Here is a 144,179-nt window from a genome sequence, read left to right on the forward strand (position 1 = left end):
AATTTTTCACAGTGAGACCAATCATCTATTGGAATAACCTCCTCAGGAAAGTGGTGGCTTCCCCAGTGCTGGACCTTTAAGATACAGCTGGACAGCGTGCTGGGGCATCTAGTCTAGATCATGTTTTGCCAAGAAAGGTTGGATGGGGTGAACCTTGAGGTCCTTCCAACCTGGCATTCTGTGATTCGGTGTTGTATTTAAGTTATCTATGTCAGCTAAAGAAAATGAATGCGCACACACACCATCCAATTGTCCTTTTATATTTTTATTTGGTGTTAAGTAACTCCACAAGAAAACAAAATCAGTTACTCTGGTGTACGTGAAATCAGAACAATACAACCACTTGAAGCAAAAAGTAGAAACAAATTTCAGCCCAGGAATGGAAAACTGATACTTCAGTGCTATGGATATGCAATGCGCTTCATACCACAGTGCGGTTCAGCGTATGCCAACCTTTAATGCTGCTGTTGTTGTTGTGTGTTTCTATCCATACAGAAAAACTAAAAACCACACTTCAACTCTTACCGAAAGCTTTAGAGCTTCAGCCGTTAAACTATGAAAACAAGTAAAGACAATTTGTTATTGCCCAAGCTCAATACATGATTTTCTTCTCCCCAAAGGTGCTGGTGTTGTTCCACGCCACTGTGTAACAACAATAAGCAACACCTTTGTTGCTTTGAGCCCTTTCTTACCAAAGAAGCAGCTCTAGCCAAAATTAACTGAGCTGAAGTTTGTGTTTGAAATATGTCCATTTGGTCATTCCTTGTTCTCGTATTAAGTTCTCATTCCATTCTTCACTGTAGTGATGTGAAGAATGCATGTGTAAAGTTCTCTTTTAGTTCCAAGTTACAGTTAACTAGTTCTCAGTGCAGGTACTAAACAACCTCTCAAGGAAGCTCCAGAATAAAGTAAAATATATAAAAATCTATCCCAAGTCTGCAAATAAATTAAGAAAAGAAACTGTAAAGTGTCAAAAGATTTGTTGTATGAATGCAAACCCTAAAACATCTTCTAAGAGGAGGACCAAAAGTCCCTGGGTAAGGACAAACCAAGCCAATTTAAAGTAAGGATCTCACCAGCAGCGCTGTGCAGAGAGCAGCGCAGATTTCCAACCACGTCTTTTAATTCTTATCAACTGAATAAAGGCAACAAAACCCAGTTATTGAGAAAACCTTTCCAGCACGGAACATATTTCAAAGGCAGTTCAGCTCACGTTTCAAACAGCTGTAGTTCTCATGAGGTTTATTGCCTGGCAGAATAAATGGTCAAGCTTTTCAAGTCAGCTCTTCTGATGGTACAGACATGCTGCTATTGTGTAGACGAGTTAGTTGGTGTTGGGTTTTAAACTGTGAGTTCGTAAAAACTTAGAATGTTTAGTTTTGCAAATATTGCTCCTCCTGGCTTATCCATTTTGCATAATGTGTTAAAAGCACAAGGAGTCGATAAGTCTTGTACAGATGCAACTCAACAACGTATCGACTTTCTAACTTAACAAAAGAAAATTGAAAAGCAAGTCACATAAAGCAACAATCACTACTGCAGTCACACACGTATGCGCAAGTCACCGCGGCCCCTGCCCCCCCCCACCACACACACAACTTGCCCCACACATCCTCTCAGAAACACAAAATGAACTACAAGATCTACTAAATCACAGCCACGACAGCAGCTAACTGCAGCAGCCACAGGATTTCTTTCAAGTGAAGCACCGACCCTCCGCGTTACTTAAGATATTGAACACTCTGAACATTTTAGATCATTTCAGCCATTTGGGCTCGAGTGCAGAGCAGGATGCTTTTGCAGGTTACATGAATGCCATCATCTGCAACAAGACAACATTCTCAGTACTCGTTACAAGATCCACAACAATCCACACATCACTCCAGTGGTTTATGATTTTTTTGGTGTTACTTGTTCAACTTCTGCCCCACACTGGAAAGTTGCTATAAAGGACAAAAAAAAAAAAGAAAAAAAAGGGGGGGAGATAAAAAGCCCCACATTGCCTCCATACCTACAAAAAAATCCTTGGCGTCTCCAGTTAGCAAAAACACAAACCATGGTGTCCTCAGTGTTGGTTTGTGGGAGGGGGGGATCAGAGGATAGAAAACACAGTTTCTGTAAGTCTCTAAAGCACAACCCTGTTGTTCCTACTTCAAAGTTATGAGATTTACTGAATGAAGACTGGACAAGTCATTCATGCTCTTCTCCTGCATTCAGAAAGGCACTGATAGATTACAGTGTTAAGTATTTATCTCCCGGTTCTTAAAGAACAAAGCCTAATGTGCAGAAAGCGGAAGTCTCTGAACAGCAGAAGTAGCTATGTAGACACTGCAATGCTAGGAAGGTTAAGTGTAGGGCTACAGTTACGAATGAAAATAACTGCAATTAAGATGCAAAAAAGCAGTGGTACTACTAAGACAAGCACATGCACATCCATTCTTGATTTGACAACACAATCTAGTCTAGTTCAAATAGCCAAGAATTTAACAGGGGGACTCGGGGGGGGGGGGGGGGGGGGGGGGGAAATAAAATTTTCAAGAGGACAGCTGTGTCCTCATCTATAAAATAAGCAAGAAGAGAAAGATAAATACACATCTGAATCCATTAACTGAAGAGGAAACTCAAGTTGTTGTTTTAGAGCTACAGACCCTCAAGAAGAATAGTTTTCCATCTCATGTTACTTTTTAACCATCTGTTCTACTCTGCAGTTTTTATAGTTGAGTTCGGGAAAAAAGCTCCTCCTCACATGGATCAGCCCATTCACTTCCACCTTCCGAAGCTGTGTCTGCAGAGCTGGAGCTATCACTGGAGTAGATCTTCTTCCTGAAGCCATTTGGTTTTGCCTCAGCATTTATATCATCGGCACATCTTGCTTCATAAACAGAAGACACCTAAGGATTTAAACTGACAGTGTTGATGGGGAACAATATAGAACACACTTGCTTCTTTCTGGGCTGGGAAGTGATACAGTTCTGTAGCTGTTCAAGAGAGAAGTCACAGCTACAGGGCAAGTCCTTCTCTTTCCTGACTTAGTCTACTACATTGAAAGGACTGCAGAACAGCCGGAGGAAAAAGAGGGAATTTTTTTCCTATTCCTTAATTTCAGGATTTGTGTGTAACAGCAAGAGAATCAAGTGAACTCAGAATGCATCATTAGCACAGGTCATGTTAGAAAGTCACTGTCAAACTCTTCTAGAACATTTGGTAGTAAGTATTAAGTACCAAGAAAACCCAGAGCAGATCTCACTGAACTTCAGGCAAACCCGATATATTTTCAGCTGCATGAGTAAAGCGATAGCAAGCATGTCCTGGTGTAAATTTAAGCACTAGCATCATTATGAAGTTTAAAAGTGTATCAGTAAGTGCATATGAGATGTTTTCCCTAAAGAAAACCCAGGGGTGTTCTGCTCATGAGCAGGACAGAGTTCAGCATGCATTAGTTATGCCTTTAGTTACAGGCCCCATCAGCCCGCTCCAGCTTACTGATACTAGAAGCTGAAGAAAAGAAGATTTGTGCGTAACACATGACAAGCAAAAGCCAAGTGTTCCCAAAGGAAACCGAGTTTGCTTAACTACTAGAAGTACAACTGTGTGTACGAAGGGCTGTACTCCCCAAAGCACAACACTTCACAGGATTTTCAGAAGGATGCTCAAGATGCAGAGGAGATTTAAAAAGCAAAGTAAAGAAAGAAAAGCTTTGGAAGGTTTTTGTAGGAACTTCATTTGAGGCCAGACTGAAAAGTGTGATGGAAGGAAAGATGTAGCACACCCTTATGAAATAAGCAAAAAAACCTCCTCCCCCAAACCAATGCCAACTTACCATATTAAAATCTAAAAGATGTTCATCATCATTGGATGTTTCCTTTACATCTGCAAATTCTCCTACACCATTCTCTCCCTTGGCATTTGTATAACACTCTTACATTGTGTTTGTGGGGGTGTTTCAGAGGAAAAAAGGGAGAAAAAACAGAATTGAGGAACACTGTTATTTACAGTTAGCCAAAATGAAAGCATCTTGAGAAGTATTCTTGTAATTCACACTATAGATCATGTAACTTCTGCTTGGGGGAAGATTTTATACTCTGATATCCTTAAAAAGATAAGCATAATACCTTAGAGAAGCTGCATCAAATCTTACCTGGTTAACCAAATAATTAAAAACCTATTTAGTTAATGAGATCTAAAATAGTAAAGTACAAAGAACAACAATTACTTATTTCTTACAAATGCTTCAGTACATTTTTACACTACACAGCATCCCAGATCGTGCCTGTTTCTATTCCCATCCCAAATACACTGCAACAGCAGCCTGATTCTGACTGAAGCTCAAAAAAAAAAATCAATGTGAACAGCTGTGGTTTCTACTTACCAGAGTAATATTCCATATATAATATCAACATGTATTATATAGATGTATATGGATCGCATGCATCAATATCCATATATAAAAAATATACCCATACAGAAAACTGGATACAGCTAAAGATTTGTGAAAGAATAACATCAGTTCTAAGACTAAAGCTCTGGTTTTGCTAAACTTAAGTCTAAAAGAGGAAATCCTTCACAGAAATTCTGCCACCGTATGAGGCAGGTTCTGGACTTGACACTATTTTGGACTGTCTGTTCCTCTGAGGTGAGGTGATGGAGCACTTGCAGGTTACGCTGGTTCACCAGTAGATGTCAGCAAAAAGATGCCACAATTCACTCACAGGATTACTGAGTGTGAAATATGTACAAGAGTTCGAGTCACTGCACTTGCTATTAGACCAATAATGTCTCTGCAGTTGTCACCGTGAAAAAAAAAAAAAAAAAAAAACTTGACAAAAGCACACTAAATATCTTCACTTTGTAAATACTGAGCTTTTTCTAATACAGGAGGTTCTGTAACCAAAGTCCTGTCAGCATCGATCTCTGCTCTTTCACTGTGCAAGCACATTTCTGTAGTTGGGAATGAAGTCAGGTAAATGTTCTTCAAAGTAACCCAGACTGTCCTAAACACCAAAGTAAGGGCATTCAGGCACTGAGAACATAGTTTAGTTGGTAGCACTTCAAGGTATGCTCCAAAAATAGTTCAGTAATAACTACTGGCTAATCTACTTCCAGATTATTAAGGAACCAGGTCTTTGATCAAAAGTTTCTTGCAGTGAGCCGCCACAAGAGAAAGCATCAGACAGCCTGAACACCAAGTGTGTAACTGTTCTTGTTTAGCTTCTTGCTTTCTCCCCAGAAAAGGTAAATTGGAATGCAGGCAAGAACTAAGAGCTGCCTGGATTCTGCCTGTCCCCTGCAAACCTGGGCCCAGGCCAGCTGTCAGATGCCAGGAATTGTTTGTTGGGAGGCCACAGGGAGTGCTGGAAGCACCCCTGCTTCCGCTCGCTCACAACCACCTACCCAGGCTGAGTTTACTCTCTGTGTGGGATTGAAGAATGCCCAGACTGTCACTGGAAAAGGAGTGGCCAAGGGGCAAAACCTTCTCCTTCAGAGCTCAGGAGGAATTCCATACATTCCCTGAATAACTGGCATGTTATTTATGCAAACCCATAAAAGGTGTTTTCACATTCTTACAACCTTAGCTACCTAATAAGTATTATTTGGGCTGAAACCTATTCAGAAATGTAATAAAAGTATTTTCAGAGTCAGAGATTAATATTCTATTTACTTAATTCCAGACTCTGGAATGAAATACATTTTCATAAATGTTAAAGACTATTTTAAAAGCACTTTCATTTAAAAACTATTTAGAAGCACATTAGGTATCTGTTACAAATGTAGCTGAAGCATCCCAGGTCTCTCCCAGGTAAGAGAATTTACTGTGAAGCGTTTGGCTTTTTTAAATACCAGCAGTAGTTCCCATTCGCCTGCAGCAATCCCAACCCATAACAAAGAGCATTTCATTCTAACACAAGTGCAATGTCAGTTCAAAGAGGCACAGCTGCTTACCTTCACACTGCGATGCAGGAAAAAGGGGAGAATAGAGCGCCTTTTCCCACCAGCATTGCTTTTCCTGGCTGCCACTCATTCTCTGCAGATTAGTATTCAATATAGGAAAGCATTTAGACAATAATCACACTTCATTATGTCATAAATAATATACTTACATGTAAGTAATACTCTGGTATTACAACCAATTTGCTAGGTCTGATAGGTCACACTGTTCAATTCCTAATACTAATGGGAAAGGGCTGTCAAACTGCAGTAAGACATACATTATCTGAATTCTTCCAGACAGTATGAATCCCACATGGGGCTCACATTCTGCCCATATAGAGTTATACAGAAGAAAAAGATGAATTCCAGCCCTACACTAAGTACAAGCCAAGAGAGAAAAGGTAGCTGCCCAAGAGATGAGAATACAGTGAAGCAACATCAGTCAACTTGACAAACAGTTCATGTAAAACAAAACAGAAAAGTAACAAATAGCAGCAAAATGTCATGTTTAAAGCCTGGAAGGGTGAGTTAGCAGTACTATTAGCGTCAATGGGATGACAGAAAATTAAACTAGAGAATTAATGTACCTACATGAGGAAAAACTGGTTATGAGAATGAATAATTTCAGCTAAAAATAATCTCGGTCCACTCATTCAAAATGCCGAAACACCTTGCCCTGTATTTTAATGCTAATTTAAGTTTACCAGAGCCCTTTCCTTACAGAATTAATGGACATGGCTAAAATACCAAATACCAAAGGCTTATCACAACAGCCACGTCCCTAATGTTACTGCATCTGTGGTAACCCCATTAACGTCCAAAAGATGGTGCCAGCTTCTAACACCCCCTACAGATTTTACACAGAATGATTCACAAATTACAGTGCAACAAGCTACTAAAACCACTAACAAATCAGGTTCAACACTGAGTTTCTATCCACCTTCCTCCTCTGTAAACCTAATAACATTTAAGCATGAAAAATTAATGAACCCCCTTTTGCTCCTCCTTAAGCTACTGTAGAGCTACACACCTATGGAACCTAAACTTACAAACACCACTTAAAGAGAAACCCCTCTCAAACCAAATGAGCAACTCAAGAGTGCTGCATTCAGAAGCACGTACCAGAGTCAACTGTCCTTTTCTCATGTAATTGTGCTATAATGAATATTGAACGTAGCCATAACACCAAAGAACAGTCCCTTTTGGAACCTCAAGCTCAAACCTCAGACTCCAGGGAAGGGAGTTCTTAGAAAGTTAAACCACAGAAAAACAGGGAAAGGGGAGGAGAGGAAAAGCTCACGGGTATTTGAAGCAGGTCTTAGTGATAAATATGTGCATTTACAAATAAATTCAATCATGGAGGCCTCACTCTGCTGCTGACTACAGATAAAGGCATGTAAACTCCACAGGCCCAATGCTTTATTAACTTCAAAGCTTCTCACTTGGCTGGTGTCACATCTGCACAGGTGATAAGCTGTATGAACCACAGCAGGTTACAAGCAAAGCCAGCTTGAGTCTGGCAGGGTAGCACAAGCTACAGGCTGCTAAGTTGCCATCAGAGCCCATGTATCTGCTCCAGGATGGCTGGTGACTGAGCTGGTGCTTGGCTGTCTCAGCTCTCCCCCATCCTTCCACCACTGCCTCAGCACCATTAACAGCTAGAAAAGGGCAGTACACATCTCCCAGCTGAACGTAGCAGCAGCCCAGAAGGCCCAGTTTGAGCAGAAGATATGGCCCGCTTGCACCCACACTGACAATCGTGACATGTCTTATGGCTGACCCAGCATTAAGGTCAGATGTGCAAAGCATTAGGTATGGATGTAGAAAGACCTGCTATCCATGTAGAAGCCATGCGGGGTTTTGTCTGGGAGGGGATGAAGGGCATGAGCTGATGTCCATTTATACATTCACTGAAGGAAACTATTATTTCTTACAGTTGCTTAGATGTTTACTATAGTTGCAGAGTCTACCAGTGTGAGAATTTCTGTGAATTAAAGAAAACTCCCAATTAGTGAATACAAAATAGCAACTCCAGAATAGTAACATGACTCTATCCTCCTTTGTTGGCATTCCTTCCCTTTTAAAATGGCATTTTCAATTCATGTTTCCTCCTCCTCCTCTCTCACACATACTCACATACACTTCCAGTGCTTTATGAAAAGTTGTACTAAATTTTTCAGCTAGCCATGTAAATAGCTGTTATTGTCAATGGTTCTGGTATTAGAAATTGCAAGTGGAAGTCTTTCCTCTCTGAAACTTCATATTTGTTTTGCTTTATTTGTGAAAGTAGAGCTCAAAAACAATAAAGCAAACCCAAATGCAAGTGCTGTTTCACTCCCAGTCTTGCTACAGGCCTGATGGAACACTGACAGCTTTCCTTTCTTGTTTTACAGCTAGACATATGGTAACTGAGGTTGCTTGTAGAGCCTCCAGTTGAGGCAATGTAAAATCACTTCAAGGCTTCAGCACTCACGAGCACAAACACCACTGTAATGTTACAGCTGGGCAAGATTCTCCTGCCTCAAGGCCTGGCTGATTAAAACCACAACTGTCCAGGAATTTTCAGTAGATTTGGGCCAGAATTGTGCAGTTACATCCAGAAACTAGGACTCGAATTCTGCTTCTGTCTCCCTGTGACCTCTCCAATGCTGAGAGTTAGGACAACAGCAGAAAAAAATAATTGTAAATAATTGTGGTGTCTGCTGTTGTTTTTATAGGATTTTGGAAGAATAAAATAGTTTCAGAACTTGAAATAGCACTGATATGTCTTTCATTAGCATCTAGCTCACATTTGTTCCTTCCAATATCAATTTACGTCTGTCTTTCGACATGAACCTTCTTCAGAACTTCATCCAACAGCTGGGCTGTTGAACTGAGGTCTTTCATCCAAAGTTTCACTTGCAAGCCCTGGTGTACAAAACAACACTCATCCTCTGCAAACACCAGGACAAACACTTTCTAAAGGAATAAAAGCAAGCATTAGGGATTTTTCCAACTAAAAAAACCTCAACCTATTGCTGCTTCAAAGATCAAATTACAGCGAAATGATTCTGTAACCTAGCCTGAGGAAAGCAGCTAACCTGAAGGTGAGATCTGGTGAGCCTAAATGGGTAACAACCATTTTAAACAGTGTTTGATCTCCAGCATAGCGATGGAAAAGCAATTCAGTGTTTTAAGGATACAACTGAATAAAAGGGAAAACACCCAGAGACGTGAAAGATGTTTCCTGCCCCATGAATGACATTTCCCACAGCCAATGAGATTTTTCCTCTCCTCTTCCACTCACATATGTATTTGAAATAAAGCAGTTAGGGCAGACCCTTGTTTTACACAGACCTATTGTATAGCTGCTTTCTTTGCAAACCTGCTGTAGCCAGCAATATGTAATTCCTTAGCTAATAGAGCTGTATTGTGGGAATGCAGCAGGAAATCGTGTGGTTTTGATCTCTGGAAAAGGACAAGCTGCTCTGGTGAGCACACCTCAGACTGGGAGCTGGGCCCTATCACAGCACATGTGCAGGAACAGCATTTTACTGTTTGGCCTGTGCAAATCAAAGTACAGCGTGGGATGTACCCAACACCACAGCAGGCAGCTGAGTAAGTGGGGCATTTGAGTGGTACTAGTGGTTTGCTGACAGGGCTGAAGTTTAACTGCAGCTTCTGCATAACAGGACGTTAAGACAACTTTTAGGAATATCTTTGGTAGAGGCTTTTATGCAGGCGAGGAAGCAATGACTACCAAAGCTGGGAAAGACCAGGTCTAGAAGTATGAAATCAGAATCCAAGGAAAAAGACCCAATCATGGAAAAGTTAAGTGTTGGAAAGGACCTTAAGATCATCCAGTTCCAACTCCCCTGCCATGGGCAGGGACACCTCACACTAGGCCATGTTGCCCAAGGCTCTGTCCAACCTGGCCTTGAACACCGCCAGGGATCACGATTTAATTTTATAATATGATTTTAATGATACACCTGGTACTGTCCTGAATGGGAAGTGCCTGGTTGGTAACCTAAGGAACAAAAGGTAAAAGAAATTCAGAGGGGCCAGGAGGATGGGACTGTTCCCCCCCTCTCCTGATGTATACACAGGAAGGGCAAGGGAAGCTCATATTGATAGATTTAAAAATATATAATCTTTAAAAAAAAACCAACCCAAACACCACCACAGGCCTTCCCCGATCCCCAACCTCCTAAACTGCAAAGCATTTATTCTATTTATATTTTGTTACATATATGTACCTATTTCTCCTCAGTTTAAGAGCTTGAGTGCTCAAGTAGTTCATTGGGGATTTGCTTTCTCATTGGCAAAGACAATAGATAGCTTCATTTTGCAACTTTGCATGAATTTCTTAAGATAACATTTATGAATGTGCAACACATTTTTCTCCACTAAGAACTGGTATGGGAAGTACTTGACAAATTCAATCTTATTTTATCAACAGTCTGCATAGGGGAAAATATTACTACAGCTTTTTTTGCTGTTCCTTAACTAACCATTTTACACGAGGCAGCAATCATTTGTGCTGATTTCCTTGCTTCCATCACGAGTTCCTCCCTGCAGTTACAGGCAAAAGTCCACTGCAGATGCATAGGGCAGGTTGGTCATCTGCTCACTACAACAACTGCACTGCTCAGAACTTCATTCTTCAAGCAGAATTTATGCAAAGCATCTTCTCAGAGCTGGGGTCTACAGTTCTAAGGACAATCTGCCTTGGAAAAAGGGCACTTCCAGCATTTTGTGAGAAGTTTTATCCAATTTTCCAGCTACACATCTAAGTAGCTGTTATTTTTAATCTAACTTGATATCCCTTTCAGGACAGACTGTGGACTTTACTTACTGATTTGAAGACACCAGCACTGAATATTTTTTCTTTCAAACGATGGAGCAGTGACAAAAGTTTTGCAGGATCTTAACAAAGTGGCACTAAAGCCTGCTTATGATCTGAGTATTATCTGAAGTATTACAATGGGCAATTTCACAACCAACCACAGATGAAGTCAAAGTCATCTGAATCTGTAAGTACAAATTTCTTTGAACCTGCTCTGCATCTCCTCACTATCAGAATACAAGAAACACATGAATAATTGAGCAATCAAATCAGCAACAAACCCCACTGAGTCACAGGAAAAAAAAATAAATTACGTTTTTTTTATTGGCTTACTTGAAACATTGGGGTTTTTCCTCATGGTTTTTATCCTGTCATTGTGAATTCTATCTTTTTAAGGTTCCTCTCACATAGATACTTTCACCCTTCAAAATCTCAGCAAATTAACATCTTACTAGTGAGAAAGTTAGAGCTCCAAGTCATTGTAGGTGTTGCCATCATCGGCATTTTATCAAGAACTGTGTGGTTCAAGCCTTTCTCAGTCAGCCCCCAAATTACTCTATTTTACAATGAAGTATTTTGCTTTCTATGTGGATACTCTACATGCTCTTTAATGTTTTTTCCCCACTTGATTCTCCTGATTTTAAGGCACAAAGCAGACCCCTCTGAATTTTGTCTCCCTCTTGTCACCACCTAGGCTTATGGCAGGTTATCTCCTACACTACTGACCTCAGAACCAATGTCTGTAGGCCACCCCTCCTTCACCTCCTCTCTCAACAGCCCTTCCTAAGGGGGTTATACACTTACATTGCACTACTCCAGTCACGTGAAGTGCGTCACCAAATCTAGTATGTCAATTCATCCATGAGATCCATAAACATGGGGTTTGCCAGTAAGATCTCCTCATCCACAAATGCACTGTCCTAGGCACATTCAGACCTTGAAACTTTGGTACCAATCCCAACAAAACCCACCAGTCCCTTTATGTCAAGGACTCAAGAGAAAAAGCATTTTTAGGGCACAGCTACTAGATCAGAGACTGTATAAAATTTATTGACACAAGATTCAGCATTGTTATATTCAGAGACCATTTACGGCAGCAGATTGTGTACTTACCCACAACTCCACAGACAGACAGTAAGAGCATTTACTTTACGTCAGAGGATATTTTTTAAGGTTATAGGGTTTTTGGTGGTGGTGGTGAGGTTTTGGTGTCTTGGTTTCTGGTGTTGGTTTTGGTAGGCTTTTTTTTGTTTGGGTTTCTTGCTGGGTTTGTTTTGTAGTTTTGTTTTCTTTAACCTTTACGCTACATTTATAATTATGCACTTTTGAAAAACTGCTGCAGGAGCTATCAGCAAATTCCTGCTGCAAAATCTGCTGTAATTCTGAAAGAAGTGCTCTAATATAGAAGGTAAGAGGGTGAAAACTGAACTAGATTCTCTTACAGTCTTATAAATAGGAGATATTCAAAGACACGTGTTTGCACAGCACATACATACTTCAAGGTTTTATGTGATGCAAACCAGAATGTGTTACTGTTACACTGTGGTCTACAGGAGTATTTCCACAGCCATTATTTCTGCAAGAATACTGGTGGTACCTCAGAAACTCAAACTTTCTGTTAGGTACCAGTGAGTTAAACACGAACTGCAACCTTTGTCAGGAGTCAAAAACAAGCACAGAAGTTTAATTAAAAACGAACCTTTGCAAAGCTTGATCTACACTAATGAGGCAATTCCACTGCCTCTGCTCAAGTTTGAACTCTCCTTCCCATGAATGTACGTGTGGGGTGCCCAGGAAGAACTGTTTCTCTTAAACCATTCCAATTCTAGGTATTTTATATTGATTTTAACACTTATGAAAATAAATACTATCATTCTTCAAAAGAAATGCTTGCATGATACTTGCACCTCCTCCTGCACATCACAGACATCATCTTTACTGATTAAAGTTTAGTTCGTTACCAACATAGTAAAATTGTTTCAACGCTTAAAAAAAATCCTCCCTTCTTTACAGATAGACTTCACTACAAGAATAAATTTAGATGAATATTCTCAAGCCAAAAAGCCAATCATCTTCAGATGAACGCTAATAGCTCTTACAAAAACCCATCCTCTGAGGGCATGCTAGATGTAGGAGGGCTAGCCCTGTACTGCGTTTGATCAACACCACATATCCTGGGGTGTAAAGCCTCACTGTCTGAATCAGAGCATAGAACTGACTTAGGTTTAAAACTAGGGCTGAAAGATGCAATTCCTTCTGGCTCAAACGAACACTACATGAAGAACTTGTGAAAATGGATTGTTCAGGTCAAAGGAAGAGAATGAGTAACAATGTCACAGTTTAAGTTGTAATCAAGTCCCCTAGAAAGAGTTTAATTGCAAACTGAAGTCCAGACTGCTGAGACGGTTGCTGGCCCTTCGTACTTCTCAGTGGCTCACAATTCTGAAGCTATGAAAATGCCTACAAAATCACAGGACCTGAGCATGGGAAGCAGTTCATTTTGTTCTTGCACTAAGCAACTTTAAGAAAATAAAATGGCAGAGCTTTCTGAGAACTATTCAGTACAAAAGGGGTTTTTCCAAGCCTCGAGCATCAACTACGGAACCACTGTAAATTTATCTTACACCAGACACTTACTGCTTTCTTGAACATGTAAGTGGCTGAAGCAAAGAGCCCTAAATGTCCTCACAGAGAGCTATACATCCAGAAAGGAGATCTGTAAAGGGCTGGAAGGAACTTTAGACCCTTGGTGTCACAAGTAACTGTTCATCCATTATATCCTACTGTATAATGAAGTTAGGATCCACCTACTCCTAGTGAAAGGTAATTCCAGAATCCTTAGTTTATTAGTTTTTTGATGACTTTCTGCAAGGCCTGGCGCAAATGTAGAAACTTCCTGGACTCCAGAAATGATTCCTGGAGCCACATAAGCTCTGTTACTTGGAATCTGGTTACAGCAGGAACCAAGATGTCTAGAAAGGGTCTGGAAAAGCCACAAATTTGATTCTTACATGCAAGCAGCAGATATCAACCTACTGCCACTGGGAAAAGAAGTTACAACAGCAATTAATTTAAAGGAGGATGAGAGAAGAAACAAATAGGGAAGAAAGAAAATAAAGAGCTCTGATTTTGTTCAACAAAAAGGTTAGCTCTGGTTTTAGCAAGAGAAAGGTTAGCTTCCAATACATGAATTAGTGTAAGAGTACACAGAAGCACACCACAAGCTGGGTGCAACTCTTCAGCTGAAAATGAAAGAAATTCCCTCCTAATGTAGATACTACAACTGCTGAGTACGTGGAAGAGAAGGCTGAAAAGAAAATCTAAGATGCAACTTATAACTATCCAGACAGTATCTCTGGGCTGTCCACACAAGTGAATTAGTTTGCTTGTCAAGTATTTCTTCCCAAGAGCAGAAGAAGCTCACAGCAAGAAGAACTTGGATGGTTTTGGCTGGAAAAGAGTTTTGCTCTTGATCATTATTTAACCTACAGCTGCAATTACCTGAAAGAAAACTCTCGAGTTTCACCTGTAGTTATAGTTAGGCCTCCTTGCAGTCTTGTGGTAGCAATGGATATTGTGCATCCATGTTTTATTTCTTTTTGTGTCTATGCTCACAACAACATCTTAGTTTCCAGACAGTTGAGCCTTTCTACAAACCTTTCTTTGCTGAAGTGTACATCCGATAACTCAACTCCAGATTGTACTTGGAAGTAACTGCATTGAAAAGACTGACTTCAGATCTTGCTCTTGAAAATTTTAAAGTAGGTTTGAATCAAAATCAGCAATATCTCATTAATCAAACTGTATGCACATTTTAACATATTATATGTAAATCAGGTAAGACAAAAACCTAAGTTGAACAGATTTTAAAGTCACATGAGTGTACACATGCATATATTTCTAAAGGTATGCAAGATGACAGCATCATGCCTGAAGATGGTTCATTTTTCACAGAATCACAGAACGACTGAGGTTCGAAGGGAACTCTGGAGGTCACCATGTCCAACTCCCCCTGCTCAGGCAGGGCCATCCAGAGCAGGTTGCCCAGGACCGTGTCCAGATGTCTTTTGAATATCTCCAAGGATGGAGATTGTACAACCTTCCTGGGCAACCTGTGCCAGCGCTCGGTCACCCTCACAGTGAAAAAGTGTTTCCTTATGTTCCGATGGAACCTCCAGTGTTTCTACAGCACTGTATTTTCTAGAGAGCTATACAATTACACACATTCCAATTGAACTGTCACATGGCAAATTGCTGGTTATCAGCTGCCAGCTGCAAATTCCGTAATGTTATATATCCACATACCTCTTCAAGCTCTCCTGAAGAAACAGGATTATCCTCGTACGTGGGGAAGTGGCACCCTGCTTTACAACTGCAAAACCTGCTAGTCTCCTCACACGGCTCCACTATTCTGCAGTTTACTTTAGAGCTCTCCATCACCCTGCCATCTAGAGATTCTTTCATACTGCATTCTAAACAGGGATCTTGGCTCCCTACTGGCAACATCCCAGCCGACTCTTCTTGAGAATCCAATGATGTTTGCGCACTCTTCTCCATTCCAGACTTTTTTAATCTGGGAAGGAATTTTCCAGATTCAAGCTCTGATTTTCCATAATAATGCCCTTCTTTTTCTGCATCTTCTTCCAGAGGTTTGAGATCTGCTTGTGGATCCTCAAAGACATCTACTTGAGAAGGGACAGCAATACCTCCCTCATCTTTCTCTGATTCAAATTCTGACTCACTTCCACCACCTGGAGAAAGTTCAGATGCAGAAATCGGGCGAAAGTGAGTCCTCGGAGAAATCCTTATAGCCCTGTACTGCGTTCGATCAACACCACATATCCTGGGGTGTAAAGCCTCACTGTCTGAATCAGAGCACAGAATTGACTTAGGTTTAAAACTAGGGCTGAAAGATGCAATTCCTTCTGGCTCAAACGAACACTCTACATGAAGAACTTGTGAAAATGGATTGTTCAGGTCAAAGGAAGAGAATGAGTACTCAAGCCCTGGTTCTTCAACTTGAAAGTTACCACAAGCTCCCAGTAAGTCTTCATGGAAGATAAAAGAAAACCCCTTATTTAATCCGTTATCTCCACTCTTTGATTGCTCATTCTGTTCAAATGATACATATGGCCTCCATAACTGCCTGTGACCAGGGGCAAAGCTATTACCTGGAGTCATAAACACATCTGTACCAGCTATTGTCACTACATCAGAAGCTGCACATTGTAACAAGCTCCCTTTTGAGTGACTAGGTGGCACCACGGCCCATTCTCCATCGCTGTTAAATGTTTTGAGCTCCCCATACACACCACCAAGTATAAATGAGTTTTCTTTATCCTGGTTAACATCCCAAGGTTTTGATGGTGTAGTATAGTCACCACCATCTACTTTTGATAAATCGTTTGAGACAAAGGCTCTCTTCTCTAAATTCTCCTTCTGACCTTCCCAAAGGTGATACTCTGATCTCTGCACTGCTTTATTGGGCTCCTGGAGGGTTTCAACTTTTGCTTCTGTATCCAAACAGCAGCAATAATTATTTACATCAGTTGAAAACAATTCATCTTCTATTCCTTCTATTTCTACCATCGCCGCCGAATTCCTGTCTGTCATATTTGTCCAAATATCTTTAATAACCCCTGAGCTGTAGCCATCTCCATGCGGACTGCTTTTACTACACCCTTGTGTAGCTTCATAGTCTTTACTTTCTGCTTTTTGTTCTAGCTGAATACCACAGACAGATTCTAGCTTCGATTTTTTCTTGAAAATCAAAGTGGGCATTTCTCCTAAAGTTCTAGCTTGTTGCTGGCAAGTTTCTTCTGGCAAAAAATCTAGGATTTCTTCATCTACATAATTCGAAGACACTCTAGGAACTACATAATTCATCTCTTCTGTATTAAATTGTGTGGATTCTTCATATGGAATATTTAAAGTCTCATTGTCTGAACGTGTTTCTTCCGAGTGTGACCATGGACTACAGGTTCTCGTTGAAAGATTGGAACAGTGTTCATTTTCATCAAAGGCACTATTTTTGGTCCATATTAGCAATCTAGACTGTGTTTTCCCAAGAATATTAGCAGTGCTACTAGAATCTGCATTTTCATTTCCCAAGTTGAGTGTTTCAAAAGAAAATGGTAAAACAGAGTTACTGCATTGCACTTCAAACACTGAAAAACAAGAGTTTATACCAGACCCTTCATTAATATCTGAAAAGAGCTCTTGATTGCCAGCAAGCATGTGTGAATTAAGCATTGTGCTGTCTAAGATGGGGGAGAATCTGATGGGAGAATCTCCTCCAAAACTTTCCCCATCCGCATCACCAGAACTAGAAGATGAACAGCACTCCCAAAATTGAGCTAAATTACTAAGGTCTTGCAAGAACCACCCTTCAGCACCAACAGAGCTGGTCGAATCTGTCCATATTGCACTTTCCCCTTGCAACTCCATTCCATCTAACACTATGCAACATTCTGCCTCAAAATCAGTTTTTTCTTTACTCTTTTGTCGAATCATATTTAAAATCCGACTCTCCCCTTGCATCGTATCTGAGGCACCAGGATCCAACATGGATTGATCAATATCCACTTCATAGAAGTGTGTTAGTTCTGACAGATGAACATCATCTAAATATTTATCGTCCTCTGGTTGAGAACATATTGAGGTCCCAGCGAGGTCAATATCCTCATTTAGAACTGCAGGCATTTCTACAAAGTGACCATCGATGAAAGTACCTGCTGCGAGGTATGTTTTATGAATATTATTGTTGCTAATACAAAGACCATGCACTGATTCAGACAACTCTTCTACAGCCTCCGATGGCACGCCACATAGATCTTCTCTGTTGCGGTACGTAGTCTCCAGCTTGCTTTTTCTGCTAAGAGGAACAAAGTACTCTGTAATCGGCTCAGTATACCACAAGGGTTCTTCTTTATATTCCTTTTCGTTTCTGCTGTCTAAATACAAATCTTTCCCATCACTACCGCCAGCTTCTTTTCTTCCTAGTTCTTTTAATGGCCTTTTACCTCTTTTGCACAGTTGTTTGATGGACCCGCTGCTACTGCTGCTGCTGCTTCCGCTGTGGACTTTTCTTTCAGCCTTTTCACTAGATTTCACTGAAAGCCTGCTTTGCCCGTTACGCCCTTTTTTACTTCGAACCTCTCTTGTTTTGTGTCTTACTTTAATACATTTCATTGATGCCTTGTATTCACCTTGATTACCACTAGAACTTGAGCCAGCCTCGCTGGATTCAGATGACCAGGAGCGCGGACGCATCTTTCCCTCAGACTTATGTCGCACTTGCTTCTTGTACAAAACAGGCTTCTCTTCAACTGTGTTGCTACTAAACTTGTTTTCTTTCTCGTTCTTACTTTTCTTCTGCTGGGCTCTCTCCTGTACAGTGGCTGATACTTTATTACTTCTGTCTTTAGTTACTTCACTTTCACTATTGCAGTCCTTCGGAGAAGATGTATCCGTGCTAGTTGGTGGAACAGTGGATGAAGATGAGGAGCTAGAGTAAGAGCATACTTTGGATTTATTCCATACAGTCATAATTTCCTGCAGGCAAACTGGCTTTTCAGAAAGAGGAGGAAACGCTTCATAGTACCTGAAAGAGAAATAAAAAGGTGACATTCAGATTGAAGAACTTCAGGCAGGCATGAAGATTAGAACATTGACTAAAACCACATCAAAACACTACTCATATAGTTTGTTCTACATATGTACATGCCGCTCATTGCACTGTTTATTTGAAGGATAACAAAGGGGAGATTGAGATAAGATTTAAAAGTGCTTAATATATGTCTAAGAATACACTGCCAAGTAAAACAATCCCAGTTTTAAGGAGTGCTAGATAGAAACTGTGGATGTTTGAAACAGTGAAGGCCTGACTACAAGAAGCAATCATATCTCCAAGAGAAGTCAATGACAATACTTCTGGGTACTTCAAGTGGACTCAGGTACTTGGAAACTAATAGAGCACTCTGGTTTTAAACAGTTTAAGGGTTATAAAAGAGTTTGTTTCGCATTTCTACAACAGAAGACAAAGACTTCTAAACCTAGGAAACCAATTCTCTTCTTTTGAGTTTAAAATGTTAATTAATGCTGTTTTAAAGGCTTTTAATTTGTCTTGTTGACATGGTTTTAAGGAAACTAAAATACAGTATAGTTTGAGTTCTGAATATAGCCAAAGAGTCAGGACTGTTTTAGCCAGAAATTAAGCTATCCCATGGTACCAAATGCTCATATTTGCAAGTAAGATTTACAAAAGAAGATGGAAGGAAAAAAAATGTATTTCTTACTATCCACAAAACTCCAGATTCCCCACTAAGTTAACTTCACTGTGTTAAACTATGGGAGTAAAAGGAGAAAAAAGTATCTCAGATAATAATAATAAAAAGTGCATACATTTCTACTTGATCCTTTGCTGTGGGAGATAAATCAGTCTCAGGAGACAAAGAGCCTTCTAACTTTTTGTGAATCTTCTCCTCTGTTTTGGAAGAAAATTCCAAATGCTTAACAGAAAAATTCAAAACGCCAGCGTATTTAACAGTATTTAACAAAAGCACCAGGATGCATTCCTGTAATTGCAGTAAAAGTCCATAAAACACTGTAAATTACACAATTTATTGTCTGGTTGTTATACATAAATAAATTACAAGTTACCACCCAAGAATCAAGTTTTACTCAGTTGTTAAGTCCTGCAATTTTCACTAGACATGACTGGCAAACCAGCTGTGTGCCACTTCATGGCTAGCAATGCCCCCACGAGCAGACTTCCTACTGTATACTCAGTTATCCCTTATCCAAATCTTTATCTCCTTTCTTGCACTGCTATATATAAAGGAAGATTTTTTAAATAAATCAACTATTTAACTAAGTATTTTTATGAATGGTTGCATCTAACTGCTCATGTATTTCACTACAAGGAAGTGCTCCTGCAGTAGTTGCTGTGCTCTGGGCAGATGTAAAGGCTTATTTCCTGTGTGAGGGGTGACTCTAAAGACTTCTATTTCTATTAGAATCTGTAAAATACCAAAAAAAAAAAAGAAAATGCTGTGGGATAATGGTCATTTTACTTTTCCCCCTGCAAAATAAATAGTCAGCCTTAGCTTGGCTCAGTAAGAAAGTCTCACAGCACAGCACTATGAAATGCTAACACCAATTACTATTTAAAAACAGGAAAAGGAAAATGGCTAAACCCCATCCTTTTTATTTATGTTAAATAAATATTTACCATGCTTTAAGCAGGTACATACTTATCCCTTATTTATTGCTATTTATACGACACGCTAAACATATTCATTTTACTGTGTCAGAGGCTGCTGTGAGGAGCTTTCATTGAAGACATCACAATTTTATAGTATGTTCCATGCTCTAGGCTTGGCAACACCAAGTCCCCATTATTGTTTCCCTAAAGCCCAGAAACATGAAGCACACTTCTCAGCAACAGCTACTTGGGTGCTTTTCACAGGCATAACTTGTATGTAACTGGTCTGAGGTCAGTCTACTCTTTACAAGTATCAACACCCACAAGAACAAACTCAAGATTATTTTGACTTTTTTAGTGGGAAGGGGGAATGAATGTTTATATCCAGCTATTCCTGCTTTTTTTAGTAAATAATCCTGTTGTGGTTTAAACTAAAAAAAGCAGGCATAGCTGGACATGAAGGTACAGCTTTTCATGAGGAAAACTCCACTCATGAATGGCTATTCCTTAGGTAAACAGAACACACTAGTATAGAATTCCTTAAACTATTTGAATGAAATTATTCAAATGCATTTTAAAATTGCATGGCCTGTATTTCATTATTATATTTATAATTATTATTATATCTGTAAGTCTCAAAATGTTACACAACTTATGAATACAATATATATGGCCTCAGAATTTTAAAGGTTTATTCCTCACCTTGCTTACTCTGAAGGTCTTTCAGTCGGGAGCAAAGCTCCTCCACTAACGTTTCTATCCCAGAACTCTGCACAGCAAGAAAACCACAGGGGAAAAGAAAAACAAAGCATAATTTATTAAAAAGAAGATTCATTTTATAGAAACACATCAAGACAGTAAACATATCTTAGCAGATGTGTTTTTCTTTCTGCATGGTAACTATGCATTAAAAAGCCACAAAAATTATTCCTAGGTATACCTTCATTCTTATAAATACATGAATTAGAGGTCAAAATGATTCCATGGAACAGGTAGACACATTCACACATTCAAATGACAAGCAGTATTGTACCTCTAAGGTTTTGCTGCCTCTGCACCTCAGATTTACTGCACTGTATCACTCTGGATTTAGCCAAGAGTCTCATGATAAAGTTCAATACTCAACTACTCACTAAGATGCATTTTAAAAAGCTAAGCTTGACCCTTCTGGTTGCACAAAAACTTACCTGTGAAAAAAGGGCTGTTAAAAGGTTGTTGAAAATCAGAAGTGAAGGTGAAAGGAAAACAGCATAAAGACACATACATATAACGTGGTAGAGAAGGAGAAGAAACACTTCCACAGTATCTTTATCCACAATTTATTCATCTTTGCCAGTTTACAATGCCCAGTTTTTTCTCTTTTTGAACATTGTGGTGTTTACACAGGAGAGCAGAGGGAAAAATAAACACCTTATAAACCCCTATTTTCCTCCTTGATTCCTCCACATAAACTTTCCATACATTCAAGCTTCCTTTTTAAACCCATTTCAGTGTTATTCTCACATGCTTCTGTTTTTGTTATTCGCCTAGACTTGCAAGCAGCAACAGATAAACCATCAGCACTGGAACAGCATATACTGAAAAATAAACACACACAAAAAATGGTACAAGATCCTACCAGCTGTCTCAAAGGAGAACCCCCCCATGCTATTCTAATGAAACAGAAGTTGAACTCTGGTCAGCAAAATACTTATTAGAAACATACAGCCTGCAATGACCATTCTTGCTGGAAAGAAAACCAGATGAGGTGTGTACTGCGTAGATGTTCATGTTCTTATTACTTCAATGCTCACGGATCATGCTTGGAGATTAGACTTTGCACTTTGTGTAACTGCTAACAGAAGGCTCGAATCACAGCTAAACACAACAACCTGTAAAAAGTGGGGAGGATGAGAAGTCCCCTGCACATACATTACCACACAGTTGAGAATGGTAATGAGGAAGAACTGTGCAGCTTCTCGTACGCTATGCACAGCTTCCTCAATAACAAGTCCAGCAGCTTGTCCCCATCATACTTGGAGATTTTGAGACTTACACAAACCTCCTACAAAATTATCTCACCTTCTGAATTTGACATGATCTTCTGTGTATATAGTCATGGAATATGCATTCTCTCCAATGATAACGCAGATCAAATATCAAGTAACAAACACATGAAAAAGTTTGATTTGCCGTGTCACCATGGTGTTATAGAGTTTTCATTTTCCCAAGAACTAAGAGTTTCTTCTCTTTCCTGATGGCTGCTTACAAATTGCTGAGAAATATGAGTGCATGTTGATAAAGCACAAGAAAATATTATGGAAAAGGAAAACCTAATTTATACAGTGAAACTAGCTTATTTAATCCTCTGTCAGAAACACACACTTGAAAACTCATATACTGAAGCAATGACTTATGGGCTAACTTCTAAATTTCAATTAGTTGCAGCCAAGTGAGAAAGCAATTTTCTGTTCCTAACTGCATTGCTACACTGAAGTGCTAAATATAAACCTTTATGCCACATACTTAACTGCGGATGACTTAGCAATATTAAACTTTAGAAGGCATCTTCTGTATCAGTAAATTTACCAACATCACATAAATTGTTTAGAAAGAACCAAGCAGCACAGTAACATGGACAAACCTATGCAGTTCTAATAGTTGCCACTTTATGCCTATAGCACTCCCGACTCCCCCCTCGTCCTCCTGAAAGGGCAACAGAGGAGGAGCTGGCCTTGGCTTGGCTCAGCTCTCCCAATTCTTTAATCAGACACCTGTAGCAAATATTCAAAATCTAAGGAATAAAGATTCACTTCCTTAAATTAATTGTAACACCACATCAAAAATATCCCCCAAACCAGCAGCAATTGGCTCACCATTACACCGAAGAAGTGAAAACTTATAGAATCAAGCGTTCATTTCCTCCTGTACCATGAAACTAATACTGGAGTCAGCTGACGCGCTGCCTGCTGTCCTGCATAGCTCCTGGTGGAGCTAGTGCTAGCTTTAAGAAGGCGGGGGGGAAAAACCACTGTGCAGAATGCCAAGCCTCTAGAGACCACTTGCTCAACCTCTTACTGCACTATATAAAACCAAGCCGCAGACTTAACATAACGAATGCCTCGGCAATTATTTCCTATGCGACAGTGCTGTTCGCCGAGTATGAGATTTAGTTACTGCGTTTTTTCATTGTTGAAGTTAATGCATTGCAGTTGCAGCAATCCCACTGCCAGAAAGAAAGATATTCCAGGCGCTGGCTTGGTTCAGGAGGACACAGTCAGTTAACAGAATTAGGTGATCTGCTTAAAGTGCTTTGCTTATGCTAAGATTTAAAGACAGTCCCCAAAGAGTGCAAATACTGGAATACCTTAAAAACATTCTTCAGCCTGGAAGTCTTAGTGCCTAATTATGATTGCTATTGTAATTCCAACACGAAGGCTTAAATCTCATGATTATCTGCAAGATTATTTTAACTACTGACCCAGATTTCTACTACCCCTTTTCTCTCATTCAAACTACAAAGAGCAGCACATCGTATTTTAATTCATTTTTCATCCTATATAACAAAAAACTTCCCCTATATCAAATACATTTTATTCTGCTCTGCTGTTTCCAACATATTGCTATTTCCTTCCCCTGCTTTAACTTACATCAAGTTCCATCAAAAGTTCTTCTTCTTGGCTTTTCATCAGCTGGCTGAAGCAAGGGAAGGATTACATAAAGGATAGGTGTAATGTTACTGGCATAAGAGTGGCCAAGCTAACAGATAAATTAAGCTGCTGAACTCACCCAGCATGAACAAGAACAGTCAATCTGACTGCTGGAGTTACACGACCCTAGTAGCCAATGTCTTCCTTACTGACCAACACAGCTCTATTCAGAGCCAAATTATCGCAGTTCGGCACAACGAGGAATGAGAGCAATTAAATACCAGCAAAACTCACACATATTTTTATATATATATGTAAAATATTGGGTGTTTTTTTTTGTTTAAAAAAATACATGCATATATATATTATATATATATAGAATACCAAATCTTAAATCAAAGATCTTTTTAATGTGCTCTACTTTGGAAGTAGAGCAGTCACAGATGACAAGTGGTAACTCATTAGCTTAAAGCAACCTGACTGCTTTTGTACGTTCACACCCCTGTGTAGCTGCAAAAAATGTTCCCAGAAGACATTAAATCCACTTACTTATGAAGTATTCCTCTAAATTTTAAATGATCAGTGTAATTGTGAGCCATGGAAACAAAACAGCATTACGTACACCAAATTCAAATGCACTAAAAACTGTTGCCTACGTTAACAGTGGGCACTGGCTTCTTCCTATGTTCTGAGAGTTTTTAGTAAGAAGCTGTGAAACATGAGCTTCTCTCAGATTCTTGACAAATCTCTTTAATTCTTGTTGACATTTATCTGTGCTATGTTACTTCTGAGTGTTGCAAACAAGCACTTATGTTGCAGTCACCATCCATGAGCTAACAAGTTATTCCTGAATTTGATCCCAGATGTTGATGCACCACTATTATTTAACACAGTTTTTTCTATGAAAGTGAGGCTACATTGATCAGCAGAATTATTTTGTTCCGCTGAGCTTTCACACTTCCCATCAGCCAGTAATGTTGTCTAGTTATGGGTATCGTACTTCCATCCAGAAAGTGCCATGCAGATGTATACTCTTTTCTGCAGATCTGCACATACACAAGAGCCAAAAGTTCTGGACAAAAATAAAGGAAAACAAAGTTCTGATAGCCCAAACTCGGAATCTGACCTACCATAAATATATACACAGAAACAGAACAACTGTATCAAATTATACCACTCAAAGGAAAGTTTGTTTTGGGGGGGGGGGTTATTTCGGGTTTGGGGGTTTCTTTTCTTTGCTTCTGGCCTAATGTAGGCTTCCTCCTGAAGCTCTGAACAGTGTAGTTTAAGTATGGCTTGTTACTTCAGGCCTGTAAGCTATGAGGAAATATCTGTATTCCTCTAACCTTTTTGAAAAGTCAAAAGCATTACACTTCATTTTACTTCAACAATTAAAATAATCACTCATTTGCTTTTAGGCTTTTCAGAGCTTTGAGCTTACATTTAAACCAAATCCTTGTTTCACTTTCCCAGACGTACAGACTGTTTACATTGGAAAGGACCTCTGAAGATCATCTAGTCCAAATCCCTCCTAAAGCAGCATCATCTGGAGCAGCATACAGAAACTCCTTTTGCAGAATACAAGTTCAAACAATCTGCTAATTTAGTAGTAAATCAATATATTTATACTTCCAATTAATTCTTTTAACAGGTTACAGGACTCTCCAGACAGAGATGGTACCCTGACTGCAGTGTACCAGCATTGTTTTCTTGGCATGCAGCCTGTCACCAAGAGCAGGATTAGGTAGCTGTTCTGTATGAATCAGCTGTTAAGCCACGTGAACGGAATAAGGCATAAAATGTGATTCACTGCAACCACACATCTATTTCTATATTTTGTAGGATGATGAGAGCTAGATAAAAGTCTAAGTTTTAATCTTCCAACATTCTGATACAGTATAATTTATGTGATTACAAGTACCCTCAAAAGGGGTACTTGAGAACGAGACTGAAAAAAAAAGGACTAAAAAAATATCCCTAACCACCAAAATCATGAACTACATAAATAAAGGAACTAATACATAAATGTACCAAACAGCAGCCTCCCTGTGATGTTCAATCCAGGAAGAGTTCAAAGGAATAAAACACGGTTCCACTTTGCATGATGAGATTTTCCTCCAGCATAAGCTAGATGACATTAAGAAACATTGAAGAGTATGCATTTGTATGTATTTTGACCCTCCAGTAGTAAGAACACAGCTACATCTTTATCTTTTCACTGGAATACGTAATGTTTTATAACAAAGACACTGGATCTGTCAGAAAAACAAATGCTATTTATTCACTTCTCTTTTGGGGCTTGTGAATACTTGATCCCAGTAATCTTCAGTAGATCTGTGACCTCAGAAAGTAGATTTCCAAGCAAACTGACTTGATATCACAAAAATCCAAGCAACCTTGAGCAAAATGAGAGCAATAGTTCTCCAACAAGGAGATAAAAATGACTTCCTTGTAACTCTCATAGTCCTGTCTTCTATATTAAAGCAGCATTAGGAAAGGTAAATCACATACCTAGGATCAGGGTCAGATTTCAGAGCTGTAACTCACCACTTCACTCCCCACATTCTAAGAGTCCACATTATTTACTAATTCTAGATAAGAGGTCAACTACCAGTTCAAATTGACTTAAAATGAACATGCTATATCTAAATGTGGGTTGATAGAGCAGCTATTTTGACTTCTGTTATTTAAAACTTAATTCTTGTAGCTCCCTCCCATAGCAGGCTACATTGAGGTGAAAGTCATTCCCCCCCCCCCCCAAGAAAGTATAATTCATCTCTAGAAACTGTTCTTCTGGATTATTATTCAGCGGTTACAAGAAAACATGCTGACTTCAAAGCCATTCTCATGGCCATATTTGTGTATCTGAAAGCTTGTGCCGCCTTCTCCCTCTAAGATATACATATGCAAACTTTCTTTCTGCCTCAGACTTACCAGAGAAGCTGCAGGAGACAGAACTGTCTTGCCCTGTTTTGCTCCCATCACCACTGGGAGTACGTGCAAGGTGAAATAACATTCAGTCATACCGAACACCTACTTTCAGTCTCCAATATAAAATGATCTATACTATGGGAGATGCTTAAATACAAAGAAGCACAAGGTAGGCATTCACTTACTTTTGCTGGCTTGATGCAAACTGAAAAACAAATGCCCAAATAATTGTTAAGAAGCAACTTTTGTGTACACTGAGCTCCTATAAAGAACTTCTCTAGTTCATTGTATACCTTCTCTGAGTCAAGAAAACTTACACAAGAATTGGAGTAATTAAAACTTTCATCAACTTCCATTAAAATTATTATTATACTCAGGGTAGCAGCTCAGTAACCTAACAAAGCAGACATGTGGTACTATGAATATCTATTTAAAAGACAAATTCATAAGGAAAAAGGTATTGATTTATTGTACTTCATTCTGTGATGGTTATCTTAGCAAGGCATTCACTTCAATTTTCTATTTGGTATCTGAAGGTATAAAGCACAGGCTAATATAGTTTGCCAAAATCAATATCATCTAGAGCTTACTCAGTGTGTGAATGAAGAAAGAAGGAAAACTCCTGAATGCAATGGATTTGATAATACAAATTCTCTTGAACCAATACAGATTAAGTTATCACAGACAAACAATGAGTGGTTGGAAATAAGAAAACCCTATGGTGCCTTTGCACAGAAGCAGCTGAATGACATCAGTCCTAGCTTGATTGTGCTTTTCAAAACATACATCATCTTGTCTGAAATTCTTCTCAGCTCCTGGAAAACTTCTAAATCCTTCCCTAAATAATGCTGTGTTTTCTAGAAGCAGTTAGTGTATCCCATTCCAAAAGGCCGACAGGATACAGCCCAGAAGACAGACAAAAGCCATTGGTTTTGTGAAGTGTTCTGGTATCTCCTGGAAAGTATTTGGAACAATCATCTTCAGACACACAGAAATGCTTATGACTGAGCTAGTCAGGGTATATGCTTCAAGAAGCATTATGGTTGTTTTGGACCTTTAACTTCTTATTTTTGCTCTGACAAATTTGAGCTTTTCAACAGCAATTTCAGCATTTCATCTTTCTGATTTAAGATGCTGCTTACACAACTTGCTTCATTCTTGTGCTGTTCTTTATCCTTACGTTAACAATACTCATCCTAGCACTTCGCTACCCTCCTTACAGGGCTTTCTGACTAACATTTTCCACCTTCTTTAAAAAAATAAAAGAACATTGAGCACTTTTTTACACATCTCTTGTCCATGTCACTTCTAGTTATATGAATACACAAGCTAAATCCCTTACAAACCATTTAATGTTTGCTACCCGATTCCCTGGTACCCTAGTGTAGTTTTCAGAATGTATCACCTAATTTATACTGGCTTACGATAGAGAAGTAGAAATAAATCAGTGTTTAAGATGGAATTTAATCTAGTTAATCCAGCATCCTGTGTAAGGAGAGATGAGACATACTCCCTGTGCTATAAACTCCACAATCCCTGGTCTAACTGGCACACAGACACCATCATCTTTGGAGCCTACAATAGCTGGCCTGAGTAACCCATCAACAAAAACAGTGCTCAGACATGGAATCATAACCAATTGATTAATGTGACCTGATTAGGAGCTTATTTCTTCAAGTAAAGGTTACGCGCAGAACTGTAGCAACTGCAGGGAAATTTGACAGTTCTGCACATAGAGTGAGAACAATGACAAATGCTAAGAAATTTCCAACAGGATCTTATTTTAGACTCATCTCAAATTTGTGTAGAAAGCAGGCACATTGCAGGATAAGTTTGTAACTTCAAATTGTAATAAATGCTGTTCATTAGAGCCACATTTGTTCCACCAAGTGCTCCCATATAACAGACACCACAAGAGTTATAGTGCCCTCTCATAACTCAAAGTAAGCAAAGCCAGTGCTCCCAGTAACAGAATGCCCAACAGCTGACTGCATTTCAAAGAAACTATTGTTAGGAAGCTTCACCAGTTATGCTTCAGTGTTACTCCAAGCAGTAAGTTCTCAGACCAGCAGGATGCTTTTGTTAAAAGTGTTACAGCAGCACTCTTCACCAGGGCCTGCAGCGACAGGACAAGGGGGAAGACGTTTAAACTTAAACAGGAGAAGTTAAGGTTAGATATATGGACGTTCTTTACTGTGCAGGTGGTGAGGCACTGGAATGGGCTGGCCAAAGAAGTGGTAAATGCTCCATCCCTGGCAGCGTTCAAGGCCAGGTCAGAGAGGGCCTTGGGCAACATGGTCTAGTGTGAGGCGTCCCTGCCCATGGCAGGGGGGTTGGAACTTGATCATCTTAAGGTCCTTTCCAACCCAAATCATTCTGTGATTCTACGAAAATTCATTATGGGATCTATCAACCAGGACTAATTCCTATTCTAACATGCTGCACACTGTTTCATTTGCGGATTTTTGAGAACCTGGTTAGAAATGGAGCTCACTGCCTGAGCCCCATGAGGACATGCCTTGAGAGACCAGCGGCATTAGACACCAGGAATGTCTCAGTGTGTGCTGTAGAACAGCTCAGGGGAAGTGGCCACCTTTAGGCAGAGAGGGAAAGTGCCTGGGAGATCTGGTTTCATCAGTGCAGAAAGTCAGACATATAAAGTAGTCTCCTTTGCTCACTCTTAAAATGTCCTCATCCAGTTCAGCGGAATAAAGATATGCCAACTGCTTTAACTGAAACTCTGGCACCATCTTGGGGTGGAACTTCACATGTAATGCTACAAGTGTTCAGTGAGTGGAGTATTACACAGGAACTGCAGTAACAGCTGAAAATCTGCTTATTTTATTGAGCAATGCAATTTTTAGCAGAAAATTGGTCAGTTAAAAGGTAATTAAGCCTGGATTTATGACCAATGTACAGGCAACAGGAGTAATTTAGGTATTATTACTAGGAAATATACCTACTGAAAGGTCTTGCACGTACCAGTCTCAACAATTAACCTCTAATTCCGATCTTGCTCTAATTCCACCATGCAAAAATACACACAAGTGAATTTCTAAACTCTTACTTTTCTCCTTCTGCATCTCAAAGATACTGCTTTCTGTCTTGTTACGGGTAAGTTTCATCATTCAAATCCAAAATAACTTACAGGCTTTCACAATTAAGAGGCTTAAAGACAGAAGACATCTCAGAAGCTATACAGAAACAAATTGACCTTACCAGTTTTAAGTGTACCAAATAGGAATTAACACAACAGCAACAAAACTAAAAACAAAAGAAGTCACTTAATGCTGACAGAAACATCTGGGTTTACTTAAAATTTAAGGCAGTAATTTCATGATAAAGTGTCTTATTTTCTTCAAAGGACTTTCACATAAATATTGCCCAGTCCTAAACATTTATTGTTTTCTCTAATCCAACATTTCATTAGAATGGATACCCCTGCTTTTCCACTTCATTGTAAACCAACATTTCAACGTTTCTTCTACAGTTCAGCAGGATAAATCTTAAGAGAAAATCTCTACTCAAGGTCGATAATAACAAGCTGTTTAAAATCTGAACAATTCTTCAGCACATCTCTGAGCTGCTATTTATACTCCATTGAAGAGTTTGGGAAAAAAATAAACCTTAGAACTGCAGTAAGAATAGCAATTGATTGCTACATTAAAGTACTTGTCTTAAAAAGTTCTCACCATCATTCTGTCTTCATTTTCTGGCAAGTCGCAATGCACTTATATTTTCTCTGCTTCTGACTGCATCAAGAGCATCTGCAGCCAAGGATTCATATGAATTTAGACAATTTGAGACTCCAAAATGCTTATCACACAAAAAATACTGTCCTTGGAACATACATATATTAACAATTTGCATTCTTACATATACCGGGTAGTATCTGTCAAAATCAGGCTTCCGCTCACAAAAGCACTTGGCTCACAACATGCTTTGCCACTGCAAGACACAGTGATGCAGAGGGGTCAAAAGCCTGCAGCTTCTCTGACACCTTCCTCTAGACTAGGTTCCTCAAAGCCCCATCCAACCTGGCATTGACCACTGACAGGGATAGAGCATCATACTCTTAACTTCAGAAATGTTTTAGAAACAACCATCAAACTGTGGCCTTTTTGAAGTCAAATACTTGTTTTCTGCACCATTAAATTATAACTGGAATCTTGGATTCCTGTCTCAGACTAGGGTTTAACAGCATTACCCTTTTTAATGACACGAAGCTATCAAATGAAGTACTCCCTAAGAATAAATACAATGTAAATGAAAATCCACAGGAGACAAGATTTCAAAATACTTATTTCAACCATTAAATGACTGACAAAACAGTGTTTACTGTTACCAAGTCAATTTTCATCTAATCTATTTTATTACTTCTTCTCCCCATTAAGCATCTTTTTGAAGTGATCACCCTATTTTAGCGCCTTGGGTTACCGGTAGGGGGTGGAGGTTGACTGTCTGCAATTTCTCAACACATTACTGGCTTAGATAATTAAATATGAACACCAAAATTATGGTACTTGGATCTCTGTCATTTCCTATAAGGGTGAGAAAGGTTATTATTAACCTTCAATACCTTTTCATCCTCTTTTTTTCCCCTAAAATCGATCAAGTCGCAGGATCCTAAAGTCTTAATTTAATCAGCTCCCTGGGTTTTTTTGTCTGTTGGTTTGTGTGTACACCCGTGTGTGTATATATACTCTCACTACAGACACACACAGGGTAAAGATTCCAACCATTTCACTTAAATACAATTCTACTTAAATATACTAAAGTTTAAATACACTAAGACCTCTTTTGATTGCTCCCAATAATGGACTACCTCAACCTTCTCTGCTCCGATGCTAAGGTTGAAAGAGGTTAGGCTGGAAGAACAAGTGTTCCATATTTGTGTGAGGGTATCGGTATTTCCATAACCACTAGTTTGAAAACGGGATCACAGAAGGGCACCAAAACTATAACCAAGCTCCAAAACTGCCCTTGTGGACCAATCCCAGCCCTCTGCAAGAACAAAAAAAACCTGTGAGAGCAAAGCTGTTAGGTGACATGTATGAAGATCCTAATGAATGCATCTACCCATTTGACACAAGAAACCCTCTCTACAGGTAAAGATTTTCAGATGATTAAGAGAAAAAAAATCAAGTGGCTTTGGAAAAACAGTATTTGTTTGTACTGCAACAGTTTTTACAAACACGCCTTACTCATACACCACTAATCATCAATTCTGGCCACAGTTAACTGAGTATTTTTAGCTTTTTTTAAAGATGAAATCATGAAATGATGGAGCAGCCTCAATGCCTCAGCAGAAAGAGTATTTTCACATTATGTTTCATGGTCCAAAACCTACTGATTATTCCCATCAGATTAGCACACATAAGTACAGAAACAAGCCAACATAGGAAACATGTTTGAAAAGCAGAAAGAAAAGATACAAGTTACTTTAAATATCAGTAGCATCCAAGCAGGATCACCATTCCCCCAACTCCAGGGTTTAAAAAAAAACATTAATCCATATTTCTTTTGCATGCAATACAGGTGTTGAACTACCTATGGAACAGCTTTAAGTAATAACTGGGGAGGTTTTTTTAAGCTTTAAAGGGTTCCCTTCCCATCTTGTGTTTGAAAATACATTTCAAAAAACTATGACTTGCAATTTCATTTAAGACAACAAATGTGGAAGCTCAATTGTCTGCACATGCAACAGAAGTCAAAATATCCCCAAAATAACACAAATCTACAAGCTGCAGGTTACAGGTTAATGCTGAGCAATATGAATCTGACAAGGTGACAAGAGTCAATGGAGTTATTTGTTCAACCTTTTAGATCACAGATCTTTTATTCTTTCAAAACTCTAGTTGAAGGGTTTCCTTCCCTCTTCCGTTTGAAATTATACAAACTTTCAAGTGGAGGCAGATCAGGGATTATTACTGCATAAACTACATTTCTCTATATAGCATAAATTTAGCTCTATGAGACGCTCCTTGATTTTCAGCTGCATGAAGATGCATTAAGAGAATAATTTCTAAAGCTAAAAATCCATCACCTACAAGTCTTCATACAGAATTACTACTTTTTGTTGTTCATAAAATGAGTATATGAAGATAGTCACATCCTCAAGACATTACTTCTTGCAATTATTTCTTTGTATTTGATTCATATTTAAATTAACTTTTACAGCAGTCAGAGTGCTGACCTCAATATTCTGTAACTATGAGAACAGAGCAAACTACCAACAGCATTACATTTTGCATCACTATGTTAGTAATGGTAAAACAGGAGTTCAGAAAGTCAATCAGCACTTTAGTAGCTGAACAAATGTTCAAGAAGCTTCACAAAATTAAACCAGGATGTGATGGCAATGCTGCTGAAGGTGGTGGTGGTGAGAATAACCACAGAAACCAACCCTACTTCCTCCATTATTCTTGGCCACATACCTTCCTCATGCTCATCGCCACAAGTGTCTACGTTACAAATCTAACCAGGAAACATCTCTGGGTTAACATTTCCTCCACCCCAATCAGGTTAATCTCAGGAAACTGATTCACCTTCCCAATCTATCACACATCCACACAAATGCTTGCACAAGCACAAATTGTGACTAGGAAACTGTATGGAGCAATAACGCAAGCAGGTAGCATGGGTGAGGTAGAGTTGTTTTTTACAGTATTGACAGATGAGAGTATTTGTACTTTGTAGGCTAAAAGACTTTTTCACTTCTGCTGTCTGACAAACCTCCCTGAAGAGGCTTCACGGACCTGTGCTACAGATTATTTTTTCTTTTTAAACATTTCCTTCAACTGCCTCTCTCTTTCTCCACTTCCCCATTGAGCTACAAGGTATCTGCTGCCTCTGGTTCCTTCCTTAATCCTGATGCCTTCACCTCTCCTCACCTTCTTCAGTCAGTGCATTTCACTCCAGGTAATCTGGAAAGTGAACATTTGCTATTATACACTGCATTTTATTTAGCAATTCTGGATACAGGATGTACAAAGCAAAATGGCCAAATATCCCATTCCTTGCTGCTCACACACAGTGCAAAGTAAATTCAGAATTTTAGGAAATAACTTTATGCAAAGCTTGGTGGTAATTTCAACACAAACTGGTGCACTGAAACTGCCCTTGACAATAGGTGAGGGCTTACAGAAAGGAAAGCATGACACTACATAGTACAGGATGTTTTGTGAAATCCTGCTGCCATGCTTGGATTTCATAACTTCCTAAAGAAACATGAAGAACCCCCAGAGAACTCTTGGTGAAATGGCACTTCACAAAGCCACAAATTAAAACAGAAGCATCCCAAGCTAAATATATCCAACACAAAGGGCATAAAGTCTTAAATACTAAACAGTCCAAACTTACTTCATCAGAAGCAGAGCGAAGACACTGGACAGCAGCCTGTTTTTTCATTTCCTCTAGTGTTAGATCAGAGCACTTTTTCTTACTCTTTCCCCATTTCTTGTAAGCTCCCTTTTCCCAGCCCAGGAAGATGTCATTCTCCTAAAATCAAGATAAAGACATTACATTATTGAAAATACATGAATATATCAGTATTAGGCAGAACAGGACTACAGATAACACAGTGCTTAACATAAAAACCTCTTCTTATCTACTAAAAATTACTTGTTGCAAAGTTAGTTTGATTACAGTACACTTGCACTTACTATTCAGAAAAGCACATACATTTTTCACAGGACACGGAGGGTACTCACACTTCACTGCATAATTTCCAATTGCAAAGCATATCCATAAAGAACATTCCATGGTCAATTTACCGTTGAATTTATTGTAATTTATACACTATATTAAGAGAGTGTCACTGATCTCTAAAATAATAAGGATGGGAAGTAAGCAGTTCGGATATAGGAGCAAGTTTAAGAGAAAGCTGAGCAAGTGCAAAGAAAATGCAACGTTAGGTTCCAAAGCCTTTAACTCAAGTCTCACAACGGGTGTCTTTAACATCTTCTAATGCACGCTGGTCTAAATCATCTATAGAGAGACACACAAACACCTGATGCTTTTCAACAGGCCTATTTTAACCTTTTCAACACACTTGTTACTCGTTCTAATGAAATCCAGGCTAAGGCCTGCCCTCGTTTCAAACAACTCCCAACTGCCCATGGCTTCAAAATGAAGTAAAAGCAAACTGGCAGTGAAACTAGTTGTTTCTGTACAATCAAAGAGTAAGATGGGAAAAAAGGGGTTGGAGAGGGAACAACCACCCCCAGAAGCAGCCACTGAAATGGCTGCCATTTGTGATTTGACATGGATGAGTCCTTCAGGAGAGAGCAGAGCCATTTGTTGAGTTTATTTCTTAGTCTTATTTCATCACCAAAATGGGAGAAATTGATTTTGTTCTGAAAGAACAAACAGCTACCAGTTCCTCTGGTTTTCCTTATACTTGTGCAAGACATCAGTGATTCAACTGATGTCAAAAGACATTTGAACAGGCTACTGTTCTAAGGACTAACAAAAGAAATAGTACGAAAAAAGGTAGAAATTTCTCAGAAAACAGGTTCAAGAGACATCTACACTCCCCTTTTAAAGCCTTTTCAAAACTGTAGTTCATACATTTCTTTATACACGGTGTGGCTGTAGAGCACTCTTCACAATATTCAGATGAACGTATACAAACTGATGAGACCCACCTACTCCCCCACCAACTAACCAAAGCCTGTCCTGCTCATCCATGTGGGCTCACTTATGAATGAAAACACACATACCCATCTGCAACATGTTGCTCAAAATCCAGGCACAGAGCAAACGTGCACTGGGTAACTTCACTTATTCTGTTTTTACGTGGAAGGCAACATCTATGCTGGGAAAACATTACCAAAATGCTATATATTTGAGTACTTTATTTTACCTGTGCCAACAAAACTTTGCTTTGTACTGCTACATTAAATCCAGCTTCTGCAAAAGCAGCTTTACTAGCCATATATACCAGAAGCTTGTCATAAGAGCAGTTAGAACCTTTATGCTTAGAGAAATGTATAAAGCATTTCATGCAGTTCAGTTCTCCACACACATTATGTGAAAGGTATCTGACACCTGCCTACGAAATTCAACACATTTCAATTGTAAAATATTTAATCCTTGCAACAAATACTGAATGCTTTAAATGGGGAAGGCAGACTAAATGGAATGCTCCCTCAGTGTGCATCACAGTCTCATCTCTTCCAGAGTAAGCACTCTGGGAAGGAAAAGGCTCATCCTGGAGGATGCAGTGATTGAGGACAGAGCTCCAGCAGAATCCTCTCCTCCTTTCTACTTCTTTATACCACAAACACAAAACCTGTTTCTGACCATGCTGGTTTTCAGTCACACGTGGCTGCCAAGAGCTTCACACCACCCTTGTAAGCTTTACAGGGAAAAAAACTGCTGAAAACTTTGGGGATTTGTTTTATCCTGCACAAACTTGGTAATTTTTAATCCTCAGGTTTTACAAACACCATGGGTTACAGCTGTTCCACGTAGAATTCTGAAGTCCAACATTACATCCTCATGTAAACCACAGTATTTATCAGCACATATTTGATACATTTATCAGCATGTATTTGACATAGCCTAAATTTATGGAGGACCTTGCACCTTCTGCACACAAATGCTACACCCATAAACCACTACAGAAGAGTGAAGAAAAGTTGCACCTAATTCTTGTTGTAATGTATGAAAACCAAAGGCATTACAGTAAAACACGAAAATGTCATATGCCCTAACAAGTGAGTTTGCAGAAAGTGACGTGTCACACACCAACCAAGTGGAATTCTGCTACTATGACAAGATTGATTAAAACCACACAAATCCAGTTATTTCAAATGACTGAGATTAATATCTTACTTTTTTTTCCTCACCTTTTTGGGCTGGGTTCTCCCTCCCCCCTGTTTCATCTCCAGTAGTCAGGAGGCCATTAGTAGGTTTACTCCTTAGACTGGAAAATACTAAGTCCATGACAGACAGGAAAGAAAGCAGTTCAATGAAACATTCTGTATGCACAAAGGGAAGTAAACTAGTTACTTCACATGGAAAGAATCACTAAGGCCTTCTGTTCTCTTCAGCCAGTAGATGCCCTCATATATCTTATTTCCTCACAGAACTAGAAATCATATGACAATGCTCCTTTTAATCCAAGAGTTTTACCGTAACTTCGAATTTTCACAGCTCCGTTCAGTGATCACTGAACATTTCACAGAAGCAATGCCACCCAAAGCTTATAGATTTAAGTGTGCAGACACTCAGAAGAATGCTGAAATTTGGCTTACAAAATTCTGGTACTTAAACCAGACTACCATTACTTAAGTTTTTAAAGGATAACCACCCAAAATTAAATAAAAATCATCAGGAAGCAGAGGCCACCTGAATATTGGAAAAATCCAAGTTTGAATATCTAAACTGCTATTTAAACATCTGTTCTTCAGAGTCCTACTGTACCTGCTGCGACCTGACTAGGTAATTGACATAACTGGGTACTTGAGATTTTTAATTGTAAAGACACTGAAAGTGCGAAGTTTCATGACAAGAATAACTTAAGAACCATAAATCTGGCTACAGAAATGTTGGTGTATTCTTTATGTTAATGCTGCCTCAAGAAATCCAGTACTTGGAGTGCTTACTTCAATCCTGACCTAATACAGAGGCACAAGTAAAGCAAAGAGATTCCTAAACTGTTTATCCTGCTCAACTCCAATATAGCAGCAATTTCACTGCTTCCCTCCACACTACTGAGAAACTGGAAAAGCAGAAGTGAATTTGGTAGTACTACTTCTTACTTTCATTTCTTATAAAGATAAGAGAAATATCTACTATCAGCAGCACAAACGTCACAGAAGTTCATAGCCTACAATAAATGTTAAAAATCAGTGTTAAAACACACTTCAAGAATCTTGCAGGAACCACCCCTATTTCATAAAAGCTGAAGTCAAGTTCACTGGTGTAGAAACCCCACATGACTCAAGGTCCCTGATGGCTATTCAGGTAAATACACAGGCTTCAATTTTGCCTTATCAGCAGAACAGACAGGAAGATGAGCAGGTTTAATCACTTGACCAACAAACTCCCCAAATGGATTTCCCAAATGAGGAAATCAAACCAGCAGAAAAACATGTTTTGAAAAATCAGATTTCTTCTCTTAGAGTACGTTTAGGAAAACTAATTCCCTAAGATTCTCCGTGCATAAACGCACTACAGATTCAATTAGGTACATACTTACATGATTTACAATAGACATCAAGTTTTCAGATAATGCACTGAACAGCCGTAATTATCTATGGTTGACATTTCTATTTCAAATTATATGCAAGAGATTTTAGGGCAAGAATTTCCATTACCTTAGAGGAGAAAATTCCAAATTAAAAGAGATTCTGAATAAGAAAATTCTGAAGAACTCCTCTTTTTCAAACATTTTAATGTCAGTACAAACCAGCTGCTATTTGAGCATATTACCCACCTGCCATCTCTTGCTCTTGTAAGAGTTATTGCTGGGCACCCAAAACGTGCTGCTTCAACAAGCAAATTCTAGTTACAAGTTCATACAAAAATTACAAAGTATTCAATGTCCATGTCTCAAATACAAAATGATCACACACAGAGAATCTCTGCTTTTAAGGATCCAACTCCAATAATACCATCAAAATAAGTAACCCAAACATCCGGACAAGATATTCTAATGTGAAAAAGAATTCCCCAAATTGTTAAGGTATGCAGGCAGAGTCCTGCAAGAGAAACAGATGAATCATTTTTCCTTCTTTTAATTCTCTGTTAACAGATCAAGAGGCATCTCCAACCTGTGGAGTTTACCCAATGCGGGACACTAACATCTGCCAAAAAACTCAAGAGGACAGTTGATTTGTACTTTGGCCAGGAATAGCTTGGATGGTCTACCGGATGGCTGGTTAGTTCCTGTCCAGCGCAGTGCATGAAGATGAAGCTTTGTCTGCTTGTTCCAATGCAGGGAATGCAGACTCCTCTAACAAGCTGTAGAAGCCTTTCTTAAAAAAGGCTTTTTTAAAGATGCTCAAAAACAATTAAAATTGATCATCAAGTTACTGGACAGGTCAAAGGGAAAAACAGAACAAATGCCCATATGAACAATGAATGCAGATGCTGTCATTCCTTAGAAAGAAGCTTAAAATCAAGAAAAGCCAGATCGGCCAAAACAATCGCTATGCCAAGGTCATGGGTTGTACAAGACATCACAAACCCTAAAATGTTTTGATAGAACTACAGAATTTGCAGATCCTTCCCCTCTGCCTGTGAGACAGAACAGTCCCAACTCCAGCCAGCAACATTCTCCAAGGTATTCACATCATCTCTTTCCACAAACATCCAAAATAATTTTGAGTATCAACACACAGTCCACAAAATTTTCCTGCTAAAGTCTATCATCATCATATCTTAATTCAGGGACAGCTATTGAGGTTTGTTGTGAATACATGAAAACAAAGACTATATCATCTGACATAATAACCCACAGGTAGACTGCTGGTCTACTCTGGCAGCAACAGATTTTACAGCATTGATGTTTCATTAAATTCAATGTTCACATAGATGTCATGAACCATTGTGCACTGAGAGAAACTTTCCCCAAAACTCAAAGAACTCAAAAAAACAACTCCTGAGATGTCTGGATAGGCAGGGAATGGAAGAACATAGCCGTAATTTATATCCAAAATAGAATAGGTCCTGACTACCTCTAGGAGGATCTCATACTAGAGAATCTGGGGAAAACTGCAACAGATCACATATGTTTTTCACCTTGAAGGTTATTCAAGAAGCAGTATAAATACATTCAGCGATCTTCCCCTAAACTGAGATTCAGGAAAAACCTCAATGGATTGCTCAGAGCCACAGGTATATATGCTTGTTCATAGCGGCTTCTGTGAAAATTTTAAGAGACATGGCATCTCATTATAATTAACAAGAAAAGCCTATTGGCCCAGGATGGGCTTAGATACACTCCTCACAGGCTGCCTCAGGCTGAGACAAAGATAAAGAGGTAGCACATATGCAAGACAATTCAGAAGAAAAGGTGAGAACAGTGGTATAAGCTCAGCTTTTCCAAAAGAAATGCAACTAGAGGTTCAGCACATCAACAGCAGGTACGTACAGACAGCAGCACGAGTGTTCTTCATATCAAAAGTTGTGATGCCACACAATGGAGAGGACTCAAAAATATTCCTTAATGGTAGATAATTACTCCAAATACAGGTATTACAAGGAAAATAGTTAGACTCTGTGAAAAGACAGAGAATCATTGAGCTGCTACAATCCCTCCCCCCACACACTTTCCTGGTTGCTGTAACTGGAACATTGCAATTCCTATGCAGTTGGACCCTAACAGAACAGCTAATACAGCAGATCACATCACGCACTGCAAAGCATTCACAGCAAGGCTGAGGCTGGAAGGGAGTGCTGGAGGTCAGTTAAACCAACCTTCCTGCTCAAGCAGGGTAACCTAGAGCACATTCAGGACTGATGGTTCCACTACTGGGGGGCAGGGAAGAACTCTACCTATCAAAACCTATCAATTTGATTATAAAATCCTGTAATCTGAGTTTCTAACAACTATAAACTTTTGCTTAGAATCCTACCAACTTGAAAGGACAGTCTGCGTTGTTCAGTAATTAGAAATTACTCTAGGCCGAAACCAAGCAGAAGAAATTTGATCACACCCACTCTCAAGAGTGAGAGAACATGCAAATGCTGCATCTGCTGAAATCCTACGTGTGTTGCGCAGGCTGCCTTTACAGTTTTTCCATTAAAGTAAAAGCAGAAAAGAAGAAAATTTAGCAAGGCTACAGCTACAGCTATAAAGACAGCATTTTACTTGCACGTCTTAGCTACATCACAGAAAAGCAAATCAAGAATCAACAGGAACTGCCACTGCAGAGTCCAGATGTCTGAAAGGGACATGTTACAACTGGAGTAGTTATTTCACAGTATTTATGGTTGCTCTCTTGATCTTAGGAATGAAGTTGTGTTGCAAGCATCACAAACCACTGTAACCATTTCAGAGAATATGGGCAGAGATATGTGATGAGTGTATGGTCATGCAATGGTCTGCTGAACAAAGAACACTAAGGATGTACCTCAGCTAGGCCCAGAACCTGAAACAGTACAACTATATCAGCACAGAGATGGCTACAAATAAATCCTGACTGTTAGGAGGCCTTACCAGCCTGACACTTGAGTTTGTATCTCTGCTTTACATTATGTAAGCCTTTATGAGAATATGCTACTAGTCATAACAATAAAAACCTGATGCTGTTATTCTTTTTGCATGAGTGTGAGAGATACACCATAACTAAACATTAGATGCAATTGTCAAAGTCACAAAAAGGTATCATAGTCCTGTTTCAGGAGACAGCTTTGATTACTCAGAGCAGAAGCTAATAATAACATTTTAATTGTGTTACACAAATGTGCCTGCATAAATAGGGTAGTACATGAGATAGGCACCACAGACCCCACGTATGTTTGATGTCCTGAAGTAGACGTGATGTCACATATTAGAACAGACACGTCTGCAAAGCAATCAGCATTTCAACATTATCACTCTCACCAGTACAAAGGCAGAAGACAGCCTGAAAGAAAAATTTCTCAGACACCATGGTTATTGAGAACACTTCTGCACTAAGATACCAGCTGAAAGTGACTACCCTGAGACCTGTACAGTTTGCACAACGAACCCTAGAGCATACTACTGAGCTCCAATCCCTGTCACTGCAATTCCTATCCCTAAAACAGAATAAAGAATACAAATGCATAGTCCATGATATTCCAAATCTACTCCATATCTATAATTCACCAAGAAATACAGAGCAGAGCAGTTATAACTACTCAAATACCAACTAAAAATTAAGAGATTTTATTTATATATATATGTATAAACAATAAGCCCTACAGAGACACTGCATTAGTACAGACTTGAGTTGCATTGGTCAGAACTGTTACATGAGCTTTGACTCAATGCTCTTGTACAGACAGCACTTGCAAAGAACACAAATGAAACAACTTCAGCACCTGCAAAACAACTGTAGGCATAGCTATTCTGCACAGACTGAACTACAGGTGCTACCATAGAACAAAGCCCATTGTGCCAAGAGAATCTCAAGTCTACTCTAAGACTAAAACAAGAGTCTCTCCCCTGCTGCACATGCAGCTGTTTCAAGAGAACATCTGGGAGTTTTCCGAGGCATATACCATTACAATAAAACCTTTTCAGTCATGTTCCACTGCTTAACTGAAAAGAAATCCACAACCCCCCAGTTCTTCCCACCAACTCTTCCCAAACTTTGACAGTGTAAGTTATATAGTCCTCAGCTAGTCACTCCAAGGAGGAGAGGGAAGTGGGTAGGGACTATAGCTAAGTTTTCCTCCATGAACTTTCAAACTTACTTATCTAAGCTTTAGTAAAACTATTTTCTACTAATAAATAAGCTTTATGGACATATTAACTTGAGGATATAGTACTGTTTTGAAAATGGGATAAATCTGCTTTTTCCTCAGTTTACACATTTATGCATTAAAGAAACAGGGGGGTTATTCCAATCCCTTCAAACATGTACCCATTTGAACACAGACTTCAAGTTACACACATTTCCACAACTTGCATTTTACACACTTAGCTTTGGTAATCACTAAAATGTTGAGGCTAGAAAACTGTAAAAATTGTTCCTCCAGGAATGTCAGACAGCTTAATAAGCAGAAACACAATCTGAAAATGTTTTGCGTTCAAGAAATTCAATTCTACGTGCTGCTGGTGAACTTAAATGGCATTCGTGTGCAGCAGTCACATAGCATTACCCTCCTGTAACTGAACTACATTCTGTGCGTTTAAATGCATTTAAAATTCAGGCTTCAATGACCCATAGTTATTTCTTAAGGATGATAAAAGAGCAGTTGTAATTATATCAGAATCTGCATTATTGTTGTTTGTTACAGGTATACAACCCAGATTAACATTTAATACGGGGTTAGTGTGGTAGAGGAACAAAAACCCTCATTTCTCCTCCTATCTTTAGATTATGGATGAGATTTTCACTTCAGAACAATCACAACACATCCTCTCCCCCTTAAAATATACTGAGTATCTTATTACTAGAATATAAATCTAGACATCAGGTCCCTCTACTGGGTTAATATGGGATGGCAGGGAGAACAAAAGCCCCACATTCGACTGGGTCTTAGAACCTTGCAGATGCATCACAAGGGCTGTCACACATCACCAGGACTGGCCAAATGCGGCAGAGCTGGCAATGATATTCCCATCCCAGTTCAAAGTTATAGTCCAAAAGCATTTACAGAGATAAAACTATCAAGTAAAGACCTAAAGTTTATTGTACATGGACTAAGGCCTCTGTTCCTCTCTTAATATAAAAAAATTAAACTACATTTTGGACTTCAAATATGTATACGCTACTGATAAAAAGCAAGAACAAAAACTACAATCAGAGCCTCAGCAGAAGTGTAGTTATCATTCTGAAGATGTTTGCTATCCCTCCATGTAAAAGATTACCTAAATGGAACTATTTCAAATCAGCCTACAAATAATTTAGTCTTCCAAAATGAAACATTCCCTCTTATGAATCAAAAATCAAAAGGAAAATCTCTCATGCTGGTCACAGAACAGTTTGCAGTACAACTCCTACTGAATTCTGAGAGGCAGGAAAAGACTGTCTTTTAGAAAAACTTTTTTAGGATTTTTACTTTTGAAAGTCAGAAGAAAATGTCACCTTTCAAAAACGAGTTGAAAGTAGGAGATCAAAAGCAACAGAATTCACTTGATACAGAAAGTATGCGTAACAAATGCCTTTAGACCTTCAGGCTGCGTAACCAAAGGCTTACAAACAAAGCCTTTATCTTGCAGAGTGTCTGGCTGTTGGGTTTGGTTTTTTGGCTGGGTTTTTGGGGGGTTTATTTTTATTTCAAAAAGGCTTCATCCTTTCAAAAATGAGAACACTGCAGGCAAAAACCATGAATACATCATATTCAGAAACACGCTATGCTTACAAATAGCATAGAAAAGATACAACACAGTACATTGATTTTAATACTGTGCAAATAAAGACCAATGAAATAATGTTTCACACAATGTATTTTAAGGCAATGCCTTTCCCTTCACACAGATTATACTATTTAATGCAGTGTTTACTGTATCACAAAATGATTTGAGAACACATGTATCTATAAATATACTTTTAAGTAGCATTTAAATAACAATCACAAATCTTAAAAGCACCTATTCGGTTTAACATTAGGAAACTAAGAGCAAGGCATTCTGATTAAAAATCAATCTGAACTGAATTCAAAAGGCTGTCTCAGTGTTCAGATCTCCAACAGCAAGTCTGTAAGACCTCAAAAGTCAAAGAACTGTCAGAAATTTCATGGGGTTTTCTCCTTAATTTATCCTTCAAAATAAGAAAATTCAGTAATAAAATGCAAATGATTAAAATATATATACTTATTAGAAACACTGTGCACTTCAGTTACCATCACAGCCTTTAAATATGTACCAGTTTCATGAGGTTTTCTTTAACAGACCAAAAACATCTCAAAGTCATCTACCTCAGACCAAAATACCACTGATTTCCAAACATTCTGAATGGAGAACATTGACAGGCTTCAAATCTTAAGAAACCAAACCAACAAACAAACAAACCCTTAATGTACCTAAATAATGACTATAATATTATATATAACATGGTTCAACAGATTTAACAATTTTAACCACATAGGTATCTAATTTATGTGTAAATCAATTTCAGACTCATTTCCAAAACTAGCAAGTATGGCTTAAATAAGAATTGTGCTAGAAATGCCAGTAATAATTAACTTCAGTACTTGAGTATTTTTTAGAAAACATTTAAAGTGTATGTATTTAGGAAGTATTATAATAATTCCAGGCAGGTATATAACATACAGATAACCATAGCAGCTCTGGAAGATCTTGACACCATGGTGCAATTTACCATAAGCAAGTTTCCTTTCTGGAAAGCTCTCTAGTACTTTGAATCACAGCTGGACAACATATATCTGCTTATCAATTTTCCCAAAATTTTAAGATATTTCAGCTTAGGCCAGTGAGTCAGAATAAAAACTGCACATTCCAGTGAAATCTGGGTACACTATGTCACAGAATCATAGAATGGTCTGGGTTGGAAAGGACCTTAAGATTATCAAGTTACAACCCCCCTGCCATGGGCAGGGACATCTTCCATTAGACCAGGTTGCTCAAGGCCCTGTTCACCCTTGCCCTGAACACTACCAGGGATGGAATATTCACAGCTCCTCTGGGCAGCCTGTTCCAGTGTCTCATCACCCTAACAGTAAAGACCTTCTTCCTTATATCCAGCCTGTATCTCCCCTGTTTAAGTTTTAACCTGTTACCCCTTGTCCTATCACTTCAGTCCCTGATGAAGAGTCCCATTCCAGTACCCTTATAGCCCCCCTTCAGATACTGGAAGGCTGCTATGAGGTCTCCACACAGCCTTCTCTTCTCCAGGCTGAAGAGCCCCAACTTACTCAGCCTGTCTTCATACAGGAGGTGCTCCAGTCCCCTACTCATCCTTGTGGCCCTCCTCTGGACTTATTTAAACAGCTTCATGTCATTCTTATGTTTAGGACACCAGACCTGTACACAATGCTCCACATGAGATCTCACAAGAGCAGAGCAGAGAGGCAGAATCACCTCCTTCGACCTGCTGGTCACATTTTTTCTGATGCAGCCCAGGATATGGCTGGTTTCTGGGCTGCAAACGCACACTCATGTTCCTGTTTCTCATCGACCAACACCCTCAAGTCCTTCTCCACAGGGCTGCTCTGAATCACTTCCCCATCTAGCACCTATGTTTTCTGCACTGTGCCTCCCTCCACAGCGCCCCACACAAGTACTTGCAAAAAATCTCCTACCAACTCTTTGAAAACTCATGACTTATTGATCTATCATTCTGCAATACTGAGCTTGCATCCATATAATGACAGCCAGTGGAGACAACTCTCACTGGGCAAGGCATGGAATTAACAGTAATAAATAATAGGAATAATAATAATATACTGAAGAAAATCCATTTGTGCAAAGAAAACCCAAATTAAAGGAAGAAAAGAAAACCAAGAATAAATAACCCCCCACACCAAACTCTTACACACGTTATCTTATACCCACATATCAAACTACCTCACTGTACAGACAATATTGGAGGAAGAGAAGTCCAAAAGAAGACCAAAACCACAGATGTCTGCAGCAGAATCAAGACCAGAAACTAACAAACCAAAAGAGAACATCCTGGTTATTCTCAAAAATAACCCTGAAGATCTAGTCAATCAAGACTCCCATTAAACTTAAACAGAAGTTTATAACACAATAACATTGGTATTTGAATAGCTGTGTATGACTAAGAAGGTTGGGGAAGTGTTTTCATTTATTGTTCATTTATATCTTTCTGTACTTATCTGACAGAACCTCAGTTCAGGGCTTGAGAATTCCATTTCCTTGCTACAGTTGATGACATGAGCACACTATAAAGAAAGTATGGAAGGAGGCTGCCTGAAGCAACTAAAACAGTGCTAATGATGTCACCAACATTCTGATGTGGAAACATCTTAATGACCATCCTCAGTTTGCAGCATTTCTAATGAAGATGATTTACACAGTATCCACAAGATTAAATTTGTCCTCTTCACCATGCCCACCCCCCAAAAAAAGCACATTGCAATGGATTTTTCCACTCTGGTGTTCGGAGACCACACATCCCTTCCAACTTGTTCAAAACAGAAGTCACTGCTGGAGTACTGGAAAGAAGTGATGGCTAATCATTCCCCAGAGAAACAAGAGTTCTGCAAGTGAAGAACCACAGAACTGCCTAGTTTGGAGGAGACCCCATAAGATCATCTGGTCCACGCTTTCAAAGGAAGGGGAGCACAAGCAAGATTATCTAGCACCCTGTCCTACTGCATCTTCAAAACCTCTAGCAATGGGGACTTTATCCCGTTCCAATTGTTTCAAGAGGTTGGTCCAGTGAATGATTGTTCTCATTATTAAATAAAATAAAGCAAATTTCTTCTCATCTCAAATGAAACTTTATGCAGCACAGCTCGTACCCATTGTCCCTTTTCTTCTCCCTGGGACTCCTTGTGAAGAGAGAGTCCCTGTCCTCTTTGTAGCTGTCCTCTAAGTAGGAAGAAATCACTGCAATAAACCCACTACTGAAAACAGTTCTTTCCTGTAAATCATAGGAATCACATGAGAGAAAAAAATTCCCAAGATACCAAGAACCAAATCATCCATGAGAATTAACCTGAATTAAAGGAGCTCAGCAACTCTCAGTATTTTACTCTTAAATTATTGCTAATTTAGATGTTTAACTGCTGCATTCTTCCCCGATACCTATTTGTAAACAACACTAGCATTTGGTTTTCCTCTTGGTCTTAATGTTGTACTCATCCCAAAATTGGGCAGAAATTGCTTATATGCAAATATATTCTTTAGAGTACAAATTTTCTTTTTTCTGAATGACTTAACTGGGTCAAAATTAAGTTTAAAATGTCAGGTCATACAAAGAACCAGTAGGCAGTAAGTAAAAAAATAGTAATATAAATAAAAGAACGAGCACATGTGTTTTAAGATCTCCTCCATTCTCTATATAACAAATCTGTATTTGCAGTCTTTAAAGACTAAGCTTTTTGAGAAAAGGATTACATAGCAGTATGGTTCACAACATATGCATCCGATCATTATTCAGAATATCATCCCAAAACTAAACTGATATTACGTCTCAAAACTTAGAAAACTATTATTTGAAAGTAGAGGGAACAAACACAATAATTAAGTTACACGCATGATAAACCCTGGAGGAGGTAGAAAAGAAACTTCCAGCTTCTTCAAATCTCGATGTCATTCTGAAGACACCCTGTACATCTGTACTACAGCAACACAGGTTTTGGCTACCCAGGCAGCATGTGGTGTTCTTCTCTCTTTGGCTCATTAGGTTCAGATAATCAACTTGGAAAAAGAACAGACACATTCCGCTATCAACCCACAAAGCACACAGCTAAGGTATTGAAAGGAGAAATAAACTGAATGAGGTTTTCGTAATATAGTTACACTGCTTCTTGCAAAGCCTGATAAAAAGAAAACTAATTTGGCACTTCAGCCATTTCAAATTATCACAGTAGTGACTATGCTCTAAAATGGACTGAAAAGAAACAAGTCTTCATTTTTATCCCAAGGCCACAGGGCTATCTATAAGACTCCTCAAATTCTAGTGTGGTTTCACTTGGTTTCTTTTTTCTGTCCTCACCCCATACCCTCCTTGCAAACACACTTTGGACCTTTATTCTGTCAACTTTTTTAGAATATATTTTAGAATATAGCAATTCATGTCTGACCAAGACCTAAAAAAGCTCACTGTTAAGATATATTCTAAACAGAGCTTACACTGGAGATTTTTAAGTACTATTATTAATCATGAGGTTGTTCCCGGTGACTTCCACTGCTGCCAGTTAAATTTTTGAGCAAAAATTACTTTTGCACAGTGTGTTCTGTTTTGCACAATGGAAGCATGAAGGCTTTAATGCACAGTAAGGGCTGCTAAAAATTCAGAAACTGGCAGCATCTGAAATGAAGGTTGGTTTCTTTATCTACATTTTTGTCTATTCCACAATTCAAAAGGTAAACCAGAAAACAATGAATGGTCTGAAGCAGTTCAGTAGCAATGTGTCAAGTACAACCAATACATCAGCAATAAAAAAGAACTAAGTATTAAGCCACCAAATAAGAGGTACTTGCTTTCCTTCCTTCCTGCTGTAATCACAACTACCTTAAAAGACAAAGTCTATGATCAACAGCATCCTCATCCTTGCCTGAAAACACCAGAACTTCCCTCAGTCCTATACTCAGACATCTCCACTATTAGAAGTATTTTTATATTGGTTGATGATGTAGAGAAATTAAAACAAAAAAATAAAAAAGAGGTGAATTCAGGACTGAGAAGTCTGTTCTAGGGACATATAAAACCCACACCAATAAAGGCACATGGAAATAGTAAGAGTTATGCCTGTTTGATACACAGCTTTACATCCCTTCCACTGCCCTTTCTGAATTCCAGCCATGTCTAGTGACTCACTGTTCCACAACTTTTTCTCATGCTTTTATCAAGATTCAGTATTAACATTATTTTAGAAGAGATGAATAATGTATGTGCAATAATGTATTTTAAATACCTGAATACTAAAAAAAAAGAAGCTTTTTTATTATTCTTTACAGAAAATAACACAAGATGAAATCCATGAGGAGAATTGATGGGGATTCTACAAACTACTGTGAAGCAGGCCAATTTGACACACAGTTTACAAGAATTACATTAGTTCACTAATGTTCCAGTATTAATTAACTTTATAATCATCAGCACTGAAGGTCTGCATTTATGATACAGAACATTCCAGTGTTAATGATTCTGATGCCAATTGTGACAATGTGAAAGTTTTGTTTAATGTAGCAAACTAACTACATTAATCCCAGTTCACCGTCAAATTTGATTCCCATGTGGTTTATACCCCCCTTCCACCCACACACTGAAAGACAAGCACCCCCCATCTGAGCCATACCCATGGATAACACACAAAACAGAACTGATACAAAAACTCACTTTCACTGGACAACATCTAAAATATGTAAATACCTGTTCCTGCAGGTCGTAGTCATAGCTATCATGCAGCAGAAGACTGAGGACATACCGAGTATAAATCATGGCATCAATGCCACACTTCTCTAGCTCTTGTCCCAGCCAGGTCTGCACTGGACCCAAAGCATGTAGCAGAGACATTTCAGAAACAGATACAGGGCCTGGATAAGAGCTTGAGGAGCTTTCAGATGGCAAACCATCCACAACAACTGTACAGATAGGGCGCATGAATCTAGGTGGTTGGCATCCTTATAACGTGAAGCATTTTCTGTAGTTGATATTCCGTCGGTATCTGGAGGTGATTTTCACTCCAGTAAATAGGAGAGAGGCTTGACTTCTAGGACAATCATTTATATTTCCTGGCAGTTAGCCGTCTAGAGACGAACATCACTCTTCAGGCATGACCAGTGAATAAACTAAATCCTAATAGCAAACACATATGTAGATGTGTTTTTCTACCTTAATTTCACATTGAGGCCAGATGCAAGTCCCCAGCAGGACCTATAAAGAGGAAAGAATGATAAGTTGTGATAATATGTATCCATACATGAATAACATTAAACAGTGAAAAGCCACCCAATGTAGAAAGCAGTCATTTATACACTGCTTACTCCACATGTATCATACACCTATTCAGTGTCATTTTGAAAAGCAACAGGAATTATCCCAAGTTTAAAAGTGACTTTTAAAAAAGGTACTTTTAAATGCGGGAAGAGAGATTCTTTCAAAGACTTCACAACTAATCTGTTGACTGAAATACATGTCTGACCTAGCTTTATGGGCTGGTTGAGATCTCATTATTTTCACTGCCAGCTGAAAAAAAAAAACCAACACAAACCTTCGATTAAATAAAAAATGAAACCAAAACCCCAACAAAACAGTCACCATTAGTTTGCATAAAGACTGTGTATCTTGTATCACTAGAAGACAGTATAATCCTACTGTTTGGCAGTGATTTTTGTTTCTGGAATAGAAAAAGAAGCGTCTTGTTTATGAAACACTGAATTTGTGAAATTCATCTGGCCAGGAGTTTCATAAATCCCACCACTAAATAGCTGCCATCTTCAGGCTTGGGTTTGTGGGATTTTTTTGTAGTTTCAATATTCGCTTTGCCTCGGGAAAGCAAAGCATTTTATCACCCACAATCTGTCCTCATAAAAATATAAATCTCTGAAACAACTTAAAATATTTGAGCAGAACACAATTTATCAGTACCAGAATTAACGCTTAACCCTCTTTACAGAAACCACACACCAGTCTTACCTGAGAGCTTACACTCTAAACCATATCCTAAAATAGACAAACCATCCTAAGGCTTATGCCACCCACAATCCCAGCTCAATCTCGCTAAGTAAGGGGCAGAATCACCACACACGTAGGCATGCTGCCCTCTAACCCAGAGGAACCCACGCCAAAAAAAGCATTTTTGGACTTGTCTGCCAATGAACCACGTCAATCCGGCATTTGAGTAGGCTGTCCCTCTCCTCTCCAGCTTCTCAGCAACAGAAAACAAAGCCCAAACCCTAGCAGGAAACATTCCTTCATTGAAAGGAAAGAAAAACTAAAGGATCTAAGTAAAACTGTTCTGTTTCAACCCCACTGCCAGACAACCAACACATGTAGAATAGACATCATCTAATATAACTAACTAAACTTTATACTGTGTGCTGCATTTCATGTGGGCAGCATGTGCTTTGTGGACAAACAAAACTGAAAGGTGACCTTACAGTGTGCATACAACTAAATAGCTTCCTTTGCATCACCATCAAGGTGCAACTGTATATTCTAGATCTGTACTGAATCAATTGCAACCCAAACTATTTGCTTCAATGACATAGCAAAGCAAAAGGCTTCTGGATACTGAGTCATGTCAATCAAAACTTACTCAGACACATTGTTAAGATCTTTAGCACATAGTAAGGACTGTGTTTATGCTTCAGCTTTTCCCCAGTGAGGTGATAACATGGCCTCTCATTTCTATCTTAACACTTACTTTCATGAGGTATTTGAGAAATTCAGTTCTTGAGATCTAGGCTGGCAAAACCAGATTGACTTTGGCTGACTAGTTAAAATAGCATCTTGGGTGTTTTAGATGGGGAGGAAAAGGGAGACAAGTTACCACAGGAACTAGGAAATGTATAGTGCAGCTTCTTTTTTAATTTATTTTCAATTACCTAGCTCAACATTATGTTAAGTTTCAAAATATATGATTTAAAAACCGGAAATCTAAAAAAAATCTGAAATAATATCTAGAAGTTGTCATTTTACACCTGTCAAGTACTTCGCTTTACAGGAAGCCTTAAACATATTTCCACTATATCTTAGAATTTTATGCTAACTGATTATTATCCCATCCCAGCACAAGAGAGGCTTTCCACAGCAAATTAATACAGGTCATTCTAAGAGCAATCATTTCTGCTAATAGATGTGAAGCTTCACTTGAAACACAACATTTTCTGACAAAGAAGTTATCATCCTTTTTTACTCTTTTCCTCACTGTCTTGTTAAACTTTCCCCATTCTCACAAGGGCTACTCTGAACAGGAAAGCTAAAATACAGCCTAAGTAACCAGTGCAAGGCTACTTATTTTAACTACCAAGTTGGAAAGAATTCTCCATTTCCAGCTATAAAATATGATGGAGGGACATGCCTTATAATGAGAATTACCAAATAAAAATCTATACATCTCTATCAATAGTTTGTGAAAAGTACTCATACCTTACAAATGCTAAAGCCAAAAATTTATAATTACATTATTTCTAAAGAATTTCTACTTACTCTACTTCCTAGTAGATTTTTTTTCCTTTTAAGTAACCTTCAGTATTTGTAATACTGATCAATGACCTTAACAAGGTTACTGTTAGATAAACTGTCAACAGCTTAACCACTAGAGGCACAAAAGCCAATTTATGAAGTGTTTTGTGAGGGAACTGGAATACAGTAACTGTGTAAACACTTCTGAGTTTTCCAACTTAGACCATCTTAGAATAGATACTCTTCCTCAAAATTCTACTCAGTGTGATAGTCACTAAACATTCTTCTGACCCAAAATAGACAGCGGAAGAAAACAGATGAGTTTTAGTCTGCTGAGATCTGGTTATGGAAAAGCAACAACTTTAAATAATCTATAGCAAAAAAACAGGAAGGAGGAGCACTGGTACAGAAACTGAGGCTGGAACAGTCCAGGTCTGTTCTCTACCACACAGCTGCTCCTGCAGGGTAAATAACCTTTTCTGAAGACTAAATAATCCCATTCTTCCCTATAAGTGAGATGGGATATGAATACTGTCATAATAAACTTTTTTTTTTTATCAAGAAGTGTCTTGATACTACAATAAGAGCCATACAAACAGAAAGTTCTAGCATATGTAGCTGTTCTTATCAGACTATGGACAGAAAGACTGGCCAAAATCTCATGTTAGGCAAGCCATTTCCATGTCTTTAACACCTTTTTTTCTCTACATAATCACTTTTCCTACCAAAAAGAAGTTCTTTTAAGGAGCTTAAAAGTAAGGCTTTTTTTTTCCCCAATTGTTTCTAATCCTGGACAACAGTGACCAAAGCCAAACCACAAACCCCACTGAGTTAATCTAAGGTAACCTTATCTGTATTTTATAAGTTCCAAGAGGCCTCTGAAAATTATGTATGCACAGAGCAAGATTCTGCACAAACTTTTTTTGTAAATTAAAGAAAAAAAATAGACTTAAAGATTTATCAAACTTCCAAACTTTCTTAAAGATATCCCTACTACCAACTCTTAAAGTAACAAAAAGTATTGAAATATGTACAGGTTGCCCAAAGAAGCAGTAAATGCTCCATCCCCGGCAGTGTTCAAGACCAGGCTGGGCAGGGCCTTCGGCAGCATGGTCTAGTGTGAGCTGCCCCTGCCCATGGCAGGGGGGGGTTGAAACTAGATGATCTTAAGGTCCTTTCCAACCCAAAACTTTCTATAAATAGGAGAGTAAAAGCCATACCACTAACTCTTGTTCTTTCAGGTAAACCGAAGTTCCTCAGCCTATTTTTTAAAGATCATAAAAAGTTAACTTGAAAAGGAAGCGAACTGACTGCAGGCTGACACACTGGGGTCTACATTCTCAGTGAAAACAAAAATTACAGGATCTGCATACTGAAGGAAGTTGAAAACTAATATATTATGTATTTGTGTAATCTGTAAAGTCTCTCAGGCCTCAGTTACTTTTTACACATTTTGGTATATTTACTACAGAGCAGTAGATCTGACTAAAGCTACAAATGCTACCTTTTTCTTTCCTTCCATTCTCAAGAGGAGCAACATCTGTGTTTGTAGTGCTCCGTTTTCTGCCTACTGCTCTGTGTTAACAGACCAAATACATTCTCACACAATAGTTTAGTCATAACTGCTGTTTTATACAAAATTTCCTCTATTATTCTCTGAAATATGCCACTATATTACATAGTTTCAAAGCTGGGGGGGTTTCCCACTATGGTGTTTTATAATGTATGACAGTTTTTCAATGCATGGAGAAACAAAAGAAAACAAAAACCAAAATTCTGATTTTTTAATGTGGATTTAAGGGTCCGCATTTTATAACCAGTATTTTGTCCCAGACTGGCTGTATTAAAAGAAAACAATCCTTCTTCTCCCTGACCCCATGTAGTAAAAATATGCAAGTCCTAATTAGAATAAATCAAAGTGAAAATGTTGTCAAGTTTGGTCAATAACATACTAAAATCACATATTCACTTCAGTAAGTTTCAGTCCTCTCTGGAAAACTGATTGAAAGCATGGTCACATCATAAAATGGTAACTGAAGTCCAAAACTGTTCTTATAGATTATGGAGGAAACAGCAATTTTACCACCATTTCTTTTGTTTTTTCCAGTGAAAAATCAAAACAAATCCTTACCATACAAATCGAACAGCCACACAGTGAGGAGGGCAGTGTCAAAGCTCAGAAACAAAGCCTATTTAAAATCTAGCAAACAATGGAATCTGTGTCTTTAATAAATTTCACATGGCATTTAAAGGACATGAATTCTGAACTAGAAGTAGTTGTTATTTTGTAATCACATTCCTCAATAATCTGAGAAATTTAGCTGTAGAGTCTTCAGAGCAAGGACAGGGGTTTTTATGCATTGGTGATGTTTGATGCTACTGCACAGTAAGCAGCAGAGAAGGAACCTGATTCATGACCAAGACACTGAAACAGTCTTGGAAAACAAAATTGATAAGGTATATGCTATAACCAAACTGCTCCCTCCTTCTCACTTCTAACAATCCCTGCCACAAAGCTTCAGAAGCATTGCCATGCTATGGGAAACACAGATTAGAAACATGGCTGGAATCAAAGTAAGGAACACTAACAGTGGTCAGAAGCATAAAAGCAGCTCTGTGAATTAACTTTTAGATATACACAGAATTTCCTTTCTGAAGGAGTATCAGTGGGAAATGCAGGAGTGATACAATCTCATCCGTAATGGATATATGCTTTACAGTTGATTGATATTTGACAAGGCTAGTTTATGCTATGGTTCTAGTGTAACTCAAGTCAAGTGAGTGAACCCACAGAGGAGACAGAAACCAGTGTGTAGGTGTTGCTGCAGGATTTCTTTTCTTGTAAATCTGCAAGCTTATTTTCATAACACTTATCCAAATGAAAATCTGAAGCTGCTAATCCTGTATAAAAGCTTAACTGAATTACTCAAAGGATTCAAGAGCTACCTTAAGCACCTCATTTACTAAGGTTGGCAAAGAAAAAGAACAAAGATATCACCAAAACAACACTAGGAGAGTCACCAGCACAGTTTAAGAGTCTGCACTGGGACCTTCATTGATTAACAAATTCCTAAGTGACCTGGAAGATGAGATGGATGACCCAGTTCAGGAACTACCAAAGGACAGCAAACATAAAATAACTCGGAAAAATGCAGAGAGTCCTCATGAAACTGCACTGGATAATGGAAAGGTGAACAAAATTCAGCACAGGTAAACCTGAAATGATACACAGAATACAACCACATGCTATTAATACACAGAACAACGAGCTGTGAGCTATTAATCCCTGGATCTATTTCCTAAGTAGTATGTTAGACATTTCATGAAACAATAAGCTCAAACCCAGAAGCAGACAGAAGAGCAATCACAGAACAAAATCAGTCACCTTTGCATCACTGAATTAATGCTTTGCATGCAGTACAGTATGTACACTAATATGTAACATGCAATCCTGGTTGTGGAATATCAAAGCTGAGATGCCTCCATGGATGAAGACTGTTCAATGTCTTTTTTTAACAGAAAGTACCAACAGGTTAGTAAGAGCTATGTACAAAACTGCATACAACAGCTATTAGAAATTAGTTGCCAGAAGACAATGAGGAGGAAAAAAAAAGCATTAGATGGTCTTCAAAGGAAATGGAAAAGGAGAGATCCCTTGAGTTTTCAACTACACAAACCACATCATGCCCAGGAAATCCCCTGCTCTGAGGCTGAGGGAGCATCTAGGAGAAGTATCGCATATACCCTCCCTGTTCTTTTTTGTCCCTGACAGCCCGCTTACAGATGTTGTTGCAGACAAGCACTGCGTTTGACAAAGCCTTTGTCTGAACCAGCACAGCTGTTCTTATAAAACATTCATGTTCACCGTAATACAAAAACAACATAAAAAAACATAGCTGGAGGAGTTCAATTAGATAATCCAGTCACAGGACCACATAGTATTAACATATATGAACTTTGTTATAAGATATCAGAACATCAAGCCTGCTCCAGAGCAAAAACTGAGCTATGGGAGACTGCGAACCGGCAGGTGAGGTACCTGCACTAGTGCTTCAGCTGCATATCCAAGATCCTAAATTCTCCGTAATCTGAATATTCTCAACTTCCTCAAAACAAACATGTACAATCACTAAGTAAGGTGAGATGGAAAGAGGAAAAAGCACGACCTAGCAGCAAAACTTACAAACACTGCAGAACAGTCACAGCATACTGTGGCCGCTACATACCAAAACTTCATCACTTTATAGAATTCTGGTCTCCAACAGACTCTCTTGAAGGGGTTCCTATTACATGTGGCAGTACTGTAAAGAAGCATCTCTACATAGTGGAGGCTGAGAAGTAGTTTATCACTACATGTAATAGTACTTAAAAAATTAATCATAAGCCCTAATAGTTGGCAAGTTTTGAGATCACAGTTCAATAGTTGTCTTGATAATTTAGGAAGCAAATTTTACCTTCAAGACAGAAATATCGTTATTGCATAGCATCACTCAGGAAACTGTTTCAAGAGGTCAAGACTCATTATTAAAGATGCATTAAAAAAACCCCAAAAGCAAGCACTTTATTAAAGGCTGCACGTAGCCATCACTTCATTCTCAATAAACATAAGGAAGCCCAGAACATTTCTAACAAAATAAAACCTAACAAATAGAACAATTTCTAATACCACAGATAGTTGTGCAGTTGTACCAGATAAGTACAGCACATCTGTAACCTTATGTCCCAAAAAAATTCAGCATTCATTTTAAGAGCTCACAACTGTTAAACACACTCAAACACTGATCAGGTTTAATAAATTGAAAGATATTTATAGGCTGTCTGAATTTAGAGGCATGAAATACTGCTTCACTAATTGTAAATGCCCACCTGCCATTGCCAATTGCAACACTTACATTATTTTAGTAAGAACTTGTCCAAACAAGCTTATCCAACTGCCAATACAGTCCTAGAAATTCCATTATATTCTAAACAAATTATGAATGTAAACTGCCATGAGAAAATTTTTCCACTACTGTCCAGACTGGATTTTGAGTTAAATTTCAAGTTTGCTTAAAACTGGTGCTTGAGTTAAATTTTACTTTTTTGTTTAAATAAGACTACATTCATTTTTTAAATCCTATCTGAAAAAAGAAAACTGCACACATATGTAACTTAGGTATATTTTTTGTAAATTTAAAAATACAAATCAGCATCTAATGACAAGGAATTTCAGTAAATATTTTTCACATTAAAAATTAACTTACAACAATCATAGAATCAACTAGGTTGGAAAAGACCTTTTAGATCAAGTCCAATTGTTACCACAGCACTGCCAAGACGTCCACTAAACAATGCTGCATATAACACACAACATCTGATGTAATTACTACTATTGCCAGCAGAAGTACCACTTTGCAAAAACCAGAATTGATGGGTTTTATACCAGCAGTAACTAACTTCCAAGAGAACACCACCAGCAGCAGCACCTTGATGGAGAAACCCATGTAGCCGACTCAGAGGTTAGTGTATCACAAACTGCCCTGCAGCGGCACACTGCCACCAAGAGAGGATGTTCTGGTGTTTCTCTCATTGTCCCTTCCTGGTGTTCCCAACCTTTGTCCTTGCACTTAACCCATTCATTATGTGGATGCAGGGACAAACTGGCTCAGTTTGTTCTGAATGGACAAAATTCATTTTTGGTGGGCCAGGCATCCAAAGATACAAATAAGTAATCAACTCAGTTGCTACAACATTTCTACATCTGTGTCATAGTTTAATCCCAGCCAGAAACTAAGTACCATGCAGCTGCTCACACACTTCCCCTCCCTCTATCCCAGTGGGGTGGAGAAGAGAATTGGAAAACAAAATGTTAAACACATGAGTTGAGATAAGAACAGTTTAATAAATTAAGAACAATATAATACTAATACCAATTATCCTGATAACAATGAAAAGGAAGATAATGAAAAGAGAAAGATAAAACTCAAAAGAACAAAACAAAACAACAATAAACCTAAGGGATGCACAATACAATTGCTTACTACCTGCTGACCGATATCCAGCCTGACCCAAACAGTGATCGGTCCCTTCTGGGTGACACCCCCCAGTTTCTATACTGGGCATGATGTGCTGTGGTATGGAATACCCCTTTGGCTAGTTTGGGTTAGGTTTCCTGCCTCTGCTCCCTCCTGCTTTCTTGTGCCCCTTGTCACTGGCAGAGCATGAGACTGAAAAGTCCTTGACCAGGGTGCTACTGAGCAACAACTAAAACATTGGTGTATTATCAGCATTGTTCTCAGACTGAAGCCAAAACACAGCACTGCACCAGCTACTGGGAAGAAAATTAACTCTATCTATCCCAGCGAAAACCAGGACAATTTGGCATAAGAGAGGAAGTGGGGCTGACCTTTTTAACAGATCCACTTAAATGTAACAAGAAAACATAAGGAAAGCAGAGTTCAGAAGCTACATTTTTAGCTAATTCCAGTGCAAGTCTTTCAGACCATCATTACTGTTTGGAACAAGAAGTGTGGAAGCCAATCCAGGTACTTCAATGGATATGATACGTACTTCCAACTCTTTTACAGAAATTCCCTACTGACCCATGCAACTATATCCCATACTTATACCATTCAGCAGATCCAGCCTTAAAACAAAAAGAATCCCACTGCCACAGTAGCCTGGAGATAACAAAGAAATTACTGTTTGCTTCAAGTTTGGTAAGAGAGAGGCAAGTGTTGCACTGTAACTACCCTAGAACATTATGGTTCACCAAAGCTTAGGGAACTCAAGAGAAAGCGAGTGCTAATGCAGAAGGTGGCATGTGTATACCTCAATAACACAGATGTTGCTCAGCTCCTACTTTACAGTGCCTCCCAGCCATCAGTGTAACAATATCAGGTTTCAGGCTGTTCTGTGACATTTCCTTTTACCATTAAACACATTGGTATGATCTAAGTTTTTCAACTTAAAACTGCAGATCTTATCAGCATACCAAAGCAAAGCCAGTGACAAATACCTCTTCTCTCACCTGTTTATCTCAAGCCTGTCACACATAGGGGTTGCCTGGATGAACAGCTACAGGGCCAAACTGGTCCTGAGGAGAAACCTTGTCCAGCTGTAACCTCACACAGGAGACAGTTGCAGTCTTTTTTGTGCAGTCCCAGGAGAATCTTCACAGGTACACCATTTATCTAAAGCTGTATCTTACTATGTATACAAGTAACAGATCATACATTGCTGACTGCCATCATCATACTTCAGTAACTCAGATTTAAGGATAAGGAGTAAATAGGGTTTAAGTAAAAGGAGTTAATAAAAACCAAACCCAAGATCACAAAGGATGAACACATTTTAGGCTGAGACATTTATCTTCAGGACTACTGGCATGTAAAATCTATAAGCTTTCCACTACTTGTGTCTCACTATATTTACTAGCCTATCACCTAGAATACATGTGGGGCTTAACAACACAACAGAGAATGCAGTTGAGTAACAGAAAGGTCAGAGATATGCTCTCGACTATTCTGATCACTCTCCTTCCTGCCCTCCTGATGTCTTCAATATGCTCAACTTCTACAGCAGTTCAAACTACCTATTCAAACAAAAGCAAATATCTGTTAGAACTTCATTCCCAAGAGGACAGTAATGGCTTGGAGGCCTGAGCAACAAGTTATGTGTGCATCCATTAAAACAGACTTTCCTCCAGTTTCTATAATCTCAGCGTGTAGATACAAGCATCAATGTGCCCCAGGAGGTGATGTGGCCACCTCGGAGCACAGGCAGCTACCACAAGGAGCCGTCCCCCAAGCAGCAGGGCCACCCTCATAAAATATTCAATGCTCTTCACATCAGCTGTAATGCTACTGCTGCACCCAGGAGCCCCATGGACACTGTTTTAGTGCAGTCATACAGGATTTATTTAAATTAATGTACAGTTTATTCTTAGGCATACATTGCATCTTTCAGTTGGGGAAGGAAAAAGAGAATGAATTTCAAATTCCAAAGATCAAATAACCACAGCCCATTTAAAAGTTATGGAATTTCTTCAGCTATGTATACTTCCAAAGTTAACAACCCAGATGTATATAAACATCTAACTGGTTAATCACCACATTATACATTTTACTTTGGTTTATTAACTTCCTTAATTCGCAATGAAAGTCTTTTCTAAATGCTTTAAATTTTCTGTACTTGGTCTGCAAATTTAGGAGTTAATGACTATCTTTTGAAAATCTTAAAATAGAATCACAGAATAGTTTGGGTTGGAAGGGAAATTAAAGACCACCTAATTCAAATCGCCTGCCATGGGCAGGGAGATCTCCACTAGACCAGGCTGATCAAAGTCCCATCCAACCTAGCTGTGAAGACTGCCACATTACCAGGCATGGGGCAGTCACAGCTTCTCTGGCCACCCTGTGCCAGTGCTTCAGAAGTCTCACAGTAAAGTATTTTTTCCTAATACCTAACCTAAATCTCTCCTCTTTCAGCATAAAGCCACTCCCCCTTGTCCTATACCTACATGCCCCTGTAATACGTCCCTTTCCAGATTTCTTGTAGGCCCCCTTTAGGCACTGGAAGGATGCTCTAAGGTCTCCTTCTCCAGGCTGAACAAACCCAGCACTCTCAGCCTGTTTCTGTAGGTGATGTGTTACAGCCCTCTGACTGTCTTCATGATCCTATATATCCCACATAGAAATGGGAGCACAGGTAGAGGGTGTGTTTTGGAAAAGCTCTCGGCATGCAATAGGAAGCAGGGCTGTAGGTCAGCATGACTTTGACCTGCTAGAGAACTTTTGCCTGCCCCTTTCCAAATCTGAGTACAAGTGGGTATATGTTTCCTAAGCTGAGTCCTAAAAGGACAAAGCAAACCCTAGATGAATTCATTTTTGTTCTGGTTTAGTAAGGATCCTTTTGTCTGCTTGTTCATCTCTGTCAGTCCCACCAGTGACTCCTAGAGCTATCAGATCTGACTGAAGTTAGCCATAACTAGGTTGTTATCTGTAAATTAGCTTGTAAGCCCCTTTAGGCACTGGAAGCTCCTCTAAGGTCTCCCCTGAGTCTTCTCCAGGCTGAACAATCTCAACGCTCTCAGCTTATCTTCACAAAAGAAGTGCTCCAGCCCTCTAAAGCATCTTCAGAGCCTTCCTCTGGACTTGCTCCAACAGGTCCTTGCCCTTAGCCCCATGACAGATTTAAAACCAAATATAACTAGTGCCTAACTAGTCTTTTCAACTGCTGTTCCTACTAGAAAAGTTATCATAAATTCAGTTGGAAGTCACATACAGACAATGTTTTCTTTAATAACTGTATAAAAAAATGCACAATGTGTTAGCTACAAAAAACTCAGTAATCACTAAGAGTTCTGACAAGCTGAATTTGCAAGCTCTGTAAGTTAACCAGCAGAGAAGACATCATTTTTGCAGCAAATAAAGTATGGCAGATCTGTAAATGAAGTTGTTTCAAATTCTTTTCTCCTGCACTGCTACCACCTCCGATTTTTAATCCAGAATGTTAATAAACGAAATTCTATATACTTATGAAGTTGACATCAGTAGACTGCAATTTTGAACAGAAGAACTATTCACATGAAAGAATATGTATTTTAGCATTGTATTGCCTTTGCATAGGAATCATTCATTCAGTTTATGTGCAAGTCCACCAGGAAAACATTATGTTCTTTTTCCATTAAAATACTGGTGATTTGTTGCCATACCAGATCTCTGCTTTTATGATTCTGTTGCTTAAAAATGCCACTGTTTATTAAAAAAATAAAGTTTACAAACAGGTAGGACAGGTTAATATTGCTCTTAAAAGAATAAATTTGCTGTCTGCCACTTAAAATGCCAGCTGGAAATCTTAGCTTACCAAAATGTAAAATATTAACTGCTACCACAAGAAAACCCCTCATAAAACCAGCAGGTTAGCATTGTATTACTTCTCTTCAAGGAAGTTACTGTATTGTTAACAAAGGCATTTCTTTCACAACTCAAAAACAAAGTTACGAAAAGCTGGAACTCTGAGGTTTCTCTCGAGCTGTTAAGATACCCTGTTTAGAGAAGCTGGTGAAAAAAATATTATCAACATGAATAGGAAAATTAAAGTAATATCTGGACTCAGAGAAACATTTTAAAATTCCTATGTCACCCCATAAAATTCAACATGACTTCCAGCAAAGCAACTATAAAAATATAAATGAAACAAGAATTACTACAGGTAGTTCGGGTTCACTGTTAAGTGCAATAGTTGAATAAGCAGCAGAGTGAACTTCTACCCCAGAAGAGAGATCCAAGACAATAGGAATTCACTCAACAACAACCTTTTGCTAATTAGTAACTGTCATTAGCTCAAAATCTTCAGCCAGCAGGACTGAGGTATCATTAAACAGTAAAAGTTCTTCCTGAAGTTTCACAAGTTATCAATCAGACAGATCACTGGAAGTTGGCTCCATTTCTTTCAAGATCCTGGTGTTCTAAATTCAAGGCAGTGTTTCAATGGTGCAAATTTGTTTCAAGTTTGTAATAACAGATTACAGTGTCACAAGGATTTAGTGAGAATTAATTACTCATGCAATCGCAGCAATACGCATTACTGATTTCTTCATTAGTGATGCTTCAAGCAGCCTTCTTCCTTAAGGCTAATAAAACACTTGATTTTCTTAAAAAGCACATATGACACATGCTAAATGGCCAAAATAATTTCCTTAATCACTCTGTGTATGTTTTAGCATGTCTTCCCACTTTACTGTTGAAGATTACTATCTCAGTCTGTCCTGACTAAACTAACAATATCTGGAATAACCTTGCAGAGTATAAGCATCTTGCATCTCAACCCTGCTGTTCTTATGCTAAAAAGTATTTAATCTTAAGAAAAATCCCTTTATTTTTTTCTGGCTTTCAGCAACCCTTAGCCTCTTATCTCTCTCTGTACTTTCTTGCATAGTCTGTAAACACAAACCCTTATCTGCAATGCAACTATGGCTCCCTTCAGAATTTTTCTATATCCAAGCTCATTCATCTAACCAAACCATACAAACAACGAAAAACCCACACTCACACTTTTTAATAACATAAAAGGCATAACAGCTCCTCCTTTCCATACAGCATCTCAAACACAGGCATGTTAAGATGAAACACTGTGCTTGAATTCACCCAGCGACAAAGCTGATAGAAAAATACAGGTCTCTTCACCTCTAGTACAGTGTTCCACCCAGCAGAACTTGTTCCTTATATAAACTTCATATTAACTAGGGGAAGACTTTAAAAAGCTACAAAAACTATCTTAAAAATTACTATGCACAAACTTAACCAGGATACACTTAATCTATTACATTCACAACAGTGAAAAATGAATTTAAACCCTTTATAATTGGAATTTCCACACTACTGCCTAGTAAATAAATCTTTTGGAAAGGCAGATACCAAACTAGACATTTAGAATCTAAGTTATAAAGAGAATCTACATGATGCAGAAATAATCAGTGTATAGTTTTATAAAGGTAAATCCAAATGCTTGCATGTGAAATTATAAAGGAAAAGCAGATTAAAAATTATTCTACAGCTTCCAATAAATCTAGACAAATAATGTCAATTAAGAAGCCTGTGAAAGAATAATCTTCATACGAAATGCTCAAACTACTCAATCCTTTCCCTCAGACCCCCAGTCACCACGGCCTAATAAAATACACATTCAATCGCTCAGGATCCATTATAAATGCAACCAGTGAACCTTTAGGAAGATAGAACAAGATGCTTTTAGTGAAAATATTACAAAGTAGCTCATCTAGATTTTTTCTGATCAAACCCTCTGGCAGCCCTGCAATTACCTGGTATTTCTGCCTATAAAAGTCTGGTAATTTATTTCCAAATTCCAAAATAAGAGCCATATTTTTCCCTCCTATCAGCCACTTTCCTTTTTGTCTGTGTATTGAAATAAACTGCACATTCAAATATTCATTTGAACAGTTTCATTTTCCTTAATGAAATTGACTTCACTTGGAAAAAATTCTTGGGGCGGGGTCAGGGGAATGGACACAACAGACCAACTCCTTTCTCTAATTACAGTTACAAATTACCTAACCAGCCTGTCCCTGTTCTTGGACTAAAATGAAGGATTCCAATCTCTGTTCCACAGAACAGAAGAAACCTTCCCAATTCTAAATAGCTTCTAGGAGATCATTTGTATTCCAAGCTCTGCTAACAGTGCAGACAACTAGTATAGTTCCTGCTGCCTCTCTTAGCCTACAGGAATTATTATCTTCATCCCATTCTGCTTTACCAGACACTGTTACTTGTCTTATTATGCTAATGACTTATTACCTGCAGTTATCAGCTATTGATTGTTGTTATCATTATGGAATTTTAGGGGCTTCACATTATCAGTCTACCAGAGAGGTACGATGCCTAATGCTATAAATGCATGTCTTCAGAAAATAAGAAAACCAAGCTGTGATGGAATAACAAGAAATAAAGGTCTTTTTCTCTCATGATTCACAAAGAAAAAAACACCAGATTAAAAAAAATAAAAAGCTCCAATTTCTTGTTTTGAACACATTAACATTTAGATGGTTTTAAAGGAAATATTTAACATTATGCTTGCGTGTTAGTATGCTTTAAACATCCTTCATTATGAGCTTTATATGCTGCTTTATGAAAAGCTTAAAGAAGCAGCAACCTGATCTACGATTTTGCTGGGATCCTAGCTAAAGTAGACAGAAAGTCTATTCTGACTCTACAGCACTATGCCTAAAAGACAATAAAATTCCACAGAAAACTCAATCTGTGCTAGGTGTGAACCCAACCTCTTGGCTTCCTGCATCCCACCTATTCACCTGGAAATAAGATACTCAAGAAGGACAAATACTGAAGTTATGATCAGTATTTTGATCTTCCTATCATCCTCTATCACTATTTCTGCTAGAATGCACAGCAAACGAGCAAAGGAAAATGCTGACATCATTTTACCCCCATGGAATTTCTCTTACTTGGAAGAATAACAAATAACAACAACAACAAAAATAGCGAGGAACGCAGACAATTAAATCTGCATATTAAACTAACTCAGTTTTTCCTCTTGGGTCACATATACACATAAAGATCTGCTGCCTCTTCCTTTCTTTCTGACTCCCCTGCTGACAAGCAGGAAAGCTGGAGGGTCATGTGTTCAAACCAAATTTACAGCACCTGTGGTCTCAAAGAATCATTACACCAACAGTGCACAAAGCAAATGAACTGATAAAGTTCTGTGACTGTGCAGTGGAAATATCTGCTAAGGAGAATATGGCAGGGATATAAATCGCTGATGCTTTCACTGAGTGTACAAACCAGGATTTCCCCCATAATTCTTCATCTTTGAAAATGAAGACCCTTACAAATACATAGCATCCTACTGATTTTATTCAAGTTACCTACATCCCCTCTTAGATCTCAATGGTTAAAATAAAAGATTTTGATACCCACATGATATGCTTTATTGATAGGAAGGATTACCATTTTAGCATATCCATACTGACAAGAAACAGCAGATGGAGGATTAGTACAAAATAAAATCTGTACAGTTACATGTCAAGTAACGATCAAGTTACATGTCATTTACTTTTGTAAGGCATATTTTTGTCTTAAATAATGAAGAAAACTGGCAATTTCAGACTCTTGTGGATTGTAAGAAACCCGCAACACTCGGGCTTTAAGCACTGCAGTGAAGTAGTTTGGTTTACACAATTATCTACTGAATTATCATGAGCTCACTTTTGACAGCTAAGAAACATAATTTGATCTGCAATTCCCACCTCATTCCAAGAACACAGAATATATGGTGGGCAGCAGAAAGGTAAAAAGCTTAAGATTTAAAAGGGCTTGCACAAGGAAAATTAATTCTGCATACCATAGTGTCCTCCAGTCCCATGCCTATAACTATACCCAAATTACTATATGCAAAAAAAAAAAACACTGGAATAGAGGAAAGCCTTTTATTTGAAAGGACAAGCAAATAGTAGTATTTCCACCCTTCAGATCAGTATCAGGTACTGCAATTATTAATTAAAACAAAGGCAAAACGAAAAGAAAAAAGCACTGTACTTTCGCTTTTCTCAAAGTTTCATGACACGACTTAATAAGTGGATACTTTTAATAGAGATGACACGAGAAGGTAGAAGTGAGTTAGCTGGAATGAAGTGTCGGTGTGTGTCACTTCTGCATTCAGCTATAACCTTCGCCAAACCTTGTGTCTGTGCGTCCGGTCCATCCCCCCCCCGCCCATTGCCTACGAGCGGCTGCGGCCCTGCCGGGCCCGCCCAGGCTCCGAGCGGCCATAGGACGCAGCTCCCATCCGTCTCCCATCAGCCCAGCTCCTCCTCCTCAGGCGGCAGCATCAGCCTGAGCCTATCCGCCTTTGCCTTCAATAGGCCCCTAAAGGACAATGCTGCTGGGAAGCGGGGGGAGGGAGGGGGGAATCCGGAGGGGAGCGCCTTTCGCCAGCTCGGTCCCCGGGTGACCCCAGAACGCCGCAACCCAACCCGCGATGGTTTCCTCCTGCCCAGGCCTGAGGCATCAGACCCGGCCGCGGCTCCTGCTCGCCGCTCCGCAGCCGCTGCCTCCGCTTTGTACAATCACGCACAGGATGAAAGGTCACGGCGTGCCCGTGCCCGCACACGGCCGGTACTGGCGGCAGCCGGCCAGGAAGCACTGTCACTTCAACCCTACGGACACTCTGGGCGGGGAAGGGGCTGCTCGGCTTAGGCCTTCACTACCCTGACCCGAAACGCCGCATACTCCCGTCTGCTGTCCGCTGCGCCGGGTGACATGGGCGCGGGCCGGCACCCACAACGGACAGGAGCTGGGTGCCGCCTTCGCCTCCCTCCTCCTTTCTCCTCTCCTCCCGGGCCTGACCTAGCAGGAAAGCTCAGCGCCCGGCTCCCGCTCCAGGCCGGTGTTTCCCCACCCCCGCCACCCCGGCGCAAGCCGCTCACCTGACGCTGGGACCGCAGGGGTCGGACCGGCGGAGAGCGGGGAGGACTCCGCTCCCAGGCGGGCGCTCGCACCGGAGCACCCCGGCCGGGCCCCCGGCCCCGCCCCCGAGCCCTGCCGCGCCGCCGGCCGGCAGCCAGGCCCCCCCGCCCGGCCCCTCACGCTCCCTGTCACCCCCTCCCCGGCCCCTCTCCTCCTGCCGCCGCGCTTCCTCCCCGCTCCCCTGGCCCTGCCCCCGGCACGCTCCCGCCGCGCTGCGGCAGGCGCAGCCGAGAAGCGGGACGCGGCGTCCCGGCAAAGCGTCCTCCGAGCGCCGGCCAGGCCCGGCCCGGCCCCGCAACTCCTCCTCTCCCCGGGCTGTTAGCGGAGAGGAGGGATCGCGGTTCGGCGCGGGCCTCCTCGGCCCGGACACGCGCTCCCCGTGGATCCAGCCCGCCCGCCCCTCAGTGCGGCGGCGGGAAGGCAGGTGTGTGGGGGGGTGCCTGCCGTCGCCTCCCGGCTCCGTCCTCCCGTTGCCACAGGCAGAGCAGCAGCCACCCTCCCTTCAGCTCTGCTCCCCGGGCCCGCGGCGGGTATTTACCTGCCGTGGCGGCGCAGAGCGGGACCCTGGGGCCTCTGGCAGCCGGAGGAGGCGGCAGTCTCCGTCCCGCTGCTGCCGTCCCCGAGTGAGGCGGGCGGGACGGAGCCGGGACCTGCCCCGGGAGGCGTTACGTAAACCGGCAGCGGCGGCGGCTCCCAGCGCCACGGGCAGGGAGGGGCCCGGCCACCCCGTCACCCGGCAACAGGACTCAGCTCCCGGGCGGACCGCGCCGCAGGCTCCGCCCCATATCCTTCCGCCCAGAGGGTGGTGTGGATCCTGCCGCTCAGCAGCGGGCGCCGGCCCGTAGGGTTGCGGTGAGGTGACGGGGGATGCGCCCGGCTCTCCACCGGGCGGGCGGTGGAACGGCCTGGCCCAGCCGACCCCGTCCCGGAGTGCCCGGGCGCCGGCGAGCCGGCTCCATGGCAGATCGCCGCGCAGGAAGGGCGGGCGAAGGAAGGGAAGTGTCCCTTTGCCCTGGGTGAACAGAAGCGGCCGGGTCCTGCCCCGCCTCTCCCGCCGGGCGCCTGAGGAAAGAAAAGGGGCGGGCGGGGCGTTTGAAAGTCACCGGTGGGGCGGAGGGAGCGCGGCTCGGAGGCTGCCTCAGCCCGGGGCGCGGTGAGGTCTCTTGGGGCAGCTGACACCCGGCGGGCGCCTCCGCCTCACCGCGCTCCCGTCCTCAGCGAGGCGGCGGCGGAGCCACCCTCGGCCTCTCGGGAGGGCGAGCAGGCTGCGCGGTAGCGACCGGGAGGGAAACAGCCAGGGCCGGGGCAGGAATGCGAAGGAGGAAGTGGGGGATAATGATGGAGTGTAGCGGTGTTTGTAATGCGAGGGCCTTCTGAAATCCTTTAACGACTCTGAGGGCAAGGTGAGCGAGTAAAGTTTGTTTCGCTGCTCAGTAAGAGCTCGTCTGGAAGGAAAGTTGTCTTTTATGAGTTCTATGCCATTGAAAGTAGGTGAGCTCCTCAGGAGCCGGGAAAATTTTATTCCACTTGATTAAATGCCAGTTTAATCAGAGCTGTTTACACAACTGTAGAGTAATGAAAGAGCAACATTTTTAGCATAGTAGATGGGTGAAAATGGGCCACTGTAAGGCTGAAAACATGACACAAGGTGTATCGAAGTACTAATTAAGCTTAATTGGGAAAATAATAATGCCCTTTTCAGGTGTACACTAGCACCTTGTACTTCTCAAATACATGAACAGATACTGGTCTAGGGAAAGTAAGTTTTCTGTCTGTGCATAATCATAAGAGTTTTTTTCCTTTGATACACTGCTAAATGTGTAGCTCCTAGAGTTCCAAAATGCGGTATATCATCCACATTGTTCAAAAATACTTCTTTTGTGGAAACTACATCTTCACTCACTGGAACCGAGTTAATCCTCGAGAAGATAATCCTTCCCCACCCCAGAGGAAGTCCTGTTTAGGCCTTTTGACAAGTTAAGCCTGCATATAAAAGTATGTCTTGTAAGAAACATGAATGCAAGCCAAGATAGTAGCCACTGCCTCCCAGCTTATGTCCTCATTTCCTGATACAGGAGCAGCATTGCTCTTGGATTTGTTTCAGCTGGGGTTCACCTTTTTCAACCAACCTTAGCACGTAATTTAGGCTACCCAAAAGTTAAACCATGCAGTATTCCGTGGCTACATAATCTACCAACGTTCTCTTAAACACTGCCAAGGCAGTAATTGATGTCATCTGAGCGTGCAGTTAATCAGCTTGGCCTTCTCCAAACCTTGGAGTATTATGGGAGAGCTCTACAGAGCAGTGCTTTAAGCCCTGTGATAGAAGGACAGCGTCATTCTTTGAACCATTTAATTACTGCTCAAGTTATTTTCCTGTTATGAAAAGCTGAAACTGAAAAGCTTTGGGGGGGAAAAAAGCCTACTGACTGTTTTCTGCTGAGTCATTCTGCTGGTTTATCAGAAGCATTTCACAAACACTGTAATACAACTCGCGCCAGTTGCAATCAAATCTCCTTTTGTTTGTGAGCTCAGAATCTGAATTCCCGTTTTCAAGGTAGAAATAAAATACAGATAAATGTGGGACACCTGGGATTTGTCTGTAATAACAGCTGGCACCAATTTAAATCAATCTCCATTCAGTCTTTTGAATGTGTTCTCGGTAAATTAGTAATGTATATCACTAATAGGAATCCACTTACCTTACTTCACCCTTTCTCTAATTTTTTGTTATTCTCTCTGAAAGCTCTGTAGAAAGGACAGATGCTTGGAACATCAGTGTTCTAATGGCACATGTCAGAGTATGCGAGCCACTGACAGATTACTCTGAATATCCACATAGTTGCTGAGTGATATTTCAAATTGACAGTTCTGGTTTTGTGGTCAGATCTCCAGAATCCTGACAGTGGATTTTTTTGTTTGCTTGTTGGTTTTTGTTGGGTTTTATTTTCCTAACAGCCAACCCTATTCCAATCTGGGTTTGGCATGTGTTTCAGAAACAGCTGGTACATGACCATATGCTGTGTTGGCGCTGCTGTGAGCTTATTTCCCACTTGCCCTCCTGGTCAATCAGAGCTGCTCCATGTGCTGAAGGACAGCTGGTCCCTTGGCATGCAAAGCAGCTAATGAACTTTTCCTCCAGAAGACCATAGAGATAGATAGAGCTTGCTGACTCCAATCAGCAGCTTTGCCTTTCTGAACTGCTATCAAAGATGGAGGTTCTCTAAGGGAACCCTGTTTGTTGCCTCTGTGCAGCAACCTACGCACAGCGAGAACAACTCAGTGAGTGTGCATCAGAGGTGACAGCACTTGTTTGGAAAATCAAGGCAAAATGATCTGTGTTGAAAAGAATGCTAAACCACATCTGAGTGACTGATGCACTTGTGCTTTTAGCTATTCAGCCTCAGCAAGTACCGCTGTTTTCCTTTTTCATTCTGACCCCTGCTGGAAAGGGTCTCCAATAAATTTCAAAAAATGTATCTATTTTACCCTATTTCGCTGTGAAGGAGGAGTTGCACATCAGTTCAGTATTACATAGCCACAGCTTGTGAGCATTTTACCAGCAGCCATCCATCTTACTTCCTTAAAACTGGTCAGTTTATAATACTCCCTAAAATTTCCTGCTAGATGCAATAAAATCACCACTTTTCCCTGAGCAGGGGTTCTGTATCAGTTAACTTTGAAAGTCATGATAAGCAATCATTAGACAGTCCTTTATTGTTCACACTTCATAAACTGTTCATATGAAATGCTTCATGGAAACAATCTGCCCATTCAGCTTTTTAGAAATTGAGATAGAGCAACATTCAGGAGGGAATAAATGTAATTTAAGAACAAAAGAAATCATCTAAGTGTGCAGGATCTAAATAAAGAATCACAGAATCAGAATGGGTTGGTTTGAAAAATACCTTAAAGACCATCTAGTTCAAATATATACAGAAATTCACAGATATTTTTAAAACCCAGAAAATGAATGGACCTTAATGTGAGGTGAAAGAGGAAACACCCAACAGATACTTGATGTTTTTCATTGGGTATCTTGATGGACAGCTTCAGCAGTATATAATTATCTCTTTGAAACGACTTTGCTTAATTGCATGAAGGCTTGCGAAACTTTTTTTACTGCTTTTCACGGTCCATTTCAAGTTTTGAGCAAAGAGTCATGCAAAACGTTCACACCTCCCAGAAGTAATAACTCGGTTCAAATGACACCTTCAAAAGGCATTCCTCAGCACTGGATCAGGTTTCAGATTCCTTTTTACTGATCCCTCTCTCCTAATAATATCCTGGCACAGTGAAAAAGCAAGCAGTAGATACCCACAGCATCAGAGGGCCATTTAATTGTCAGCATCAAGGACCTCATCTACTGCAGTGAATGGAAAGTAACATTAAATTTTATCAGGATCTGCATTAGGCTGAAGTTTCAACCTTTCTCCTGACAGAATTCTTTCTAACTGATTACGGTATCTTTAATAGGAATGTGCTAGCATGGTGAGTTTGGAAGATCTGAATCACTTGAAAAAGCAATTACATAATTCAAAGTGAAATTATTTGTTGTTTAACACAACTCTATCACTATAACCTCAGAATGTATTTTTGCTTTCTTTGAACACAAACGGCACATAGGAAACTGCCACAGAAACTGCACGTCAAACGGTGCTGTTCTGTAACAGGAATGTCTGGATTTGGTGTTGGTGTTTGGGACTCCACATGTTTTTTTAAAGCTATTCTGCTTCAGTGAACTCTTACCTTTTTTCTTCCTGCAGCACTAACAATTGGGAAACCCTAATAACACCTTTAGAAACCTTTGGGAAGTCCAAAATCATATGTGAACAGGAGTCTGTCTCAACATGCTGTTGTGTGCATAAAACAGACCACCTGAAGTACACCATAATACTTGGAGAAGATGTGAAAGAACCATGATCATTGCCTACACCAGTTTGGACAGCCAACAGTACAACAGATAAAAATGTTAAAGGCTTTATGCTACATAATGAATGTAAAAGTCCAAGTACCTAGCTACAGCATTTGAAACAGTAAACCAAGGAACAGCTTTCACTAACAGTGTAATGAAAAGCCTACAGAAAGTACAGTGTTACAAAAATTAAGTAATTTCCCCAAGTGGTAAAATACAAAGCAAGTATTACACGTGATCTCATTTTAAGGCCAGTTTAGTCACTGTAAAATATACCAGTGTCTCAAAATTTGATCTTTATTTGCTAATGCATATGTAGAAGAATTTGATGTCATAATGAGGTACTAATTTAATTGCATTATATTTGTTGCTACATCAGCTATTGTCAAGCCATTAAGTTAATTACATGTTAAGTTTTAAACTAGATGAAACACATTATGACATCTGTTTTTTCCTATTTACTACTGCATTCCAGAATTACCATGTTGGGAATGTCTGAGGTTTTGGCAGCTTGCTGTCTTACAAATAGTTCATGAATACAATTAACCATCCTTGAGTAGCCTGCAGCATCAGCAGCCAATCGGTGCCTTCCTCATCAGAAATACAATTATTGTTCCACACTGATTCCACGAAGAGTTTTTGTGTTGGTTTATTTCAGATATTGGCCATATTCTCAGTCAGTGAAAATGCTGAGAACAGAGCTGATCACTTTAAACTAGCTGGCAATCTGACCACAGATTGTGGAATTAATATACTAAAAGATTCATTCCATCTTTATTAATAATCTTTGTGAAAGAAAAAATGAAAGAAACACATGAAAATGTATCAAGTTCTTAAAGTAGCAATTGCATCGAAGGAATTACGCTTTTCATCCCATGCATAAGCATTTTCTTAACATGATATTGTGTTGCAGACCCTAGTAAAAGAAAAGATCCTTTGTGTATTAATGGCTTATTGTCCTGGCACTTTGACATTACATTTTGACTGATCAAAAAAGCTTTCTTATCTGATCCCATGGTAAAGAAACTGCAAAGCAAAAAGAGGGCATGTTTTCAGATGCCTAAAAAAATATTTTGAAAGCTGTGGCAGATAAGGGAATCTGGATGCATGACTTATAGGCTGTAATAAACTTATATTTGTCCTGGTTTTGTGTGTGTACTAACTGTTTTATCTGTGAGGGAGCAGAAGAAAAAATGGCCGTTGCTGCTTTCTATCACTGCTGTTTCTATCGAACTGATAAGCTGGGAAGTGCTGCCATTAAAAATATCTAATTCCATTGATATCAAAGAACTGTTAAGAGTGGTTTATTAGTACCAGCAGCCCTTACAAAGCACTCATGTAGAATAGAGAAAAAAAGTCAAGTTTGACAAAAGCAACATTTAAAAAGGGTATTAAATCCTGACCAAAAAAACCCCAGAATACTATTTTGATCTTAGAAAAAAATAGAATCGTAGAATAGTTAGGGTTGGAAAAGACCTTAAGATCATCCAGTTCCAACCCCCCTGCCATGGGCAGGGACACCTCACACTAAACCATGTCACCCAAGGCTTCATCCAACCTGGCCTTGCACAACGCCAGGGATGGAGCATTCACAGCTTCCCTGGGCAACCCATTCTGGTGCCTCACCACCCTCACAGTAAATAACTTCTTCCTTATATCCAATCTAAACCTCTGCTGTTTAAGCTTGAACCCATTACCCCTTGTCCTATCACTACAGTCACTAATGAACAGTCCCTCCCCAGCATCCCTATAGGCCCCCTTCAGATACTGGAAAAGCTGCTATGAGGTCTCCACGCAGCCTTCTCTTCCCCAGGCTGAACAGACCCAACTTTCTCAGCCTGTCTTCATATGGGAGGTGCTCCAGTCCCCTGATCATCCTCGTGCCCTCCTCTGGATTTGTTCCAACAGTTCCATGTCCTTTTTATGTTGAGGACACCACAACTGCACACAATACTCCAAGTGAGGTCTCATGAGAGCAGAGTAGAGGGGCAGGATCACCTCCTTCGACCTGCTGGTCACGCTCCCTTTGATGCACTTCAGGATACGGTTGGCTTTCTGGGCTGTGAGTGCACACTGAAGCTGGCTCATGTTCATTTTGTCATCGACCAACACCCCCAAGTCCTTCTCCTCAGGGCTGCTCTGAATCTCTTCTCTGCCCAACCTGTAGCTGTGCCTGGGATTGCTCCGACCCAGGTGTAGGACCTTGCACTTGTCATGGTTAAACTTCATGAGGTTGGCATCAGCCCACCTCACAAGCATGTCGAGATCCCTCTGGATGGCATTCCTTCCCTCCAGTGTAACAAGTGAAGCACACAGCTTGGTGTCATCGGCAAACTTGCTGAGGGCACACTCAATCCCACTGTCCATGTCACTGATAAAGATGTTGAACATCTTTGCCAAATGGTTTGGAAATACATGCGGAGCTCTAGTACCTGCATTTCCAAACCTGTAAGTGCACTAACAGAGATTTCTAGCTGCTGTAATTGACTACAAGACTATCCACTTGAAACAGAAAGCATTGAGCAGCATGAGAGAATGAAAGGCTATTTTTCTGTCAATAAATAACTAATATTTGAATACTTTGCAACTATGCTCATGTGCTCTCTAAGTATCTTTCATGATATTTTGGCTTGTAATTCTAACTGAATGATAAACACCCATTTGAAAACTTACTCACTGGAGCTTGTTAATGGGAGAAAACCAATCTCTCCAAGGCAGATTTCCTATTTATATTTTAAAGGTGTTTATCTGAAGAAAGTTACCTCCGTTGCACTACTTGTTTTATGGTTTCATTAGGATTTAGTGTCGAAATAGATGTGTCTTTTGACTATTTCAGTATCAAATGCCAAGAGACAAAAAAGCAGGTGTAGCTTTAACTGATTGAATGAAAATTGCAATCTTGAAGTTAAAAAAACTCCCCACATTTCAACAGCTGAAGAGGTCATGTAATAAAGGAATGGTTAAATGTCTAGACCCAGCCAGCTTTTCCAGGTGTGGGGTGAAGACAGGTCATTTCCCCTAAGAAAGCAACATTTTTTTTCCTCAAAGGCTGATAGTAGGCCCAGCTAGTCTGAAATCATGACCTACTGTGATCAGACAACACAAGGAGGAGGCACTAAAGGCTGAACTAATCAAGCTACACAAGGAGGTGTGTCAGAGGAGAATATTAGATACCAGTTTTGATTAGGTACCAGGTTTGGGGCACAACTGCAGATCACAAGATAGATTGCTTGGACTTGATTTCTTAATGAGATAAAAAGAATGCAGTATCATTAAATAAGAGAACAGCTTATTTCTCAGAACAAATATTTTCTTCCTAAATGTCAATGTCAATATTCACAGAGGTGAATAAGAATTGGCAGCCAAGGCCATTGCTTTCTGGCTTGTTGAAGTCTTTTGATTTTACAGATTTTATTCCTGGGAGCATACTTTCACAGATGCACATGCTTCTGTACATGCAGCAGTACTTCATTGCAAAGTTTTTCAGGTAGGAAATGATATCATTAAGAAGCAAGCTGAAAATTCCATGCTTCACTGTTGTGCATAACAGTGATTTCCATATCTGGAACTGAAGCATTGCTGTGCCAAAAAATATTATTGCAACATTTCTTCCACAGTCAGTGAAAAACTATACGCCCCTGTAAAAAGGGATTCAAGGTACCTGCACAAGGTACTGGCTTCTCTGTCTTGACTGCCCAGGGCTGCCAGAACATCCAGGATTCCTGTATGTTGAAATTGAGAACTGCTCAGAGCTTATGAGTGGAAAACACTGTTGAAAATCATCTAAAGTCAGCAGGTTTAGCTTTGCCAGAAGTAACTCTGGACGTTTTTGCAAGTAGGGGCCATGTGGGGCCTCCACTTTACATCTATATGGCTGCATTTTCTTCTCACTCCTCAAAAACAGTGTGACTACATCTGGGTTTTCTGTCAGGGATGGTTCTCGGCATGTGCTGTCTCCAGATGATGCTAACCAGTTGTTATTGGCCAACTGCAGTAACAGTGAAGTACTATGTAGTCCTGAGTTCATGTTCATACCCTGGTCTTGGTTTATATGCCACTGTAAACGTAACTTCAGAGTTCAAAATGCTGTTTTGTGTCTTCAAAGCAGGTAGGTATCAGTGGAGGATGTAGCTCTGGCAGCCTCTTCTTGGAAGACAGAAATGTTTTTTCTAGGATCTTTTAAGTCTTGAGTAAGCTGAACCCACTGATTCCAGTTTTCCAAAGGAATGAGCAAATGGTAGAATGCCATAGGATACAGGCAATTCCTCATCCCTCTCGTTACAACTACGTTATTGCTCAGAAAGGAAAGACAGAACCAAGACGAGTATAAAAAAGGACCCAAAGTCCCTATCTCTTGTTGCTGAACATACTCTTGAAATTAAAAGTCTAAAAGTCTTGGAATTCAAACTGTGTTTCCATTTATACGTAACCAGTTTACTCAACTCTGTAATGCAAAACGTAAATACTAGATCTATCTCATGAGTTACTGAGAGTTGAGAGGAGAGAGGATATGGACCTCAAGCTAAGCTATTCTCTACACTGCTGTTCTGAGCAGTCTTCTGGCAAAGCTCACTTCATGGGCAGAATAAGAGTACTAATGTCAGCTGGGAGTACTAAATGGATTTTGAGCTAAATTCAGTGCTATTCATGGATTCTAGGTGTGAGAATAGGCTCTCTGGAGATGAGTTTAGACACATCTTTCTCAGTTACAGCAGTAAGAGTTCAGTTTGGGATAGTTTTAAGGGGGGGGGGGAGGGGTCTTTGCAAAAAAACATGCCATCTGATGTGGAAACTCTGGTAAATTTTAAGCTCTTCCATGGATAATAGGTGACCTCAATAGCTCTCTCAAAATTTAGGCACCATGCAGACTGGAGCTGTTACAAAGCTGGTAGGAAGGTCAGTGAGCAGAGATAGGCTCTTGTAACTGGAATGTGTTATTTGCTCTCTATTCTTCAAGATACGCACATTTGGCAAACTAAAGCAGGCAGCTTCCCTCCTTACAGTCACCCACCTTTTAAATGAGGGGGTAAACTCCTGTAGTTTGGATACAGCTCCATAAGAAATGTGGTGCATTTTCTGTGTGTGCAGTATTTCTTCTGTGAATGAGGTTAACCATATGTATGATACCAGCCTTCATGTTCCTTGTTTCATAGATTTACCACCAACTGTCTGGCAATGTATTGTGCAGTGAAAGTGAGGTATTCAGCTGCAGTTTCTTTTCAGCAAACTCATTAACTGACTTTTCTAGACAGTCAGTGCTTGTCATTATTTGTGACAAGGGAGTTTTGAAAGCTGTTACACAAGCTAGTGGTAGGAAGAAGTACTTCCAATGTACATTAAAAGTACTGCCCCATTTGTTTCTCAAAGAAAACCTCGGCTGCAAGGTAGTAACTGCCTGGTTTCGCTGCTGATTGTGGTCTCATCCAAGGTCAATGATAATTGCTTACATTTTCTATGATTGGTCTCAAATTGTGAGTGTGTGATTGATTGCATCAACTATTCTGCTTTCTATAGTTCCATGAGATGGTAACAAGCTTCCATGACATATTAGCTTATTTATATTTTTACCCATAGATGCAGAGAACATTAAAACTGTATACCTTTTTGTGGCTCACCATCCCATTGCAGGGGCTCACCTGAGGCATGTCTCATCTGGAGCAGCCAGGTTTTAAGTTTATGCAGCGTACTTCTTTGCTTGTGCTGTTGATTTTCAGGGGATTTTCTTTTAATTCTGTAATGATTAGGTTCTCCAGTGCACTTGTCTTATTTTTCATGGTGGTAGGTTTTGTAATGTCAGCTGATATTATATTCCTTTGGCACACCTATCATTTGCATGCACATAAGGCACTGAAGGTGCTCATTATTTTCAGCTAACAAGTAATCTCGTTCCCACTTAATTTGAAATACATTGTTCTCTGTATCCTAATTTTGGCTTTTACAGTTACTTGCCTCATTTCATTTGTATTACACTGCACCATGTTTTAATACATCATATTTAAAGCCCGCAAGATAAAACATCACGATAAATAGATACATAGATATAGTTGCAATGGAAACATTATGGCAGCTAAGGAGGTTGACATGATTTGTCACCTATCAAGAGTACAATCATCATAGGCATAGTGGACAACATAGTACTGCTCCACTGAGCGGAAGCTCAGCCTTTCCACTGGTCTCACCAGGCTCTCAGCCTTCCCAGTGCTGACTAGAGGTTGTGCCAACACATTTCTGCACTCACACAGAATAGCAGCAAGAACTCTCTACAGACTCTTGTGATAGTATTGCCGCAGCAGAAACCCATTACCAGAAGGAGCTGGTAGGCTGGAGGCTTTTCAGAGGTTCATGGATCTGCATTTTCCACCTTTTTTAACCCTGGAGCTGCTGTTTGGCAAATATGCCAGTCTCTGCTTGCCAGGTGATGGCAAACCACGGATGTACCTCCAGAATTAGTCATTTCCTTTCATCTCCACTTCAAGATGGTAGAGGTGGTACAAGAGGAATTGTCTTGTGGGCTGTGTTTAGCTTGCACAACACCCACGGTACTGTATCATATTTTCAGACAAGACCGTTTACTGTTTGCAGTGCCTAAATGTCTCAGTAAGATATTAATTAATGCCAATGAAAAAAATAAACTTCATAATTTATCTCTTTGGGAAAGTTTTACCACATGCAACTATGTATGCTGCTTATGTCTTGCATGAGGGTTGTTTCTTTCACTTTCAATCCCTTTTCCATATGACATCAGATAATCCAAAGAAGCCATTTGCGTACTCACAAGGAAGTCCACAAGAAGTGATAGCAGATATTTCTATTTTTATTATATTGGAAAACCTGCTTCCAGGGTACATTTATTTTTCCAGAAGGGAACATACCCTGTAAGCCCGGAAGGACTACACGAGCTCAAGGTATAGCATATATAAAAGGTTCTAATAGTTTTCCACCTCCAGCATGCTGACAGTTCAGTCTGGACTTCCAGAAAACACAGAATAACAATGATGCAGATGATTTTTCAGGTTAGCAAATGTCAGAGAAGATGCTATATAGAGATGAATCTCTATTTACCTGGTTAATATCCACAAATCCCTTACTCCCCTGAGAAAAAGAAAATACTGATGCTGTAAAGGTTGTTGCACAGGTTCATAAAAGTAAAAGCAGAGCTCCATAAATATACATGAATATGCTAATATTTATTCATGTCCATAAATTATACTGCTTGTTTCAGACAGGAGTGCTGAATGGTATGTCTCTGCATTTCTCAGTATAAACATACATCATTTCCATGCGTGTTTCAAGAGACTGACTGAATTCTTGAAGGTGAATGATAAGGGAATGTGGGTTGTGGAGCACTGAGATAATGCCAAGAGTCACCTGCAGGGTATATAAAGGGTGGAGCTACCAAACTCACTACAGCAGACCTCGTAAAAGTTGAGTGTTTAAGTTGTCCCAGTGTTATTTTTCAATGTCTCATGATCTCCTAGATCTCTTCTGGTGGATTGCCTGGAGACTGTCCCAGTCACAAGGAAATACCAGTTTATCATGATAAATATTCTTTCAAGAATGCGTGCTGTTAAGCTGCTCTTTTAAACACTGAAGGGTAGGCTAAGCCTTAAATGTGTTCTGAGGTCCTGATTTCACCAGGATTTAATCACAGGTTATAGTGGTTTCCTAAGCTAAGGGCCAGAAGGATATACAATTTACAACTAATTAAACAGGAAGAACACAACCTGTTAAGATCCTAGACTGCTCTCATCATCCATATTTACATGTTTACAATGTAATTTTTATACAAATCTGAGAAAAATTAGAGCTTTTTAGAAAGTGTTCATAATTTGCACAGTGTTTTCAGGTGACTGCATGGGAGAGGATGAAGGGACACAGGCAGCAAATTGGTAAGAGAAGGGAGTACATCAGAGCCTGACTCTGAACCTCCTTGAACTGAGAAGTCATTGAATTTGGAGAATTAATTCAAACCCATCTTTAGCAAACATGATTTGGAATGGCCAGGAGATGCTGGGATGATATCCAAAAAACAATTAATAAAACAAAAGCTATTCATGTATTTCGTGACGTGCATCCTGGCAAACAGCTCAGCAAAAATCGTATTGGTAAAGCCAGTGCAGCCTGATCGCTGGTATGCAGGACTGTGCCTTTAAATATTGGAAACGATTACCAGGGTTTGCAGAATGAGACATTTTCATACCTAGGAAGTTTTATCTTACAGAAAATAATGTAGTATTATAATTCAAAGATTCAATGCCATATAAAGATAATTTCTTACGTATACCAAGAATACAGGAAATACAAAAAAAGGAAAGGAGTACTCCCTTATGAAATAGATCAAATAATTCGACACATGATATTATTGAAATGTATGCTTTAGGTTATTTTTGTCCTGTATCAACAAAAATGTCATAGTATAAACATTTCAAATTAAAACGTATAATTAATATGCATAAATTTACCTAGCATATACAAAATAGAGACAACTGTAAAACAGAAATAGACCATTTCAATTAAGCAAGAGTAGCTGTTCTTCAAAACCTTCTATACAAACAGCTGAGACTAACTTCTATTCCCTTTATTCCAGTTTACTTATATTTGACCTTTTACAGAACTGTAGCAGAAAAACTGACACCAAATATGATCTAACAGGGACAGAATACACTGCCTGGAACTTACATATGGTGATACCTGAGATTGTCCAACAGCAAGTTTTGCCTGACAAACCTAGTAGCCTTCTATGATAGAATGACTTACCAGTCAACAAGGGAAGAGCTATGGATGTCATCTGTCTGTACTTCTGGAAAGCCTATGACATGGTCCCCTACAACATGTTTCTCTCTAAATTGGAGAGGCATGGGTTTTATGGATGGACTGTTAGGTGGGTTAGGTTTGCCCTATCCAGACTAGTAGTCAGTAGTCAATGTCTGGATGGAGATTGATGACAAGTGATGTCCCTAAGGGATCTGTACTGGGACCAGTACTGTTTAATACCTTCATCAGCGGCACAGATCTTGGGATTGTGTGCACACTCAGCAAGTCTGCAGATGACACCAAGCTGATGTTGTGAGGTTGAGGGAGCTGGACAAGTTCATTAAGTGAGCCCCTGTGAACCTCAGGAGGTTCAACTATGCCAAGTGCAGGTTCCACCTGGGTTGGAGCAACCCCCAGTATCAATGCAGGCTGGGGGACGAAGGGATTGAGAGCAGCCCTGTGGAGAAGGACTGGTGGATAAAAAGCTGGAGATGAGCCAGCAACATGCACGCACAGCCCAGAAAGTCAATTGCATCCTGGGCTGCATCCAAAGTAGTGTGGCCAGCAGCAGGTTGAGGGAGGTGATTCTGCCCCTCAGTTCTGCTCTGGTGAGACCCCACCTGCAGTACTGCATCCAGCTCTGGAATCCTCAGTAAAAGAAATACACGGACTTGTTGGTTTAAATTAAAGGTGGGTTCATTCAGACCAGATATAAGGAAGAAGTTTTTATGAAACAGTGGAACAGGTTGCCCAGAAAAGTGGTAGATGTCCCATCCCTGGAAACATTCAAGATCACCTTGAACAGGGCTCTTGAGCAACTTGATCTAATCCCTGCTCATTGTGGTGGGGTTGGACTAGCTGACCTTTAATGGTCTCTTCCAACCCAAAATGTTCTATGGTATAATTTCTGATCATGAAAATATTTTGACATATGAATCATTTCATTTCCATATTTGATACTTTAGAATCATAGAATAGTTCATAGAACAGTTGGGGTTGGAAAGTATCTTAAGATCATCCAGTTCCAACCCCCCTGCCATGAGCAGGGACGCCTCACACTAAACTATGTCGTCCAAGGCTCTGTTCAGCCTGGCCTTGAACACTGCCAGGGATGGAGCATTCACAACTTCCCTGGGCAACCCATTCCAGTGCCTCACCACCCTCACAGTAAAGAACTTTCTCCTTATACCCAATCTAAACCTTCCCTGTTTAAGTTTTAACCTGTTACCCCTTGTCCTGTCACTACAGTCCCTATAAAGGATGTGCCACATGCCAAGTAATTATACAAATAAAAGCTTTATTTTCTTTTTTTTTTCAGTTTAATTGTAGTAAGTTTACTAGTAAGATAACATCAAGGAACAATGGGCTCCAAACCCTGGCTCGCTTTGTTATATCCCATGTCTGTGTATTATTTTCTCTATTCCAGAGTTTCAGTGTATCCTTCTCAGCAGCCACTCAGTGCATGAGGCATTCAGTTCACTACTTTATGTGCTATATCTGGTTGTAGTGTCAGAAACAAGGTTACTCGGTGATTCAGCCTAATGGAATTACTGGTAGCAATTGGTAATAGAATTACTTGTAGCAATTTCTCTATAAATGCGTAATAAGGGGATCTTCAAAGAGAGGTAGCATTGCAGTGGTGTCTATTTGGGTACTTGAGGTAATAAATAGGAACAAAATGTCTTTTATTGAAGTATTCTCTATGACAGTTTGTGTTTTCTCTAAGATGAAACTGAAAAATCACATTCAGTACTTTGAAGCTTTGAACTTCATTTGAAATCTGAGCTCTGATTTTGATCCAAAATTAGTAAATTATCTAATAGGCAATCAAAGCTGAAATTTCTGTCTTTAATAGTGGCTATTGCACAAGGAAGAAGGTACAGAAGCTAATAATAATTCCACGCAACCAGTATAGAGCACTTGTTCATTATCGTTAGTTCTCAAAGAGCTTTGCAAATCGACCTTCTGTCATTCCGTAAAGGCAGAAACTGAGACACACAGAGAGAAGGTGATTCACTGAAGGTTTCACAGCAGGTCAGAGGCAGGGTCCCAAGCAGAAGCCTAGTCTCTGCCGCCTTGTCCTGCTGCCTATGCACCAGCACCATGGTGCTCATCAGGGATCACTGGAAAACAAAAATCTTCAGAGAGTATTAACCAGCTTCCACCATAACACAGTCATTTCTTATTCGTATATATGCATTACTTTCTCTGACTGGAAGAAGAAGGAAAAAACCCTTCAATTTTCAAGATCAGAAACTGGAACATTATAGTGAAATTAATGCTGGCAGAAACATTTATCCCTCTGTGACCTTTTAGTGTTTTCTTAAATGAGCAGCTTCTCTCCCTCCAGCTGTAGTGATTCCTTCTTAGTTCCTATTCAAAGAATCAGTTCAGACTGATTCAAGTACTTCTACAGGCAGCCATCAAATGAATACATTGCATTTCACTGAGTTGCAAATGCTGGTTAGGTCACAAGATGCTCAGTCATTAAAGGCTCTATCCTAAACACTGGGCATTTTCACTCTGTGAAGTGAATTCTCTTCCTTCTTGTTATGCAAGAGGGGTAATATTAATTGATTCACATTTAATTATGAAATTGAGAACCTGGTCTTTTCAGGCATCATATACCAATTTAACTACGTTATCTGTTAATTTTTACAACCTATTTAACTGTACTGTTTGAAATTATGCGTATTTGTACCGGTACAAAGGTGTTGCACACTGCTGCTGGCTTTCCTTCTGCTAAGGAAAAATAAGCTGTTCTGATGCAGCTGCTCCTAACCTGGAGATGTACAGCTTTAACTGTACTAATATAGTTAGGTCAGCACAACTTTCTATTGTAAACAAGGCCTTATACTGCATGGCTGAGGCTGGATTACTCAGCTTTCCCAAAGGTCTGCGCACAGAATAGGCACAACCAGTGTAACTAGTTGTGTTTTAATAAATACTAATAATATGTGTCTAATTACGACAGTTCATCCCAGCATTTCCTGCGTGCCTCTCTTGGGATGACTAAGCACTTCTTGTCTCACCTCCGAGCCAATTACTGACTACAGGCTGTTATTAGGGGCAGGCCTCTATAATTTTCACAATTACAACATATGTCATTTCATAGTTGTGGACTGCTGACAAGTGAGCACTGTCCATCCAGGAGAAAAATACTGCCTGCAATTGCTTGCAAGGGCTGAGAGGCAAATGTTTACTCATAGGCACAGCTTTTCTGATCGTCAATAGTCCCACTCATTTCAAAGGGATTAAGCCTGTTAGTAAGTATTTGCAGAATCAATGCCTTAATCAGCATGCTTAAATGTTTAATTTTGCTCTCTCCAAACGTGTTTGCAGGATGCTAAAGTCGTCTCTTGATTGTACACATGTGGGCTTGCTTGTCTTTCAGAATTGCATTTCAATTTAAAAAAGCTGAACCCACGGTTACATTTACTCCAAGGTGTGCTGTAAGATGGATGTAGTGGTCTGAATGTCACGCGGGTAACTACCTCAGTAGAAATGTGCAAATGATCAGATAGTAATGTGCAAATAATCAAATGACAAAGTTCCAAAATCTTGTTAAAAAGTGGGATTTTGAAGCTCTGATTCTATGATTCTAAGTTGATTGCTAGAATGAACAGACATCATTTAATGATGTCAAAAGCTAAGGTAAAATGGAAAAAATCAAGTAGAAAATGGGGCTTTTATGGAAAGAAAATTGGCATTAATATCCTTTTTGCTTTCTTATCCCTCTTAACATGCAACCAGCCTATACTGACTGATTTTGCCCGATGGTCTTTCTGTCATCTTTTCCAGTCTATGCCCTTTACATACTTCTGTGCACCAATAGATCCAATAAATCAGTTTTGCCAGGTACTATCAAATCTGGGTTTTTTGAGAGCTTTTCTCTGAAAAAAAACCCAAAACCAACAGTTCCAGAACTTTGGATCTTCTTGTTTCCCTCCAACACTTAATCCTTTATAGATTATTATGGAGTTCAGCCATTGAGGTGCTCCACTTTCTCTCTTGTAAAGGGAAATACCCTTGAAGGTGTCTTGAGCCCTTTTCCAGGGAGCTCATGACAGATAAATAGCAATTCTGTGCTTTCCACAATGACCTGCTGCAAATTTTGCACCTACTTCTTATCTCTGCTCCTCCACAAAGCCCACTGTCAGTGTGCTTTTGCAAATTCAGTCTGGCACCCTGTAGCTGGCTCTGCAAATTAGTAGTTCAGATGCAGGTGATAGCTGTGACCATGCCTGAGCTCCACCTCTTTACAAGCAAGAGTGATGCCCCTGCACTCCAAAAAGGCCTTGAGATCTCCACACTGAAGATGTACTTTGTGTCCAGTACCTAAATTACAAACACAGTTGTATTTTTTCGCAGTGTGATTAAGAACAGAGTCACTTTGTAGGGACCATTATCTAGAAAATGATGCAAAGAAGGTAAAGTTATCCTAGAGCAGTTGTATATTGCATAAACTTAATTATGTCTTTGTCCTACAAACTGTTATAATTAAAATCTAATCCACAGTACAATCAATACATGTTGCCATTGCTTTCACTAATGTGTGCACATAAATAAGTGTATAGGGAGAAGTTGTAAGTATATGTGGTGAGGTTAATGAAGGCTTTGGTAATACTTCCCTTGGTATTTTCATAGTCAAGGTACATTTAGGTACTGATAAACATCATTTAATGTTAATAGAATTAATAATTAAAAGGTGGAAACGGCTTACTAGCAGCAGTTCAGTAGAAAAGTATGTGAACATTACAGAACAAAAAAGAGGACATAGGCATCAACAATGTCATATTGGTGCACAGAAGGAAGCATCCTATGGGAATGTTCCATTCTAAAAGAATGTTCCATCCTATGAGAACGTTCCTCTGGACTGTTGGAACAAGTCCAGAGGAGGGCCACAAGGATGATAAGGGGACTGGAGCACCTCCCATATGAAGACAGGCTGAGAAAGTTGGGGCTGTTCAGCCTGGAGAAGAGAAGGCTGCATGGAGACCTCATAGTAGCCTTCCAGTATCTGAAGGAGGCCTACAGGGATGCTGGAGAGGGACTCTTTATTAGGGACTGTAGTGACAGGACATGGGTTGAAACTTAAACAGGGGAGATTCAGGCTGGATATAAGGAGGCAGGGCTTTGAGCAACCTGGTCTAATGGAAGGTGATCCTGCCCATGGCAGGGGAGTTGGAACTGGATAATCTTAACATGTTTTCTAATCCTAACCATTCTATGATTCTGTGAGGATGTCTTAGGAGGAGCGTTGTGTGTAAATAAACCCAAGCAATCCTCCCACACTGCTTAGCCTTCTAAAGGTCTGAAGTTAAAAATTACCCATGTTGTTTTCTGCAGATCCATGAGAGCAACAGTTCAAGGAGAAGCAATAAGATTGATTGGTTCCCTTCTGTCACAGTTCAGGACTGGAACCACTGTCTCAGATGCTGCAGAGAAACTCACTGTGCACATTTTTGGATCTACATCATGTGCATAAGTGTTGCATGTTCATAAACTAAGCAGGAAGTAGTAAATTATTGACCTGTGTGGAAGCATTTATAGTTGGTGAAAAGTATAACGATCTCCCAGATAACAAAATGGCATATGGCTTGCATAAACAAGCTGAAAACTTGAGGATCTGCATAACAAGAGCAACTTAAAGAGAGATTATTTGGGGCAATATTGAAATAGTAAGGCCCAAGATTGTCAGAAGCTACAGCACACAATAGAAGATCAGATTAGGAGCCAAAAGACTGAGTTCAAAACCTTCTGGTCTTGATTTGCTCAGCAGTTGTGGGAAGGTTGGTGCATCTCTGTTTCCATTCCCACTGCAGTTCTTGGTTGCTCATTTTTGTGTTTTGAACTTTTTGCTACCTTTGGCTTTTATTTCTTTGGAGCCTGAGGTCTTTCCCAGTGTTTCCACCAAGTTTGGTACAATGTGTCTCTGGATCTTTATGCAAGACTTTAGACGCTACCGCACAAGTAATTTAGCAGGGAGGCAATTAATTTCTTTCTTAGGCAGAGAAATGATCCCAAATGTATGTTAACATCTGAAACTTGAATTCTAACAAATGGCTCTTCAGTCCTGTGGCATCTATTTCAGCATGCCATTGACTTCACAGTAAGTATGCTGCAGACTGAAGCTATACATATGCTGCAGACAACTTTCCTTTGGCTGCAGACTACAGAAAGCTAGACTGGCATTAACAGCTGCCTGAAGCACAGGTTACAGTAAAGTATATCGTGTTCATATCATCGTTGCATACCTTAGATTCCACTGTAAGCCTGAAGTCTGGGGGTGAGGAGAGCTCTTCAGACCATAAATACATTGACTTGGCACGATGAACTATGCAGCTCAGTCCTTCAGCTAAGAGAAAAAACACACTTTTATTCCACAGAGATATTCCTGAGACTGCTCAAGAGCATATCAAGACAGGATTTTCTCCCTTGTTACGGAAAACTTTGAGACATTTCTGTCTGTCACAAATATTACTGATACTATTAATTTATTATTTATCCGAGTATTTATCCGAGGCAAGGTTAAGTGTAAGTCTTCATTCACAATCGAACTTAGATAATTCAGGAGTGTGCTTACGGCTAAGTGTGCAATAAAATACTTCATTATTATTCATTATGCAGTTTGCAGAGTGTTGGCAATTTTCTTAAAGGGAGTAGGAGAGAGACTGTAGGAACAAGTACAAGATCATTATCAGAAACTTAGGGAAAAGAGAATTGTGGCTTTTATGATGCTTGAAGACTGCAGAGAAGAAATGGACCAAAGAGACAGAGAATCAAGGATGAGGAGAAAAAAGCACGCTGCTTTTACAAGGAGAGGACTTTGCAGCAAAATAAATGTTTCCTTTTCCTTAATTCTGAACCCTTCATGAGGTCAAAATAGATTCTTCTTTTTTTTTGTTAAGGTTCAATATGTAGTTTGGAAATAAAGACTTCTTAAATAATACATTTTTCAAACTAATTGTATCCACAACTACCAGGAGTAAGTTCAGCATAAACAGAAATGCTTCATCGCCTTCCCTAATAAAAGAAAAAGGGCATGACATGATGTGTCGAATTGGAAACAAGGTCTCTTTCTTCTCATTTGCTGTCGAAGTTTAACAAACTTATGTGCATCCACTTCTCCCAAATTTTCTGATAGTTTTGTCGCTTTCAGCCAAAATTCTGTGCCATGAAACACAGTGTTGTCACCTCATCCAAACAAGTGATGAGCTGCACCATTTACTGTGCAAAAACGGAGATTAAATAAACAAATTCTAATATAGGACATTAAAATGGTTGCTTGGACTTGGAAATAATCATTGGTTTTGAATCTTACTAGGGAAATTTCCCTGCAAAGCTGTTTCTGACCCTTGATTCAGCATGCTGCTTCGGCACCACTCCCAATCCCTCTTAATCCTGGTCATAAAAGCACCCGAAGCTGTTGTGTGCTGCTGCGGAGCAGCACTGTGAATCAGAGGGACAGCCCTTTTCACCTTTCTTTATTGCCTTCCATCAAACAAACAACTTATATGTGTTAAAAACATTCAGAGTTAACAGAACAGACTCTACTATCCCATGCAAAGTGTTTTGCAGCAAAAGGCATGGACTGTGCAGGTTTCACCTGTGCATTAGCTCATCACTGTGCGGTGCCAGCAAGGTTCAGGACACGAGGCCCCTCTAGCAGGGCTTGCAAAAGCTAGTCCACAAAATGTTTCTGCTAATTGCCCAATGTACCTGAATGTGTGGAAATTAGAAAGCTCAACTTTTTTATCTCATTGTTAAGTTCAGCTTTGTGTAGCTCAGCTTAAAGTAGCAGAAAGGACCATCCACCTGGGCTATGTAGTTGTTGGACTGTTATATAGGCTGAATAGGCAATGTGAAACAAGGTGTTTATTTAGTGTATTTCTCTGATAGAGTATATTTAGTGTATTTCCTTAATTCTCATACTGCATTTCTCCCATATACCTATATATTTGTCCATGTTTCAATAATGCTTTAATATAAGCATCTTGAGGATGTAGAAAATGCAGGAGCATTCATACTCACAGATTTGAGCATTTGAAAATAAGAAATACTAATGAAATTTATTTCTCCAAATACAAGTCCTTTACAGAAAGATCCTCTGTAAATGTTATCACTTTGTGCTACTGTAACTATTGCTATCAAATGAAGTATATGCATGGCAGTGGCTCCTGAAGGCACTAAATCAGCTCTGTGCTGTAAGAATATTAGTGGCTCTGGAAAAATGTGTACTGCTGGGGGACGGGGGAGGACACCAGAGATAGCTCCTTGCTCTTTCTGCTTGATTGGACATCCAGGCCCCTACTAGTACAGCTGGCCTTGTCATACGCAACATGCCAAAGCCAAACATGGCTGAGCATGGAGAACTGTTCTCAACTCATGAAATGTGGCCCTAGTCCTGGAAGGGATCTGTGAGACAAGAGTCTATGAGTAACGTCTAAGTCATTTAGTAGTGGACACGGAGCTGGGTTAAACGTTTAGGTGGCCATGTGCAATTATTTTTAATCTGTTGACAGGTCTCTAAAATTTGAGGAGGAAAAAGGGCTTTAAAATAGAAACCCTTTTATAAACAAAAAAGAAGGTGCCAACACAGTATGTAACAGAGCTTTGAAAGTGAATGTGCCATATTGCTATCCAGGTCCCTGCCTGGAGCTTAGGCTGAAAGATCAGCCCAAGCAGAGATGAAAAACAGTGAAGCCCCATGCACTTTCATAGTGAATTGTCACTATGCTGGCAGTGTTACAATTGCAGACAAAAATAGCCACCCTCTACAGTGGGTATAAGGTGGGTGAAGCAACACAGTTATTGATGTAATCTTGGAAGTGCTAGCAGTGCCCGAGGTTTTCCTTTTGGTTTCTCTGTGCAGATCCAGGCATTTCACTCTGAAACTGTTTTAATTCATGTACTTCCCTAAACTGAAGGTTTGCACAAATGGAAACAAGCATCTCCATTTCACTGACCATATAAATAGTTCTGATAAAATAGTTCACTTCCTTTTGTCCCCTCAGTTTCCTCTCTTTTCGCCAGATTTTGTAAAAACAAAATCCCAGACTTTATTTCCCCTTGAAAATATTGCTCCTCCCAACCTTAACTTTCTATTCATGGTCACTGTTTCCTATTTAAATACCCTATGAGGAATTAAATATCCCCAAAGTTGGAGCTGAGAAAGTCATACGCCAGGACAGCAACAGTTCTTGCAGCTGTTTTCGCAGCGTGAGCCCGGGTCCTTCCCGTGTTTACAAAAACACACTTTATCCTGGTTTATTATGACTTAACTCCTGCAGATTGTCCGCTTCAGAGAAATACTGCCCCGTGACCTGGCAGGCGTTCCCGGTGGTGATAACCCTGTCCCTGCCCGGGCCCCGGCTATCGCACCTCCCCACCCTGCCTGCCTTCCCGAGCCTCCTCCAACACCCGCCCGTGACATCTGTATTTGCTATTGAATGGAGCTATTCTTAACAGCAGCTCATTTTCAATATCTCCTTGCAGTTTTGCTGGAGCATGAAGGTTGTTGCAGCTTTCTCTGGTTCTGTGCATTAATTTGGAGCTGATTCTGTAAATACATAGACAGAAAATTCTCGGTTGCGAGCTGATGTCTGTGCAAAGCTGGGACCGGGCTTGGAAAAATGTGTGGAAAAAAAAGAGGATGAGAATTTTTGAGATTCATTTCCTGCTGCTCAGGGTAAATCATCTCTACATAAAAATTATGGAAACTCAGAAAATGGCACATTAACATACATATAAAGTGCACAACAGTGGTATACATGCTAAGTCCCTACCAATTTAATTACAGACTCAATTTTCTGAAAGATGAAAGAGTTTTTGGTTCTCTCTGTCCCTCAAAGATACTGAATAAAACCTTTTATTTTGGCCCTGCTATGCTGTTCCTACTAACCAGGAAAATTCCGTATGTTTTTTCTTCATGTCTTTAGTAATACAATTATTTCTTGGTGATTATGGGAATAACAAGATTCCAACCTTGATGAGTAGCAAATACTAAAATATGGCTATGGCTCAGTAATTCAGATTACTGCAAGTGCAATCATAGAATCATAGAACTGTTTGGGTTGGAAAGGACCTTAAAATCATCCAGTTCCATCCCCCTGCCATGGGCAGGGTTAGGGTTAGGGTAATGAGCAATTTTATCCTGACTTCTTCAGATTTTAACTCTTTTTTGTCTAACACTGTACCTTTACAGTAAAGGCCTACCTTTTTTTTTCCTACCACTGCCTTGAGCCTTGTGACTATAGCCTCAGTGAGAGGGAATTTGTTTTGAAAGTAAATCTGAAGACAGATTTACTCTCTCAGACAGTCACCTCATTTAAACTCTTCTTGAAGGCTTTGTGTGCATCTTTAAGTGTTTGTTTCCTTCCTCAAGAGTACATGCCTGAGACAGACAGGATTTTATTTTTCAAATGAATGTGAGCAGTTCTCAGGGCTTGTCACTGGACTTTGATTTTCTGGTGAATTTTCAGTCTTTTATGTGCCTATTCAGCTGTTCCCTCTTCACATGAACTAGTGCAGTGATCACTAGTGTTTTCATTTGATTCTGGTATTTTATGCTGCAATTTGATTTACTTTTGTGATAGCTATATCAAACAAGGCATCAGTCCAAGTTCTACATGGACTGTGTGTCTGAGGACACACAGCCTACATGGACTGTTAGTGTGAGGTGTCCCTGCCCATGGCAGGGGGGTTGGAACTGGATGATCTTAAGGTCCTTTCCAACCCTAACTATTCTATGATTCTACATGAAGCAGCAATCAGGCACTCTCAGGTTGACATTAAGCAGCTGTGTGGGCTGCATTCCTGCACCACCTGAGAAGTATTCTTGTGCCTAGATATTTTAAACGTATTTATGTGTATCTCTGCTGAGTGTGACAGGGTTATTTGAACTAAATGACTACGTGGTGTTTCAGAAGTGACCTAAATGCTCCCAGGTCTCAAGGTTTAGCGTGACAGCGTGCAAAAATACACAAATTAGAGGCAAACAAGATAACTAGACGACAAACCAGCTCTGGAACTGAATTAAGCCACCAGCCTACCCTGGTTAATTGTCCCAACTGAGAGTGAGTGTGCTTGTTAATCTGGGTGCAACATCGTCCTCATACTGACTCCAAGACCAAAGCTACTATTTTGACTGGCAGATCACTGTCGTACATAGACATAGTAATTTGTGCAGGGGCTCCTGATGTGAAATGGCATGGCTGGAGGGAACAGTGCTGCAGGTCCTTGCCAGCTTTGGGTAACATAGAGGCTCCTCAATGTCCACATTGCCTCAGACAGCAGAGGAACACCTTGATGGTGAGTTACAGCAGCCCCAGGGGAGGCCAAGACCTACTGCTGTCAGATCCTGTGCTGATAAACTCCACCAAGCTGCTTGGCTTGGCTCCAGCCCTGACTGCAGGAGATCCAGGAGCAGGAGAGATGTGGGGCAAGGTGGTGGTGGCAGACATCAGGGAGAGGAGGCAGGGAGGTGCAGGGGAGGGAGTGGAGACAGAGAGGTGATAACAATGGAGCCTGGGTTTAAACAGTAAGATGCTGGAGATTTCTCAGAGCAATGAACACCCATCAGTTAATCTCCAGGAGAATGTGGTGGACTTGTTGCACAGAGCAGTGGGCTTTGTCTTCTCTGTTCATCAAAACCAAGATTAGGTTCTTTTGAAAATCTATCTGTGCTGCACTAGGATGGGGTTTTCTGCTCAGCACAGAAATATGCTTTGATAATTCATCTAAACAGAGGGGGAAGGGCCGAAGGCAGTGAAAGCTGGGGGATAAAAAAGAAAGGCAGATCTGCTCAGGGGTAGGGTTTCTCTGACAGTTCATCAATCCATCTTTAATCTGTGAGGAAAGGCTATAATATTAAAGCTATTCTGGTGGGGTATCCAAAGGAAATGTCACAGAGCTGGGGGCTGGTTGTCACCTTGCCTTGCAGCTCTGCCTCTACATTGCATGCTTTAAAACATAAATTAATCCCTCTAAACCACATCCTAATACATCAGTAAACAGTACTAAGACCTTTTCAATAGCACTTTATCCTGTTGTGGAAGCACATACTAAGCATCCAACTACTATTAAAACATAATAGTTTGAGGCTTGTCAGACTAAGACAACTTTGTACTTCTTGATAGAGAATCATAGAATAGTTTTGAACCTCTTAGCATCCTTTTATTCATGGTATTGGGATAGAATGTGATTTATATATATATATATATATATTAAGTTCTTCATTCATCTGATGTACATCTCTCCTTGAATTTCACTGTGATGGGTCCTGGGTCTCTTGTAGGCTGTCCTTTAAATTTGGATTGTATCCATGACCAGGCTGATCCTCTGATGGCTGAATTCCACTGTTGCCCCTTTGTGCCACACAGCCTTTACCATTATACAGGTTTGCTGACATTCCTGAAAAGCTTTGTGGTTTCTCTAAAATCATGCTGTACTCTTCAAATTCAGTGAATATGCCACTGCTAGAGGTGCAACCTTGAGACACTGAGCTGTATCGTGGTGTAAATGAGACATTTGTGCCTGAAAATATCTAGGTCAATGTGTTCCCTGATCTACACATTTACGTTGGATGTGATGTCAGGCTATTCCTCTGGACTTCATGGGAAATATATTTTAGGCCTTACACTACAAGACTGGTCTTGGTGCAGAGGAGCTGCAGGAAGGATTTGAGAAATGTAAAAACCCGTTCAATAGTGTTATATTTGTCTTTAAAGCTCACCTTTTATGGCCTATAAAAATCCTAAATGTTTGGTTTATAATTCACACTTTCTGAGTAAGCAGTAAAACCACCTTTAGCACATCCCATACAGTTTGTATTTCTGACTGTTCTGTCTATACAGTTGGCCATTTTCAGAGGAGCCCCAGAGGAGTGAAATGGCCACAGTAACCTTATGCACTTTTGAAACTCTAAGCCTTGGTAAGCTAAATGGGGTGAGATAGGACCAATCATTTGTCACAGAATCATCGAATTGTTTGGGTTGGAAGTGATCTTAAAGTTCATCCAGTTCCAACCGCCTGCCATGGGCAGGGACACCTTCCACTAGACCAGGTTGTTCAAAGCCCCATCCAGCCTGGCCTTGAACACTGCCAGGGATGGGGCAGCCACAGCTTCTCTGGGCACCCTGTGCCAGCGCCTCAGCACCCTCACAGGGAAGAATTTCTTCCTTATATCTAATCTAAATCTACCCTCTTTGAGCTTAAAGTCCTTCCCTCTTGTGCCCTTGTAAAAAGATCTTTCTCCAGATTCCCTGTAGGCCCTCTTTAAGCACTGGAAGGATGCTCTAAAGGCTCCCTTCTCCTGATTGTTTTCATAGAGAAGGTGATCCAGTCCTCTGATCATTTTCATGATCCCATATACCCCACATAGAAATGGGAGCGCAGGTAGAGGGTGTGTTTTGGAAAAGATCTGGGCATGCAATAGGAAGCAGGGCTGTAGGTCAGCATGACTTTGACCTGCTGGAGAGCTTTTGCCTGCCCCCTTCCAAATCTGAGTACAAGTGGGTATATGTTTCCTAAGCTGAGTCCTAAAAGGACAAAGCAAACCCTAGATGAATTCATTTTTGTTCTGGTTTAGTAAGGATCCTTTTGTCTGCTTGTTCATCTCCGTCAGTCTCACCAGTGACTCCTGGGGATGTTTATCAGATCTGATTGAAGTTAGCCATAATTAGGTTGTTATCTGTAAATTGCTTTTTTCCAGTCTCCAATTTCCTGTGGTACCTGGGGTTTATGCCATTTAGTTTGGCTTATGATTTCATCAGTTTCTTGCTTTGACGGGCAGATCACATGCAGGACCAGCAATGGTGGTGACTCTTTGCAGAAAAGATAATGATATGTGTGAATGTGAGACAAATAATGATATATTTGTTAGAAGAAATGGAGTCACTGTGTGTCCATAGCTAAACTTGCTTGAGCTGAAGTGCATGTATACAGTATAAAGACAATACTTTCACTCTGGCCTTCATAGCTGAAGAATTGCTTGGACAGCAGGCACGCAGCAAGAGTCAAGCATGACGGAAAACTATCCAGGTGGTCAGCTATCTATTCCTGTTAGCTTCTTAGGACAGGTTAGTACTAGTGGGTTTTTTCCAGCTTAAAAGGATGAGATTAATATAATTCTTTGCTTCACATATCAACCAGCAATATATTTACCTTGAAGGAAGATACTGGTTGTGAAAAATACTCACTGGAGAATCCTGGAGAAAGAAAACTGTAACTTCTTGCTCTGTTATTTTACCATAAAAATGGAAAAGCACAGGGTCCCTTCCCTGCCCTGTTACCAAAAAGTGGGTTCAGTTCTGATTGAAGAGACTAGATTTATGCAGAATGTTCTCAGCTATTAGGTCTAGATAGCAACAAAGGAATTTCATGAGGCTTGAATGCTGTTAGAGTTGAGTAGGTAATTTATATTGCATGGATATGACATATTTCACTTCTGTTTAGCTCTGACATATTAAATGAGCTGTTTTGGAAAGCATGATTAGTTGAAGGGAGATCAGGCTTTTAAAGAGTCCTCCTGCAATGGAGCTGCACCACAACTGTTTTCCCAAAATGGAAACCCAAATTTTTCAACCAAAAGGAATTGGGCGTTAGATGTCTCAAAGATAATCCTGCTTTCACAGCTTTGCACAACTTAGGCAGGAGGACAGACGGAAATGAGCACTCCTTGCAGAAAACCAGATTGCTCTGTGAAAGCAAATATATGCCTGAGTACCAGGGAACTCACACAAGGGAGGAGAGAGCTGCAGGAAATGCCTCAGTCACTGCCCGCTCCTTATTACACGCATAATAACCCAACCCAGTGCACAAAGCCCTCTGACACCAGCCTTCACATCTTCTGTCATTCAAACATTATTTATTTTGTGAGACATGCCTTGATTCTTGCTCATGATGAAGCTGAAGCATCCTCTGGAGCACAGATGTGTTGCTCAGCCGTATCCTGCACGCACACATGCAGTACCTGCTCTGTGAGGCCGGGAGCAGTGATGACAGGCTGCCTGGGGACCAGCAGCCTTCTGTGCAAACACAGCACGTCTCTTGCATTTCCAGCCCTGGCTCTCCCTTCCTCTTCCTATCTCCCCCTGGGGTTGCAGCATTACCAGTGTCAGTTAAGCACAAATATTTTCTAGCTACAGAAAAACGATTTCAGATCTCCAGGTGACACTGTAAGAAAACTGATGGGTTCCCTTCCGCAGCTGCTGGGAACACCAGGCAGGGACTCCTCTTGTTAACCTGCTGTGCAGCATCAGGAATTAAAGACTCTTTCCTTTCTGTCTTCCACTAAACACGTTGCCCTGCAAAGCCCTCATCTCCCTCTTCCCCCCAGCCACAGAAGCCGTCACTCTGCTCACTGCACCCTTCCCTGCTGCTCTCAGCCTGATGGATCAGCTTGGGTTTTGTCTTTGGCCCCCACATACAAACATGGCGGGGATGTGACAGCCTTCCAGAACTTTTCAGACAATATTAAACAATGGTGGCTGGGATTCTAGTAAATCAACCCTAGCCTGTGAGCCGTCTACAGTTTGGGTGCAGTTGCCTGGGCAAGGGCCACAGATGCATTGAGTTCTAGATTATAACATTGTGCAAGCTTGTCCCAGATTTCTTGCCAAAATGAGAGATAATCTGTGTTTCTTCATCAGGGTACCCTTTGACACACACATAGTGCTGCTAATTCAGAATACAGTGACTATGGTTGGCCCTCAAGCTGTTTTAAGAAGCTTCTCAGCCCTTGTGAAAGTTGTAGTCTTGTCCCTTTGATTTCTTTGTTTCTGCAGTCTGCTTCCAGGGAAACAAATACCAGTGAGGGCCACAGAGGGCATATACAGAGTGCTTTTCCATCCCTTGAAGAGGGAGCTTCTTGGTTAAGAAGAAGTGCAGCAGAAATCCCATAGTACTGGGGACTTGGGGAGTCATCATCTCCTCCATAGCCCCATTGCCCGTTGAGTGCAGTGGTCTCAGTAATCTGTGCATCCCCATTTCTCTACCCCTGCAAACCCAGTCCTGAAAAAATGTGTATTCTGTGTGTCTGAGGGCAGAGGAATGGCAATGTGGAAAATGTAGAAGCTTTTGCTGGGAAGAGTGGTCAAATGTATTACTGGGATGGAGGGGAAAGGGAAACCTAGAAGAGCAGCAGTTGATTCACACATAAATCGGCAGAGCCCGCTATCACCCAGCCAGATTACTGAATTATCCGTCCTGAGCCTGGCCAGCTTCCAAATGCTACATTGCAGATTCAGCTTATCTAATTAAATGTGTTTCAGAGGCTTTGCTTCTCTGCATGCCTCCCCAGAGTTATTTGCAAAAACTGTAGGAGAAAGAGGCAGCTACCATTCACACCACGGATCCTGGTTCTGCTCTGCTCGGGGGTGCTGTATAACCACCGCTTGATAGTTATTTCACAGATGCCTTTATTAAATAGGAAAGCCAAGATTATATTCAAGGCAAGATATTTGTCATCTGTGTTTGAAGCTTGGCTGCAGATGTCATCTAAGGCTGCAGTTATTTCTGGTTACTCCTTTCAGGGAGCAGCTCCACATCCTCTAAAGCCAGGCAGCAGCCCCCAAAGGCAGGGAGTACCTGAAATTGTCTTAATTTCTTTCTCATACACCCACTCCTCAACAGGATATATTATCTGAATAGCTTGAGTCAAAATGGCTTTAAGAACAGGTCACAACAGCCTGTACAGATTCTGCAGGGGTCTTACAGCATGAATAAATGCTCTCACATACCTTGGGCAGTGCTCAGAAACATGTTGGAGTGGGAGCCCATGCACTATGGGGAAACAACAGTCCTTTGGGCTTTGGCAGCCAGCTGAGCCTGCAAGCTGCATGATGGCTCACTCATTGCAGTATCTTCAGCAAAGTCCATCAGCATCCCTTGAACACCTCCTGTGCCTTCACTAACAGCAGCCTGCTCAAAGCTGCTCTTTTTCATTTCTGCATTGCGCCTTTGCAGGCCCTCCAGAAATCAGGCTGGTACAGTGTCTTCTGAGGAAAGAAATATTCCCCAGTTATGTCCTGCCAGGGTAAGAAGCATGGTCTTTAAATATAAAGGCAGATTTATTACATGAGAAGAATGCAGGGTGCATTTTGTCATCATGTTTTTAATACTTTCTCATTTGGAAGGAAAATATTTTATTACAGCAGCAGTTGCCAAGTGAACTGGAACATGGGGCCATCCCTGCGGAGGGGCAGCCTCTCACCTGCATATGGGCACAGAGGCAGAGGTGAATGATAGCTTTTCTTTTAATCACATATCACCAGTTTTAATACAGCCCAATTTTCAGTGGTTATTTACGGGCTGTTTTATGACCCTGTGACATTACTCTGGATTTACTCCAGCTTTCAGTAGGCGAGGGCTCACCTGGTTCACTGTTTTGTTGTCCTCAACCAAAAGGCCTGAAAAGGCACTGAAGGTGGGCTCCCAAATTACTGCAGTGTAGCCTGCATGTACCAGTGATGGGAAAGGTCTGGTCACCCCTTCCTCACTGACTTGGAGGGAAATCCTGGTTGGTTGTTTACTGTATCTACTCTCAGGTTTCAGAATGTATTCACCAGGATTTCTGGTACAACCTCAAGCAGGTCAAGTGCTTAAGGACTTTTTAAAACCCAAGCCATAGCAGAAAACTTGGCTCTGAGTTGCAGTTTATAGCAATAGGCACAAGTATTTTCTGCTGTTTTCCTGTCTGCCTTCTTGTTTATGGCCTTGTCCTCACCCTCAGCACTAGAAATTCCATCTCCAACTCTTCTATATATTAGCTTGAAACAGCCTTTTAAAAGTTTCTGTTCAGCTTCCTGTTACCACAACCTGGCTCTGTAAGAAGAAACCTCTCCCATTCCCATATGACGACAGGGTCTAAGTCCTGAGCCTTCCTGGGAGCTTCCCTCCTGTCCAGCTTTAGGTATTTTTTTCCCTTAGTATTCCTTGCTTCATTATTTCTTGGCACATCCTTAGGAGGTGCACCATTGCCTCACTGCTGCTTCTGCATTCACATCTGTTGGCAGCAGCTCACCTGGAGCAGGTGAGATTGTCCCAAGGGACACTTCAGTCCCTTTTCCCTGACCTGGAAGCACAGACTGACAAGGACAGGTATGTCCTGCTAAGCATTCACCAGCCACCACAGTTGTGCTACTCCTTTTCTGGTGTTTAATGGGATATGATTAGCAACAATGAGGATGTGTTTTTAAGGGTCTGTCACTTGTCCAAGTGAGCTGAGGACAGAAATGCAGTGTGATCAGTACTTCTTACAGCTCTGACAGGGATACTACTGTGATGCTACCAGTAAGCCATTCCCCCACTGTCCTGAAGCTGCAATTTACTAAGCCCAGCATCTGTAAGCATGGGTATATTATTCTTCCCCTCTTATAGAGGGGAAGAATTAAATTACTTCTCCTTTTGCTTTGGAAAAAAAACCAAACCAATAACAGACCGGTTTTTAACAATAAAAAAGCACTGAGAATGAGGAACACCAAGTCTGGTCTTTTCAATTTCTCTGGAAATCTCATATGCATGAACCAGAGAATAAACTGAGAATTTGTTTTTATCCAACTTCTTTAGCACCAAAGTTTGCACAGTATATATTGCTCTTTAGGGAACATGCTTGCTTATTACTGGATAACTTCTTTTCCCCTACATATTATAGAAAGCAAAACTATAAGCAGGAAAACCATAGCACAACCTAGTCCTAGCTGCTGCTGGACAAAAAAATGTTACCCTTGCTCCTAGAGTACAAGTTTAACCCTGGGGCTGGGATAAGCGGGCTTGAGAGAGCCCTTTGAGGGGGAAGAAAGTTATAGAAAACAGCTCTTGGCCTGTATCAGTATCAGAACTGCTAGTACCTAAATTAGTGTAATATTTTATCCTATCCTAATCTAATCTATCCCATTCTATTCTAGTCTAACCAATAGAATAATAGACTCATAGAATAGTTAGGGTTGGAAAGGACCTTAAGATCATCCAGTTCCAACGCCCCTGCCATGGGCAGGGACACCTCACACTAAACCATGTCACCCAAGGCTCTGTTCAACCTGGCCTTGAACACCACCAGGGATGGAGCATTCACAACCTCCCTGGGCAACCCATTCCAGTGCCTCATCACCCTAACAGTAAAGAATTTCCTCCTCATATCCAATCTAAACCTCCCCTGTTTAAGTTTTGACCTGTTACCCCTTGTCCTGTCACTACAGTCCCTAATGGAGAGTCCCTCCCCAGCATCCTTATAGCTCCTTTCAGGTTCCAGGTTCCTCATTAATTGGCAAAAAGGAAGAGAGCTTGAGCAAGGCGTTAAGTATCCCATCAAGATGTTGAGGGGCACAGCATCCAAAGAAGTCCTCTGTTCTGTAGTGATGGGGCAGCTTCTGGTTTGGGCTGGGACAGCAAGAGCGGGTTGACCCATGCATGGGATGGCTGAGCAGAGGGTACAGCTGCTGGACAGGGAAGAGACTCTTCCCCTTTCCGATTAATTTTGACATTCTGCTTCAAATATTAGAAAGTACATTTATAACAGATGTTTCATGGGGAGAAACCTCTTTAATCCCTTCCTTCAGGCTAAATAGCTTTACAAAATCCTCCCCAGGGCTTTGATAACCCAGTAAAAATAACAGCTGAGCTGCAGATGATCACTAATCTTGCTGTACACGTTCGATCACAAAATAGAGGGCCAGTAATTTCTCACATGGAAGGAGTTTTTTTCTTAGATTTGCCATAAATAGCACTTTTCAAATCTCCTGATACAAATTGCAATAAATTATAAGATTAACTATGCACTTGGGTCAAAACATCAACCACTTTGAATAACAGCAAGATATGCATAGGATCTGCTGGCATAAACCATTTCAGGGCTGTCAGAAGACTGAGTTACTATAATTTAACAAGGAAAATATTGTTTCATAAGGGTAGAAAAAAAAATCACTGATATGTCCCAGATTGTATGTTGATATTTGGATCTGTTTTGAACGAATGCCTCAGTCACTGGAAGCAACAAGGTCAGAGTCAGGCCAACACTGAGCAGGCTGGAAAATCCCAGTCATGAAAACTTCAGGGATGCTGGTGAGGGACTATTCATTAGGGACTGTAGTGACAGGACAAGGGGTAATGGGTTGAAACTCAAACAGCAGAGGTTTAGATTGGATCTAAGGAAGAAATTTACTGTGAAGGTGGTGAGGTACTGGAATGGGTTGCCCAGGGAAGTTGTGAATGCTCCATCCCTGGCAGTGTCCAAGGCCAGGTTGGATGAAGCCTTGGATGATATGGTTTAGTGTGAGGTGTCCCTGCCCATGGCAGGGGGGTGGGAACTGGATGATCTTGAGGTCCTTTCCAACCCTAACTATTCTATGATTCTATGATACTTACTATGCTACATAGTAAGAAACATGTTTTTTTGTGCCTCCATCTACACCTCTGCCATTCAGAACTAGTAACAACTTAAACAGATATTTTTTTAGCGGCAAAATCAGCACAGGGGCTGCCAGGTGCAGATTAAGCCCCTGGCTTTGGGCTCTGCAGCCTCTGCAGTCACACAGCTCCACCAGCATCTGAATGGTTTCTAAACTTAGATTATTTCTAAAAAGAAACTTCACTTTGCCCTTTACTGCACTGAGCTTTGCTGCTCTATGTAGGTCAGTGGCCAGCCCATTGGAGCAAATAGTCCTTGATCATGCAGAAGCCAGTATGGAAAAGAAATGAAGGCTCAAGACTTTGTTGGCAGGGTCTTGTTAAGTGGAGCCAAGCCCTGTTGCCACAGCTATTAATTATGATTTTAATTCCTGAGCTTTCGGAAGGCCAAAGCCAGAGATGTGTGTGCTGACATTGCCTGTCTTTGCAGAATCTCTCACGTATCTCAAGGCCCCGTCTTACTCTGTATGTCCTGAGGCATTTGCTTTCTGGGTTTTCCAGGGTCAACTGGGAAGACAAGAGACTTCTGTCTGGCCCATCAGGGCAGAACTCATTGCAGGACAAGGCCACTGACTTCAGTCCTTCAGCTGCTGCTTGTGCAGAGCACTTCTTCACCTGTGGCATACAGAAATGGGTAAGTCTGGTTTTATTTAGACAACAATGAAGGGGTATGATCCTTCCTCCTTGATCCTTTCCTGCATAGAAAGTGTAGTTGCTGCCTTGGTTTAATGCCCTAAAGGCGATTGTCTCCATCCCCATCTCATCCCCACACTCTCTAGAAGAGTCCTTTATTTTATTTTCTTTCCACAACATCTTTTGCTGTGTTCCTGGGTGCTGCAGTGATTCATAGCCCAGCTGCAGACTGTTCCTTGAGGTAGAGGTAGATAAGCACTAGAAAGTACATAGAAGAGCATGGAGGGTGACAGTTCTCCTGACAGAGGGTAGGTGATGCCAAGGCTGAGGGAGAATGTCTTTGGGGAAGGAAGGGAGCAAAAGGCAGGGGTGATTCAGATATTGAGGAACAAAAACAAAGCTAGAATGATTGTCTGAAGTACTGAATGCTTCCCATAAGGTGTGGTACACCAGCGTGAGGTAGACATACTCTGTAGATGGTTTGAAACTTGCAGCACCCATTACAATGGGGTATTGCAGACTGAGGCACCATCAGCAGCAACAGAGGGCATGAGAAAGAGTAAAAGAAAAGTAGAAATGATCTCTGCATCTTATCTGGAGGTGAAGCAGCAAAAAAAGCACTTCCTTGTCATTCACAATTTCAGCTTTCACTGTAGCAACAGGAATCTATTTTTTTCCTTTATGCTGCCTTGATCTTTTCTTTTCCTCTGTAAGCACAATCTATTGTTCTCACTTGAGATCCAGAGCTGATGGCTTGTTTGCTTTCATTGTCAAGTATTGCTTTCCGTTTCACTGCTGTTATCCTTCACTTGTACTTTGAAACAAAGGCACTATGTAAATAGAGAACAAATGATATCCTACAACAAAGCATCTAACACTCTTTTGTGTGTTATCATGAGTTGCTTTCTGTCACCCCATATTGTTGACCAGCTGTGAAACTTGGTACTCTTTGCTATCAACAGGAACTGGGGACCCACCACTTTTTTCAAATTACTTTGAGGGCTTTTCCAAGCAAAAATTTTAATCCCAACATCTTTCCGCCAAGGTCCATGTCTTGTCTGATGACCAGATATCAGCATTTCTGCAGCAGGGCAGGAGGAAGGCCACTGCTTCTGGTCCCCACATATAGCTGATACTTGATGCCCTTTGAAAAGATCATGTGGTATGCAGTGTGACACCAGGTCTGTACGCTCTCCTTTGCTTCTCATGTTCTTTCCTAGCTGTTCTTCAGTACTGTGGCATTTTCAAAGATTAAAATAAAAGACATTTCAAGGGGAGGTGGGTGTTTATTGCAAGGCAGACGGACCTGTTAGCTCTCCCCAGGCAGGACATTTTTATGGTTTATTCTTACAATGATATATGAAGTCCCAAGAAATTACAAAGAAATACAGTAATAGACTCCATAGAACAACAAGTATACTAGGAATAGATTTATATTTGTTTGAAGATGGTTCTTTCAAATAAAAAGTACATTTCAAAAGGTGCAGAAGTCACACCACCAGTTACAGAGCCCAGCAGCTAATAGCCACTGCTAAACCCTTTGGTTTAAAGATCACCTCCTCAAGTTACAAAGAAATCTGGACAGAATAGCGTGTGGCATTGCTGAGTCTCGATCCAGGCATGGGGCCAGGTCATAGCAGGCTCCAGACATCATCTCACAAGGTAGCAGCCTTCCAGCCTGTCTCACTCTGTATGCGGTGGTCCTGCCTGCACTGATTCCTTCTGCATTCTACAGGCAGCATTCCCAAGCATGCGTTGGATGTTTTAATCTCTGAGAGACAAAGTATTAAAGTGGCTAAAATCATGCTCACCTATGTAAAGCTACCTCCCCTTCCTATCATCTTGTCCAGACTCTCAAGGCCTTGTCTTGATGTGGGTGGTCGGGGTGATACTTGTGTCCCTTTCCTGTTCAGAGGTCAGCAGCCTCCCTCAGTATCCTCTGAAGCACACAGTTATCACTGCCTGCATGATGCTGTCAGCTACTGTGCTCTTGATAGCCCAGACAACTGGTCCAGAGATGCCCTGGATCTCTCTTAAAAGCCTTCCCCCAGGTTTCCTGAGTACACAAGCATTCCTGTGGAGAACTTAATCCAAAGGTGGAATTCCAGGAGGAGATCCAAATGGACCCTGGACTTGCTTGGTGTAAGGAAGCACCGTACTCATAATCCCTAAAGAATTATTAAACAGGTATTTAAAGCTGTTGAACTGCCTCTTGCAGATCCATCCTTTCCTAATCAAAGTTATCAGGAAAACCAGATTCTTTGTCCTTCTGCTTTCATTAGCACTGAGCTCTGCAGAGGACAGGCTGCCCATAGAGAGATCTTTAGCTCAGGCTTCTGCAAACAATATCCCACAGAAAGAAAGTTAACATTGCTTCATTTTTATTGCTCTAAAACTGAGAGGACTGCAAACCCAAACCTAAAGCACAGCTTTGTTTTATCTGAACCCTGCTGCAAACCAGTTCATTAATAAAGTAATTGGGCATAGCCTGAGCAAATTGAAAGCAAACATTGCTTATATTCAGCTCCTAATGTGCTCATTCTCTGAGGGTTGAAAGGCTGAGCTGCTATGCAGCAGTGTGGGACTCGCTAGAAAGGACTACGTTGTGCTGGCTGAACTGCCAGCCAAAATAGCAGCCTCCTCTGTCAAGAAGAGGACAGCTCTTTTGCTTGATTCTGGGGGACTTAGCAGGAGAGAAATACTTTGGTTTGTTATTTACAAAATAAACCACAGAGCAGCTTTCCGCTGAAAGGCGCCTTCACATTTAAGCAGGAAGAAAACAGGAAGGAAAAGAAGGAGGAAGGTGTGGAAAGCAGGGAAAACTGAGGATACAGCTCAAATTAAGCTGGGGGAGAGTCCTGTTCCACAGGTCTGCTTCACCGTGCATTGCCTTGGCTTTCCGCTGCCCTTTGTTATCTTCCCTGCCCCTGAAGCTCTAGGAGATGAAGCGATGTGCCTGCAGTCTGTTAGTAAGGTCAGGCTGTGAGTGAGGATCTGCTGCTGCCTCGCAATGTGAGAAAGTGACAGTTTTCCTATGGAAAGACCAGTAGGGCAGGAATTACATTTATCCCTGCCAAAATCAGGCTAAAATCCTCCTACCTCTGTGATGATGCTGGGAACAATACCAGCCTGAGGAGCGTGTGGCTCTCAGCACCCTTGTGAATTTGGCACAGGGCTGGGAACCCAGCTCCATGTCCAGATCACATATTCTGCAGAAGCAAAATCAAGCAGCAGCTCCAAGTTAGCTCTGGAAGATGCTTTCCAGCTTCCTAAAACTGCAGATCTGGGCTTTCCCTTTATCCCAGGCTGAGCCCCAGGCAAGGCACACATCTTTGACTCTGACTACACAGCCCTCAGAGACAAACCTAGCATCGTCCCTGATTTACTCAATGTTTATTATATACTTCAGATCCTTTCCAGCTCCCCTACAGCTCTAGGCTTTCTCTTTCTCTCACCTGTTTCATTTGGGAAGTCAGTAATGGGGAGGAAGAAGTTGGTTTTGTCATGGGAGATTAAATATTGATCTCAAACAGCCCTCTTAGTACCTGCAGAAAGAGCAGCAAAGGGCACAGGGTCTTTGACCTTTTACCTATTCTGCAGGTTTTACTGCTCAGCCTTTCAAACCTATTAACTTGACACTGACAGATAGGAAACGTGCTAGGGAGTATGGGGAGGCTGAACCAGCTGAGATGAGCACAGGTCAGGAAGTTAATTCAGAGACACAGAATTGACTTTTATGATCTGTTGGTGGCTTCCAGAACATCTTCATCTGAAACTACTTGGTCAAACACCACAGACTTAAATTACAGAGTAGGGTTTGGAAAGGAGGAGAGAGGAGGGAGCTATAATCACTGTAACAAGGATTTTGTGGCACTAAGGGAAAAAAAATATCTGAATGTGAAAACGCTTCCAAAGCAAACCCACAGTCCTGGGGTTTCAAGCCTTCACTATATTTAAACCTTTTCAGGCAGCAAGGCTAAAACTGTGGCAGTGACCTGCAGGTTGCTTCAGTTTCTGTGCTTGTACTTACATCCTGGAGAGGAAGCTCCTGGCTCTTGCAGCACACCTCTGCTCAGCTTTCTTACCTATTTCTTTTCAGGAACCCTTTGTTCTTTCTGAATGCCAGTTGATAGCTACCTAATACTTTAGAGACCTACTTCTGCCTGTCATAAACCAGGAGAAAATGCTATTGGCAATTGCATCTAAATAGAAAGCTATAAAACCATGAGGAGAAAAAAAATCAGTGCATTTATTTAGATAAAATGTAAAGGTTTACAAGGCAAAATCAAACCTATTTATAGAATATTCCGGTGCCTAGTCCTGCAGCATAATATGGTGTATGCATCTATTGATTACCTGCTGGAGAATAGCAGAACTGTGTCCTTAAAACAAAGTTTTCTCTCCCTTCAGACAATGAGCAACATCCAGAATGGAGCTGAGCTGTGACCCAGAGGTTGTCAGGTTGGTACAGGAGTGAAAATAATTACTGACTAAGAAGGAAAAAGAAAGGAATGAGTCTGGGGAAGGAAGATGTGCAAAAGCAGAGTCAATTAGCTGCTGGAATGACTAATTTCCAGGTGGGAGGATGTGAGCAGACTGCAGAAACCTGTGTTAAGCCCCAAGGCTCTGCTCTCAGCACATAAGAAAGGAATCTCAGAAAGGGACCCAAAAACCTAAGTCCACTGATTACTGCATGCACACAGGCAGCAGTGATGTCCCAGAGGCCACCAGGCAAGCTCCGAACTTCACCTGGGCTGCAGCTGTGACCCTGTTTAGCAAACCAGAGATCTTATTCTTTCCTGCCAGGTATCTGAGCAGGAGTCAGCTTTAACTGAAGAGGTTCACTGAGTGGTAAGGGTGTGGGAGTTGTGCCAGCAGGGCTTCCACTCTGCTCATGAGGGTGCTGAGCATCACCTGCCATTTTACACTGTTTTACCAGGCAGGAGGAGGAGGAGATGCTCACTCAGGGAAGAGGATGAGGATGAGGGTGAGGAGGAGGAGATGCTCCCTCTCCTCCTCTGCTGAGACCTTTTCAGCCTGTTGCAGAGAACATGGTCCATGAGAGACAACTGGAGCAGTGACTGTAGCTCTACCATCTGATGGCTTGGGAGCTCCCCTGGCAAAGAGCATCTTTCAATTATGCTGGGTGTGTATTTTATACTCAATAGTTACTGACTAAAATACAAAATCTGCCCTTAAAGCATATTTGGGACACAGACACCTGCAGTGCTGGCTATAGATGCCATCTACCAGGCTACAGAGATGTGCTACTTCCCATGCACCTCCTCAGCCTCGCTGGTCTCTGACATGATGGAGGGAGTTGGCAGCAGGTACCCTGGTCTCCTGCTATTCAGTACACTCAGCTGGCATGTGTGGGCTTCAGCTGAAGAAAGGTTTGAATGCAATTTCCCAGCTCCTACAGGAGCTTTGCACAGTGAGACTGTTGCATAAAAGACAGGTAACAACTCCTCCTCCTCCTCCTTCACCCACCTTTTATAAGGAAAGCAGCAGCTAAAATGTATTTTGTAAAGAGCTTGATCTTGGCACTGTGGGTCAAGTGCTGTAGGTGCCCATTGCTGGCATGGGATACTCAGGGAGCCTGGGGAGATGAATGTCCAGTTTCCAGACCCAGACTGGGTTTACTGGGGAAATAAACAGTATTCTTGGTAATGAGGATAAATAATGAGGAACCTTTTCAAGTAACACACTGTAAGTGACCAAAAGGACTTCAGGGTTAGGTAACATTATGGTTATTTTCTCCTGTATCTATGCTCAGAAATTTGATTTCAGTAAGTCATTGTAGGTAGTGAAGAGCCTTAGCAGCTCCCCACCAAATCTCAAAATGGCAGCTATAGATAATTGAGTATCTTAATCTATAGAAGGCATCTTCTGTTAATGCAAATTGATATTTTTTTCTGTATGAGATAACAAAAATATCTATTGGCTGTTTTGCTGCTTAGCCAACTTACTGACCTCTGCCTTTAACCCTAATTTGAAACTCATCACAGATAATCATTTCCCATATCGTAATTTTCCGGTAATATCACAGAACCATAGAATAGTTAGGGTTGGAAAGGACCTTAAGATCATCCAGTTCCAACCCCCCTGCCATGGGCAGGGACACCTCACACTAAACCATATCACCCAAGGCTCTGTCTAACCTGGCCTTGAACACTGCCAGGGATGAAGCATTCACAACTTCCCTGGGCAACCCATTCCAGTACCTCACCACCCCTACAGTAAAGAATTTCTTCCTTATATCTAATCTAAATTTCCCCTGTTTAAACCCATTACTCTGTCTTTTCCTATACCTATGATTTTCTTTTAACATAAGTAATTCAAATAAGTGCTGTCCACAACTGTTAACTTGTATGTGCTGAACTACTCTTTCTGTTGTCTTTTCCTTTCTCTTCCAGCTGCCTATACTGTTTCTTAAACTATCTCATCCTACATAATGCATTGAGGCCTAAGAGCTGAGGTTAAATGGTAGGTATAAAACTAGGTTTGGAACTAGATGATCTTAAGGTCCTTTCCAACCCAAACTAGTCTATGATTCTATCCCTGCAAGCTTAAACCTTGAATGACAAAAGTTTACCCAGGGAAGGAAACACACAGTATATTCTGTGTAAACAGTGGATTCATAGTGAAAATTTATAATACTGGGGAAGAAAATTAATGGATAGAAAGTTATTAAAGTGACTCTGCTCAAATGCTTTTAGGTTCAATAATATATTCTGAAAAGTCACTTTTGTTCTAGGGTAAGGTGGGAGCTATATGTTAATTTCTTTTATTCCTGGATCATTTTCTCTCTGAAGTGTCACCAGTTGAATTCTCAGTATTACATTGAAATGAATATTCATCACCGAGTTACAGCTTTTGAAGGATCTGCAGAGGAAAAAAACCCAAACCATTAAACTCCTTTTCTTCCTCCTCTTTCTGCAGCTCTGAACATGCAGAGCTCCCTCTGGTTAACAGAGCAGCAGGCAGCAGCCATGCACTCCTGAGCAAGAGCAATCCAGGTATCCCCACGGGCACTGGTGGGACCAGGGGCCTAATGAGAGCTCAGCACAAGTGTAAGGGTTTGCAGCAATGGGGACTGCAGGAACACTGGGAAAAACAACATCCTGTTGTTTCAGTGTGCACTGGAGCTGGTGGCCATCTTCCTTCATGGAAGTGAGGGTGCTTGAGCTCATCCCTGTTGGTTGGTACCCCTTTTGGGAGGTGGAGTGGTTACAAAGCAGCTTCAGGCTGCTGTGAGCATCCTGCAGGTAAGCAGAGCAAATCAAGGCTTCAAGAACCCTACAAGCACAGAAAAATCTGCCCAGTGTCAGGAAAACAGGCAAAATGGCACTGGAGGGTGAGGGAAATTGTGTGGGTCTCAGACACTGGGGGCAGAAGCTTAGGAATTAAGCTTAAATTGTGGGGTACCTGGTGGCTCTCACTGCTGAATACTGTGGTTGTAAATATCTCACAGATAAAACAGAGTAATAAGGTGAATGTCTTGGCTCCTAAAGCAGGAGCTTTTCATCAGTGTTCTCCTTAAGAGATGTGTTTTAAAAGCAATCTCAGTGGATGCAGAACAACACTGCAAGAAACTGCACAAGGGATTTGCAATTTACAAGCAGGGGGAAAGTCTTTCACCAGGGTGAGACTGGGCTGGTCCAGATGAACCTACCGAAAGGCAGAGAGATGGAGCCTCTGCCTGGCTCTTGCCTCCTTCTGCTTCCACTGCAGTCAGCAGAACGCTCTCTATGGGACACACAGTATTTGTTTAGAAACCAAATCACTGCGAGGTTAGAGAAGGCTGCTGATGGTTTTTAATCTTAACACAAATTCTTTACATTTTGTCTCAGGAATGATGCACGGCATTTGGGAGCTCAGTGGGTAATTAAAAGGCTGCATTTAGTGCCACACAGTGGTAAAAAGAGTAATTTCAGTGAGGATGAATATTGGGAAGCAATGCAGAGAAAATCTTTCAGATGCCAACGATAAACTTGGAGAAGGAAAAATACATGTCAAAAAAGATGAGATACACGAGGTGACAGGTATCCCCTCAATTTCCTCACCTGAGGGTGGTTTATGCCACCAGCTAGCTAGGTATGCAATGTATGAAATGTGCTTCTGGGATGTATAATCAACTACCTTTGCAATAAGGAGAGCACTTTGCTCGTTTATAGCCTTGACAAAACAGTGAGGGATGTGATCCTGGAATCTGCCAGCTTGTGGGTGATAAGCTGCACAATAGCCATTGGGCAGGGATGTACTGGATTAGAGGTGTAAAGTTATCTTAAACAAATTAAATACTGTGGAGTTATCACCAAAAAAAAAAAGGCCATTTGGGATTCCTGGATTGGGAAAAAAATGCCCATTTTCATTATTAGCAGTGTTCTTGCTCAGGTAGTGCAGAGCAATATTAGCGTTGCCAATAAAGCAAGTAATGTTACTTCTGCAAGTACAGTTATGTGTGAGGCAATTCATCTCCAGCCATCTGTGAACTCAGCAGCTCTCTGGGTGCTGTTCGACATGACTGGGTGCCACAGGGATTTTGGGACTAGAAGTCAGACCCTGGCTCAAAATGGTTGGCTGCAAAGAGCTCAGCTGATAGCAGCGCTAGAATGGGGACAAATCACTGCTGTCCCTTTCGGCAGGGAACAGACATGCTCACACATACAGGCAGACAACCCTAATGTGTCCATGCTAAACTGGGAATCTAAGCTGTAGATACCTTTGATAGGTTAAGATACTTCAGCATCTACAGCTGTCATTTTGAAATTTGGTGGGGTACTCTCAAGGCTCTTCAGTTTTTAAAATTACAGATTAAAATCTTATGTCTGAGTGTAGATACAGGAGAAAACAGGCATAATATTACCAAGGTGCCAGGGAGAAGGCATGAATGTGGGCAAATGTTGTGGTTTAAAACCCAACTGCAGTCTCTCTCTCACCCCCCCATCCCCCCCATTCTTTCTTTCCTTCCATCCCCCTGCCCCTGCTCCAGGACGGATGGGGAGGAGAATCGAAAGAATGTGACTCCCATGGGCTGAGATAAGAGCAGTCCAGTCACCAAGATATAACACAAATCACTGCTGCTGCCACCAATAATAATAGTGATAAGGGAAATAACAAGGGAAGAGAATACAACACCACCTGCCGAAACAAGCCCTACCCAGAAGAGAGTGAGCCCTTCCGGGGAACAACCAGTTACCTCCCCGGGCATGACGTGCTGTGGTATGGAATACCTCTTTTGCTAGTTTGGGTCAGGTGTCCTGACTCTGCTTCCTCCCTGACTCTGCCTCCCCTCCTCCCTGGCAGAGCATGAGACTCAGAAAGTCCTTGGTCAGACAAAACATTACTGAGCAACAACTAAAATCATCGGTGTTATCAGCACTGTTCCCAGGCTGAAAGTCAAAACCACAGCACTGCACCAGCTTCTGAGGAGAAAAATGACTGCTACTGCTGAACACAGGACAGCAACACTCATTAGTTTTTGGTTGCATATTTAGTATGGTCTCTGTCTGATTAATGGTGACAGCAGGCTAAGAGCAGCCACTGCAGTGATGTAGCAGTAATGGCTTTAATGCTTTTCAGGTGGGGGAATTCCTCTGAGGGTCTGTGCTGGGTACAGTGCTGGTGTGTACATCAGCCTTGGTCAGCACAGGGGGCATAGGAGCCTCTGAGCTCTTATGTGGGTTGTCTCTCTGATGGAGACAGAGCCATATTCGCCAAGGGAAGCCTGGACCCTGGATTGTGATTCTTTGATCTGACCCAGCAGTGCCAGGGCAGAGGAAAGCAGAGCCTTTCCCAAAGCAGCTGGCAGTCACATCCGTTAAAGTGTGTTGGGACACTGCACTGTTGGTATTAGGAATAAAGATTTAAGTGGTGTTTAGTTGGTACAGCCAAACTGAGGCACTAAAAGCAGCCAAATGACAGCACACCTGTAATGGTTAAAACAGGCTGAAATAATCCAATGAGCCAAGACTTTAAACAGCAGGTTCCCCAAAAGTTGAATACACTTAAACACATGTATGCTTATACACGATTATAAGTGTGTAGAACCTGTGGTTTAAGTTCAGCTCAGAAAACACAATGCAACTAATTTCTTGTTCCAGCTCCAGGTACACAGCTGCAGTCACTCAGCTCATTGTACCAGGCTTCAGCAGAAAGAGGAGAAGGTGTTTGCAGTTACAGAGCTCCTGCTCCCACCTTTGCTGTGCTTCATGGTCTCCTCGGGCCTCCAGCCAGAGCCCTGTGCAAGAACACTGTGCGGCTGCACAGGGAGTTGTGGCACCTCTACCTGCCCAGCATGTCTGCACAGGCTGTAGGACAGGGAATGACTTGGCTCTTGGTGTAAGAGGAATAGCACAAAATGTTCTGAATGTAAAGGAACCCGGATGCTCACCTGCAAAGTGCTCAAAAATAGAATCATAGAATAGTTAGGGTTGGAAAGGACCTTAACACCATCCAGTTCCAACCCCCCTGCCATGGTCAGGGACACCTCACACTAAACCATGTCACCCAAGGCTCTGTGCAACCTGGCATTGAACACCACCAGGAATGAAACATTCACAGCTTCCCTGGGCAACCCATTCCGGTGCCTCACCACCCTTACAGACTGCTTCAGTCTTGCTGCAGCTGCAGAGTCACAGCTGATGCCTGTTGCCTGCTCCATTGAAATCAAACTCTTCCCCTTCTCCACACAGACATTTTCCAGGTAAAGAAGCAATAATTGCTGCCATTAGTCTTGCTTCAGGCAGAAATATCATGGCATGTTATTTAGGGAGGTATTTTTGTTTACTAAAAATAAAATGGCTACAGTGTGCAACTCTGTGGTAGAGCAGTATCATTATATGGGTAGAAAAGCCTTATTGCGTTATGGGAAGTACGTTGTATGAGCTGGGTGAGATGATTCACATAAACTGCTGAGAAAACAAAGTGTTTGGGTTTGGTTTGTTTTTAACCAAGAAGAAGCCCACATGGCAGCAACAAGCTCACAGCTGAGGGCCCCAGACAGGCTCAGGGGCAGCCCTGGTGAGACGTGTCCTGTAAAGCTGTGGTGGCACACACCAGGGTTAGGCTGCAGTCCCTGTTAGCTGCGGCTCCGCAAGCTGCATCCCAGAGGTACTGCTATATAAAAGCAGCCTCCAGCTGATTCATGGCTCCAGCAGCATCTACCCTTGTGCAGCCTCTGCATTGGATGAATATTGAGCCTTTTGACTAAGGATAGAGTTTTATAAAGCAGAGAAAGAGAGAAACTACTCAATACGAGTTAGTGGGAGCTGTTAAAACCAGGCTTTTCCACAAAGGAGCAGAAATTAACATTCAAGACAGGGAAATAAGCACAGTAGGATTTATTTTTGCAGCCCAGCATGCTTGCAAACTGCATGGTGATACATGGAAGACATGAAGGGATCCATACCACTAGCATATGGAGCAGAGGCTCCATATCAAACTGTGAGCAGTTTGACAATTATTTGGCAATTTTCTGCTCAAAATATGTGTGACAGCAGCAAGTCAGAGCTGCCACAAAGATGACAAATTCTTTGAAGTCTACTTGGGAATCACCGTTTTCATCCAGGTTCTTGAAGACTCCGTCAATAGCATTCTTGTCCTTCCCTGACTGCAAGAGAAAAGAGCAGGTTGAGGTGAGAGGCAGCACAAACCCTGATGCAGCAGCATCGCTACCTACACCATGATAATGGGAACTGTGGGGCTCTAGGGCTACATCAGCGTGTATGGAGGGCAACTGGGGAGTGTGAGGCTGATGCCAGATCAGGTATGTTGTACCTTCCAATGGGGATAGAGACTGAGTTGACTGGAAGGTGGTGGTGTGTAATGGCTCCTGTATGCAGCCCTGCCATAGGCCTGCCCAGAATATCAGGTTATCATACTCTGCTAGCAAGACTTCCCTCTCACCCTTCCTCTGCTTATTTTATGCATTATATCTCTGTGTATAAAGCCATGAGTTCCTGCACACCATGTTTGATTGAAGCATTGCTCAGCACCCAGCACAGGATGTGGGTCTGCTGTACCTCTGCCTGCCCATCTCTTTGGGAGCCACACATCTCCTCCTCTAGCTGCCTTAAAAGCACATCCTTCCAATGGGAACACATGCCACTGCTGTCCTCATGCTCAGGATGGGGGCTCTGTGTGACAGCAGGACCAAGTGTGAGTCCCAGCATCCTCATGACACAGGCACAGACTCCAGAAGCATGTGCTCCTTCCTGGGTTTCTTACACCCAGAGCTGTCATGCACCTGCATGGAGAAGCACGTTTTCTATGTTTAAAGCACCATTCATTATAATTAAAGCAGTGTAATACAGGCCCTGAAGTGAATTAAATGCCAGGCATTCCCCATCCGCTCCCCTGGGGAGGCTCGGCTGGAGCAGGGGCAGTTTGCAGCTTTGCGAAATGATGCTTTCCTGGGGCAAATGTCAAATTTCAGCTTCATTAAGCATTTTCTACCCCAGCAAAGACGCAAACAGCCTCAAGGGTGCTTAGAGTGCTCCCTCTGGCCTCGGTGCCCGGCTCTTCCTGAAGCAAGCGAGATGCTGAGTTTGAGTTACAGCAGTGAAACCAGCAGAAAAGTCTTGTCATAATTGTGATGAACTGACTAAACCAGGACATCCCGAGGCTGATGTTAAGCAAGGTGCCATTCAGGTAACAAAATGTATATGAAAATGAAGGCTTTTTCTACAGAAGTTTTTGTAAGGGCTTTTTGGCTCCACTGCTGGCACTGATTGTCTCCAGTGCCTTTAGAACATGCAGTTTTTAATATAAACAGGGGATGGCAGTGGAGACCTACCCAATATAGGAAACAACCGGGTGGGATTTGTTTGAGCTGAACACTACAATACTAGAATGAAATTTTATATACTGCCTTAATTGACATCTGAAGCAATTCTTGATCATAATCTATTTAACTCAGTTTCTCATTCTGTGATTTCACCTTTCATTTCAAATATATGCACCACTAAAATCAGTATAAATTGAACCAGTTCCTTAGATTTGACTGATGGATGTGTCTGAAAGGTTTTATCCTTTTCACTTTGCAAATTACAATCAGTTTTAGTTGTATAAGTGAATATTTGCCGTTATTTAGTGAAATACGTGAGCTGATTTTAGCCTCTGATTTACTGCTGCAATGAACATATGGGAGTTATTCTTTGGAAACTCTTCATAACTGAGTCCATTCCCTAAGTCCTGTGGTATGGATTTATTTCTGCCTCTGACTGATTCAAGACCTTTCCAGGTAGGCATGAGCTGTGTCAGCTATAACCAATTCTGAGAGCAGAAATATTCATTATTTAAAAGTCTCTCTTTCCCAGAACATTCTTGCAAATAACAAAAAATGGATAAAATGTCAGGAAAATGCAGATAAAACATTTTTTGTGAAGTCAGACACATTCTCAGTTTCTTTCTTGCAGTTACTCCTCTGCAGGACAGGACATTGTCAGGTTTCTGGGGGATTTCCATTCCCCTTTAGAACTGTGGTTTTGTTGTTGGGTTTGGTTTTCTGTATGTGGAAGTGCTACTGATAACATGCAGCTCCATGATCAGGAGTAGGACACTTCCCATGACACTGCTGGGTCACAACCACTGGGCTGTTTTATAGTTATTTCAAAGCCATTTTCATCTATCCCCCCAGAGCCACCTGGGTTCTTATTCTGAATACTGCATCTGTGTTTAGTCTGAGTCATAAATCCAGCAGGCATGGATTTCATATGGTGATTTCATATGGCTCGCACAGAAAGACACTAAATTGTATCAAGTACCCCACCTGCAGTGCCATAAAGCTTTTGCTATAATATAGTAAGAATGTTGAAAACCTGCAAAGAGAAATCATGTATATAATATATATATATAAAACCTACTTAAATACTCAGATTATTATATACAGGTGTATTGTAAAATACTTTTTCAGGTCTTTCTTTTACTGTTAAAGACAAATGCAAATGAGTTTGCTCTGAGTTTGTCTGTTCCTGTTTATGCATCATTTTGATGAGCACACCAAGATGTAGTATAAATACCTAGAGAAAGTAAGTGTATAAATATTTAGAGAGATTTCCCATCTGCAACTGAGATCTTCAATTGCTGACAATGTAACCACCTTCACAGCAGTTGTGACATGATGTGAGCCCATACAGTCAGGGATAAAGCGAAGAAGCAGGTAAATTCTGAAGGTAAAACCCAGTCAGAATCAGAATCAGTTTCACACAATATGTGCAAAAAAACTTTTCTATTTAAAAGTTTTCTACAACCCATTGAGTATTTCCAGATATAATTTCCCCTATGATGTATTAAACACCATGTCTGCATGCTACATAAGAATGATGCCACGCTGTTCTCTTACCGCAAGGAAGTTGGGGAATTCACTCTCCAGGAGGATCTTTAGTTCTGCTTTGGTGAGGGTTTGCCTGTCACCATCAGCCTTTGCATACTTGTCAAAGACAGCAATGATCATTCCCATCGCAGTTTCCAGCTGAGACATGTTGCTGCTGATGGAGTCAGGCTTCCTTCTGAGCAGGAGCTTCAGGGCAATCTTGGAGGGTGGAAACTGGTTTTATTCTGGGGTTCTTTATGCAACTGTCCCATCCAATCAATGGTCGCACACCAGAGGGACAGTTAACCCTTAGCAAACATCTGTATCTGAGCACTGCTTGCAGTACACACCTCTATGCAGACAGCTATTCACAACTCAGATTTTATCACCCTGGCGTGCCTGGTACAACCGGTTGCTCACCAGTAGCAGCCAGCCTCTCCTTTAAGATACACAGTGTGACTAACAAGTGGAAATCAGATTTTGTTACTGGCTGTTTGCTCAAGAATCAGATTTGTTCCTGATAGCCCAGCTTCAGTGAAGTATGTGCTGGCCTGCTTAGGAGGAAGAGGAGCATGTCACTTCCCCTTTGCTACCATAGCTATGGTCTCTGCAAGGTGCTGCCTGTGCTGAGCTAAGAGCAGACATTGATTGTCCCCTCTGCTATGCAGAGGACCAGATGGCTCACTAGCACACACTGGGAATGGGATTCATTGGATCAAAAGTACAGGTCTTCCATGCAGGGAGCTTACTTAGTCCCCCTGTGCTTGCTCAATCCATAGTGGATGTATAAAGCAGGTCTGATGAGCACAGGGCCAGTAAAGGGAGCCTTGCAGAGCCAATCCACAAAGAACTTGCTCAGATGGGGATATCTGAAGGGGTAAATCTGATACTTGAGCAAACAGCAAGTATCAAAGTCCATTTTGATCCACAGTGAAACAACTTGTTATTGACCCTGCACAACATCAAACCTTGCAATAAAATGGGCTGTACCGAAAACAAAAGGTTGCTTTGAAAACCTGTGGTCCTGTGACCAGCTACAGCTACATTGGAGTTTGAACAAGTTAAAATTCCTGGCCAAGTAGCAGGGTAACTTTGCCTCTGTCAGACTGGGGTATCATGCATGAATGATGCTGATGGGTGCAGTGAGACCTGGTCCAGGTGCAGAAGACCCGGACTGTGGATTCCCACAGTTTAACCTGAGTTTGGATGTCTCTGGGGATGCCTTTGCATGCTTGAAGCTTCCAGTCACGTTATGCCATAGGTAAGTCAGCAAATAATGGTTTTTAACTGAGAAAAATTTAAAACATTCAACTCTTTTCTTCCAGACATCCCTAGCCCCCTGTTCCCCAAGCAAAATCTGTGCTGTAACATCTACAACCTCTCAGAGCAAGACTACACATCACAAGCACATGGAAACTGAACACCTTTCTGAAACAGCCCCCCCCCCTTGATTTTCCATCTTACATTCTCCAACAAGGGATTTTGCATTTCCCAGGCTGTATGCTTTATCCAAAGAGTTCATGAGAACTATTTGTTCCTGTGACTTCAACCTTGAGGCACAGCTGCATCTGATTGCATTAACTGGATAAGGGTTTAAGCAAAGTTTAAAGTTTTTACATTAAAGTGCATGTTGAAACCTGCGAGGCTCCTTCAGAAGGAGGAAGAAGAGAGCAAACAACTGCCTCTGGTTAGCTATCTGCATCATCTGGTGTTTGCGTGCACACACAACCACAGCAACTGGTGTGTCAAATGCCAGGAACTTTTCTTTGTCCTTTTCTGATACACATCTGTAACATGAATGGCAATGAAAAATGGCCGTTAAAGAAAAATCAGCTCCTCCCTAACAGAAACCTAACAAAATACAATGTCTGCTTGACACATTCTTATGACTTTTGAATCATGAGCATCAGTGTTGGTCATGCAGAAGAAGGAAAAAAGTGGCCCAAAAAGGCAGAGGGGAAGATCATCGGCTTCAGTCAACAGGATATGTCAGCGTGTCCACACCTTCACCATGTAACCTGGCAGAAGGGGTGTTCTCATTCTTGACCCGTTTTCCCCTGTGAGCACAGGTGACGCACAGTCCTTGAGAAGACGGTTCCAAAGGTGCTAGAGCACAAGAGAAACCACAAGCCCTGAATTTCTACACACTGAAAGGCCACTGTGGTAGCACTGCCATGGTGACCTGCTTGGTTTTTAATGTGCTGGATTTGTATTCATGCCTGTGCATGCACATCAGTACTGCCCAGGCTTTTCAATTCACACTTTTCCTATTGTTCAAAGATTTGCTTACCATTTGTTTTGTATCAGAAACAGCAGTTCTGAGCACAGGGCACAGACTACTGCAGCTGTTTGTAAAACCAAAGCAGAGTACAAATAGGAGGCACACACAGGAGGGCAGTGCTTTGATGCCGACACATCTGTCCCGCTCCCCAGTGAGGTAAGCTTTCTTCAGTGGGCTTGCTTAACCTGTATGTTGTATTAATGTGAACAATATCCCTTGTTTGCTTCTTTCAGGTTTAGTTCTTTGAAGAATGGTACAGGCAATAGCTTGGATGGGTAGTCACTGAGGGTTTATACAGAATTTAACCATGCCAATGCAAGGTCCTACACCTGGGTCGGAGCAATCCCAGGCACAGCTACAGGTTGGGCAGAGAAGAGATTCAGAGCAGCCCTGCGGAGAAGGACATGGGGGTTTTGGTCAACGACAAAATGAACATGAGCCAGCTTCAGTGTGCGCTTACAGCCCAGAAAGCAACCGTATCCTGAAGTGCATCACAAGAAGCGTTACCAGCAGGTCAAAGGAGGTGATCTTGCCCCTCTACTCTGCTCTCATGAGACCTCACTTGGAGTATTGTGTACAGTTCTGGTGTCCTCAACATAAAAAGGACATGGAACTGTTAGAACAAGTCCAGAGGAGGCCACGAGGATGATCAGGGGACTGGAGCACCTCCTGTATGAAGACAGGCTGAGAAAGTTGGGGCTGTTCAGCCTGGAGAAGTCTGCGTGGAGACCTCATAGCAGCCTTCCAGTATCTGAAGGGGGCCTACAGGGATGCTGGTGAGGGACTATTCATTAGGGACTGTAGTGATAGGACAAGGGGTAACGGGTTGAAACTTAAACAGCAGAGGTTTAGACTGGATATAAGGAAGAAATTCTTTACTGTTAGTGTGCTGAGGCACTGGAATGGGTTGCCCAGGGAAGTTGTGAATGCTCCATCCCTGGCAGTGTTCAAGGCCAGGCTGGAGAGAGCCTTGGGTGACATGGTTTAGTGTGAGGTGTCCCTGCCCATGGCAGTGTGGTTGGAACTAGATGATCTTAAGGTCCTTTCCAACCCTAACTATTCTATGATTCTATGGTTCTATAATTAGGTCCTAGTATTCCCAATTTGGGCCAAAAGTTTAAATGCTTTACGTGACACAAACATGGACTGTCACACACATAGATTTCAAAAGACATTCAGATATACTCAGATTTGATGGCATTTGGCCAGTTGTTCAGGCTTACATGAGATTTGTGTGGCTCTATGTTGGTTTTCTCTTAAGAATACATTTTATCCTGTGCTCTTTTGCAGCAGTGCCTGTTTTGGAAAGGTCTGAATAAGTACATTTGTCAGCTCTATTCTGAAGAGACATTTGTGTCAACAGCCAGCTGAGTACCTGAAAGAGGATAGCTGTAATAGGAAACTTCTATTAGACCTTATCATTCCTTATTCCAATAGGTGCAGGAAGTTACATGAGAAGGACTTTTTGACAATTTCCACTGATCTGTTATGTATCTGAATAGAAGCATGGGAGGAAGGAAACACAACCTGAAATGATGAATTTGCTGGTTTCTTAGGTTGTATATTGGCATCAGTACAAAAAGACGTTTATTTTTCTCTTAGCAAGAGGATTAACATCTGAACCATAAGCATTGCATGTTCCACACTGAGATAAAATTATCAAACCCCTCAGATTTTCCATTGTCCTGGTTTGTGTGTTGAACTTAAGAGTATCAACACCCTTTATTTACTGAAGAGTAAGGTTTTGCTTTGCACTGCTTCTGAAAACTTGTTCTAAGCCTGGTGAACAGTGTTTAAAGGTCGTTTCGTTTCTGCAATGCATGGTGCATTTATTTGCATCTAGTGATTAAACGATGCAGTTACTACATTGTTTTGCAAAGCACAGTTAGAAAGATTTGATTAAACAGGCACTGATGAGGCACAGGCAGAAGAGTTCATGCAAGTACAGGTGTTCAGTGGCACGCTGTATGGGTTCTGTTCATTATATACCTGTAGTCTTTCATTATTTTATTAACCTTTACTTCTCAAAATAACCTTAAATCATATTTCACAATTGCAATTTATGAGCTGACATACTCTTTAAGTGAAGTTTAAAGGCAGCAAAAATGAAGAAGGCCAAGGTTGGCTAACTGGCTGTGTGACATTGAGAGCTGGGTAATAACACTGTTGTCTGGCAAAGCTGTACCATGGGAAACATGCTTCATCACTGTATATTGATGTTACTCAAACACGTTTATTAGTGCACTAGATGTAGGTATGTTAGACTGTAAAATCAGTGAACACATTGCAGACAGTAAATTAATATTTGCAGTGTAAATAATCCAGTGTAGTTTTAATCTTTGACTGAATCATTTCCTGGATGATATTCCCTACAGAGATTTAATACTTCAGTCTTAAGGTTCATGAGAATCAGACTTCCAAGGCTATTTTATTTTTGTTGTAATGACAGAAAGACAACAGCCAAAGGTAACTGAATATTGTCCACTCAGGTGTTACTGCAAAAGGTGATTCAAGAAACTCTCTAAGACTCAATTTAGAGTTTTAGAAGCAGCATTCTTTATTGTAGAGCTGGGCACACATGCAAATCATTTTGCCAAGGTGAGTGTGCCTGAAATCTACAAGCAGCATCCTTCCATCCGATGAACTTATGCATAATAAGTTATGAGAATATTTACATATTCCTGGGAGATGCTTCACATATTCACTGGATTTCCTGTAACTAACTGTAATGTTTGCATTTTACTTATTCATGTGCTGGGTGGTGGTCTCGAGGGGTCTCTGGTGGTCGTGGATAGTCTTGCTCACTTGTCCACTGATTGACCTCTGTGTTTGCACATGTGCAAAAGACTCTTGTGAATTACTTAACAACTGTGTTTTAGGTCAGTTTGTTCTGATTTGTTTCTTATCTTGCAGAACTGGCCCCATCTGTCTTGGCACTCCTTTCTTATCTTCACATCAGGTTGACTATGGAGGGTGAGGAGGGGTGAACCAGCCCCAATTGTCTTGGTTACCCCTTCTTTATCTTCAGAGGTTATCCTTGTTTTATACATACCCCAAGGCTACACCAGCCCATCTTGCTCTCAACAGAGCAGTCCTGATTTACAACCTAACATCTTAGCTTACAATTAAGAGAATAGTTTTAATTTACAACTTAGCATTTTAGCTTACACAAGTGCTGTAGTCATGATTTGAGTACTGTGACTCCTCAGCCAGTCCCACATGAGCAATCCAACTGTCATTTGCTCCACATTAACACATAAAATCCTGCTCGGATGTAAGCCACAGCCATGCTGAGCTGTGGTGAGGAGAGTAAACAGTTGCTCCATGGTATGGTCAGAAAGAACACAAAAAAAAAGAGAGGAAGAGGAAAAAGAAAAATAATTAAGAAAAATGATAAAAAAGGAAAAAAGAAAAGAGAAAAAGGAGAAAAAAAAGGAAAGGAAATGAGCTGTGAGAGCTGATGGTTGTCTTGTAAACTTTAAAACAGACTGTGAACCTTTTGAAAGAAGTTCCTATTTGTTAGGTAAAGACATGCAAGAACGACTTAGCCAATTCCAAGCTTTTGAAAGATTTTGTATGCAAAGAGGTCTATTTTGGCCATGTTCAGCTCTCAGGAACTAAGCAATACTGTTTTGCTGTACAAAAGCGTTTCTCAGGGGAAAGAATCCCTAAGAGAAAGTGGAGTTGTGCTGAGAGTCCGTGCAGAAAACACATCAAGAAAAACACTTTGCATCCCCTATAAGACTGGATTTTTTTTACATTTTAATGTATGAATTTATGCATAGGTTGAAGCACTGGGAAGCGCTGACCTGCTAGCATGGAACTGTGGTGAATGAGGGGATATCCACACACATGGCAGGAAGATTTACAAGGCAGTTTGGGTGAGTGGAAGGTCCCCAGGCACACACATTTTACTGAGCTGGCTGCTTGTGGTTTCCAAATAGTAATCACAGGGTAGCACAGCTGATAAGAAGCAGTGGGGTTTTTTCATAAGGCAAACACTGACATCATTCTGTTGTTAATGGGGCAGAAAATCAGCAGGATGGGCTCAGAAATACCCAAAGGTAGGGTGGGAAAGGGGAACCAGAGCATGCTTTCATAACAGACTGTGTAACTTCAGGTTTTACGCATCAGAAAAAGAGGCCTTACACAAACAGGTAAATGAAAAACCATCTGGACAGAACTGGGAACGTCCTTGACTTGGAGGTGGGAACCAACCATGAACAGGCTCTCACCTAAAACCAGAGGAAGCACAAGTGTGTTGAGAAAATAAAGTCATGACTATAGGAGTTGCATTATTTTGGCCAAAATATATATTTGAAATGTGTTTAAATCTCTCTAGATGGACTACCTACTGGGTGCACTTAATAGAGTAGCCATTGGTGTGACAATTACTGGTTATGGTGTCTTGGAAGTGTCCTGTGTCTGTCTGAAGTGGCACCCAGGCCCATTGCTCACATAACTTTGCTACCATGCTGTGGATCTGAAGGGGAGGAAAGATACCAGTTGTGTTTGTTTCTCCTCAGAGGCAATTGACTCCTTTTCCCTTCCACAGCACTTGACTGACATGGTAGCTACTCTTTCCATTTACTTTCTTGCTCAATAGCAGTCCCTGTTTAGATTAGAGCTAGAGCCTTTAGGGTAAGGTTAGTCTGCATTTAGAAAGAAACTTAAACAACAAATTGTAATATTGTATAGCTGCTAAATTAGGAAAGGAGGGTTATTCTATCAGAGCAAACCCAATCAGACCATTGGTGGCTTTGGAGTGTCTGTCACTATTACCTGACCTTGTTCTGCTGTCTTCATTAGAAGTGTTTGCTTTGTTATTTTTAATTTTCTCTCCAGAATTAAAAGCTATAAAGTAAAAAATGGAGCAATACCTATTGTTTGCTTTCATGATGTATTTCCACAGCATTCCCAGCAGCCATGGGTCTCTACTGTGTTAGGCCAGGCAATGTACAGATACATCCTCACTTCTGGCTCACAGAGCCAGTCATTCAAGTTTAGGGCAACTTAAGTGCTGTCTGTCTTTAGTCTGCAAATAATAGCAGACTAAATAAATAGTGCTGAGCTTATTCCCTTTCTGCCTTACCCTTTTTATACCTCTCTACCTCTGTGAAGTTGAATACTTCCTCAGAGAAAGTTATGAAGTAACTTTGATAGGAGTAGAATAAGGCTGTATAAAATGTTGTCAAGCCTTGGCAACTGGCTCTGCTTTGGAAAAAGGTCAAGGAATTAATTGCTATCACATCTCATCAGCCAACAAAATCCACCAGTGCCCAGCACCAGACCATAGCACCTTAGCTGATGCCTTGTTACTGGAATGTAGGAGTTCATCAGAATCCTGCCTCTCATCTCGGCATTTCATATTATGTAGAAAATGAGAACTGTTTATACATGTGCATCTGTCCTTCTTTTGGTCAGAGGAATTGGCTAGTGCCCCTTTGATCTGTGTATTTGTTTGTCAGTCATATGTGCTGATTCCTGTCTGCAAAGTACTGAGACAAGACCACTTAGTAAAAATAAGGTAACACAAACCCCTTTATAGCCACCCTTGTTGTAACTCCCCAGCGTGAGCATGAGGCAGAAATAAAATCTGATAATCTTATAGATTTACTCTCTAGTTTATTTCTGCTGTTAACTATAAAGGATGTGGCAATATACCTTGATCTGGAGTCTGATGGTGAAATAGATGCAGCACGCAAAATTGCATTTAGGTTTGAAAGCCCTGTTCATCCAGGCAGAATAAAACCAACATAGCATCCTCTTTAGGTTACTGGAAACACAAACCCTGTGAACCCCATGATACGCTTCAATTTCCCCTTAGGTGGTATTGTTCCTTAAATTTGAGATCTATTTGAAGATTGAGGTCCTTAAGATAGAAGTAGGTAAAAATATTATAGCTCAGACAAAATATTGATTTCAACTTTAATTTCTCAAGCAGTGCTAGGAACTAGGCAAGAATTACAATTCAAACAAAACCCATCCTGTTTCCATAGATCAGACTTTCTCCTTGGACATAGCCTGTATCCAGAGTTGCACTTGCCTAAGGGAGGAGTGCTTTTAAAGTGAATATTCTTAACTAGCTGCATGAAGACAATCTTGAGTCAATTTAATGTTGGGCTGGAGCTTTTAGGGTTTTGAGAATAACATCAGTTCTGCAGTGGTTCTTGATGTCAGCAGTACAGAGAAACCACTTCAGATAAAATCTAGTTTTGAACAAATATTAGTCAACCAATTTTAACATCTGTGGTGGTTTTGGCTGGGGTAATTTTGTATGTAGTAGCTAATATGGGGCTGTGTTTTGGGAATAGTGTTTGTAATTCAGGGATGTTTTCATTACTGCTGAGCAGTGCTTACACAGAGCCAAGGCCTTTTCTACTCCTCACACCACCCCATCAGTGAGCAGCCTGGGGGTGCAAAGGAGCTGGGAGGGGACACAGCCCCAGGTGACCCAAGGAATATCCCACACCCTATGGTATCATGCTCAGCACATAAAACTGGAGGAAGAAGAAGGAAGGGGATGTTTGGAGTGATGGTGTTTGTCTTCACAAGTACCTGTTACATGTGATGGAGTCCTGTGTGCCTGGAGATAGCTGAACACCTGCCTGACATGAATTCCCTATTCTGCTTTGCTTGTGCACAGCTTTTGCTTTAGCTGTTAAACTGTGTTTACCTCAATCCACCAGTTTTCTCACTTTTACCCTTCTGATTCTCTCCCCCCATCCTGCCAGTGAGCCAGTGGCTGTGTGGGGCTGTTACTGGCTGGGGTTAAACCACAACAACGTCACTGCTGTTCTGACAGCACTGTTATCAGGCACAAGAACATTAGTCATAGTATCACACACAAATAGGACTATGTTGGTTGGGGTGCCTCATCATCCTGCCTGCTACTGCAGATCCTTGGTGTAATGGAGCCAGGAATACCTGCTCCATACTCTTCTTCCACAGATACTATGAGAAAAAAGAATGCAAGAAAGGGATTGTGGAAAAAGTGTGGCTCAAGTCAGACTGAAATAATCAATGCCCAGTTGCTAAAAATAGCTGCCTAATTGCTACATTGATTAACGAAGCTACAACTCCTTGTGCAATGGATCAGGAAGAGAATGAGTTCAGTGCTGTAGTCTCAAGTTTACCATACTAGCTCTCTAAACCAAGGTCATGTGTGTGACAGAAACAGAGAGGAAGCCTTATTTGTAGGATTATGACTAAGCCAAGTACATTGGTGAGACATTAGAAGCATGGTAGAATGCATAGAGGCTTTAGAACACACTGTGCCAGTCTTGCTCTTAAATTAGGATGTGTTAACCTGTGCTTAACACAGGACTTTGAACCTCAAATTAAACCAGAACGGAACCATCAGTTTGCAGCAGCCTGGTCAGGAGGCAATAACCACCAAAACTAGCTAAACACAAAGGCCTCAGAGTCTCTTCAAGATCTGTAATTAGGGAGATGGGCTTCATTATAGACTGAACAGTTACACAGTCAATATTAGAGAACATACTGGACACTAGAAAAAGTCCTGAGATTAATTACAGAGCTCCTTTTTGTTATAAAGCTATCAAAACAACCATGAAGAAATAAAAACAGAAGAGCGTGTTGCTTCCCAAGTGGTGCAGAAGCAGAGAGGATAATATACATGATGCATAGGTGTCAAACTCTTACTGATGAGTAGGACAACCAGTGGGAGCTCTGAAAATACTCTGCTGGCTCATAGCCACTGTCAGTCACAGATAAAAATAGGCCATGATAAATTTGGTGTAATTTTCAGCTGTCAGATGTTGGAAATGACCACGTTAACACACAAAATATGAGCAGCTGTTAATAAGGCAGAATTCTTTGCTGGTAGGAACCACATTTAATCAGCAATTTCTAATAGTGTTTAATGAAAATATGATTTGGAGACTATTAAATTGTAGTTTAGTGGTGATCTCTTAATTTAGTGGTTGCCTTCAACAATTCCCTGAATACTGTGTATCTCCTTATTGTGATTAAATGGAGAAGTAACTAGCAGTATATAGAAAGACAAAAATTTACTGCATGCACTTACAGCTCTGGAGGTGTAACTAAAACTTTCTTGATCAGGGAACCTGGCCTGAAGGTCACCATCCCTTTTACTGGTTAGAACTTTCTTGCATAAGGGACAAAGATACAGCGTCTGTGGAAATCCACAATCCCATGTGAAAGCCTCAAAGGAATATAGAACATGACAGCCTTTCACCACACAGTAAAGGAAACAAGTCTGTAATAATGTTTCAGGGCAAAAATCACCAAGATTTTAAAGTGATTGAACTTCAAAAGGGAGAAAAGAAAATCCTCTTGCTTTATTCAACTTAAACATAAGTACCATAAGATGTACTGTAACAAATAGCCTATAACAAATATTTTCTCTCATTCGAGGTATAGTCACAGTGCAGTGATTACAGCATATTTCTGACAGCAGAATATTCACTGCAGAACAGCATCCAGGGGAGGTTACAGAACCACCTAGGAAAGAGGATTCACATCAACGAGTGAGTTACTTCTGAGCTACAGTAGTTGTGAACTGCAGTCGCCATAGCATAGAGAGAACCAGATCACAAGCCATGCTGTATGGCCACAAAGACCTCATTACAGAATATTGAGCAGCAAGCCAGTCACACCTTTAGGATACACAAACTATTTTTAAGGGCTCCTGGAAAGCCAGTCTGCACCTACTGCCCTGCCCAGCTACAAGCTGTGGCAAACCTTGTGAGCAGTGAGGTTGTTTCTCCTTGCATTGCTGGGAACATGATCTAACCTCCAGCAAAGCTCTGAAAAGCTTAACAGAAGACAAAATAACTGTGGTACATAAATACATTCACACTGCAGATACCTGGTGTTAGTACTCAGCAGTGCATGGACAACTGCCATTAGCTTTGCTGTCAATACTGCTCACCTTGGAAGCCAGCTTTCCCTTACTTTCCAGGTTTGATTTTTCATCAGTAATTTTTTGGTTTTGAAGTTTTAAAGCTGGCAAAAGTGAACCAAGTGTTAACGCTCCAGTCTCTTCCAAGCAGCCCTCCTCCACTGGATAGGCAATAATTATACGTAATTATAATAAAGAGAGCTCCATTTAAACCTAGCATTTCACTGTGCATAGTAGACTACTTTCTCTGGAAGATTTTTCCTCATACGTGAATGAAGTAGCACTAACAGTCCTTTTCCACAGGAATATAAACCCTTCTGGCATATCACTCTGGCTATGAGGTGGTCGGCACTGATGATAGTTTCATCTTATGTGGAGTACTGTCTATCTGGTCAAATGATTACCACCATATATACTTTTATTTTACCTTCTGCTATTTCTACATGGGCTGCCTGAAGAAATGCTTCTGTCGGAGGATGTTGTTCAGTCCAGAAGATTTTCCAGACTATGGCAGCACATCTTTTATTTCCAGATACAGGGAGAAGAAGCCAGTCTTCTAAAATAACATGCCCTCCTAGTTCACAGGCTCCTCGCAGCATTTTGCTAGTGACAAAACATTCAGAGACTGCTTGGAATCAATCTTTTCTCTTGCATCCTGTCCTGCTGACAGGCTTCTGACAGGAAACTCACAGAATCCATCCTTTAGTAGCAAATTATCATAGTTTTCAGTTTTATAGCTTTTTAACCATATTTTTTATGTCCTTTTAGTTCTGAATGTCAAAGTAGATGGCGAGTCCTTGTCTCATTCTGGACTTTTCAACTGCCCTAGTTTGTGGGATTTGCTCATCTGCTACACAGGATACAATCGTTGCAGTGGATTTCTCATCTTTTCCTCTTGAATCATTGCAAAAAAGAATAAAGTGATTCATAAAGGATAGACACAGCCTTCAAAAAGCAAAGAAACTTCAGTCAAAATAATTTTTACTCAAAGTCTATTTAAAATTACCTTTTACCCAAGACAAAGCATCTAGTACAGCCAAAGGGTGCAGACAGAAACACGGGTCACAGAGTTATCAATCATTTTACAGGGAACATCATTTTACAGTACTAACACTGAAAGGCAAAGTCTTCCTATGTTTGGATTCAATTCTCTTGGTTAATTAGGTACCAGGCACCAAGTACTTAGAATACCAAAGATGTCAAGTTTCAGTGTAAACCCAGTTCTATGAAATCTGAAATTGCAAAAGTTTTTTTATCTCCTTTATAATTTAACTCCAATATTTCCAAAAAGCTTTATCACACTGCTCCTTCTGGAGGGATGCTCTTTTTACGCAGTAAACTAGTACACTGCAGTGGTATTCAGATGTTATTCTGGATTGTGCAAAAGTCATCCTGTTTTCATTTCCTAAGCATGTCTAAGGTTTGGGATCTTCAGGTAAGCTCTTCAGCAAAAGTTAAGAATTAAAGTTCTGCCTTAAAAGTCCACAAAGATTTGTGCTCATAGACATAGAATCAAATTTACAAGCTACCATGGCATAAAAAAATAAAAAATCTTAAGTCATGAAGTGGTAGCTTTTGGTCTTCAAAGTTATACTTTGCTATGGGGATTTACTGTCTGTTTCAAGGAGCTATGTTCAGACCAGAGGTACTGCTGCCTGAACATCAAAGAGGGGATACGGAGGTACGGCCAGTTAATCTGGATCATGCTTCTGTGCATTTTTGCACAACCAGAGCTCCTCAGGAGTGTGTTTTTTATGTGCTTGAATAAGCTGGAAGTTTGCATTAATGCCACAGGACTGCTTAAGTTTGGGCTGGAACCTGCAGAACTTAGCAACGAAAAAATCACCAATTGCTCCAAGGATTCCCTCAAGCACCAAATTCCCCTGCAGCTGGCAAAACTGTCTGGGAAACACGCAGGGAGCATCTCAACTCAGGAAATATGGGATGACTCTCCAGAGAGACAGAGAAGTGCTATGTAACAAAAGCACAGCCACAGCGGCCAGCTTGGCCATGGGGATGTTCACTCTCAGGTTAAGCTAAATTAGATACCTGGAGCTATGTGTTGCCATCTGACCTAATTGCTCAGCATTGTTATCATGTATGATACAGGTAAGAATAAAATCCACGCCTTGATTCAAGTTCTGTGAATCAAGATTGCCTTTGCAACCCTAAGTATTGGAAAAAACCATAACATAAATTGAGTGAGGACTGTAAATGGCCTTGTGAAGGCATATACAACCTTCATGTTTGCTGTTCTGGAAATGGTGCCCAAACCTACTCAGAATGTACAGTGAATTTCCAAGCTTAAAGAGAAAAAGTGTAAGCAATATAAAAAACTAGTGTGAACTTTTCAGATAGTTACTTAAGCACAAACAGGAAAAAAAAACCTTAAATTAAATCAGTCATGTTCTGCAACACAACTGAAAGGCAATGAGTACAGCTCCAGAGACCATAATATGTGCTCATCACTATTGCCTTTATTTATTTGAAATATAGTGTGCATGTGCATTGTATGTACTGGCTTTACTAATCTACTGAATGCTTTGAATGATTTATAAGATCCAATTATACTTTAGCATTTCAAATGATACCACTGAAATCACTGCTTCTGCTTTTATTAAAGTAGCAAAAAGATCCTGTTACATGAAAGAAAATGCCAAATTTATATCATGACATGTCTCTGTGGCTAGCAGCTGCTAATTACAAAGCAACAGGAGATCTTTTACAGCTGTATTTACACATCCTTTGGATGAGTCTGGTTGTCCATACAAACCCTGAGCATTTAAAGGCTACTAATGAACTCTTCACTGCATCACCCCTCCTGGATGCTTGTTTCTCATTCTCAGCCTTGTTTTCTCACATGGTCATTAAATATTAACAAGTAGAAGAGTTATTCATTTATAGCCAGTAATTAGAACATTTCATTACCATAACCAGACCTTGCATTTTTGAAATTTTCTAATATGCTGTCTCCTGTAAAAGCAAGGAGCTCTGAAGAAGCTCCCTCTGAGCTTCAGTGGGAATCCATGTATTATGGGGAATGAATTTTCTCAGCTATATTTTCTTTTTCTAGAATAATGACTGTTGCACAATAAAAGACAGATATTACTGGTTTACTGCTTGCATTCTGATGTTCTCTCTCACCATGATTTCAGTACCAATATGATTAAATCAAGACCAAAGCCAGGTTTTATAACAGGAGAATTCAGGAATCTGTAAATTCAACTGCAGTTGTGACCATGAGCTTTAGCATTTTACATTGCCTCTGTGTGGCTTGTTCAAGCCTGTCCAGCTGACTGTGATGGAAGTTGCACCTACTTTTGCAAGAGTTAACTTAGGGCTTCTTTCATTGGCCACTTAATGTTTTAATGTAATTAAGAGATGAAAAGCTGACTGGAAAAAGAAGCTTGCCTGAAATCTGCTACCAGCTCTCAGAAAGTGTCTACTCTAATGGTTCTATGAGCTAAAGAGAGTCCAAGCCCTTTGAGCCTGGTGAGCAACTGTATGGAAAGAGAGTTTACTGCTCTTTTTTACTTTTTCTATACTTCTTTCATTCAGTGTCTATATTGATATTCTTTGTTTTTTCTGCCCTCTTCTGCAGTTCACTTTAGAGCGTCATTAAATTTAATAACAGAATCCAATCCTTTCCTACAACACAAATAATCTTTCTTCTTTCTGAGTGTTGTCACTATCAAGTTTTTTTTTCTTAAAAAAATACAAAAAGAAAAATAAAGCTTTTTTTTTTTTTCCCATGTGTAGTAAGATGCCCCCCCAGGAAGAGCAGCTTGCTGTGTCCTTCCTGTTCAGGGCACTCCCACTCCCCGGTTGCCTCATTTTGAAAGTCCTCTCATAGTGAGAACCTCTTTATAAACCACTTACCTATTCAGCCGAGTTTTCCTCAGCTGCTCCACTGGTGGATTCACTTCTCCGATGAACTTCTGCAGCCTTGAGCATTCTCTCCCCCTGATGCCCTCCTGTTGGCACAGGAAGCAGCGCAGAACCGTAGCAAAACACAAGTTACAGTCACTGCTTGCTTACTGTCCATTTCCACAGTCACACTGGAAATTCTAGGGCTCTGTAAATGAAGAGTGCAGAGCTCCTATACAACTTAGTCTTGACGACAGGCACTAGAGGGGTATTCAGGTTGCAAGCGGAATAGAATACCTTCAGGTTTCTGAACATCCCTTATGCCGTGGAAATCTGGTCAACAGAGTTTGTGCCATGAAAACTGAACAAGAGAACTGACAGGCCCACCCTTAAGTAGACACCTACAATAGGTCAGTTCATACAGTCACCTGTGTCAACCCAGTGACTGAAACAGAAACTTAGGACTTCACTCACCTAAATGCCCTCTCCTTGGTTTGTTAACTTGCAAGTTAAACCTCAAATCACAAGTATTGCTCCTACATCCTTGACAGCTGTCTAGTTGAGTGAGCCTCATACTGCAGCTGTAATACTCATGCTACAGTTAGGAGGCTGCCTTAAGTTATGTCACTGATCTGCGCCCACTGCCAGGAGATGCCTACATTTATACTTGTCCTGTAACCTTCCCATTTGCTGGGGTTTTTTTTGTGAGTTCTTCCATCTTCATTTCTTTCTTTTTTTTTATAATAATTAGTTAAACAACAAAATACAGCTTAAAACAGAACAGCTCAGCCCCCAAGGCTGGGTCTTTCAGATGTCACTTTCAGACGTCACTTCCAGGTGTCACTACCAGGAGTAAGACCATAATGCAGAGCTAAGTTCTGGCTTCTTGCTTTTTCAGTCTGCTGTGATAGTCTGAAACTATCACAATTGATATCTTTCAATACCCTAAGTAAAGTCATGATCTTCAGTCTAAGTCTGGAAAGATAAATAACAGATGCAAGTGGCTTCAAGAATGCTCACTTGATTTATAATACAATCCCTCCTCTCAGCTTGAGCAGTCCCTAGCAGATCAGGACCAGGTAAGCAAAAGTTATATGCTGAAATTCCTCCTCTGTAGGAGCACCTAAGTGATGCCTCTTAGGTGCTCCTGTCCAGCCATCTCAGAACAAACATCTAACTTAGAGAGTATGTGTTAATGGAAATATTGTCACTCACTGGGAAGATTTGAGTGCTGTTTCTGTTTCTTTCTGTAGCAAAGACACAAACTTGCTGTGCCACTAAGAATGGAATGATGGCACATATTGCCAAATGTCTCTTTTTCAATGAGTGAGCCTCTGCAATGATGTATTTTAAATAAAGTTATGTACTGTTCAAGGAAACAATAGAACAACACTGGTGGGGGGTGGGGTGGGGAAAACTAAAACTGACTTCAGCAGTGAATCAGTCAACCCTCCCACCCAAGTGCAAGGTTATTTACACTTCCCCGTTCCTGAGGGATGAATGCCTGATGAACAATAATACCGAATCCCCCGTTGGCTCCTGCAGCTTGACGATTTTCCTCCCTTTCATGTCTAATGTGAGTCTTTTTTGCTTGTACATTAAGGCTATTGCTACCAGACCAGGTAAGAGATCTGTCTGGGTTCAGATCACTCAACTTGTTTTAAGATTAACTCTTTTAGCAGCTTTTAAAGTCCATTTCCCACCATTTTGAACACTACATTTATTTTCTATCACTAGTGCTTTCTAAGTTTTTGATAAATTCTGTGCCTTTCTTTGGACTACCAGTTGCCCAGTAATATAGTGTCCAAAACTGGACTGTGCTGGATGAATAGAAAGGTTGCTTCCCATGACTTGACTAGTCAATATATGAGTGATGTTTGGTAATATTAAAGGTCTAGTCAGAGACCTTTAACATTATCAAAGTCCCCTAGTCTTTCTCTGCCATTGAGAGGTAGAATGAGAGGTAGAGATTAGCATCTTCACAGTGTCTTGAGATAGTTGTGTAACAGAAAAGAGGTAAACTTTTTCTATGTATTTCACATTCTTGGCATAATTTAAGGTGAAACATACCTCACTCCTATTGCTGAAAATTTAACTGTGTGTGAATACTTATTGAATTAATGCTTTTCAATGCTTAATTTGGAATTGGGACCTTAAATAGCTCCCCCGTAAAGATTAGCAAATGACTATAATAAAGCAAGGAGACATGGCCTATACAGAACATTTTATCACAACATCTTTGTGGACACAAATCCTTATTAATATCATAGAATCATAGAATAGTTAGGATTGGAAAGGACCTTAAGATCACCTAGTTCCAACCCCCCTGCCATGGGCAGGGACACCTCACACTAAACCATATCACCCAAGGCTTCATCCAACCTGGTCTTGAACACTGCCAGGGATAGAGCATTCACAACTTCCTTGGGCAACCCATTCCAGTACCTCACCACCCTAACAGTAAAGAATTTCCTCCTTACATCTAACATGAACTTCGCTTGTTTAAGTTTGAACCTGTTTCTCCTTTCCTTTTCACTACAGTCCCTGGTGAATGGTCCCTCTCTGGCATTCTTCTAGGCCCTCTTCAGATACTGAAAGGTATATTAACAAAGGCCTGTTTCAGGAAGATGATAAGCATGGGTTAAATAAAATGATCTACAGTTATGTCATCAAGTTAAAGGCCATGTTGAAACTTATTTGCCTTCAATTATTAAAGAAAAAAAAATACAACTATAGATAACTGTATGCTGCTCAATGTTCTCCAATATTGATTTTTTGCTTCAACCCAGAATCACTTACATTGCCTGGTGAGAGAAGTCGAAGATAAAACATTGCTTTCATTTTCTCAGCTTACTTAGTTTTATTTCCTCGACAGATGTTTCAAACACCAGGCCAGATAAAATTGTTCCACAAATATGTTCAGTTGGATAACATAAAAATTGCAATGACAGAACTTAAATGATAATTAAAAAGATCAAATAGGATATGCTGAGAATATGAATCAGTTAAGAACTTGATAAAAATCTGTCAACCACAAGATTTCCTACAAGTAACATCAGGTACCAGCACCATTGGGCAGGTGTCTGGAACAGCTGAACAGCAATTTGTAATGAAGACACAGACACATTTAAAGTCTAAAGCACTGCTCCTTTCCATTTGTCAGTCACAAAAGTGTAACACATCAGCTTACTTGCTCATCAATATCTACCTTACAGAAGTAGTTTCCAGTATTGTTTAGATTGCCAAGTAAAATGAAAAAAGAGACAACAGCACAGATAAAGGTCAGAATATGCTGTAGGCTATCCCCATTTCTAATGGTACTCAGCTGACTTAGTTATCACCTTTTAGAGCTACTGAGGACATAACAAATACCTTTAAATTCATGTGAATGAAAGGATATATAAAAGCAAATAATTTTATACTTGATATTATTTAATTATATTAAATAATTCTGTTAGCACTGACATTCATGTTATCTTCAGTACTACTGATCAAAGATGTAGAGCAATAAAAGTATACATGTTTAAATTCAAGGGGAAAACTAGTTTCTCTTGTATTTAAATATCTACATTAATGCATTTTGTGTTAAGCTATGCAGCTTGCAGCTCCAGCATGCAGAGTATTTTGTCTAGAAACTAGGTGAAGGTTTTTCAGTGTGCTGATAGCAGCTTATATTTACTCAGAAAGACATTTTGGTTCTAATCCAAATCATCCTGTCAGAGATGAAATGAATTAGCACACAGAAAAAAGGGTCGGGAAGAAGGTTTATTTTTAGCTACTTATTTAGGTTAATTCATTGTACTGTTCTACAACACAACCCCACAAACTCTCATTGCAGTAGTATTGAGCGGGTGGGAAAATATGGTGACAAAATTTCTTAAGCCAGCTTTGCTAGTGAGGAAAGTGCATCACCCACATGACTGTGTGGGTCAGGAAAGCATCTACAACAGGAACATCCTGTTAAGTGTTCTTTTCTTTCTGCAAATTATGAATAGATTTCCAGCAGGAATGCTGTGTTCTTTACAGTTTTGGATGCCTCCAATGCAATACAAGATTTGACTCTGGCAAATTATTGCCTGGTGGCCAATTGCACTGAAACAACTCCAGGTAAAATATTCTGGTGGTTCTCTCCCGTTTTCTTTTAAATCAGGAAGTCTCTATAAACTAAACTAGAAACCCCCCCAACAGATAAATCAGCTGATAAAGAGGTATTCCTGTTTATATTATCCTGCATACAGAAGGCTTTTGTAGGACTTAACACACTTAACATGGACTAGAAACATACATATCTTACAAGTGGGAAAGCAGTGCCCAGAGTCAGCAGCTGCAGGATCCTTTACTGCTTGGCTAGGATTGACCATGCAATTGCCCACTGAAGATACAATTCCATTTTTATAATCCACCATGACTGATTTGCTGTCATGATTTCAGTCACAGAAACATGAATTGTAATCCTACCACTGTGTAACCTTCAGAGTATACACACTATGTATACACACAGTGTACTACATGGCATAGCCACGCAGGAACTCAGAAAAGATGTACAAGCAAGGAATATTACTTAGCTGGACACATTTAATTTCCCTAATACATACGCAAAACAAAACAAAAGATAGCTGCCATCTTGCTTTACTGCATTCTAGTTACAGTGCTACGCAGTTCCCCTTTGGGCTTAAAGTTGCAGGAAAATGGCTTTCACTGCATCAGGGCAGATTAGGTTGGCATTATTGCTAAGTATGAAAAATAACCAATAGAAAATATGAAACAACCTTTCTTCACCCAATAACTGAATGCACAGTTTTGACAGTGATTTTAATGAAATGCAACCAGTTACGGTACACAGGCTTCTTACACAGAAAAGTTGACCGCCAGTGCAGCTCTTCCAGCATAACTATTTCACAAGAGCTATTCTGGGAGAGCCCTTTTCACTCTCTTTCCTTTGCTCTTTAGCAGTGTCTCCACATGGAGGAAATCACTGCTGAACAGCCAAAGCAAATTAGAACTATTACCATAGTAAAATGCCTTTTCTAAATGATTCTAGAGGTAGAATTACTATCAATTGATTGAAAAGACACCTATTCTCTTCTTTTAAACCTATATATTTCCTTTTTCAGCTTAATGTTTGTCTGGTCAGAAATACAGTTTTGTACAGTGTTGCACCAGGCATAATTCATCATTACCACTGCAGTGACGTGAATGACTTGATTCTCATCTTGGCTACGTGCATTTTCATGGTCAATAAGTGAAATAGAGATTCTCAATGGCACATGAGCAGAATCAGATTCTACAGCTCCACCTTGTTTAGAGCTAAAAAGCAAAATAGAAAAATGCAATTTTTCTTTTTGACATAAATACATGCCAGCTGATAGGAAACCCTGCCACTGTCCAAGTTTCCTTCTGCTACTGCTCAATTAGATCTGCTTAGAGTCTGCACTTATTGCCAGTTTAACCCCTCAGAACAGTCCTCCATGATTAATTTCAACTTGATGCTAATGAAACATTTCCTGCTACTACTATGCACCTCCTCTGAGGATGAGAAGTATGAAAGTTCACAGGGTTGTAAGAATAGTGCTTCTGCTTCAGATTAGTGATGAGTTAGTTACCGGCCATGTGGCAATGCATCTTCTGTTGACAGCCTAGCTCCAGTTTACCAAGAACACAACACTGAACATCCAGGACCAGGATACTATAAGCCTTAAAAGACAATTTAAATTAACTCAGGGCAAAGGAATACAAATGGGACATTCAACTTCAGTTTATAGCAAGGCAGAAACTTTGCAATTGTGCCCAAAAGACAAAGCAGCTGGAATACAACAGGCGTTCTTCCTTGCATGTAGAAACAGAATGCCATTTCGCAGATCACTCTTTTGTGATTTGGAAGTCATTTCCTCTAACAATAAAGAAACTTAAGAGAAGACTTTTGAGATCACCACTAATTAGAAAGACAATTCAAGATTGTGGGACTAATAGGACTTTGACAGTGCTCCACAGTGAAGCATTATGGAAGCAACCACTTTGTAAACCACCCACAGCAAGCACAAAAATGTGCAATATGCTTGCACTGCAACACCAAGGTCATTTTTGCACTGATCAAGTTTCAGAAAAAATGAGCTGTAAATAATTAACCAACAAAAATACCCACAACTCAAGCCAACAGTTGAATTAAATTTAGAGTTTATTCCAAAATGACTATTTCTTTCATTAACAGCAGTAGAATGTTTTGCAAGATCATCATTCCTACCTTGAAACAAAAATTGGAAGCTATTACATACTCACTCTTGAAATGTAATGTTAAACTTTATGGACTCTGAAAGTATACAAAGAAAGTCCTTATTTCCTTTGGGTAAACTGTTACTGTAAAGTTTCCTGAGGTCTCTGTGCTTTTGGAGAATCCTGTAAAGCACAAAAACGTTGGTAATATATTAAAGAAGAATAAACGTAGATATTAGTCTATTTCAGCAGTTTTAACTCATCTCTTCCTTAAAAGCTGTTGTTTTGAGCTAATTCTCTTCCTTAAAGCTGCAAGTAGTATGGAGCCTAAGATGCACCAATTCATAATATTAAAATATACATTCCATCTATTTCTCACATACTGACTCACACAGAAAATGTGAAACGACCCCCCCGTCATGCATCTTTTCTTCATCGTGGTTAAACAGCACATAAGTTCCTAGCTGCAGGTCAAGCAGAGCTCTAAACTCTTACCTAGACCAGCCCCAAACCTCTGTAAGCTTTTTACAAGGCACATATATGGATATAAGTGACTGTAAGGTCAATGTCCAAACAACCAACTGGAATGAGAAATGAAATGAGGTCACCCACAGCATTTGAGTGCAAGCCTTAACTTGAATCACATCCATGCAGTCCTTTAAGCTGATTACATTGGGGATTTTTAAGTGCAGCTGTCTGCTTTTCTGCAGCATAGGCTTAAACTTAGATTAACACAACTCATCAGCACCTAACAAAATCAATCTATATCACAAGTGTGAGTTCATGAAATAGCCACTTCTAGCTGGACAAAGATACCCCCAGAAAGAGTTCAAGTTTTTTAACACTTATAGACAAAACAAGCCATCAGAGAAATACATCAGTCTAGTACTTGCAGGGAATCTTTGCTAAATGCTACTACTTGCAAGTTGTGCCACATATCAGGCCTGTCACATAGAACAATGAAACATTCTTAATCATAGAATCATAGAATAGTCACAAATATTCTAATATTTTTAATTAGACTATCCATCAAGCTCCACAGTCAATCACAATATGGACACCAAACACCTTATTCCACCTACCTTTGCCTGAGTGTTGTGCAGTCTTCCATTTCCACCGCTTCAAAGTATTTATATCCCAGGTGCCTGTGAGTGATCGCTCTTCCATTATCATCACTGATCCTAATCCCTTTAGCAAAGACTGCGAGTAAAGAAAACACAAGCAATCAAACCACAAGTTATTGACAACAGCATCACACTCATCAGTACAGTTACACCAGCAAAGAGCTTTCATCCCTAGTATTGATGTGTTAAGCAGACCAGTAGAAAGTTCAGAAAACTGTTAAGTCATGCAACACAACAGCAGCTACAGAATCACCTTCAAACAAAGAAGCTGAGATGCTAACGGCTTCCTCTGTGTTGTAGCAAAATTCAGAGCCTATTAATCTCTCAATTCAAGAGCTGAAACTTACACTATACTTTTTTAAACAAAACAGAGAATACTATACCTTGTTTCCCCATGCTTCTGACATATTTTAAAATGTCATGTATTACAAAATTATTTACTTCTATATGGAAAATCAAATAAAAAGAAAGTGAAAATACACAGTACATGCTAGAAGTGACCGAAGTTTCAACAACCCACAGATATAACTATAGAGGAGAAAAATGTTTCCTTTAATCCTGTCTATATTTCATTAACTGCAGGTACAACCTGAAATAACTAAAGAAACAGCAAAACAGAATCCCACTCACTGCACTGATTAAGGTACTGCAGGAGGTGTTATGCAGCCAAGAGCTCAACAGAACCAGTTCTACCAATATTTATGCAGATCTTCATGCTGGTTCTATGGCAGCTTCATATGAAGTAATGGCTTCTGTGTTACAAAAATAAGACCTACTTCCCTCCAAGGTTAAACTTATGATAGTATTTTGGTATCCATATTTTGTGGAGTCTCTAGCATACAGGATATTTCATTCCAGAATTAGCTCTCAGTCGAACACAACCACCTCAATTGGCATTCTGTCTTGAAAGATTTGATTTACCTTCAGATCCACCATCACAGGTTGAGACAGCACAGGATCCTCTCCCGCTTCATACAAGTGCCTAATTCTTAGCAGGACACGACTGAAGTCTGCATCACCTTGCTTCTGTCTACCTTTAAGAGAAAACAAAATGCAAGCATTTTCCTACTCTAAAAATAAACCCAACTTTAAAACATTTCTTAAAGACCTCATAATTTGAATTCAATTCCCATTTTTTATAATTAGCAAGAGGACTAACAGCAAGAAATACCCAGCTCCCACTGTTGGGAGGAATGGCACTAATAGGCATGATGAACTCATGCAGAAAAAATACTTTCCAATCTGAGCAGAGAAATCATACAGTCCAATTAACTTTCTTAACAGAGGAACTTAAGACTCTGAAGAAATAAAATCAGTAGCCACAGAAGACAGAAAGAACAGAAAGCTTCTATGGGTCTAACAGCTACCCTTTTGAAGGCACCTACTCATGCAGATGTTGCGGACCTGCTCTTCATGATCAGAGCTGTATCTCCACCCTGGAATGCTCAGGGTCTGGAGATGAAGATTAGGTGGGACAGTTACATGTGAACCATGGACTGAATTCTGCTGAAGCTGTCTCTGTAGCTTTGGTTTATCTCCTCCATCTAAAGAGAAAGAAGGCAAATGTCAAACATCCATCATGCACACAACCCGCCTAGGGTACTGTGGAAGAGATTTCTGCTTATTCTGCCAAGGCAAATGTAAAGCAGATGTTGTGTTTGTCCTCCAAAGCCTTCTGAGATACAGAGCAGAAAGCAGCGTGGACTTATCTGCTGGAGAAGTGTATTATAGCTTTCCATAAAGCACATTTCACTGCAGTTTGAAGTTGCTGTTCCACGGGCCCCAGTTTTAGTTAATAAGTCAAACAAATAGTTTTAGAAGAATAACTTAAAAATGGTCATTAAGGACTCAGCATCCAGGAAGCTGATATACAGTGCGCCACCTACTCTGCTCTAATTCCCCACGTGGACATTTTCTTCTCATTACATGGTTTAAAATTTATTCTCCTCTAAAAGCAGAGATAATTATATAACAAGAGGAATATTTCATATACTTGGACAACATCCATGTTTGAAATTAATGCAAAGTAATTAGTGGGCTCTTAATCTGCCTTTTAACTCCCTAACTATTCTATGATTCTATAAACTAACTTTGTCACACAGGAGGCTTGAAGTTGGCATTTATAAACTTAACAGCATAAATCAGAGCAACATAAGCAAGCCATTCAGATGCTAAAGACAGCACAGAAGACAGAATGAGTTACCTGATGATGCTCCAAACATTACTACTGGCCTGTGTTCTAATGCCAGTCCACTTGTCCAATACAAAATATTGGTGACAGCTTTTGTTCCTAAAATAAGCCACATCACAGGATGAACCACTGAGGAGTCATTCAAAGTGAGGTTGTAATTCAGGTCCCACTGAAGGTTGTTCCATAGCCTCCTGTGAAGCATCACCTGTATAGGGAAGGTGAATGTCACACCAATAATCAGCCATCATGCTTTACTTGTATTATTAGCAGCCATGAAATTATGCTTCCCTAGTAAAAAGATACTTTATATGTTACCTCCACTTGTCCGTTTCCTTGGCTTGAGACACCATGAGCTCTTTCTGCAAGAAGAACCAGCCTTGTGGTATCATCTTCAATGTAGGCAGTCTGGACCATAGGATAATAGTTCTGAAAACACACAGTAAATCATGCAGTGATAATACTAACCTAGCTAACAGTAATGGAGAACAAAGACAAGACACAACTGACTTTGGATTACACTTTTGTGCCTACCCGAGCCACTGTGTTATTCTCGTATGATTTGAATGGTCTTTTCTGAATCTGATATCCATTGTTGTCAGTATAGAGTAGCTGCCTGGTGTCCAAACTTGTACTCATTCTTAGAACTGCTTCGCGATTTAATTCCAAAGGCCCAACTCTGTATTCTTGCTCTATCCTATGGCAAAGCAACTTCCCATCATAGCCTTCTGGTACTGTATACATCCTGGTATACAGTGCATATATGTAATCCTGAGAAGTAATGTTACTATAAAAATGAGAAGAAAGATACGCAGAGTTTATAAAGTGGAGCACTTGATCGGTTATGTCAAGTCTTGAAAGTCATTCATGATATCATCCTACACACAGACAACCTTCTAGCCTGTTTTCTAGGTATTTCATATACATGTACAAATATTTTTAGTTGAAATTTGATTTCAAATGTACAGATACTCACCTGGAGTAAGCAATATCCTACAATTTTCTTTAGTGTTTCAGGTGCAAACCAGAACTATTAATTCAATTAGAGAGGCTCTGTTTTTCTCAAAATTAACAAGAAGTTTTAAAATAACTATGACTCCTTAAGCAAAACAATTACTTTGTACAGAACACAGGTATTTTTTCAATCTGGGCAACATTAACTTTGATGTGAGAATTCCACTGTTTTCCAAACATCCTTTTCAACTACAATCCTTGTAGTACAATGACATATAAAGCAAAAGGCTTCAATCAAATAACAAGATTTAAAAGAGGGTGAAGGGGTTACAGACTGATGAAATTTTAACACAGAAAAGTAGCTAGTTCATCAGGGGTCAGAGTGACCTTGTGTAGGACTTCCTTCTCCTTTCTCTAATTCGTTTATAAGCAAGATATTCACAGTTATAAAGATGAACCATTATATCTGTATTCCACCCATGTAAGATGATGTTAACTGCAATTTCCATTGCACCGAATGAAACCAGGATCCCATCAGAAGCTGCACTACAAAATGGACCACAGAAGATAACCAAACAATCTTCACCTCCCTCCCTCAGCAATATGTGCTATTTAAAGGAGGTGCTTCCTCAGTACTATATTTAGCAGATGCATGCTAGTCCTTCTGTCTAAATCCTAAATAGTACACAGAGCTTGCTGTTTAGGAGTAACTACACAGAATTAATCTCATCCATAGCTACAATTAAACATTCCAGTGAAGTGAAGCTGTAATTGTGTTGTACCTGTAGAAATACTGCCGTATCTCTGTCATCAAATTTCCAGAAACCACTTTCAATCCCACTGCTTTTGATACAGGAACAGCTGAAGCATTTGGGGCAAATAAGTAGTTATCTGAAATTGGTCCCTTCGCTGTGTCTCCATTCACATGGTACTCAAGGAACTCTTGGGTCAACTGGACAGTCTGGTTAGTCTCCCTGTGAATCCACAGAAAGGGAAAACCGTATTATGTTTTGTACATAATAGATGGAAAGCTGAGCTGCAACAGGAATGAGGCTGGGAATGTAAGCAAAAAAACCCTGTTTCCTCCAAGTGGATAATTGATTTTATAAGATTTAGGAAATGAGGGCAGCAGAGAACTAAAATGCTTCCCATTATGGCATCTGTCAGCATGCAAATAAATGGATTTTCTATGTCATTTTATACTTCTGTAAAACAGAAACATCTTAAGACAGAAACATCACCTACATTAGCTTGTTGCTTTGATGTGACAATTGCTACAGGATGCAAACACACCCATTGCACAAAAATGAGGTACATTGCACCATATTAATGAATAATCAGGTTCATTTAACTGATTTTGTAGCTAGGTAAATCAGCACAATGCAAGCTTCCATATTTTAACAGTGGTAAGAAATATAATGGCAAGGGGATAGCAAAATTTGCACTCGCTCAGTACCTACTTTGTCTTCTCCCCTGAAGCTTACAGTTTAGCTATTCATGATTCCATATCACAGTCTTTAGAAAATCATATGAAGGCAATTTAAGATGCTATTGCCCTCAGCTACCTGCTCTGATCCTCTCTTGGAATCTTGCTGGCAAAGCAGGAAACATCACTTTGTCCAGCATATAAATTTGAACTGCCAATCATTTTAGCTAGTGCTAACCCAGTGACTGACAAATCAGAATGACTGAGGTGCAAAACACATCCAGGTCTTTTCTACTGCTCCTGTTCTGAGGCAGCTCCAGTGCAGGGTCAGAACCTAGAGTTTGCAACTGTTGCACCTAAACCTCCTAAGGCTTCACAGTTGAAGATTCCACAGTTTTTTTAACCTTCACTCCAATTCTGACCTGATGTCTCCCACTTTTCCACTACCCCAGAGCAAACTTGAAGAAACTCAAACATTCCGTCCTTGCCTGCAGGCTTGTGAAGAAAGTGAATATCCTACATGCTGAATTCCAGCTCTTGCTGCCTGCCAGAACAGGATGGGGAAAAATGGAATGTGAATTTAGATTTTTCTTCTTCTTCCTTATATTCCTTATTATATTCCTCATGGAACCTGTAAACAGGATCTGGAGGCACTTTGAGAAGGTACTTACTTCAGGGTGCTTAGTTAAGGCCCATCTGTACTTTTAAAGCTAATTTTAACTAAACAGAGATGAAAAGTTCTTGCTCTATGAGGCAGAATTACAAACATAAACACAAACGTGAAAGAGCTCTAGGAGTCAACAAGCCAATGTCAAAGGGGTCAAATTTTCCATCAGTATATAGCTGACAATCTGAACCCTGAGGAGGCAAAAAAGCAGCACAGGTCTACTGAAGCTGAAGAAAATGGGCCAATTCATGTCAGCTGAGATAGAGAATCTGCAAACCCCAAATCTCACCTAAACCTTGACTGTTCATCATTTTATCTGCTGATGAAATGGAATTTCAGTAGTTAGATGTTTCCTTTGAAACATTTTTTACGATAGGAAGAGTGATGGAGAACTTGCAAAACACTACTGCTTAGCAAGAGAAAGCTCTTGCTTTATTACTGAAGGCTTATTGTGTAGTCATAGTGTATATACTTATTTATTTTTAATGCAAACAGACATTAATAACCCTTTTTAGTTCTAAAATACAGTAAGATTCTGCTGATCTACGAGTTAATACTGTGGGATGTCACCTTAGACTGATTGCCTGATTAAACATGGCAACAACGTTACAG

General features: G+C 40.6%; 3 protein-coding genes across 4 annotated transcripts in view; all 3 read right to left on the reverse strand.

Annotated features, from left to right (window-relative positions):
• Positions 1-246: 246 nt before the first annotated feature.
• Positions 247-67,631, reverse strand: KIAA0232 (KIAA0232 ortholog). Of its 2 annotated transcripts, none has more exons than XM_034064570.1 (9): positions 67,477-67,631; positions 49,198-49,701; positions 33,884-34,021; positions 20,664-20,730; positions 19,160-19,241; positions 15,062-18,359; positions 5,941-6,022; positions 3,821-3,918; positions 247-2,891 (listed from the first exon to the last, which is right to left on the reverse strand). In XM_034064570.1, the coding sequence occupies exons 2-9, from the start codon at positions 49,426-49,428 to the stop codon at positions 2,712-2,714; spliced, it is 4,176 nt and encodes a 1,391-aa protein (XP_033920461.1). In that variant the 5' UTR covers positions 49,429-49,701; positions 67,477-67,631; the 3' UTR covers positions 247-2,711. The 2 variants fall into 2 exon arrangements, with proteins under 2 accessions (XP_033920461.1, XP_033920462.1); XM_034064571.1 differs by lacking the exon at positions 67,477-67,631 and adding an exon at positions 66,899-66,927.
• Positions 67,632-112,976: 45,345 nt separating this feature from the next.
• S100P (S100 calcium binding protein P) lies at positions 112,977-116,300 on the reverse strand. The gene is made up of 2 exons (XM_005148564.2): positions 115,994-116,300; positions 112,977-113,260 (listed from the first exon to the last, which is right to left on the reverse strand). Exons 1-2 carry the CDS (start codon positions 116,129-116,131, stop codon positions 113,111-113,113), a joined length of 288 nt encoding a protein of 95 aa, XP_005148621.1. The 5' UTR covers positions 116,132-116,300; the 3' UTR covers positions 112,977-113,110.
• A 20,855-nt stretch (positions 116,301-137,155) lies between these two features.
• The window catches only part of MAN2B2 (mannosidase alpha class 2B member 2), a 33,401-nt gene continuing 26,377 nt past the window's right edge, over positions 137,156-144,179 (reverse strand). Inside the window, exons 12-19 of the mRNA XM_031048452.1 lie at positions 142,257-142,448; positions 141,055-141,307; positions 140,839-140,949; positions 140,536-140,728; positions 139,718-139,876; positions 139,254-139,366; positions 138,291-138,408; positions 137,156-137,391 (exon numbers count right to left, since the gene is read on the reverse strand). Of these exons, the coding sequence (XP_030904312.1) occupies positions 137,297-137,391; positions 138,291-138,408; positions 139,254-139,366; positions 139,718-139,876; positions 140,536-140,728; positions 140,839-140,949; positions 141,055-141,307; positions 142,257-142,448 (1,234 nt within the window). The 3' untranslated portion in view covers positions 137,156-137,296. The remainder of the gene's footprint in view (positions 137,392-138,290; positions 138,409-139,253; positions 139,367-139,717; positions 139,877-140,535; positions 140,729-140,838; positions 140,950-141,054; positions 141,308-142,256; positions 142,449-144,179) is intronic.

Source organism: Melopsittacus undulatus, chromosome 7 (assembly GCF_012275295.1).
Source record: "Melopsittacus undulatus isolate bMelUnd1 chromosome 7, bMelUnd1.mat.Z, whole genome shotgun sequence".
In the NCBI taxonomy this organism is placed as follows: Eukaryota; Metazoa; Chordata; class Aves; order Psittaciformes; family Psittaculidae; genus Melopsittacus; species Melopsittacus undulatus.

What these genes read in the sequence shown, in the direction of transcription:
- KIAA0232 (XM_034064570.1), bottom strand. Translation starts at nt 49,428, where the DNA reads ATGCGCCCTATCTGTACAGTTGTTGTGGATGGTTTGCCATCTGAAAGC. An exon ending in ACTACGACCTGCAGGAACAG is followed by an intron (nt 34,022 to 49,197) that starts GTATTTACATAT and finishes TCTTGATTTTAG; the next exon opens with GAGAATGACATCTTCCTGGG. An exon ending in CTTCAGGAGAGCTTGAAGAG is followed by an intron (nt 6,023 to 15,061) that starts GTATGTGGATAT and finishes ACTAATCTGCAG; the next exon opens with AGAATGAGTGGCAGCCAGGA.
- S100P (XM_005148564.2), bottom strand. Translation starts at nt 116,131, where the DNA reads ATGTCTCAGCTGGAAACTGCGATGGGAATGATCATTGCTGTCTTTGAC. An exon ending in AATTCCCCAACTTCCTTGCG is followed by an intron (nt 113,261 to 115,993) that starts GTAAGAGAACAG and finishes TTTCTCTTGCAG; the next exon opens with TCAGGGAAGGACAAGAATGC.